The sequence below is a fragment of the Myotis myotis genome, unplaced genomic scaffold (assembly GCF_014108235.1).
Source record: "Myotis myotis isolate mMyoMyo1 unplaced genomic scaffold, mMyoMyo1.p scaffold_m19_p_3, whole genome shotgun sequence".
In the NCBI taxonomy this organism is placed as follows: domain Eukaryota; kingdom Metazoa; phylum Chordata; class Mammalia; order Chiroptera; family Vespertilionidae; genus Myotis; species Myotis myotis.
Genome location: NW_023416335.1, coordinates 199,755,335 through 199,899,513, shown reverse-complemented (window position 1 = coordinate 199,899,513; position 144,179 = coordinate 199,755,335). Strand labels below are relative to the sequence as shown.

The following is a 144,179-nucleotide window of genomic DNA, read 5'->3' as shown; positions in this document are numbered from 1 at the left end:
TGCCTGATCACCTCCTAACCACTCTCCTGCCAGCCTGATCACACCCTAACTACTCCCCTGCCAGCCTGATCGAAGCCTAACTGCTCCCCTACCAGCCCGGTTGCGCCCAACTGCCCTCCCCTGCAGGCCCTGTCACCCCCAACTTCCCTCCCCTGCCAGCCTGGTCTCCCCCAACTGCCCTCCCCTGCAGGCCTGGTCCTGCTCCCCCCCCCCAACTGCCCTCCCCTGCCGGCCATCTTGTGGTGACCATCTTGTGACCACATGGGGACAGCCATCTTGTGTGAGTGTGACAGTCAATTTGCATATTACCTCTTTATTATATAGGATAAGAGCACCCTTACATATTTCTTAAAAAGAGAAATTGGGTTCAGCTGAGCCTCACTGGAAGGACCTGGGAACTGAACTGCCTCTCTGGGTGTCCACCCCATTAATTTCTGTATGGAGTAGCTGCCTTTCACTTATACTTTACTCATCACTCTATCTCATCTTCAATTCGGTTTGCATCTACTTTTGGTCAGGACTGACTACCATACCTTAGCATGACCTTAGTTCTTCCGAGAGTGAGAATTTGATTGGTTGTTAGCCAATAGATTTTTTTAAACATAGATTCAAGTATCCATCCTGGTCTAATCAGGGCTATGATGTGGTACAAGCATGATCCCTTAGTTTTGCCTGCCAGGGAAGAGGGTGCTAGAAAAAAAAAATACTTCTATAGGTGAAAGCACCCACTGCATGTTCACCATTGTCCTATCTTCCTCTCTTTCCACCCTATGAATATTCGCTATTTTCTTTAAATTTCAGGAAGATGGGTATTCTTTACTCTCCCAATGCGGGTTTTCTTTTTATGCTTTCTCCAGAGAAGAAAAACTCCTTTTCCCAGATAAATATGTTTTATTTCCCCAAGCTGAGATAACTTCAGTTTATTGACCCTCTTTTTAATAAGATAACATTTTAAATGTTTGAGTAGACATGCTCCCAAGAGACAGAGCCTTGTGGGCTTACTTTCTTACTTATTGCTGTGCCACTTAATTTAATTATGTCATCTTGTCGTTGCTACATGTGATCTCAGGGGCTTGGGAAATTGGGCCATGCTGAATGCTTTGCGTGCCGAGCATTTCATTCTCTTCTCAAATCATAATTCTCTTCACCCTAAAGCTGGCTATGCAAAATAAAATCCCAGGATGGCTATAGCTACATGAACAAAATCAAATGAAGATTTAAAGTATTCTTTGATCAGTTTCATCAATTTTGCCAGCCAGTTCATATAATTAGGGCAGGAAGAAAAACATCTATTTATCTCAAAGTTTTGTCTTTTGGTCTAAATTGTTCATGTCACAGATTTGCATAATTCGCTTTGCTTGATAGATATATTCATTTCTTTTCCTAAGCCACAGAGCTTATTAGATAGGCAACTTAGTAAATTTTCAGCTTTAGCCACCATTTTTACTGGGAAGAAAATTTTCATGGGTGAAATTATTCATTCTAGAGTCCACAAGGCCAAAATTGAATCTGGTGTTTTATTGCATGAGACCAAAGGTTGCATGCAAAAGGTCTACATACTATGCAAATGCACTTTTAGCTTTTCTATTTAGTCTTCATAAAGCTTGACCCTCCCCCCCCCCCCAAGTAATGTGCTTGAGTGTAAGATAGGTTAATTCAATGAAAGCTCTATTTTCTTTTCTGAAGGCATCTGAAGCCAGCATTCGGAGTGGCCTAATGCTGCTGTTATTGACACTGCCTTGGAGCAGGGTAATCTGACTCATTTATCAGTTTTTGCTCAGAAGGACCTGGAGCTGAGCTAATTTAGAGACTGAATTATCTCTGGCCCTCAGAGCCAGATGGCCAGTTCCTATGAAGGTGGGGAAATTGCTTCTGGGCATTATTGGAAAGTAATCTGCACACCTGCCATAGCCTCCAGGAGCAGGTTGATAAAAACAGAACGTGCTACATTCCTCTCACCAACCCACTGGCCCCAAACAAACACTCCACAGCCAGAATCAAATTCAGCATGAAATGTAGAAGTTATCACCCCCTTTGCTTACAAGTCCCATTTGACCCGAACTCTCTCAAATACTAACTCTGTATTTTGAAAAAAGAAAATTGCGTTAGCTATCGCTTTCCATCCAGGTGCTTAAGTAAATCTTTTCTTCTTGTCGTTATGAAACGGCATGGTCAAAGACAGAGGAGAATGAGAAAACACTCATGTGTAGGTTTACAAGAGTATTATTAAAGAGAAGGAATTGCTTTGCTTCAAAGGTGGAGATTTACAATACCTGTATAATGTTTCTAAAGGGAATAATGAAAGGTTTGGCCAGAGTTCTACTTCTTGTACTTACGGAGTTTTTTGACTTGCATATGTATGTTAACACACACACACACACACACACACACACGAAATATATCTATAATATATGGATTCTATATATCCTGCCTGCCTCTTGGGGTTATTAAGAGAGTGATTCACTCATTTTTTACTTAATAACTATGTTTGGTTGAAGGGGTATAAAAATATAGAAGACATGGTCTAGCTTCCCAAGGAATCCATCTTGAAGAAAGGGTTAAATTATGTAATAGTATGGATAGTGACTCACTATTTAAGAAGTCATTGTGCTAATATGTTTTGTCATTGTGGGCCTTTTATCCAGAAGTGCTAAATATAAGCTCTTTTGGAATTATTGAAGCAGGATGGTTTATAGCAAAGACATTTGCTGAGTTGGCGTTTTTCATACTTCTATCTGTAGTAGAAGGGATGGGTAAGAATCTGGGGCTATCCTGGTGACATAAAATAAGAACAGAATCAGGTCAGCGAGTCTGGATTGGGTCTAGCTCCAGCACTTCCCTTTAGAACCAGTCAGACCTGCAGTTGACTCGGTTCCACCAATAAGTCACTGAATGATCTTGAAAGAATCACATAAACTCTCTGACCTTTACTGTCCTCATCTGTTGAATAGGAACAACAATTCCTAATACTCAAAGTTTTTTATGAGTTGTTTATGATTTTGTATTTAAAAAGCACATAAGTGGTTCTATAAGTGACAAAAATAGTCAGATTTGGTTCTGTAGAAAACCTAGTCATTATAATGTGACAAATTAATTGAAGACCTCATACAAATTGGTACATTTCCCAAGTCCAACCCAGAGAATCATCTCAAGGAGGACTTAAATTATTTTAAAATCATATATAAATTTCCTGGGAGATTTTAGTAATATTAAATAAGTAATTCCAGAAAGTTATTAATATGACATTCTTATCACTCTGTTAGAAGGAAACAAATGCTCAATCTAGCAAGGGGATGAAGATTTCAGACTGCTATGGGTTTTTTGGGTTTTTTTGGATGTTGTTGTTGTTTTTCCCAAGAGGGATAGCTCTTAATCAGAGTTCATTCTCCATTCAAAATAATCTGTGAAGACTAGTATGAAAATGTAGATTCCTAATTGGACAAAGACAATTATTTCCAGATTGAAGTACAGTGGTGAATAGCTCTGTGCTCCAATTATTGTCAGACTTTTATTTCAAATGGGAGGCTGAAATCACAGATGAGTTAGCCTTAATTGGGAGAGATGGCTGAAAGTGTACTTTAATACCCTACTGAAACATTGTATATGTAGGTCATTTTTTTTCATGTATACATGACAGTGCCCTGTTTATGTCATTTGGGACAGCAAGATATAATGGTGAGAGGCACTGCCTTCTCTCAAACAAAGGTAATAGCATCCAGGAGTTCACCAGAGCCATAAAACTGTACCGTTTTTAAATAAAGGAATTGAAGAGTAAATTCTTTGTCATAGCGATGTGTTAAATCATGGACTAACATGGAAATCTAACTCAAGGCAGTGTTAGTTCAAACAAGATTTTCCTTTGTCTTGGTTATTCTTTCATAATATTCCTATTAAAAAGCTATCAGAGGGTAGCTTAACCATGAATACATGGGTCCCAAATTAGGGCAGATCTAACACAGTACGTAAGGATGGTTGGGGAAAAAAGACAAAGGAAATACAAAGTCTGTACTTATGAAATGTCCAGCAAGCACTAAAGGAATGTCTGCTGTGTGGTTGAGTTGGAGATGGCGTTGGGTTGGAAGTGGCAAGGATACAAACATTTTGTTAGTCATGATTCTTTTTCTCGAGTTTTTCCTCCACTCCAGTGGGGATTCTAGACTCAGGCACATGAAGCCATGTCATTAACCACCACAAATCATCCACATTTGTGTAGACTTCCCTAGTTTCCAAAGGGATTTCACAAAGTGTGTTTCATTTGATCAGCATCCCTCCAGGTTGGTGAGGAGAGTATCATCATATCTTTTTACAAATGAAGAAGCTGAAGCCCAGATCCTTGCTAGAGTGACAGAGTGAAGGTGTGCAAAGCTGGAGTGAGGACCCAGCCTTTGATTAATAATAACTAGCTCAATGTGTACTATGTGTACACACGTCACTGGAGGAACTGCGAATGACTTCAACACCTTGGTGTGAGGACCACAGCATGCACCTGTTTACCACGCCATAGAAACAACAGCAAAGATGTCTGAGAGCTGTCTACTTACATTCAGTAGATTTCACAATTCATATTTATCATTATCCCCATTTACAGATGTGGAAAGTGGGGCACGTAAAGAATAGGTGGTTTTTGTAAAGTCACACAACAAATGAAGTGCTGGAGCTAGACCCAATCCAGACTCTCTGACTTGATTCTGTGTTTATTTTATGTCACCAGGACAGCCCCAGGTTCTTATCCATCCCTTCTGCTTCTGTTGACAGAATTGAATCATTCATTCAACAAAAAAATCATAGCAGTGTACAAAACATCCAAATCCCTTCCCCCACAGAGCTTACATTCTAGTGGGATAGACAGACAATACACAAAATAAGTAAAAAGTACTGTATGTTTGATGGTAGTAAGAGCTATAGAAAAAAATAAAGCTGAAAACGATTTGTTGGGGACAGAAAATTTGCTCTTTTAGATAGGGTCGTCCATGGAGGCATCACTGAAAGGTGGCATTTGAGCAAAGACCTGAAGGAGGTGAGGGTTTGAACCTGCCTTGCATGCAGAGGTAGGAGCAAGTAGTCCTGAGCTCAGTGCTTGTCTGTCTTGTTCCAGGAATAACACTACATGCTGGTGTGACTGGAGCTAGGTGAGGAAGGGCAGAAATAATAAGGGAGGAGGTACAGGGTAATGGGAGGTCAAACAGAGCCAGACTTCAGGCCAGCATGAGGACTTTTCTGAGGGAAATGGAAGCTTTTGATGAGTTTTGAGGAAAGGATATCACCACCTGGCTTATTATCAAACGGATAGCTCTAGATCTGTGCTGAGAAGAGCTTGAACAAGGGTCCAGGACAGAAGCAACAAAATCAATTAGGAGGTAAATCATCATCAACATCATCATTATCAAGAGATGACACTGGCTTCAGCGGGGGAGATGGTGAAAAACTGTCAGAAAAATGAGACATCGGGCTGGCTCTAACCCTGTTGCTGCCTATTTGCTTTGTTTGCTAAGTACTTGGAGATAACTGAGAGGGAAAGAGCTTTCACGGAAAAATGCTCCTAGGAGTGGCAGGCAGCCATGGGGGAGCACTGCTCAGATCTCCCTTTAAGAGAACCTGCTGTGAGGAGTGGAGTCGCTGACAGCCTCCAGCTGCTGCGCCTTTGTGACCCAGGGCAGCAGCACTCTCCCTGAGGCCACACTCGTCAGGCTGCCCCCAGGCAATGACAGTGCCCAGCAGAGGCCTGGAGCCAAATCCCTGCCTAACCCAGGGCTCCTCTAACAAACTGCTTTGGGCTGACACTTCCTCAGGGTTGCATTGTGGTCTGAGCTCTTCCTGCCAATCCTCCTTCATCCCTTGGTCGGAAGTCTAATTATAAGGCGGTACTAGAACAACAGAAAACTAAGGTACTAGATTCTTTTCTTGAGCCCCCAAAATAAGTTTGGTCAAAATTTTATAATGATGTTTGCAAACTGGCATCAAATAACCAAGAAGCATGCCAGAGCAGTGGGAAGACTCTATCCTGAGATCCACAGATGTCCCACCTATGACATCTTCCCACCTACTCCTGTTCCCTCCTGAAGGTCTTCACTCCTATTCCTGTTCCTTCTCCTCTTTATCCTTTCATAAGCATCCCCCTGTCCCCAGTGTACCCCTTGCACTTCAAATACCACTTTGAGTGTCAGCCTTAAGCTTCCAAAGTTCTGTCTTTCTCTGCTGAGGTTCTTGGAACTTCAATTGGCGTATCCAATTGTTTGCTCTAGCCAATAGCAAAAATTATATTAGTTCTAATAAATATAAATTGAGCTCTTGCATGTGCCGAAAACTGGGCTAAATGCTTTGCATGGAATACATCTCTCTGATCTTTACTACAACTCAGTGAGGAATGTATTATTTTATATATGAGGAAGCTCAGTCTTGGAAAGATTAGCGGGTTTGCTCAAATTCAAGCAGCTGGTAAATAAAGAAGTTGCCATTGAACTTGGGCAGTCTGGTATAGAATCTAAACTCTTGCTACTGTCAATCCCAGGATAGGGTCTTCTCATTACCCTGCCCTACTGGCTTCGTGCTTCTTGACTATGTGATGCCAGATTGCAAACATTATCATGAGATGTTGAGCAGACTTATTTTGGGGGCTCAGCAAGAATCTGATACTTTAGTACCCTAGTATTCTAGTACCTCCCTGCAATTAGACTCCCCACCAGCTTCTTAAGGTTATACAATTCCATCTCTTTCAAAGAAAACTGTTCTCATTTCTCTGCATATATTGGTTTGATGCCTGGTTAGTGTCTTTATTACCACATTTCATCATTAGCATTTTTTAAATAAATTTTAAGTGACAACTATTTTATAAACTATCACAGGATGAAGAAGACCTGATTTATCATCCTAACTCCAATACTAAGGCAGTTCAAGATGTTTTGCATTGCAAGTCACAAAACTTCATCTGAACTAGCCAAACTGGGAAGGCCTAACTAAGGGTGGCTTTCATTTCAGACTGAGCTGAGGTGTTCAAGTAACAAGGACCATCTCTCTCACTGCATCTATCAGATATGTCTGCCACTGTTTGGGTTTTATTTTTGATAAGCTCATTTTATTTGACAGTAAAGATGGTGTCTCTCACTCTATGTTACATTTTCCTTAACATGGAAGATTACAAAAGAAAAGGCACTCCCTCTTTCTGTATCCATATAAATCCCTAAATAATTACTTGATTTGCCCTGTTTGGGGTAGATGCTTAACCATGAGCAAGTCATTGGATCTAGAATAATGACATATTCTAATGGGCCATCCTGAGTCTCAGATGCACCTCTGTAGTAGGAAATGAGGGACCAAGTGATTAATCATCACATCAAGAAGCAGGAAGCCAGTGGGACAGGGCAATGGGAGGATATTTATTCCTGCAACAAAAATGCAAAAGGTGCTGGTCAAGTAAATGTTAACAACTCTACACAACAACCCCCAGGGATCTTCCAAATAGAAACCACATGCATGCCCTCCCCAGTCTCATTTATTTGCCACACCCAACTCAAAGTCCCGAACTTCTGAGTCACATGCACGCCTCTTCATCAAGATCCATTTGTGGCTTCTGGTGATCCAGCAAATTAAAACTGAAAATAAGTTATCTGACCCTATATTTCTGAGTTATCTGACCCTATATTTCTCCCCCTTTCCATACACACACACATAAAGCATTTGTTATACAATAGTAAAACAAGGACAATTGCAATACAAAGTTTCATTCAAGCCCTAACCGGTTTGGCTCAGTGGATAGAGTGTCAGCCTGCGGAATGAAAGGTTCCAGGTTCTATTCTGGCTAAGGGCATGTACCTTGGTTGCATGCACATCCCCAGTAGGAGGTGTGCAGGAGGCAGCTGATTGACGTTTCTAATTCTCTATCCCTCTCCCATCCTCTCTGTGAAAAATCAATAAAATATTTAAAAAAAAAAAAGCTTCCATTCAAGAGTAGAATGGTAAACTAGCAGCCTCTAGTCTTTGGCAAGGACAAAACCATAACCTGGATGTAGAGGAAGTTTCTTAATTTGATCCTGGATATATGATTTAGGATTTATTTTCTTTCAGCCACTTCTAACAGCCAATAACCAACACCAGCATTCTTTCCTAGACATAGCTCCAAGAGTAAGCACATGACCCAGGCCTAACCAATCAAGTGTTCCATCCCATGACCATACTTATTGGTCAGTGAAAATAGGCCAAGGTTGTCACTGAAATCTGTCTTAGGCGTTGCTATGCTGATAGGATATAGACCTGGAGCTAGTGGTGGCCACCTTAACTACACGAGGGTATAACTTTCCTGACAGTGAAGTCAAAGCAGGGAAAAAAGCCAATCTGAGAGATGAGGAGAAAGAGTTCTGATAATATATAATCTGAGCACCTGGATGCAACTGTTCCTGAAGCTGCATACTCTTCTACTTTTCCATATATGACCAACAATTTCTCTCTTATTTGAATTTGATTTGATTTTTTTCACTAGCAACTGATTTTTGACTCAATGAAACACCTAGTTATTCCTACCTGCATCCAACTGCCTCTTAATTTTCTCCAGTCACATTTTTCTTTGCTTCCTAACCCCATCCTTTATTCTCCATCCAGGAGGCCCTCCCCTTTGCATCAGTGGAGAAACTCCAGTATAGAGGTCCGAGTTCAGTAGCAATTATACACTTCTTATCTTCATTAGTCTACATGAAACTTGAAAGAAAAGATGATCCTAATATGATATTTTGCAAACTCTCCTCTTCCCTACCTCTCCCTTTTAAACACACACTCAGAGAAAGTGCTTTAAAGTATCAAGAACATTTTGAAACAAGGCTGGAGAAAAATTTAGATCTTGGTCATTATCCCTCATTGTTAAGTAACATCAAGTGAGTAATTAAAATTGAGACTGGAATCCAAAAGTGACTGAAAGTGGGAAAAATTAACTAAAAACCAAGTGTTCCCAAACATGTTTTTCTCCTTTAGAGTAAAAATATAAATTGTAAAATAAAGATTGTATAAGTAGACTGCTTATCATTATTTTGACCATAAAATGAAATATATTGGGCAGGAGGTGGAACTAAAATATGCTGAACTGTCTATGGTCCTGAAAATCCAATTATTAAAAACATGGGTACTTTTTAAAATTTACTTTTATTACAAGTAATGCTGGGATATTTTCCACAAAGACAGAATGATCCTTAAAGAATTCTGAATGTAGGCAGATAATTTAATCTCATCTTCTTTCACTTTACTCCTAAGCAGATAAATTAATGGAGCAGACTGCTTTTCTTATTCTGGCAGATAACTTTAAATTACAATCATGTACAACTACAAAGTAATAATTAATACAAACAGGAAAAAAACACCACTAAACAGGAACTAGATTGTCTAATCTTCTTCTAGGTCTTATAGTTTTCTTACAAAGAAAACATCCAACCTTCTTATCAAAGCTTAAGTATTATCAAATAATCTTCTTTGTTAGATTTTTCTTTCTATTATTTATAAATAAGAGCTTTTCCATAATTATATCATTTCTTTTTATAAATACTTCAACAAACAAATGCAGTTTTATATTCTTGATACTCTTTCTATTTGAACACATTTTACAGTTTGGCACTCAAATAGTTTACAAGTCATTACTGTTAAAATTCAAGAAACGCTTCTGCAATGTGGGTGTCCACCTTAGCCACTGAGCTTTCTATAATATGGCTCCCCACAGGGTAGAAGGCAGACTGTGCCGAGGCATTACCCACTCATGTGATAAATGAGGAAAAGTGAGATTTATTGCACTTGACATTGTACAATAAATAAATTGTAGGGTCCAAACTTAAAATTATCTAACTGTATGCCTAGTTAGCCTTCTTTAAACAGTCTTCCTTGTAACTTACCAATATAGCACACCACTGCTTACTTTGCACTTTGTGGTTCTTTTCCCTCATCATAAGGGAATGTGTATCTCCATAGCCAGTGGTAAGCTTCAAAAGACTACAACTCATGTTGCCTCTTCTTTGATAAAGAGGCCATATGACCTATGGTTCAGAGCATGAGCTTTGTGTTGGGACAGACCTGTTATAATTTATTTTTTAATATATTTTTATTGATTCCAGAGAGGAAGGGAGAGGGAGAGAGAGATAGAAACATCAATGATGAGAGAGAACCATTGACAGGCTGCCTCCTGAACGCTCCCTACTGGGGATCAAGCCCTCAACCTGGGCATGTGCCCTTGACTGGAATGGAAACCGGGACTCTTCAGTCCACAGGCCGATGCTCTATCCACTGAGCCAAACCAGCTAAGGCAGGAAAGGCCTGTTTTAAAGTGTGGACTCCTAGACTTCTCTAAGCCTCAATTTTCTCATTTGTAAAATGGAGTTAATAGTACCTGCCTTGTATAATTGTGTGTAAAGAGTTTATCAAAGTATCTAGTGCATCACAGTGTTTATAAATGTTAGCTTGTATATGTATTATATATGTGTGAGATAGACAGATGGATGGATGCAGTAATGAATAACTAGTACATAGCTTGAATTCTTAGTAAAATAGTTATTTGGGGGGGTATTTTGAAAGTTACATTTTGAGCTAACTTAGATACTCACGTAATAGCAAATACCAACAAAATAAAGTATAATATAATAGTCTCCCTAATTCTCAGTAGGGATTCAATATGTTTCTTTTTAACTTGACTTAAGTATTGGTTTGCATCCACACACTTCTTTTTTTAAACATGTTTTTTAATTGAATTTTGAGAGAGAGAGAGAGAAACATTATTAATCAGCTTGTTTCCCACCCCCTCCTTGGGATTGAGCCCACCACCTAGGCATGTGCCCTCAGGAATCTAATTAGTTACCGCTTGGTTCATGAGTCGATGCTCAACCACTTAGCCACACCAGCCGGCCATCCACACACTTCTTTTTGCTTCTTTCTACCCGCCTCTCTCTTGGCAATTTCTCTTATTCCTGTGCTTCAACAATTTTGTCTAGGTGAATGTATAAATCTATGTTGTTACTAATTACTTTTCCAGCACCTTCCCTCATATGTCTAACCTCCATACCCTGAAGCCATGTTTCTGAAGGACTTGCTGGGGCCTGAACACACCAGGCCTACTCTTGCCTTCATGCCTTGATGCACAGTCTTCCCTCTGCTGGGAATACTCCCACTCTAGGTCTCTGACCAGTAAAATTTCTCTGCTATTCATCCTTCAAGTCCCAGCTGCCTCTTCCAGAAGTCTTCACCCCACTCTGCCAGAGCCCTTCTCTGGTGCTTCCATTGTATGCTGGAAGGTTGTAAGTTCTTTGAGGACAGGAATCTGCACTTTGATCTTTAAATTCCCAGGACCTAGAATGGTGCTTGGTAATCTCTTAATAAACATGCGATGATTGAGTGCATGTAGACTGGACCTCCATTTCATTGCCTCTTCGGCATCCCATTTTCCTTTCTTGTAGAAACAGCAGCTTGACTTGTCTTTGGAGAGCTAACACCCTTCTCCCTGCCCCAGAAGGACCAAAACAAGATCCCACTTGAATCTTCAGCAGAGGGTCACAAAAATCAAGAAAGGCAGCATTGATTAATTTTGATAATGGTGCCCAAATGCACCTAGTTGATAATGAATGATGATTGGTTGTTGAAGAAAAAAAGAGAAACAAAAGGAGGGAAGTGGGGAGGAAGGAAGGAAAAGAGGGAGGAGGGAGGAGCAGGTTAGGATAGCACTCTGGTCAGGACCCCAGGAACAGCTAGAACCAGCCTAGCTGAGCTACAGACAAGGAGTTGTACAGCCCAGGGTCTAGACATCTCATACCTTCTCTACTGAACAGCTCTGTACTTAAATGGCTCATTCCTGCCTGGACTATTTTGGTACTTCTATTATTGGCTCCCATTTAGTGTCTGTTTATTTAATTCTGCTTTCAACTGGAACATAATTCTCTTGATTATCAGTTGATGTTGTGACACAGTAGGAATACAGATAATTGTCACTGTGCACGTTCTGTTGGAAATATAAAATGATTATCTGTAGAGCAGTTGAGTAGGTATTTGAGCATGGATCTTATGCAGCACAGGGCATGTGGGGTTTGTAGAGTGTTAATTTGTTGGCTCCTTTGCTTTCCTCCAGGGATGTCATCTGAGCCTCCCCAGGGGACTCAGGCATCTTAACGTTACTCAGCTCCTCCGAAGAGCCTGCAGTCTACACTCACTGCGAAGCTTGGACCTTCTCCGTTATCAGGGACCAAGAGGGTGGAGGGACAGACCCTCGGTAGCAGTAACTGTCTCAGGCTCTACTGCCTTTGGGGGGCTGCCTGAACCAGGGGACAATATCTGAGCTAAGAGGGCAGCTGCACAGTTCAAGTAGGAAGAAGCCACAAGGCAAGTGGTTAGAGAGAGAACTGATGGGGGCGAAGGTTCCATTTTCCACCCCTCCCCTCCCCACTCCCCTCCTTTCACCCACTCTGCATCTCGCTCCTACTCCAGACCTGCTCCCATCCCCCCATCACCTCTTACCCACCTGCACCCCCCATGTGCCCCTGTGCACCTACCTCCAGCCCTCAGCTCCCCACCCCCAGCTAGCTGCCTCTTCATTTACAAGCAGCATCACTAATTGCTTTTTAGGGTCCCGTCTCTACTCTCTGTTCAAAATTCACGGGGCGTTCCCCAGCCCCTTTTATGCTACTTTTCTGAACCTTTTCAGCCTCTTTTACAAACTTAGCACTTTCTGTGCCTCTTTTAGTCTTTGCAAGAAAAAAGAGACTTGAGAGGGTTTTTTTTTTTTTTTTTTTTTTTTTTTTTTTTTTGGCAGTAAAGCTTCTTCTCCCGTACCCCCTCCCCCGCCCTCTCCCCTCCTCCTGTCTCCACCCCCATCCCCAAAAGCACACGCATTGACCCTCCTCCCACTGAATGGGGCTTTGTGCAGAGAATTTCCGGAACATAGCCCAGTGCCCAGGCCTCTGTGTGAGGAGAGGAGGGGCCCAGCCGGGCAAGGAGACCCTTAAGCCCACCCCATTACCACGGTCACTGTTTGCCCTGGATTCTCTAAAAGGCCTATTGTTGCCGGTTGCCAGGTATTCCTTAGCAACACTTAAGCCAAGCTGCCTACCCTATTTAGGCCCAAAACTTTTCAATGGCCTCCAAAACCCGTGCTTGTCAGCGCTGCAGACCCCTCCTCAAACAGCCTCTGAGGGGAGGGAGAAGCCAAACCATCCCCCAGCGTCTCTGCCTTTCAAATATCTGTGTTTGAGGTGGCTTGGGGCTGCTTGTCATTTGCCTAGGACCAGCAGGCCAAACAATTGCAATTAAAATTTCTCTCTCCCCAGCCCTGGCATCTCTCTCTCTCTCTCTCCAAGATCCCCATCCCCACCCCAGTTGCAGACCCCCCTCTAACTTAATATTCAGCCGGGACTGGGTTTCATCATATTCTGCAAGGGCCTCCTGACTTTCCTGCTCGACCATTTCTAAGAAAATTGCTTTATTATTTTAGGGGAGTTTGGGTGCCCTTGCATGCAGGGTGTTATGCTCCTCCCCATCTCTGGTGAAAAGCAAAATGATAGAATCATAGAGTCTGTGTTCTAGAAGGAACCTTAATGATGGTCCCAGATGAGGGTCTGGAGGCCCAGATCCTGGAATGGACTGGCTCATGTCATGGATTTATTTAATAACAGCAGAGGGGGCTCCAGAGCCCAAGGCCCCCTGCTCCCAATCCTGTGCTTTTCCCCACTACACAGCCCCAGAGTAAGGTGAGAAGCAGATTCGCAGAGAAAGAAAAATAGTCTATGCACCTCAAAAATTGTCAGTGGAAAATAGGCTGGTTCTGATTTCAGATATGGTATCCTGGCCCTGAGTTCTTTGTGCTCCTTTCTTGCCAGAGAAATGTGAATTTGCTCCAGCCCAGTGAAGAGAATCCTCAGAAATGTAGTTTTGTTTGTTTTGTGTGTGTGTTTTTTTAAAAAATATGCTTTAATTTTATATATATATATATATATATATATATATATATATATATATATATCTTTCAGAGAGGACGGGAGACAGATAGAAACATCAATGATGAGAGCAAATCATCACTTGGCTGCCTTCTGCACACCCACTACTGGGGATCGAGTCTGCAACTCCAGCATGTGCTCTGACTGGGAATCAAACCTTGACCTGCTGGTTCATAGGTCCATGCTCAATCATTAAGCCACACCTGCCAAGCTAGATGTAGGAGTTTTATTGACTGCCTTACTTTCCTTGCTGTAAGTTTTTCAAGCATCTCTCCCAGATAAGGCTCAACTTAACATTCTAGAACCATGTAGCTGCTTCACCCCCACCACCCCACACTCACCATTTGACAGAAGTTGAATGATTTACCCAAAATCAAAGAGCACTTAGAAGAAAATCCAGCTCCTCCCATGGCCTGCATGGCCCTGCAATGATCTAAACTGGCTCATCACCTGCCTCATCTTGTACCTCTCCCCCTGTCTCATCTTGCACCTCTCTCCCTGACTCAGCTCATTCTAGCCACATCTTTCTGTCCCTCATACATGACAAGCTTCTCTCTGCCTGGAAAGTTCTGCCTCCAGATCTTTGTGGGGCTGAATCCTTCTTACCACTCGAGACTTAGCTCCTATGTCAATGTCACTGGGAGACTGTCTCTGGTCACACTCTACCAGCTTAATGTTTCCTGTGGTCCTTCTGAAAATTTTTTATAGCATGTATTATTATAAAAATTTTTATTAATTATTACATACCATAGACATCTTTCTAATTATATGTATTATCGTTATTATTTATAAACATTTGGAGCTTATTTCTTATCTGTTCCATTCCCAAACGTAAACTCCATGAGAACTCTATGCCTTGTGTATGATTCTACTTCCAGAGTCTAGCACAATACTAGTACCTAGTATTCTACTTCCAGAGTACCTAGCTCAGGAAAGGTACTCAATACATATTTGATGAATAAATAAATGGAGAAGTGTGCTCATTGGTAGTAAACATGAAAAGTAGAACCCAAGTCTCCTGAGCCACATTCTGATATTCTTTTTCTTGGCAGGGGAAGGGGAGCACTCTGAGGATGAGAAAAGGAACAGCGATAGTGTGTCTTAAGTATTTCCTTATAACCAGTGTTTCTGAACTTTTAAAAAAATTATTATGATTATTATGATTATTATTATTATTCCTGTAAGGAGCTTTCTTGGACTTTTTTTTTTGCCTTGTTGGCTCTTATGAAATTATTAGAGTTCTGCATATCTATTTATGTACTACTAGAGGCCTGATGCATGAGAATTCTTGCAAGGGTAGGCCTTCCTTCCCCCGGCTGCCTGTACCGGATTTCCTCTGGCACCCAAGACCCGGGCTTCCCTCCTCCAGCCACCAGCAGGCACCCAGGACCCCGGCCAGCTTCCCTCAGGCCCTTGCTTTGTCAGGAAGGACATCCGGAAGGTTGTTCAGCTGTCCGATCTAATTACCATATTACCCTTTTATTATTATAGATGGTCTTTAAAATGCCCCCACCCCCAAGAACCATTTTTGCCTCCTTGAGAGTGCTATCTCCTCCCTTGAGAATGCATGTTATTACCAACACAGTCATTCAGAGCGAAAGCATACAGAGATCTTCTGGTGCTACAAAACCAGGAAATGAATCCTGTCCCCAATGAAAATGAAGGACAGTTGTCTCAGAGACTGGGTGCAGGAGAATTTTAACCATAGAAAGCGACAAGACTGGGCAAAAAGGGTGGTGGATGTGTTAACTTTGGGCTTCAAGCCCAGCCCTCATAGTACGTGCTTCACAAAGGATTTTTAAAAGATCTTTAGAAAAACCCTTTCAGCTTAGGTAACTGCGGTATTAAACCACTAATCGGTAACCCCTCGCCTCTTCTTATTCAGCTCTTAATCAGATTATACAAAAGCTTTCAGATGGTCTGGGTTTCCAATGCCAGTGTGTGAGGTGGAGTTTCTAAAATGCTGGCTTAGAAGTATACATTTTAAACTGTTATCGCTGGATATGGGTTCACAAGATAAATGTATTAAAAAAACAACAACAAAAACACAGCTCTGCATTCAGAAAGCGCCTGTAGATCAGAGGCTGACATACCTACATTCAGTACGTTCATTTATGTGTCCATTAATTCAACAAGTGTTCACTGAGTCCCTCCTATGTGCCACTCTTGTGCTCCATCATGCGCTCTATGCTTACCCATCGCTCTAACTACCCTGGTCCTCTTAACTGCCTCTCTGCCTATCGTCTCTCTCCAACAGTCATATTCAACAATGCCTACAAGATCATCTCTAATCATTGACCATATTAAACTTGAAAATGTTAGTTGGCTTCATCACCTAGGGCCAAAATACCTATAAAATAAAGCCCTAGTTCGTTAGCATATTCAAATAACTTTGCCATCCTACTCTTTTTAGTCTCATCCTTTATCACTCCTTCCCCAAAAAATGCACACACACATACTCACACACTCACACACTATCACCATAAAGGCTACATACAATACCCCCACTCACCATTCCCCACTCAAAGGCTTCTATGTCCTTGTACATGCAATTTTCTGAACCTCATGTGCCCTTCAGCACCATTTTTCTTTACCAGCAGTCCTCTTCTAATCTTTCACTGTCAAGGCCACTGGGAAGCCTTTCCCACCCCTCCACGTTTCCAGTGGAAACGAATGGTCCACCCTGTGATCCCACATCAGTCGGCTCCTGCTCTGTTATGATATTTATCACACTGAATTGGTATATCCGCATTTTTTTACAGTAAAAGGTGAGCTCCTGGATAACAGAGATTGTGTTTCATCTCATCTCTCTAGTCTTAACAACTGAATCCTAATTGGCCGCATTATCTGGACCTACTCCTGTGATCGGCCAAAGGAGCTCATTGGACCAGCAATGTGCTTGTTTCTGATTCCTGGAAGGCATAAGGGGGAATAATTTAGCAACAATTGGGGTAACTTCAGCTTCTCTGCATAGCAGTGAGACTCTGGCTCCATGGCAAAGGTGCCTTGCAAGTTGTAAAACCATTGGGTAAACACTTATTCCTCCCCATGGGTTTGGGGTTTTCTGGCACTGAGAATTTATGTTGTCCTTCAGAGACCTGCCTGTTTATGTGCTTCATGAAATAGGTTAATGCTTTTTAACCTGTGCATAGTAAATAGAATAAATAGGTGTGACTATCATTTTTACTGATGGGGAGATCTCAATGGTGGCTATACCTGGAAATTTTCTGCAATTTTCTATAAAGCTTGGAGCCCCAAACCTATCTTAGCCCATCCTCTTTAGCAGAATCCAGGGTGTGAAAGAACATCAATATATGTTCTGAAATGCCCCATCACCCTCATACCTAGTCTAGAGTGAGCCTGAGACAGGATGATACTAAATTGATGGGAAAAACAGCAGAAGGTAGGGATGTCAGTGAACAGGATTCATCTTGAACATCAGAGGGCAGAAGTTCACAGTAGGAATATTAGAGAAAATGAGCTATTTTAAAAAAGTTTTTATTCATCTTTAGAGAGAGAGAGAGAGAGAGAGAGAGAGAGAGAGAGAGAGAGAGAGAGAGGAAGGGAGAGAGATGGAGAGGTGGAAACATCGATAAGAGAAACACATCAAATGGCTGCCTCTTGCAGTCCCCCACCCACCCACTGGGAATTGAGGCTGCAACCCAGGCTTGCGCCCTGACTGGTAATCAAACTGGTGACCTCTTGGTTCTTGGGTCGATGCTGAACCACAAAGCCACACCGGCCTGGTGAAAATGGGATCTTTGGAAGAGAATAAAAACTGACTAGGATGGTCAACTAAACTCTTGGACTATGCTCCCTTTTTACATGGATCAAACACCATGCCTAGCACATAGTGAATGTCAAATAAATAGTTCTTAAATTTAAAAAGTGTAGAATTTACTGTTTTATATATGCTTTCCCTTGGACTCTGGAAAAGTCATAATTATCGTACCATTTTTAGATTTTTCCTTTCCAACATTATAATTTTCTCTAATTATTCATCAACTGTTCATTAAGGACATAATAATCACTCCTGCATCTTTGTGTGGAGTGGTGCTGAGAGGTTAGATGGGCAGGACAGTTAGAGAGGAGAGTGGTCTGCCCTCATCCATTTCTTAGTGTCCTGCAGTAATCCAGGGTAGAATTGAGGGTGACAGAGAGTCCAGGACACGAACAAGCAGATTCCAAAACTCAGTTCCAGGGAAACACCAGAGAAAAACTCCCACTTTTCCAACTATAGGAAGAAAGCCTTAGGCAGGTGGGTTGGGGAAGTGGGAGACTAAACACAGAGGGGGATTAGCGTTGGCTGGTACTGACTTCAAAGGGCCAATTGCTGATTTTTTATGAAGTTTGTGATTCAGATTTTAAATATAGCTATTATTAAACATTAAATTAAATTATGACAAAATAAATTACATTAAAAAACAAAGGTAATAGTGTCCGAAACTCATTACTCCACCTTATTATTATCCAAGCTCTTCAGGTTATTTACACCTATTGTGTCTGTGACTGTGTGATGAAAATACTGTATACGGGTATTACCAGTCATCCCCTCCCAACTCTGTGATGTCATGTTGATTGCTTGAAATCAGCTGTGGTGGGAGGATTTTCACAGATAATGGCAAATACTATAAAATCAGGGCACATTTTTTCCCTTACAGAGCCAGTTGTTAAACATTCTCCAGGATATCACTAGTGAATTCTGACTCCAGGGCTATAGAAACATGTACTGGAACACTTACTATGCCTGAGAGAGAGGGTGTCTCATATTTGTCAAGACCATCATGTGTGAAGGCACCAGAACATACTAATACTTTAGATAAACTAACATTTAATAATTTTCATAATAATTCAATGGTATTATCTCTATTTTTACAGACAAGACAATAGCAAGGGTTCTTGTGGTGATGTCACTGGTCAGTATCTTGACTGTGGGGGTGGATACAGAACCTATACATGTGATCAGATTGCACAGAATTAAATACACACACAACTGAGTACAAGAATAAGTATACTCCCAAATGAGTACACTGAATAGGATTAGTGGATTGCATCAATGTCAGTATCCTGGTTGTGATATTATACTATAGTTTTCCAAAATGTTACCATTGGGGGAAACTAGGTAAAGTGTGCAAGGGACCTCTATGATTATCTTTTACAACTACATGTGAATCTCCCATTATCTCAGGACAAATTTCAATGAAAAACAAAATGATAGCCCACGCCTACCATACAATCCAGCCATTCCACTCTTAGGTATTTGACAGCGAGAAATTAAAGAGCTTGTCCTACAAAGGCTTTTACTTAATATTTATATAGGATTTATTTGTAATAGTCAAAACCAGTTAACAATTCAAAAGTCCACCACTGGTTAATGGATAAATAAGGTGTTACATCCATACAATGAAATACCACTCAGAATTAAAAAGGAGTGAACTATTGATACACACCACAACATGGATGAGTCTCAAAATAATTATGCTGAGTGAAAGAATCAAAACAAATAATATTATTATGTACTAGATGTATCCATTTCAATAACATTCTAGAAAAAATGCAAGCTAGTCTACACTGACAGAACAGATCAGTGTTCCCTGGAGATGGAAGAGAGGCTAAAGGAAAGAAAGGAGAAATTACAAAAAGTCACCAGCAGCCCTAGCCAGTTTGCTCGGTGGATAGAGCATTGGCCTGTGGACTGAAGGGTCCCAGGTTCAATTCTGGTCAAGGGCATGTACCTTGATTGCGGGCAACATCCCCAGTAGGGGGTGTGCAGGAGCCAGCTGATGGATGTTTCTCTCTCATCGATGTTTCTAACTCTCTATCCTCTCCCTTCCTCTCGGTAAAATAATCAATAAAATATATTCTTTAATTTAAAAAAAAGTCACCAGCAAACTTTTCCAGGTGATGGATACATTTATGATCTTAACTGTGATGATTGTTCATGTCTGCATACATATGTCAAGCTTATCACATTATACACATTTAACACATGTAATTTATAGTATGTCAATTATTCCTAAATGAAGCTGTTTAGAAAGATGCTTTAGGTAAATGGAAGTGGGAAAAGGATTGTTTTCATTAGCCTAATAACTGAGGCTCAAAGAGGTTGGTTCCCCTAAATCCCATAGCTAAAAAATATTGGATCCAGAATTTTAGACCAAGTTTGTCTTATTCCAAAACCTGTATAATTTCCATTCCGCCTTACTACATGGCAAGATGGATGTGTTAGCAATTACCATAATAATGCTGTGTAATGAACCATCTCCAAATCAAACATATATTCTTGATCATTCTTATGCAGGTCATTTAGAGAGAGGTCTGCCAATCTAGGTTTAGGTTCAGTTTGGCTTGGTCCCTAGGTATATGTTATGTCCAGGTGTTTCATGGAACTGTCAATGCCATGGAACCAGTAGGCTACCTAGAGCATGTTATTCTCTTGGTAATGTCAGAGGTGCCCATGAGCAAAGCCCAGGTGCTTAAGCACAACTCAAGTCTCTGCTTCCATCACATCTGCAAATATCCGGCTGAAGAGAGTTACATACTTGATCCCAAAACTCAAGGGGAATCTTAAGCTACACTACTTCTTAAACTGCCTGCAAATAGCTTCCTTTTGGGCAGCATTGATCCCTAGTCTAAATAGCTGTAGTCAAATGTGTGTGGACAGAGAGCATGAGCATTTATGCATAAAGTGACTTCCCTCGGAAAGGACTCTAGATAAGGCAGGCTCCCTAAACAACAGCCTTTGTGTGAGTGAGAAAGAAGTGAGGGTATAGAGAAGGGATGGGAATGGAGGCTAGAAAGCTAAGCTGACAAATGAGGGATCCTCAGGGGTTTCAGCAGAGGGAGCCAGGCTGATGCTTTCAAGACTGATTAGAGATCCCAGTGAATACCTTGATAGACATTAGTCTTGCCCTGAGTTACTCAACCTGAAACGAGTCTAGAGAAGCCAGCCATGTGATGACTTGGAACAACCACAGACTGATGCAGGCTGTACAGGTCATGGAGTGCACGAACAAGGATGAGTTAATGAGGGACTTGTCAGAGACCCTGAGAACTCATAGAGCCTAAAACAGGCTGACGGCCCTCCCCCTCCTCCAAGAGTGGAACATTCAGAAAGTCTGTGGCAGGGGCTTTTGTCCTCCTATGTGGCAAATCTTCAGCCAAGAGAGTAATCCTGCCTTTTAGAGCTGTGCAGAAGTTAGAATTACAGTTGATGGTCAAACCTGAGTGATTTTCAGTTAGACTTAGAGCATAGATTATACATGTTGGGGGAGAGGAAAGAAAGAAGAAGAAGGTTGTTTGCTTATCTATTTATTGCTAGATTTTATAACATTTGTGTTTGTCTGGCTTATGTAAATAAAACATGCTTTCATACAGGAAATATTTTTTAAAAGATAATTAAAATTATTTGAAATCCTCCTACCCAAAGATGGCAGCATGCTGTTTCTTTTCTCTCAAACTCTTTTTAAGTGGGTGTATATATTATATTTACACAATTGGTTTTGGGTGCATACTGAACATGCGGTTTATGTATTCTGCTTTTAAAATTTTACTTAACATTTTGTTGTGATCATTTTCATATCAAGGAATACAGTTCATAAAAACACTTATAAATTAAGATGGTAATTATTCCCATTCTGCCTCTGCCATCATTTATGTTGTTATTCCTCTGTTGTTGGTCCTTTTGGTTATTCCCAAGATTTTAGTACAAGTAACTTCAATTATAGACAAAGCTTTGGCTATCTATCTATCTGATTGTTTCTTTCTGAATGTTAATCCCAATGAATGGTATTTCTGGCTTAAAGGATAGGAAATTGTCAAATCACTTTAAGTGATGCTAAATTGCTTCCCAAAAGGCTATATCGATTTGGATTCCCACCAGCCATTGTGAAATATTTATTTCCATGGCCTAAATTGAGTATTACCAATTCTTTTAATCTTTTTTAAAATTATTAAAACACTAGGGGCCCAGTGCATGAATTCATGCACCTTGAAAGGAACTGTGGGCCACAAGGCTGTTGTGGGCACAGGGGTGGGTCTCGGCCCATCCTTTGCATCCCTGCTTGGCCCCTCCTGCTGTGGCCCCCATACCCCTCTCTGCTGGCAGCCCCGTTCCCACTGCTGCCACTCCTATGTGCTGACAGCACCAGCCCCACTCGCACCCCCTGATGGTGCTAAGTGATCAGAACTGGTGCTGGTTGCTGGCAGTGGGTGTGAGCGGCGGCTTCAGCACCAGCAGTGGGTGCGAGTGGGGCCAGCACTGGCAGCAGGTGTGAGCGAGCGCCAGGTGAGACTGCAGCACATGGGAGCAAAGAATTTTCAGTAACCACCAGAGGCTTGCCCCAGTGACAGCGACTGGTGCCCTGTCTTGGTTTGGCACCCCACCCCCGCACCTGCTCCACCATCCCACCATGCCTGATGCCCGCCATGTTCTGCGCACACCCCCTGGTGGTCAGAGCACATCATAGCAATTAGTTGTTGGGGTTGTTCCACCTTTTGGTGTATTTGCATATCAGCCTTTTATTATATAGGATAGTTAGCATACAATATTGTATTAGCTTCAGGTAACAACACAGTGATTCAACACTTGCACACCTTACAATGTAATCACCATGGTAAGTCTATTAATCATCCATCACCGTGCAAACGTGTTACGATACTACTGTCTGTATTCCCTGTGTTGGACTCTACATCCCCACGACCTATTTATTTTCTAACTGGAAGTTTGTCCCTATTATGTCCCTTCACCTTTTCATTCACCTCCCCAATATCCTCCTCTCTGGCAACCATCACTTTGTTCTCTGTATCTATGAATCCCTATATCTATGTTTTGTTTTGCTTATTCATTTGTTTTGATTTTTTTTAGATTCCATTTATAAATGAAATCATACCATATTTATCTTTCTCTATCTGGCTTATTTCACTTAGCATAATAACCTCTAGATCCATCCATGTCATTGTAAATGGCAAGATTTTATTCTTTTTTATTGTTGAGTAATATTTCAGTGTATGTATCTATTTTTATATATGTAATATAGATATATACATATATACATGTATATATACTGCATCTAAGCAGCTCATTTACATTTTTATTTCTTTAATTATTGGTGAATTAAAATGGTTTTCTAACCTTTATTGACCCTTGTCATATTTCATAAGTTATCTGCTGTGTTTTTTCTGATTTTCTATTACAATGTTGTTATATTCTATCAATTTTTTAAACTTTTCTCATTGGAAATACTAAATATTTGTGATACATGTTACAAATATTTTTCAGTCTGTTCTTCACTTTTTAATTTGATTATAACAATTTAATGTACTAACTTTTAAGTTGTCTTTACAGTCTAATCTACTTTTCTCTTGTGTGTTTTTTTCCATTGTCTTTATGCTTAAAGATGTCTTCACATTCCACAGATCAGTTAAGACCTATCTTGTCTTTTCATTGTTCATGGTTTTATTTTGTATATACAGTCCTTCACTCAAGCCAGGTTTTATTTTGCATTATAAACTAAGTAAGGTTAGAAAGTAACTGACTGCTTTCTCTTCATATAGCCAATTTTACCAGCATCATTTGTTGAACAAACCATTCATTCCCAATTGGTTTATAATATTTCCATTATCTTATAGTACTTTTGGTAAATATTATTTCAAGCTGTCATATTCTGTTCCATTGATTCATAAATTGATTTGTGGATTATTACCATACTGTTTTATTTATTGTAACTTTCTAGGAATTTTTAACTTCTGGAGGTTGCACGTAGACTTTTGATATAATTACTCTGCTAGGACTTCTACACTTTCTGGTTACACATAACAATGTCATTAACCATGAACTGTTTGAGATATCTCTTGTTAAACAGACAATGTTATGCACATCATAAAAGCTGAAATGGCTTCTCAGCTCACTAGAAGCAGAGTCAGAACTTGAACCCAGGCCCAAACTCAGTGTGGAGCCCCTTCCAGCACATCACAGTATTTTTTCATTTCTGTGTCTCAGCAAAATGCAGCATTGGTGGTCTTGCTTCACCAAAGGATGAGCATCGACTCTGAGGTAAGCCTTGTGTTAACGCAGCAGGCGCTGTAATATGGTTCCTGACAGTGGGGGCACGCATGCTACAAATTTCTAGCTTTCTATCCTCACATAGCATTTGGCTTGATGCCTTGGGGTCCCAGGATGACTGCTCCATCTCCAGAACATTTCGCTTTCCACACAGGAAGGGGAAAAACAAGGAATAGAAGGCTTGTGCCCACTGAAGCTCTGAAGTGCTTTCCTGTAAGTCCCTTCAGTAAGTCCTAGTTATGTCTCTTTGGTCAGAATTATATCACTGAACGCCATTTTTGCTTTTTGTCTTCTTTTCATAAAAGCAAAAGTCCTCTTCTAGTTTCTTTCAATTAGGAGAAACAGGTACTAATGTAGGCCTCTTGTAAAAATGGAGTTAACATGAACTTTTGAAAAGCAGGGGACACCTGCACTTGGTTTGACATTGTGATTATACGACGGCTTTTCAATGACAAACAGCCCTTGGAAAGCTTATGGTGAGTCGACCTGCTTGCTCCGTCTAGATCAGCATTTCTCAGCTGGATGGCAGATGAGAATTATCCTGGAATCTTTGAGAGCTCGCAATGCCCAACAACACCCCAGACCAATAAAATCAGAATCCCTGGATGTAGAACCCAGGCCTGTGCACTTTTCCAGACTCCAAGGTACGTCAACATGCAGCCAAAGTTGAAACTATGGGACAGGGTGATGAAGTAGCCACCAGCTAGCTATGTGACTGAAAACCAGTCAGTCTCAGAAAAAATGACAGCATCCATAGACTCACAGACTATTAGGAACTTTTCTCTGGTGATATTCTCTCTGCTAAGATGCTTCCTGCTTGGATATATGCTTGGCTGGCTCTCCCATCCCCTACAGATCACTGACAAGTCCCACTTCTCTCCAGGGCCTACCCTGACCACCAGGTTCCATATTGCAATCTGCCTCCACCCCCCGCCCAGGACTCCCCTGCCCCCTTTTACCCTGCTCTTCTCTCCCCTTTTCCATATACTTATTATCCTCCAACATGCCCAGTTGACACGGTAATTATCATTCCCGTTCATGATGGTCTCCCCCCACTAGAATGGAAGCTTCTTGGGCACAGGAATCTTTGTCTGCTTTCTTCACTAAAAGTGCCAAGTACATGGTGGCCGCTCGATAAATACCTGCTAAATGAATAAAAATTAGAGCCAGAAAATGCCTGCTCGATTGCTTGCTAAACCCAACCTTGTTCGCATTGAACTAATGCGAACGTTGCAGCCCGGAGAGGAGAAGAAACGCATCCAGGGTCACAGAGCAAGACAGCCACTGAACCGGGACTGGACCCCAGCCCTGACTCCCAGCCCCAGCCCCTTCATTACAATGCGCAGGTTTCCTCTTTAGAAGTGTGCACCCAAAGCCAAACCTTGAAGAGCAGCCTTTGTCTACCCTAGCGTTTTCCAAGTCCCACTCGTTGCTTTCCGAGCGCATTATCAGCGTTAGGTCCGGATGAAACTGATTCCAAATTTGGGAACACCGCCATATGCTGTCTGTGAAATCACTCAGAACCGAGAGACCCTCTAGAGATCGCTTTTTACCAGGTTTTTTTTTCTTTTTCTTGCAGCGAGGTTTGCTTTTTGTTTTCCCTAATCTGGGCTGAAATAAAGAAGCAGCGAGATCGACGCTTCGGATTTTGTAAACGCGCCCGCCGCTCACTGCACTTTGCAGCCAGATAAGGCCCACGCGGCATCTGCAGAAATGCTTCGCTATCTCTCCAGCAATCCGGCTTCCGTGCGGGCCCCTTGGTAACAGCTTGGCAAATCCGCAAAAGGAATGCGGCTAGAGAGTTTGTGTGTGGACCGCGGAGTTATTATGGCTTCCAAATTGCCTAGCAGGTCATTAATCATAGGCCAAGATAGGCCATCGTGGCGGCGGTGGAGTGAAAGCGCCCGCATAATGCCCGCGAAATCATGTTTAACATGCAGCCCTTGCTGGCACAGATATGGAGGGGGAGAGGGGAGGAAAACACCCATTCCCCTTTTAGGAAAGAAAACTTCTACTTATCTTTGATTTGCATTCAGCCCTCCCTCAATAGTCCTTAAGCCTGTTATTTAATTCATTTGGGTGCCAGGGTTCATCACAAAGCAAAAACCCTAAGCGAGACCTAGGCAGTCTGTGACCTCCAAACCCCCTGTCTTTTCTTGTCAGTTCTATGTCATTTGTGCAGTTGAACTGCGCCAGTTTGAAATGCTGACCTCTTCCACAGACAACCTTATTCTCCTCCGGCGAAAGAAAGGCGCAGGGCCGGCGGACCACTCAAGCGGGAGATGGCGAGAAAAGAGAAAAGTGGTGACTCGTAAATCAATTTCCACAGCCCACCCAAAACCCACACACGCATTGAATGTGTATAAATTTTTTAAAAAAATTTTTCCTGAATGGATTTATAAAGAAGAGGGCTCCAGGAACAAAATACAAAATTATGAATTGGGGCCAGAGAGAATGGAAGGTGAAACCCTGCTCCCAGTGGGCTAGACGAGTGCTGAGCCACCCCCATCCCCCACCTTCTTTTACACCTGGACTCCCTGAGGTTGTTGAAAAAGAAAAGTTGAAAATAAAATGCAGGAATAAAGTTCCGTGTCACTGGCAAAGGCAACAAAAGGGAAGGGGGTGGGGACACTACCAGAAGCACGGGACTTAAGCGATGGAGCCTATGAGTTGCTAGGCACAAAAATTGGTATGTATGTGTGGCCCATCTGAATTGTGCTATATTTGTATACATGTACACGGCAAGTTCATGCCTGCCCCAAAATGTAGAACTAGACAATCCCCTGTGACCCATGGTTTTGCACAGCTGGTGCTTTTTCCATGCCATGTCTATCCTTTCTTTTAGATTTTAGATCTTTTCCCAACAAAACCAGCCATGAACTATATAAGAGTTTTTAATTTAATTGAAACTTGCATTTATTGAGCACCTACTATGTTCCTGCATGAGGCACTGAGGAAATAAAGCACACAGCCCCTTTAACAAATACACAGCAACCTAGTGTGAAAACAAAATATCAAATACCCCCTCTTACAGGAAAAATAATTAAAAATGTGAGTTTCTCCTTTAACATATGAAGCAGTTTTCCCTAAAGTTTTCTTTCTACAGCCCCATTCTCTTGCTACCTGGGTTTTTTAGGGTGAGGAGAATAGATCCAAGTCAGTTTGCATTTTGCTGTGGCCTGTTTTTTCTGTTCCCTGAACCTTTTGACACCTAAAGAGTAAAAATGAAAAAAGAAAGAAAAAGAAAAAGAAAAGAAAGAAAGAAAAAGAAAAAAAAAAGAATAGTTTTCTTCTTGCATTCTGAAAATTGAGGGTTTCTCCCTATCATGAATCACACACGGATAGCTGCTTTTATTTTGGTTACTTTTGAGACTTGTGAAATATTGTTGGACAATTAATGAGGATTCACAAAGTGTGAGAGTTGAGTGAGATGAAGCATCATGGAGTTTCCTGGCCCCTTAAGAGCTATTGTTCTGAGAGCTACAAAATGCTCATTGTAACTCCTGGTGGCCAATATGAAAATTGCCATTATTTCTCTTGATAAAGCAGTCTACTTAATAAAAGTGAGCTTGGTGGTTTTTCTGAACACAATTCAAAGTCCTCTTGTTTTGTTTGTTTGTTTGTTATAAATATACTTTTATTGTTGATAGTATTACAGATATCTCCCATCCTCTCCTTTACCCTCCTGCTGCCAGCCTCTACTCGCCCCCCCCCCCCCCCCCCCCCCCCCCCCCGCCCACACACACACATAAAGTCCTTTTGTTTTGGTTATTTCTTCACCATAGGTAAAAAAGGAAGGGCTGTAATCAAATAAATGTAAATCAACTAAATCACATCATGATTAGGACAACTAAAAAAGACCAGAATGGGTACAAATTTCAGAGGAAAAGGGATTAATCTGCGTTAGGTGAGGTCAAGGGAGGAAGTGCTGGAATTTAAAAGGTAAAAGAATACACCAGACCAACAAAGAGTGTGTGCAAAAGTAGTGAAAGGAGAAAAAACAGGGTGTGCTCAACAGACTATCTATAATGTTTGTTTTTTGGGGGATATAAAGGTCAACAGGAGGGTTGGAGATCTTGATGGGACAGCAGACAGAAGGTGGCCATCAACATCCTCATTAACCATTCACTGGAGTGGAAACTCCAAAAATGTTGCCGCCATGTATGCCTTATTCAGCAGCACATGAACATTGCCTCGTGTAGTATTGGCACATAGTAGGAGCTCCATAAATATTTGTGGAGTGAATAAAGTAGCTACTATCATGGGTAGCGGGGAAAACATAGATGTGTTTTAAATAAGCAAGATCTATGATCACACTTCAGAAAGATAACTTTGGTGGCAGTGGTGCTGTCTGCATATTATTTTTAAAGTACTCAAGTGACCCCAATGTGGAGGATGGATTAGAGTGACATGATCAAGGAGATTATGTAAGAGGCAGTGATTCAGGGAGAAATGATAAGGTCTTGAACAAAGGCAGAAACAATAGGGTTGAGAAAATAAGAGCTGAACCTAAGAGTTATAGATTACCTAAAAAATATGGAAACAGAAAAACATCTTTTAAAACAATACATTGATTTCATTTCCAAAGAGCATACTCTATATGTTTCCATCAGTCTCCAGACACCTTTATAAGCAAAATATCTCTAAATGTAAAGGCTAATTCCCCATATTTCTTAATCATTGATCTGGGGAAAGAGTTCAATAAAGCATTTGAATATTTGCTTTTTTAGAATTTTTCACACATTATGCAGAATGCTTTGTATTTAGTGATGCTCACTGGGTACTTGAGGAGCATGAGAAAGGATCAGAACCGACTCTTGGGTTTCTTGTTGGAGATATTGTGTGGGAGGCAATATCTGAAACCAAGACTGGAAAACAAGTTTGGCATGCTTTTTCAACTAACATACTCAGAGCCTACTAAACACCTAATGGGGGCTGGATTGAGATCTTTAGAGGCTCTAGGAATGAAAAAAAATAGGAAGGACAAAAATGTAGTTTAAATCCAATGCCAGTGCTATAGGCTTCAATGCAGAGTCCAGTAATGAAAGGAACTAGTTAGGAAAGATTCCACCTAGTCACCTAGTCTTGATGGTTTGCAATTCTTGCCATATTAAAATCTGACTGAGAGCATAATCTTTTGAAAGAATATACCCAGCATTCTCTCCATGTATTTTAATCTAGCCATGTGACGTTGGACAAGTCAGTTAGTATCTCTGGGCCTCCATTCCATTATATGTGCTCAGGGGGTAGAAAGAGGAGAGCTCTTAGGGACTTCTACCTTTAAATATTTAATGACTCCACAAGTGAAATTGATGGCATTGTACTGAAAAATATGACCTAATTTCCAACTTAAAAGTACAGACAAATAAAGAAGACTGAATGGATTAGGAGCAAATGCAGCTTATTGGTGGGGCCCATGAATTGGTGCAAAGCACTCCTGGAGTTAAATCTACTGTAGAGGGACCTTGACTTTCTTTGAGACTCAATATTCATTCTCCTCTTCTTCCTTATTAACAGAACCTCACCTGTGTTTTAAGCAGTAACATTCCTGACTGAAAAACGTTCATTCCAGGCTTCTTTTGCTTATTCCATTTGACATTTGATATAGTTCTGATCAAAGAGATATACTTGGGGCTCACTGAGGAGACTTACAGGAGAGCACTTTAGAGGTTAGCAGCTTCAGTAGCTACAACCCTCCTTCTCCTCCTCCTCCTCCTCCTCCTCCTCCTCCTCCTCCTCCTCCTCCTCCTTCTCCTTCTCCTTCTCCTTCTCCTTCTCCTTCTCTTTCTCCTTCTTGAAAGGCAGGCATCCTGGGACCACAAGGCACCAAACTAATGAGTACAGATGTAAAGCTGGTCAGCACCTGTGTACTAGGAGCACTGTGACTCATCACATTAACCCCAGTTCCTACATCCAGACTTCTTACTTGGACAGAGAGACAGGGAAGAAGGTAGGGTGAGAGTGAGGGCAGGAAGAAGGGATAGAAAGAAAAAAGAAAGGAAGGAAGAAAAGAAAGAAAAAAGAAGGAAGAGGGAGGGAGAAAAAGAAAGAAGGAAAGAAGGAAGGAAGGAAGGAAGGAAGGAAGGAAGGAAGGAAGGAAGGAAGGAAGGAAGGAAGGAAGGAAGGGAGGGAGGGAGGGAGGGAGGGAGGAAGGAAGGAAGGAAGGAAGGAAGGAAGGAAGGAAGGAAGGAAGGAAGGAAGGGAAAGAAAAGAAAAGGAGACAGAGAAAGGGAGGGAGGGGAGGAGGGGGGACAAATCCTCCTGCTTGGTTCACCATCGCAGGTGGGCTTTTCTGCACATGCCATCAAACCTACTTCTGATCGAAGTGATGAGCCACCTCCCTTACATAGCAGTAATGAATAAGCCCATTTCCCCGCAACATTTAGCATGCATGGGAGAAACAGATATAATAAATGAGTGCTTGCAGAAAAAAAAGCTTGCTCATAAAGACAGGCAAAACAAAGTAAACATCCTCCAGGACTGGGACCACCTTTTATTCATCTTTGCAGCCTCACTGTCCAGTATAGAATCCACATACTTTAGAATCACAACTCCTACGAGTTAAATGCATGACAGAGAGAAGGAAACAATGTTTTTCCACCTGATGATTTCACATCTGATGATTTCTCATTAAGTCCATTGGATTGACTTTCCTCCGTCCCCAGATCACATAAACCAGTTCATGGCCACATCACTTAGAAACGGTGAAGCTGCCAATTATCTCACCCATGTGGCTGCCATGCCCTTGGGAAGAAACTCCAGGTTCCTGGAGTAAACTTTGTGCCTTCCTGATACCATCTGTGGCAGGCAAGGATGCCATATGCCCTGAAAGGTGTAATAGTGCAGCAGAGCTGAGGAGAGGAGCACCTGGGAGACCCAGGGGGACCTGGGGTGCAGGAGAGCGGGGATGGAAGAAGGTCCCTCCTATGCTCCCTCTCCTCTGCCACACTTCTCACCTGGAGGAGGTTTCAGCTCATGATCAGATCTGCACTGCAATTCAAACAGTTTACCTGTCAGTAGCCCCCTAACTAGGAAATCACTTTCACAGTAAGACAAGCAGTTAGCAGAGCAAGATAACTGAATGAGGGGAGACGTCTTGCCAGAGTACAATTTAAAGAATTGCTGCTATCTCCACCTACTTCCATTTCCAGCCAGGATTCAAAAGACAGCTTCTAATGTTGCCCCAGTTTTCACCGTCATCATCATCACTCCAGAGCAAGGATCTGCAAACTATGACCTAAGGTCAAATCCTGTTTTTGTAAATAAACTTTCATTGGAACTCAGCCACACTCATTTACATATTGCTCTTACACTATAATCGCAGAAAATATTTACTTGCTACCCTTTACAGAAATAGTTTGCTGATCCCAGCTCTCCTAGTAAAAGCTTTTGGCCTTCTTTTGTTGTTTGTTATTTTGTTTTGTTTTGTTTTAGGCTGTCTAATAGCTGATCAACCTTCCCTTGGATGTTCTCAAGCATTTTGGTAGACAGCAGAGCCCATCTCTTAGTCTAAAAGTGTGCAAGGCCAGACACCCCTGTCCTGGCCTCCCGTGGATCTATGTCTCAAGCAATCACAAGCTCCCACCCTCAGGCGTGGCCTTGATAGCTAGTGGCACAAGGAAGCAAGGACAGCAGAGAATTCATCTTCACCACAATGGCAGCTGGACTATGGCTACAGCCAACCAGTGTCCAGGCAACGGCTCCATCAGTGCCAACAGGACATCCAGTGCCTAGTCCTGGAGGTGGTAGCAGTACAAATGGTGGTGTCCAGAGTTTGGAGGCTGAAGTGGCTGCAGCTTCACCCAACTATGGTTTTAGCCATGATTTGCCTGCTGCCCAGCCTCACTTTTTCTAGCTCATTTTCTGACCCCAGAATCAGCCTTTCTAGTAATTCTATGAGTGACTCAAAGCCTTTCAACAAGTTTCTTTTAGTTTAAATCAGCCAGAGTTTCTTTCTGTTGCTTGCCACTTAGAACTCTGACTTGATAAAACCATCTATCTTTTGTTACATTTGTAGAGCAGCTAGCAGATTACAAATCACCATCACATAACCTGTTTTGTTCCTATGACAACCCTGTGAAGTGTACATGTATGCCCACTTAACAGATGAAGAAACTGAGGCTAAGTGAGATTAAGCAATCTCTTTGAGCCAACATTGGAACCCCTTTTGATGAAAATTCAAATTCACAGAACCATGCCAAACAGCCAGAACTCCTTTTTTTTAACACCAGGCACATGCTTGTTAGTCTTTTTTATAAATGAATTAAACCCAATCTCTTCTTCAAAGCCTGCAGAGGGCTGAGAGCTCTGTTACCGCTTACCAGCATCTTGTCATTTTTTGCCTCTTTTATTCCAGTCCAGGTGGCTTTGTTTTTTCATTTGAAAATGTCATCACCACGTCATTAGCAATGTGCTGCTACCTGACAGTAGGAAGAAGCATCCGGCCATATGGCTGAGTTTAATCTACATGGTCACGGTGTAATCCTGTTGAAATGGCTTCCCTTTGCAATCAAAACCGAATTTCACACTTTACCAAGATGGGGGCAGCTCTTGTCTTCCCAAGAGTAATATAGATCTTCCCAGGCAGCCAAGGCCAATGGAAGTGGCTTTCTTCTCTAGGCCTGCAGCAGGTGGGGGGCAGGGCCGGGAGGTCAGTATGAATGGGAAGAAGCTGGGAAAGAAAGGCAGAAACGCTTGGGGAATCAGAGTCCAAGGTAATCCTCCACATTCTCCACCTATGGGCTACCATTGAGGACAACCCCTGGAACTCTGGAAAACTGAATTGAGAATATAAGTCACCTTTATGAGACTGATGGTTTTATCTTATCCACAATTCCCATTTCTGAGTTATCAGGCTTATCTCCCCAGAAGGGCTAAAATTAAAATCACTGTCCGCCAAGTGACCTTATAGCAGAACCACTTAATTCATCAAAATCTCCAGGAATATGTTTTTTTAAGCAAATAACCCCTCCCCATTTATTATAACATAGCTCATCTCAGTGTAGTGTGTGAGAATCACTAGTGTAAATAAATATGAAAAAAAAATTGCATGTCATTAGTGATGTAGACCAAGCAGAATGAAAGAATGAGACACCATCTTTTTTAACTTACCAATTGGTAGAGTTATTTATTTGTATTATAATAGCCAGTGTTGAATATAGCATATCGCTATATATCACTGCTCATGAAATCATATCTGATTCTGAAGGCTATTTGGTATTGTGGCTCCAAAACTCTCCACAAAGCACATCTCTTAACAAAGCAGTTCTTCCTCAGATGTGTCCTGAGGGCCTAGTCATACATAATTGTTTGGCTATGAAGTTTTTCATCACAGGATCTATTCACAAATAGCAAAAACTAAAAATAAAGAGAAAGAAACCTCTTTGGGTAAAAATACACAGATTGTTTAGGAGGTTATTATACATTCAATCAGCATTTTAAATTATGTTTTAGACTATTTGATGATTCAGAAATATGTAACTACTAGTTACATATTTATATTTATAGGTGATGGCTATTACTACTTAGTAGAATTATAGGTGATGGCTATTCTCTTTTTTTCACTTATGTGTAATATATCACAGGTTTATTCCATGTTAGGAAACATAAATCTACATCACCATTTAAAATCCTTCACCATATATATCATTATATGAGCCTGCCAATATTTATTTGACCCAATACTCCAACATTAAAATTTCAAGGTGTTTTATAGTTTTCAACATTAATTAAAAAATAATAATATTACAACAAACCCTCTTTGTTGGGTGTCTTTTGTAGATGTCTAGTCTTTTTCCTTAGCAAGAATACCTAGAATTAGGATGAGCATGTCTAGCTCCATCTGTAGAGGATCTCTAGCAATAAATTAGTTATTCACTGAAATGTATAGCCTAGTTAGATACCATAAAATTATTCCTCTTCATTTGCGTGTCCAAGTGAAGCAGGGTAATGTTAGAGAGTGGGAAGATGTGTGTAAACAGGAAAAGCCTAGAGAAAGAGCATGCCCAGCGTGGGTGTTGAATTCTTTCCCAAGTTTGGTGTCCATCTCCTCGGGAAGTGGAGACACTATGAACTGTCTGAAGCTGAAACTGGAGTAATCCAGCCTGGTCCCCTCCCAGGGCTGCAATGTTCACTCATTCTATGTTTTCATGGAAAAGATAGCATCATTTAAATAAACCATCACTGACTACATCACAGCAGTGACACAAATACATTCTTCACTCCAGCAGTCTTATACCAGGTGCTGGGGGAGGGAGCGTTCCTAAGACTGGCCTGCATCACTGCATTCTGAACATCTTCAGAGGACATAATATTTTACTAAAATATCCCCCAAAGTAGCCCTTATGTTATGTTTACACTCCTTTGTTTTTGCCAGCATTCAGTGAGGTAATGAATATTTGTCAAGGACAGAATCTTCTGGAAGATGAAGAAGGTTGCTCAGAGAAGGAGGAAAAGGGGAAAATGTGGGAAAGACAAAGAAGGAATCATCCCTGTTGTCTGGAAACCAAGCCCTTCACACGAGGAATCAGTGGGAGAACAGGGGCTGAGGCTGACCAACTATGGCAGAGTTATATATTCCTGGGATTATGAGCTGGAACTTTTCTTATTTCTTTCCTTCCTTTTTTTTATTGGTGTTTTGGCCCTTGGAAAAGCTGACTGGTGTGTGGAATCAGAATGAGGTGGGAACAAGCCATCCTGGAAGTTTGGGAGTTGATACAAATTTAATTTCACCAGTGACAGCTGCAATGGAAGTGATGGCCAACCCTTGAATTTCTACAAATGGTTTCCTAAAAATTTCCTTTCTAAGGCCTGGGGAAGAGGCCAAAATTTTCGAATCACTCCTGAATGCTCTGGGAAGCACAGAGGCCAATTCTAACTTCTAGTGCTTACTGTCTCCAAGCAAAGTAATTCTTTTCGGTGCTGCTTTTTTGTCTTCCACAAACTGGGTTGAAGATTTCCTGCCTGCTTTACCTGCTTTTACTAAAGGATGACTGTTCACTTCTTGGAGGCCCTGAAACTCTTCCACACCACTGGACAGACAATCTCCCTCAGACCCAGGAAGGTGGACTTTGCTTCATCTCAGACCCTCTTGATGCCATGGACATCACAGAACAACAGAATTCCCTAATGATTGCTCTATATAGTATTTTTATCCCATGGATGTAATTGCATGTGTGGCATATAGTTTCCTGGTACACAAAAATAAAAGACTAAATCTTATTTCATTTTCAACTAAATTTTCTTGAGCATCTACTATGTGCTGGATACCAAGCTAGGCACTTTGGTGTAGTTTATCTTATTATATCTTCATATTTACCCTTGAAGTTAAGTGTTATCTCCTCTTACACAGAGGAGGAAACTAAGTTTCAACTCCCTACCTAACTGATGGTGCATGGAGAATTCCAACCAGATCTCCTGACTCAAAAATCAAATATCTATCAGAACAAAGTTATGTTCAAAGGAAATCAAAAGAACGTTTCTTTATAGGAATCCTTCCTTTTCTTCCTCCTTTTGTTTTTCCTTTTCTTTCCTCTTTTCTTCCTTCCAGAAGTTCTTGAGTGTTAAACATGTGCCAGATACTGTTCTAGAAGCAGGGAATATAGTCTTTGTAATACTATATTACATTAGGAAGATGGCAAAGAACATGTTTCGCATATTGGTAATGTTATCAGAAGCAGACAAACATAGAGTTGGTCTCTAGATCTTATTGGAGAATCTATGGGCTGGATTATGGTGGAAAGAACGTGCAATTTGGAGTCAGGCAAATCTGAACTCAAATCCTGACTCTGCCACCACCTAGCTGCATGATCATAGACAGGTCAGATAGTTTCTTTGAGCCCCTTGGGTTTTTCATCTATAAGGCAAAAATAATAATACTCCACCAAATAGGATTGCTCTGATTATGAACACTATAAGATGCCTGGCACTTGGGAAATGTTCAGTAAGAAGGAGACGAGGGTGTAGTCTCGTGCATATATTTTAACCATGCCCATTGCAGGAAAAAGTTCTGTTAGACTGCTGTGGTCCCGGAGACCTGTCCACCTGCCCATCCACAGGGCTATCTCTAATGGCCTCTCCCAGGCATCTCATGCTGACTCTTAAGAAGAAGAAGCCGGGGCTATCCGTGTCCTGACACTATAGACACCACACTTGGGCAGGCTGTGTCTCCTTTGGCTTTCAAATCCTTGCTCCTTTAGCTGGCGGGTGCTTCACAGGGGTGGGGAGCCAATTCGCCATGGCGGTTTGTGTCTGCAGCAGGCCTGACAGGCTGGGAGAGGAAGGCATTAATGTTTTCTGACAGGCGACCCCTAATTGTGGGAGCTTTTCTTCTTGGCCTTTCTGTGAAATTCTGACTTAGGCGAGCAGCATAACAAAGTGGTAGGGCATTGATCTGGGGCTTGCACTACACTGAGCTGGGAGCTGGGAGGGGGAGATTGGGGAAGGATTGGGGGGGGGCAGCATTATTCATGAAGACTTTCAGCTGTTTTTGTCTTTTAACTAACCTTTGAGTTTGATCAGAGGGCTGGCTGGCCTCCCTTTCGCCAAAGGCCCTGCTGGCACCTGGACAATGGAGACAGACTGTTTTTCCTAGTATAGAGCTATAGCTGGGGGAGGCCAAAGGCTGTGTGTTCTGAAGGTGGGAGGGGAGAGTGTGGGGGGAGTGGGGGGGGGCGGGGGAGTTGGGAGGGACCAGCTTTACTTCTTTCTTGGTCTTAGGGACAGGGGTGGTTATTGATAAAAATTCTAGCTCCCCAAACACAAGCAGCTGACTCTGAAGGCTCAACAACTTTATCCAGGGAAATGCAGAGTGGACTGATTTTCAAATGTCACATCCCCTTCCCCATCCAAATACCTTTCTTCTGCTCTTTCTCCCTACCCCACGCCCTCTTTCCAAGGGGCCCATTGGCTGGAGCCGGTCTCCAGTCTAGAAGTGTTTTGAGTGTTGCAGTTTTTTAATTGGCAAAAATGAGAGCAAATGAGTGAAGAAGTAAGAGGAGAAGGAAGAAGTAGAGAAAGAGAAGTGGGAGGAGAAATGGACTCAGGGCACAGTTAGAGAAGGACCCAAAGAAAGGCAGGCGGGGGTATTTTGGTCCAGAGAGCATTTAGGAGGGAAATGAGCTGCGCTGGGTCCAGGGTTAGGAAGCGGTGCTGGGTGGCGCCCTAGCCCAGCGCTGCAGCTTTCCAGGCCTGCGGGCCGCAGGGGAGCGGGGAGGGGATTGAGGAGGGGGGTGCTCTCCAAGTGCTCTTGTTTTTTGGCAGGTGCCTAGCTTTTCTCCCTTGCATCCACTTCCTGCCGCGATCGCCCAGACCCAGGGCCCAGTCCTCACTTCTCAGAAAGTGACTCCCTTCAAGGAGTGTGGGTTGGCGCCTTTCCCCCATTTCGTCCCCAAAATAGCCCTGGAAGCCAGCTCATAAAAGGCGGCTTTGTGAGCGGCGGCCTGCAGGCTGGCTGGAGGGGGGGCGCATGTGGGGCGTTCTGGAAGCGCCTCCCACTCCCCTCTCCAACTCTCTCTCTCTCTAGTCTCTCATTCTCGTTTTTTTGTCACTTTCTCCCTCTTGTTTTTCTCCTCTCCTTTATCTCTCCATCTCTCCTCTCCTCCCCTCTTTCCTTCCTTACCTTCTCCTTTACTTTTTTCTCCCTCCAGCCACCCCTCTGTCCTCTCTCTCTCCCTCTCCCTTCTCCCCAAATTTCTTTCTCCTTTTTCTCTCCCTCATCTCTCCCCGCCCCCGCCCCTCACCTTCTATCTCTTCCGTCTTTTCACACAGCTCATCACCTAGGAGGATGCCCAGCCTCCTCTCCCCTCCACGCCCCACCGGCGCCACCCCTGCCGGCAGGTAGTGGGGCGCGGCCGGGCGCGCGCAGCTGACAGCGGACGCATGCCTGCAGCCAATCAGCGCCCCGATGCGCTGCAGCCTGAATAAATCATTAAACCTGACACGCGCTCCCGGCCCGCTTCTCCGCTGCAACTTGCCTCCTGCCATTAACCTACACACGCTCTTTTGTAACAACCTAATCTTGCATACAAAAGAAGAAGGAATATAACTTGGACCTGCGCTGGAGCCCAGCTCTTGGCTTTGGCAGCGGCAAAAGCACCTTAGCGTTAACGGATCCACGTCCCTTTCTACCTTTGACTCCGGATAACGGGGACTTTCTAGGGAAATCCGAAAATGAATCATTTCTTGGCCCAGGAGTGGGGAGAGAGAGAGAGAGAGAGAGAGAGAGAGAGAGAGAGAGAGAGAGAGAGAGAGAGAGAGAGAGAGAGAGAGAGAGAGAGAGAGAGTTAGTTCAGACTTCTCAAGAGTAGGAAAGGGGAGATAGGACTGAGGACATTCGTAGTTCAGAGAAGCACCCGTGGTGCTTTTCAAAGAGGTTGCAATAAAACAAGCTTCTCAGAGCTCGCCCCTAGAAGATACAAATTAAGAGAATTAGCTCCTAGAAAAGTTGACTACATTTCATCATATTCCTTCCATTTTTAAATGAGTGCATACACGGCCCTGCGAATGAATGGCTGAATGAAGGCATGACTGGTAGGTCTTTGTTTATCTTGGTGGCAAGTCCCCAGCACCACTTCTTATCTGCTCCTGGAAGGTCCTGAGGAGCAATGATCCCTTGCACTGATATAGTCATTGGCAACTCCAAAGCCCTTTCCTTTCCAGTTCACTGGTTGACCCATAAAAGGGAAGATACCCTCATTTTCCTGAAGAGAAGACTATAACTGACTTCTTTTGCAAACTTTCAGGTAAGCCATTCCCTGCTCAAAAAAAGTGAACTGACTTTCCAGCATTAGGTTTTGAACAAGCTCCCCATCACCTCTGCCCTAAGGAAGTTTCCTTCTGATAGCCATGAGTTCCAGAAAAATCTTCATTCAAAACTAGCACATCCCTGAGCGCCTGTGGGAGAATAGCCTATGTACCAGCCAGGGTCAGCAGGAGCAGATGGAACACTTGAAAGGGTCCATGAAACGCAGTTAATGGAGACACAGAGGTGTGCTTGGGGCTAAGGGAGTCAGCATGATGCAGCACCCACAGACGACTAACAAGGCGGAGCCTTTACCACCTCTGAGACTGAAGGAGCAAGAGGAGGAAGCTGTTACTGCATCTGCAACAGCTGCAGGGACAAGAGCTGGTGCTGTGGGAGAGAAGCCTCCAGACGGAGGTGTGGCCTTAGACCAAGGAGCAAAGCCACTGCCAAAGCAACTAAGCCCAAGCAGTGAGGAGCAGGGATGTAAAAGTCAGGTCTATGTCCCTCCTGCCTCACAACCTTCTCCCAGTGGATAAACCCGGCAGGAAGCCAGAGGGCAAGGGAGGCCTAACAATGAAATGCATGGAGATTTGCCTCTGGAGACACAGGGCAGAGCAGAGAGGGCAGAAAGTGGATCAGGAGAAGGAAAGGAAGGAACACAGCTATCAGTGCAACAGAGCAGACCATCCATTCAATCAACAAATACCTATTTCTTCTGGAGCTGCGGAGACACCAGTGAACAAGACAGGACAGGTTCCTGTCCTCATGTAGTGTACCATCTAGTAAGGGGCCATTGACAGCAATTGTATAAACAAACACACATGCATTTTTTTTTTTCAGAGAGTGGTAAATGCCAAGAAGGAGAAACACCGTAATGAATGGAGAGTGGCTGTGAGCGTGGCTTTAGACAGAGCAGACAGGGGAAGCTTCTTGGAGGAGGTGACATTTGAAGGAAGTTGACCTGGGCTTCCCAGGAAAGCCTACCTTGACTCCACCGCTACTCCCATGTGGCTTGTGGGTGAGCCTCAAAGCCAGTCTGTGATTTAGAGGCAGCAACTGGCCAGTCCCCAAGAAAAGAGACAGGACAGGAGATAAAAATAACAACAGGCACTCACATTTACATTTAGTTTGTAACCTTGTCACCCACCCCCACCTCCCAAAGGCCAAGCGCTAACTCCTTTACATCGCCCCCTCTCCCTGCTGTGGGTACCATCAAGCCCATGGTACCCACAAGAATCCTGAAGCTCGGAAGGAATTGGGCTGTTGGTTCTGTGTTCTAACATCCCTGGCCCGGCAGGAACAGCAAAGGGGAAAAGCGCACTCTACTCTTTCTTACTACATCTCAGTCCTATTCCTTTGACGCCCTTTGCAGAGAGCAGACCCATTTTTTTCTCTCTTCTTCCATGGCCCTGCCTGATGGGAGATAGATTCTTCTCCACACACACACCCTCTTCCTTCCGATTAAAAAAAATATTCAAGGCTTTGTCAGGGAGGTGAAATGTGTGTCCCAGGAGCTCCAGCCCAGCCTCTGATAATACTGGCATTCAACAGTTCTGCGGTCTGTTTATTCTTTTTCTCCCTGCACTCCCCGCTCCTCCTCATCAATTTTAGGCGTGTCTCCACTCTTAACTCGGTGGTCTTTGGGTCATTGGTTGAATAGGTAAGATTTCTCAGTCAATAAAGTCAAGGCAAGTTTTCTTCCCCAACACCTCCCTCCAAAGAAAGTGGAATGGGGGGGGGGGGGCGGCTAGGACCAGGGAGAGGCTGGGCTTGCTAGCGGCGAGGGTCTACATTTTGTATTTCGCTGACAGCCCCAACCCGCTCCAAAGCCCGCCGTGTAGCCAATGGGCAGCAGTGATTTATGGGGCTGACTAATGCCGGCTGAATGCGGCCTGTCACAGCGCCCTGAATGGCTTCCCTTCGCCGCACAAGCCCAGGCTTTGTGTTGCTAAGCGATTAGAGCAGATGTAATGAGATTTTGCCCAATCCCTGCTTTGCCCTTTCCTAGCTTCGGCAAAATTGTGGGGTTTTTTTGTTTTTTTTTGTGTTTTTTTTTGGTGAATTTTTTTCGAGTTTGCCTTCGCATTGTGGCAAATAAGGGCTAACTTTGCCTCAAGTTTAACGAGACTGGATATTCCCCATTCAGAAGTGAGTAAAAGAACACCTGTCTTTAGAAGAAGGGCGGGGGACCCCTTTGTGGGGGCTGAAACATTATCCCAATGTTATATTCATAGCAATAAATGACTTGCTACACTTTCTTTGCCTACCTTATCTGAAAAGTTGCAAAGGAGCTAAATTAAAAGGAAAAGAAGTGAGGGGGGAGGAGGGAGGTGGGGAGCCCAGTTCTGGTCCTCCAAAGGAGAAGACAAAAATAAAAGCAAGCATCACAAAAGCATTACTTCCCCGAAGTAAGCTCTAAATTGGCCCACTGCTGGCAGAAAGTCCGATTATTTATGGCGATGAGGAATTTACTGATTTTTTTCCCCCTTAATTACGCTCATCCCTTTGAAAGGGACCGGAGCCTCCATGTGCATTCTATAGAGGGTCATTTAGCAAAATGACATCAGACGCTGCGGCGTGCTCCGCGCATCGCAGCTTTAAAAAATGATTATTCCGTGCCACTAAACGGTATAGATGTACCAACACAGACTAGATTTTTAACTCTGGAAGACGTGCCGGCTCTCCGCTCTTTGTTGGGTTTTGTAAGACGCATTTTGCGCTTGGCTTTCCGCTTGGCTGGAGACACGCAAACTGAATGTGCAAGTAACGCAGGAGGGGAGCGAGGCGCCGGCGAGAGGCGGAGTGGGATTCCGATCACGTCCTTGCTAACTGACAAGAAGCAAGCCAGCCAAAAACCCCACTAATTTCTTTTTGAATCTTGGTAATTGGGTACTTTTACACGCAGCTCACGCTATTCGGATAGAGTCGCCAGCTTAGATAGGCCAGTGTCTCAAAACGCCCCCACCCCCATTTCTAAGGCGTTTCTTTCTTTAGATGTCGTTCCTTCCGCAGGGAATTCATACCATACATGCCCTTTACTTAAAATCGGGATGGAAAGCGTGCATCCTGGGCAAAGAAGTGGAAAATGTGCGCCTGGAAGTGAGGGAACAGCACACCAGCCACGGGGACTCAGTACCACCATCCTCCCTCCCACCCAGAGCACCTATGATCTCATCCAGCCCGTCTGCAGTTTCACAATTAGGACCTCAGAATGCGGTTGGTTAAGGGTCAAAAAGTGGGGAGAGGACCACTTCTTTCCACTTCACTTGGGGGGGGGGGTGCATTTTTTAAAAATGTAAATCATTTTACGGAAAGACAATGCAATCATCAACCACCACCTATTCTCTGGGTGTATGAGTGTGTCCGGCAGCATAAAAGGGGAAGAAAATCCTTTTTATCTATGTAGTTTTCCCCTCTGCATTCATCATAGGGCCAGCTCAGGTAGGACTGATCTGCTGCACTTAGCTTTTCTGCCAGGCTGAGTGCCATGCACCACCCTTTTCTCCTTCTCCCACCCCTTCCCTTTAAAGTTTCAATACCTTGGACAGGGCAATAGAGGCAAAGAAGACTTTTTCACTTGTATAAAAAGAAGGAAAGGAAGAAAGAAAGAAAAACGTTTTATTACGAAACTAGTTTGTATAAAACAGGGTTATACATGAGGGTTTTTTTTTTTTTTGTAAGTTTGTAATAAAACAGTAAGGAAAAAAAAAGGCAGTGATAGAAATTTCCCAAAAGGCAACCTTTCAAAAGCACTGGCTGCCACTTTGTGTTTGGACAGTAGCTGCATAAACTTTGTTCTGGAACAGTATTTAATAACGTCATTAATACATTAACAAAGTTTCTCTAAAGTAAGACACATTGGTGCTTAAGTACATCCGGTGGCCTTTTGATCTCCCCTATTAGGAGAGTTCGTTACAAAAGCCACACAGGGAAAATGGCAGTTGTAAGGTGAGCTACACATCTAAAATATGCAGAGGTAACAGCATTACATGTTAAAGTTTCAAGATATACACATTTTAAACCATTTGTACAAAACTCTATAAATTTTTTTCTCTTTCTCTCTTATGTACAAAAATATCTTAATATATCCCCAAACTGGTTAGGATAGATACAAATAGATTTTTCTTATAATAAAAAAAAATTCACAAAAGATTGGAAGCATCCTATGATGAAAATGGTAGAAAAGATGGTGTGAGGGAGTGGGGTGTGGGGAGGAGGCCCAAGGATGGGGTGTCAGAGGACTGAGTACAGCACAGTTTCGCTGCAGACCGAAGTCCACAGTGTCCTGGGACGGGGATACTGAGAGGAAAGTCACCAACCCTTGGCTAGAGGGTTAAGAACTGCGCTTTCAAAGAGGGCGGGGAGGTGAAGACACCCGAGTAAGCCAGCGCCTCCAGCTCTGCCTGCTAGTGGTGGGTGGGAGTTCCTACAGGGCGTGTGCTGCTCTCTTCCACCAGGAGCTCAATGCCTTTGCACAGGAGCAGCGTTTTGCACTTTGACTCTGGTCCTAGTCACTCTTCAAATCTCCGTGAATGATTGGAGTGCAGCGAGACAGTTCTGAGCGCATCCCTGTTTTGTGAGAGCCTTGCTTCGCAGGCCTGCGTCGCTTGGTTGGCGTTGGGGTGGGCTGCCTGCTTTTCTTTTCTTTTTTCTTCTCTTTTTCTTTTTTTCTCCCTTCCAGCATCACCGACGAGAAAGCACTAAAGAGACAGGTTGTGCAGTCACCCTATAACATAAGGAGAAGAAAGGGAGACGTTAATGTGTATTTGGAGACTAGCATGGGGAGGGAGCCTGGGGGGGGGTGAGGGGAGGGGCTGGGGCGGGTGGAGGTTTAGGGAGGGGAGGATCTGTCAGGTAGAGCGCCTCTTTGGACAGGCCCTAGTAGTACTCCTTTCTCCACCTCCCCATCTCACCCCTATCCAGTCCTTGGAGACCTGGGCAAAGCCACTCTCAGAGGCCAACAGTGAAACAAACCACCCAGGATTTCAAATCGACTGACTTGCACAGATCCTGGGACTCAATCTCCCCCACCCGCGTCTCCGTGGAGACAGTCCCCCTCCCTCAGATACTAAGACGGAGGGACAAGGGATGAAGATAAGTAACCTCCTCTCACCCAGGTCACTCCCCAATGCCACCTACCTGCTTTGCACCAGGGCCTGGCCAGGCCGAGCTCAGAACCAGTTGGTGAAGTCGAGCAGCTCTTGCTCCTCGGGGCTGAGGGGGTCGTAGGAGCCCTCGTCCGACGAGTAGGACGAGACTGGCGAGCCGGCCATGGAGTTCATGTCGTTGGAGTAGTTGGGGGAGATGGTGGGCGACAGGACGCCCGCCTGGAAGGCAGCGCTCACCGCGTCGTGCTCGTCCAGCAGCTGCTGCAGCGCGCGGATGTACTCGACGGCGGAGCGCAGGGTCTCCACCTTGCTCATCTTCTTGTTGGCCGCGCCGTTGGGGACGTGCTCCCGCAGGGTGGCGAAGCCCAGGTTGACCAGCTTGACCCGGTTGCGCTCGCGCTCGTTGCGCCGGGCCACGGCGGCCGGCTGCTGCTGCGGCAGGCTGTAGCCGAAGCCGCTGAAGTTGAGCCGGCGTTTGCAGCGCATCAGTTCGGGCGAGGACGAGCGCGGCCGCTTCGCCGGCTTGGCCGCGGACTTGTGACCTCCCCCCGAGGGCTGGCCGTCGGCCGCCGGGCTCAGCTGCGGCGCGGGTGGCGGCTGGGGCTGCGCGCTCTGAGCCGCCGCCGCCGCTGCCGCCGCCGCCGCCGCCGCCGTGGCAAAGAAGCAGGCTGCGGGCGGCAGGAAGGGCTGCTGGGGCTGCTGGCCCGCGCCGCTCTCCATCTTGGCAGAGCTCTCCATGCGCTGCGGCTGCCAAGGAGGCGCGGGAGAGGAGCGAGCGGGGATGCGAGGTGCGGGGCGCGCGAGGGGGACGCAGGCAGGACCGGGATGCGCGAACGGCGAGGGAAAGGAGGGGAGAGAGGAAGAGGGAGCTCGCTCGGGGAAGTTTCACAAAATTACAAAATCCCCGGGAGGTTGAGGATGGGAGCAGAGAAGGTGCAAATGCTTTTCCTCCGCCCTCCACGGCTCCTGCTCCTCCTTCCCCTCCTCCCCTCGCGGGTTGGCTTCGGGAGCCTCGCGTGGCGCTCGCGTGTGAGGCTGCCGTTAGCGCCTTCTTCTTAAAAAAGAAAAAAAAAAAAAGGCAGAAGAAGCAAAAGTCAGTGATGAGCGCGCTCTGCTGAGTCTCCCGTTCCTCTCCCCCTAAGGCTGCGCTCTCTTGCGCCGGGTCCCGGTCTCTCCAACCGTGGCTCAGGCTGTTTTTTTTTTTATTATGTTGTTAACCTCCTTTCTGTCTGACTCCCTTCTTTCACTCGCCCGCCCTGGACGGCTCCCTGTCGGTGCGCCTTCCACGTTCCCTGGCCAGAAGTGAGAGTGCCGGGCGGCCGGAGTGCGGCCGCCTTTTCAATGGGACACCCAGCCCCACGCGCAGCCCTGGCCCCGCCTCGCCCCCCACTCCCCGCTGCTGCAGCGAGCGGCTGCCGCCCCCACTCCCCCCCTCCTTTTGCCTCCTCCTCCCACCCACTCCCTAAACTCCCCTACCTCCCCTTCCCCCGCCCCTTCCCTGCGCCCGCTCCAAGCAAACTCTCCATTCAGCCGGGTTTGTTGTTGCAGTGCGTGCGCCTGGCGCGTGCCGGACTCCCGGCTGAATAAACAGGCGGCGCGCTCGCGGCGGGCTGCAGCCGGGGGTGGCTCCAGAAAAGGGGGGGGGGGCGGCTGGCGTCGCAGGAGGGGCAAATAGCTCTGGGAGTTGGGGTGTAAGGGTTGACAGGTTTGGGGTGAAATGCCCTGGGATTCTCCTGAGAACTTGGAGCAAAGTACGGGAGAAGGTTTAGGCAGAAAAAGCAGCACCGGTGGTGTGGAGGTTAGAGGGGAGTGGGACTCCATGTTTCCCGTTTTCTCCTCCTACCCACTGTCATTCTCTCTCTCTCTCTCTCTCTCTCTCTCTCTCTCTCTCTCTCTCTCTCTCTTTCCGGGGGGCGTCTTTGCTGCCCTTGGAAGCTGATGCAAATTTGCGATTGAAGTTCAGAAAGATGGACTGTTAAACTAAAGTACTGCTAAGACTTCGGTTCTAGTCCCAATGCATCCTCTCACCGGCTCTGTGGCCCTCGGAAGGTGGCATCCTCTCTGAGCCTCCGTTTTCCTGTCTCTAACAGCAGAGGTTGGGATCGATGGTCTCTAAGGTCCCATCCGGGGATGTGCTCCCCACAACTGAGCAAGTGTGGAGGGTGCCCAGGAGAAGGGAGGTGGTCAGAGCCCTTAGGTAGGTGTGTGCGTCAGGGAAGACCCCCAGGATGCACTCCAGCTGCCTGTAGCAGTCCGCCCCTCCCCCCCCCCCAAAATAATTTGCGATCCCATGGAGGGGAGGGGGGGCCCATAAAGAAGGGAGTTTTCTGAGATAGTCGGGGCTGGATCGGGGGGGGGGGGTGATGATGGAGCTTGAGGGGCTAGAGGAGCTTCCCTGGTTGTTCGGAGCTGCCGCAGGCACCTCGGCGGCCTTGGCGCAGCCTCCATCCCGCCCCAGGCGTGTGCCCGGCGGGACGGTGGCAGGCGTCTGGGAGCCGAGCCCGGCGGGGCCGCGTGCTGGCGCCGTGAGGGAGGGGGAGGCGCTTGCCGCCCTCGCTCAGCCGCTGGGACAGCGCCCGCCCAGGCGCCCTTCCTGGGCCCTGGCCCTGGCGCTCTCTGGCCCAAGCCTGGTCCAGCTTCGGGGCGCCTTGGGACGCGGCGCTGCGGGGAAAGCGGATCGAGAGCAATGGGTCCCGTCTCCATACCGCTCAGGTGGAGGCAAGGGAAGGAGGCTGGGGCGCGTGTCCAGGCAGAAGGAAGCAGAGGACAGCCAGCCAGTGGATTAGAGGCCTGGGTACAGGGATGATTTCGGTGAATTATCCGATCACTGACTTCTCCTGGGACTTCCCATTGTGGAGTTGGGGAGGGATCCATGGGGGTGACTCAGGTTGCCGCCCTTGGTACCTATGGCGGGGCTAAGAGTATTGTCAGAACAATGTGGTGGGGACGGGAAGTACAGACCCGTGGCTCCCAAGGTGAATCACCTCTCTTCTCTGCCCCAGTTTTCTCTTTTAAAATGGGGAGTTTGGGGAGTAAAGCACGGAATCATGCCCACAGAGATGAGCTCTGTAAATCTCCCCACCCACACTGCCCCCTCTGGCACAGTAACTCAGGGCTTCAGACCCCACAGGACTTTGCTGAACCCCCCTGGTGTACACCTCTGGTCTCTCCTCTCGCCCACCCTCACCCACCACCCCAGAAAAGGAGCTGAGAATCTCCAAATTCACATTTCCGGGAACGGTAGGAGGCGGTGCTGCCTAAAGCAGAACCACACCACCTGCTTTCCAACCAGGGGAGACTCACCACCTGACACCCAGCTCCCAGCTCTGGGTGCTGGACACTAGGAGGCGTCTAGGAAAGGCCCTGTGTGTCCCACCCGCTCCTCTCTAGCAAAATTGTGGGGGGGGGGGGGGGGGGGGGGGGGAGAGTCACCAACATGGAAGCATCTGAGTGCGTTTTCTCTCATATTAGGCCTAACCCTGTGCTCTGAGCTCTCTTCTACCCCAGACTCTAGGCCAGGGGTGGGCAAACTTTTTGACTCGAGGGCCACAATGGGTTCTTAAACTGGACCAGAGGGCCGGAACAAAAGCATGGATGGAGTGTTTGTGTGAACTAATATAAATTCAAAGTAAACATCATTACATAAAAGGGTACGGTCTTTTTCTTCAATAGTTTTATTCATTTCAAACGGGCTGTCGTTTGCCCACGCTGCAGTCTAGGCAGTCCACACTAAAGGTCCATAGCTCTGGCTCTACCCCTATTTTGTGTTGTAACCTTGAACAAGTAAGTCCCTCTTCCTCTGCCTCCGGCCCGGCCCTCAGCTTCCTGATCTGTATCTAGGAGCAAGGAAAGCCTTCAGGTAGCCAGCACGTGTTCTCAGTTTCCTTTTTGGGGTGCAGGCTTTGTGCCTGCACGGAGACCCCAATTACTTTGGATTTCAAGGCAGAGCCTATTCCCATCATCACCACTGCCACTGCCACCACCTCCGCCTCCACCACCACCACCACCAAGACACACACACACACACACACACACACACACACACACACATACACACACACACACACACACCTTGAAACACTTGCTCAAATAGAAGTGCCAACCAATGAAGCCACGCATTATAGCAGCCCTATGCATTGGCTTCCGCCCAGGAGAAAAGAGAGCAGGCGCTGGGATCCTTCTGGCCAAAGCCACTGAAACATTTGTCCCTATTCTCCCTGCTCCAGCTCTGAGCCAAAATTCCTCCCTCTCTCTCCCAGCTCCCACATCCTAAGCTTACTTCCTTACATGTTTGCAAAGCTCTCCAAGAACCCAGGCATTCTCTTCCTCCGACTGGAGTAAATGAACATGTTCCCCACCAGCATCCCAGCCCAACACTGTCCTCTCCACCATGTCCTCCAACCCAAGGTAGAGCAGTCTAGAATCTCTTTGCAGGGGTTTGTGCCTCCACCTTGGGGGATTGTGCACTACCAAGGGGTGGAGGGTTTGCACTGAAATGGGCTTTCCCGTTGTTTTCACTGGTTTGGAGCAAAGGACTGAGGCAATTAGAATCCTGCCTCAGACCCTGTGACCTAGAGTATGATACCCCTCCCCCACACTCACACACCTGAGAGAATTGCCACAGACTGTCTTAGGCCCAGGGAACCCCAAGTCTTGGGGGAAGAGGGAGATAAAGCAGGAGGACTTGATTTGACACCCAGGCTCTGGTACTTAAACAGCATGGTGACCTTTGTACTCTCCATCTCTGTTTCCTTATCTGCCATTCCCATAGTTATAGCACCTAATCCCAACTTTTGTGAAATTTCACGATGTATGTGGAGCACCCGAATTAACTCTAAATAGGAAGAGATGAATAATAATAGTCTTTCTAGAGACAAGGATGCTCTGTGGTTGCTCACATAGCCCATCCTGGAAGGGTTCATAGCGGGTGGAGGCCCACCTCTGGGCTTCCTGGAACCACACCCTGATAGTCAATGCAGCCTTTGGAGATCCAATGCCTCCCGTCTCACTGTCCCAGCACATGGGAGTGGGTCATTCCTGTCATTTTTGAGGAATGGTGGTGATGCTTGCAAGTCAAGGGGATGGGAGATAGCAGCCAAGTTTTTAACACAAACAGTGAAGATGAAATGCCGATGTGCTCTTTGGCTGGCACGTGGCAGGGGCTTTAGCAGAGCCACTGGTTCTGACCTCCCTTGCCACCAGTGGGCCTGACTCTGAGCCAGACCCCAGGATTTACTTAACCAGATCACTCGAGGCTCCATTTAGCTAGAGGTGGAGGGGAAAAATAACTCACAAAAGGAGTGTTGGATGCCTCCATCCCTGATGGAGTACTGGTGCTCACCTCTGCTCACCTGTCAGGAGGATTAAATCTGATATTGTTTGTGGATTCACTTTGCAAATCCCTCCATATATCTCAGGGGCTGTCATTCTTGTGATGGGGAGGCAGGACATTAACCCCCTTCTGTATGCATTACCCAGAATATAGACATCCTAGAAAAATGAGAAGGGCTCTTTTTCTCTTGCAATACCATAAGGGCCTTAATTTCTGTACCTTCAGGCCCCTCTTCTATTTCTCTGGAGATGGGCCACACCTTAGATTAAACCTTGTCCACATTCAACATCAGGGTCTACGTGGTCAGAGGGCTTTCCTAGTGATGTATAGGGATCCTTGCCCTGGGGACCTGAGACTCTGGTGTCCTGAATCTCCTGCCACCTAATTTCCATTCACAATTGAAGTTCTGGCCAGGGCCAGTGCCGCCTCTGCTCCCACACTATCCTCATGCTCCAGGATTGCGAACCTTCTCTCTGTGGAAAAGAGTTATGCCTCTTGTCTTTTCAAAAGTTCCCTCTGAGCTTTTTTAAAAAAGGAATCATTTAGTAAAAAAATTATATTTATAGTGGATCCTGAATAAGAGGCAAGGAGAGTAGGAAGATGAACACAGGCCTGAGATTTTTTGAATGGACACAGCGTTTTAGTGCAACCCTCAATTTTGGTGAGCACCAAGCCCCAGAATCCACAGGTGCTTTGAGAGAAGTTAAGTATGCTGGGCATTCAGATATTTGGGTTCCAGGAGCTACAACACAGGGCCTCTGCCTGCAGTGTATGCTGCTCTAAGTCTGTGCTTGCCACTGTCCTACCCAGGGAAATGAAAAGTACATTACCACACAATCTACCATCTCCACATGCCCTTCCCAAGGTAACTTCAGAAACGCTGCTGCCCAGCCTGAGTTGAGTCTGCCTAGCCTGGGATGGCCTGCTCAAGGACCAGAATGGCACAATCGACAGATCTGGCTCAGCATCCAGGCCTGCACCTGCATTAAGGAATCCAGGCTTCTAACAAATCTATTCACTTTTTCAATACGTCTAAAAAAAAAAAATAAGGCTGCAAAACAAAACAAAACGAAGCACAAACTATTATTTTACTGTGGCTTTTGGTTAGGGAGGGGAGGTTGGGGTAGAGGGAGGGGGTAATTTGCAGCCACCCTCACAGGTCCTTTTGAAGTTCTCCAAATAAGGAGAAGTAACTGGAAGTCTTTATTTTTTTCTAAAGCCCCATTTACATTATGATTAAATACCTTCCTCAGATGAGCATAAAGAAAGTCGTTAATCTATATAGCTCTCCAAAGAATCAATACATTCTAAACTTTTGTAGGATTTGTTACACCCTATTTTGTTACAGTAGGCCAGCTCCTCTCTGTCTAGGCACATGGCTCTCTTTCCCTCCCTCCTCCAAGAATGAAAATAAAGTAAAGGTCTTTCACGGTAAACAAAACCAGCTGATTCTTCACAGAGAACCCATGAATAGCTGGAGAAGAGAAAAAAAAAAACTTACAATAAATGGTGCATTTTTTTCTCTGCTGGGTATAGTATTCAAGGATCAGGGCAGTATTCAAACAGAGGTCCATTTTTTTTTCCTCACAAGAGAGTTTAGAAAAGAAGCGTGGGGTCCATTCAGGGCTTTCTCCCCTTCACAATCGCAGGGTTCTATGAAACCTATCTTCCATGCCTTGACGGAGTGTTTCTGGGGACCAATTAGTGCTTTGTTGCACGGCTTCTTTGCCGAATCTTTGAGCAGCAAGAAAAAGCGCTCTCGAGTTTCCCCTTATTTTGACCATTTCAGTCATTACTCAGTGTAATAATTAATATGACAACTGGACGCTCGAGTTTGTATAGAAACACCTCAGCTACAGGAGCGGGCGTGCAGTGGGTGGTAACGAGCCGCACCATCAGTCGGAGAAGCCACACACACAAAAAAAGGACTGAATGGCCGGGCAGAAAGAGAAGGAATAAAGATAAAATAGTTGGCACAACGCAGAGGAACATAAAACAGACTCGAATGAAGAGAGGGAGCGGGGGAGGGGGACAATTAGAAGGGGAGGGGAAAAACACCCAACAGAGGTTAACTTATTTTGAAACTGTTTTCTGAATAGAACCCTGGGCGTGAGTGGCCGGCTTTCAGCCCAGCGCGGCGCCCCCCCCAAACCCCAACTTTCTGAACTGTCTTGGAACGTGCCCTGGGGCGAGGGGGAGAGGGAGGGAAGGCAACCTTTAGGTTCTTCCCAGGGTCCTTCTGATGGTGCACGCAGCCTACCACCCAGCCCGTGTTTTTTTTTTTTTACATTTTTGCAAAAATCAATATTCCCCTTTGCTTCAACTTCGGAGTTGGCCATAGAGAAGATCGACACAGATGCAGGCGACAGAGATGAGTGCTGCTCCAACTCCCTGGGAGTGAATTTTGGGGAGAGGGCATTTCTGATGCACCCCAACAACTCGGCAGCAGTGCCTGGAGGAACAGCGTTTGCGGGGCTCCAGGCGAAAGGGTCTCTCCCTGGCAGCACGCAGCCAGACTGGGCGCTGCGCCCCAGCCCCCGCGCGGTGCCCACGCCAGCCAGTCACACCCCCCCCCCATCCTCCGCAAGTGCGCCCCGGGGTGGCGACGGGCTCCGTGGCGGCATAATAAATAATTAGAGGGTTTAAGCGCGTTAGCCACAGCTCATGCTAATGAGCCAGAGGAGGGCTCACGCTAACGCGAAGTGACAGTTTGCATATAGGAGGGAAGGAAAAAAAAGTCCTGTTCTTTTCCCCCAACTTGAGAGCTCCTTCTCAAATTCGTTTGTCCCCAGTTCCCTTCCCCATTCCTCCGGGTTTCCCTCTCTTCATGTCCCTCCACCTCCACCACACACACCACACACACACTGCACACCTGTTTGACCCTTTCTCAGTCCAGCGGCTAGACTAGACTCTAGCTAGCCCCTTGCCCCACCGCGTTGTGACGTCACAAAGTCCCCCGGTGCCTGCGAGTGACCGCGGGAAAGTTCACTCCCAGCGCGTCCTGGCCGGTCTCAGCGCCCAGCGGTCCGTGTGCGTTTCTGGGCACAGCGTGGGACGCACCCAGGCTCCCATTCTCCCCAGATAACTGTGAAACGCAGGGTCGGGGCCTCTGAGCTACCCTTGTGCGCCCTGGGGTGCCCTCGGTGCTCAACCAGGCAAGGGGAGCTCCCCACGGGGGCGGTGGACGCAGGCGCCGGAGCCCTGAGCTCCCAGACGCTCCCGCCGCCGCCCGAAAGCTGGGTTAGTTTGCCCAAGTGACTGAGGTCAGTCGTGTGTCCCCATTGTGTGGCCACGTGTCCTGTGTCCATCATCGCCTCCCCGAAGTCTGAGCTCAGCCCGACTCCTGGCGGCTCGGCGCGGGAATGCTCTTCCCAGGGTCCTTCTGATGGTGCACGCAGCCTACCACCCAGCCCGTGTTTTTTTTTTTACATTTTTGCAAAAACTTCGGAGTTGGCCATAGAGAAGATCGACACAGATGCAGGCGGTCCTGGCAGAGCTGGACCGGCCCGCAGGCCAAGGGGAAAGTTTGCTGGAACCAAGTTAGGAAGAAGCAGCCTGCCATAGCTTGGTGTGGACCTGCCTGGGAAACTGTGGCCCCAGGGGATCACATTAACACGTGAACTCTTCTTCCCATCCCACCTTTCTTCCCTAAGCACCACTGTCAGGCACCCCCCCCCCTTTTTTTTTTGAGGAGCAGGGGGACAAAGAAGGTGAGAAGATGATTGCTAACACATGGAATCTTAAAGAAACAGCAACAAAACCAAAATTAAATGAGTTAATATTTATAAAATGCCGAGCACAGCACCTGACACACAGGAAACACTGTGTATGGGCCTTTCAAGAAACACAAGCATACTGAATGCATGAAAGGAGGTATGTGCTGTCCATCTAAGACAGTGATTTTCAACCGGCGTGCTGGTTGAAAGAATTTTTAAAATATGCAATACCTGATCATTTAGTCAGGGGCACTAACTTCTTTTCCCTTAGATTGTCAATAGCCTTCCAGTGTGAATGAATTAAAAAAAAAAGTATGCTTATTTGTTATCAGATTGGCAAAAAATATATATATTTTGGGTGTGCCGCAGAATTTGAGTAATTAGTTTATGTGTATCATGAGATGAGAAATGTTGCAAATCGCTGATCTAAGCTCTTAGAAAATACCCCTTAGATGTAAAATGATCAAGGTTGATATGCTCATGGATTCACCAAAAACAATTGAACATAATCTGAGATGAACAAGACAGTCATTGCCTTTGATAAGCTTACAGTTTAGTGGGCAGAAAGGAAGCGTAGAAGAAGAAAAGGTCCATTAGCACACAGTGGGGGCAAGATGGAGAGCCCTCCTTCCTCATGCTCCCTCAGTCCTTGGGCTTTCACCCTTCACCATCCACCAGGTTACCCTCAAATAAATAATCTATGTTAAAACAGGTGGAGCTGTTACGCAAACACATCCTAAAATCATCCAGCCCCTCTTCCCCAACCAGATGGTCATCCCTAAGCTTCTCTTTGATCTCTCTCTCTCTCTCTCTCTCTCTCTCTCTCTCTCTCTCTCTCTCTCACACACACACACACACACACACACACTCACACACTTTTAACACCTGTTAGTAGTAAGTGCAGTGTAAAGGCAGGCCATTGGAAGTTAAGACAGACTCCATGTTCTAGGACTTTCTAGCCAAGTGTCTCCAGGCAAATTGCTCACTCTCACCCATGGTCTCTGTCTACAAAATGAGGGACTGGTTAAGATGCCTCCTCTCCAGCTCTGACTATATAGACAATACAGGGACAACCATAAGCCCCTCTAGTGGCAAAGGCTCCCCAGTTTGAGCAAATATTTTCTATTATCCGCCCTTCCCACAGGGTAAATGACTTCTACAGCTTCATGAGGTAGCAGGAGGTAGTAGACCCATTCTCGATAGCGCTAGGATTTTGGCTTCTGATGGCCAGAAGGTGGCGCCAGGGATCAGTATGGCTTTGGCCTCAGGCGACCAGGGTAAGAGGTGGGCCACTGGCTCATTGCAATTCACGCGCAAAGGGAAGAAACTCCCTACGCTCGCTAACGACTTTACTTGGTCAATAGGATTACTCACTATTTGCCCAAACAATTTTTAATATGAGATTTGGGTGTCTAAAATGCTCCTTTGCGGGTTGTGTGAGCCTCTCGCCACCTACCGGTCATTCCTAGAACTGCAGCTGGAGTTATGTGAAAATCTACTACCACAAATTAGCTCATTCTACTAATTCTACTCCACCCAATTCAGTTCAACTATAGAGCACCGTGCTACATATGCATCACTTCCCCAAAAATACCCACATTAGAAATATATGATGTTATATCTGAAGCTTCATCCCAGACCCAGCAAATCAGAATCTGGCATCTGCCTTAGCTAGCGAATAGTCCTTTTGTACACTGAAGACGAACAACTAGTACTCTAGAGATATTTTGGGTGATAAGATACAGTCTCTATTATTCAGACCTGTGAAGAACAAATCTCTTTTGATACAGAAGTCACACTAGTCCTATAGATATACTTTCTTTGGGAAAAGGGATGTCCTGGTGACACGCTGATGTTCCACTGGTGTGGCAAGTGCAACATGTTTGTAACTGAGCTCATTATTCTGATTCCCTCAAATCTTTACCTTCTTTGTGTTCTGTGATTCAAGGCTTAGCATCACCCAACCACACTCTCAAAGCAAAATTCTGGGAGTTATCATACACTTTCCATCTCTCATACCTCTCCACAATGACCAAGTCTTAAATATATACATATTACACTATTTATATACATACATACGTATGTATGTATGTATGTATGTATGTGTATATGAATGTGTGTAAATCATATCCCTCCTGTCTATTGCTCATGTCATTGCCCTATTTCAATAGTCTCCCAACTGGTCATCCTGCTTCCAATTTCATCTCCCTCAAATATCTTTTTCTCACTGCCGCCAGAATGATTTAACTAGATGACATGGTCAATATGAGATGCACAAGAGTGTAAAGAAATGGAGCTTTATATCACAGCCCAGGCAAAGCGACCTTTTCAAAGTATAACATACCCTATTGCTCCTCTACTCAAAACCTTTCAATGGCCTCCCATTTTATCAGGCTAAGAATCCACTGCTCTTGAAGCTCCATAGTCGTAGGAATTCTGCTTTGCCTCATTTTGCATTCCCAGGACACAGTATGGCATCTGGAACAAGGCAGGTGCTCAATAAACTTGTTGATTGAGTGAATAGACTTGATGGAACTAAAGCTCTTAAAAAACCATATGTTTTTATTGATTTCAGAGAGAGGAAGGGAGAGGAAGAGAGAGGAATAGAAACATCAATGATGAGAGAGAATGGTAGATCGGTCCCCCCGCCATGTCCCCCACTGGGGATCTAGCTCATAACCCAGGCACATGCCCTGACAGGGAATCAAACCTGAATCCCCCCAGCCCATGGGTCAATGCTCAACCACCGAGCCCACCAATCTAAGGCCAAGGAATAGCCCATTTATGTCTAATAGAAATCCAGTATGACTTTGGGCAAATTCTCTAGGCAAGTTTTTCCCCCCCAACTTTCCTTCTTTACATACATTTAAATAGAAAAGTAAAAGTTGACCAAAAATAAATCTATCTTCTAATCCCACTATCTAGAGAAATTGCCTTTCTTGTTCTTTCTTATTGTTGTATGCCTCTTGACATATCTTCCCAATGGGAAGTACAAGATTTTGCATGTTACTTTTATCAATAACTAGTTTAATTGTGTGCATTTAAGATATAATATTTTTATGATTGAAAACTAATTTTTATGTCTGCATCCATTATGTGATTGGACTCTAATTTATTTAATTATTCCTCTATTACTGAAGATTTCACTTTTGTGTAAACATTTTTGAGTAATGCCTCCCTAAACAGTTTTGTGCATGTTTTTCTACATATGTGATTAAGGTAATATGAATTGAGTACTTACTATGTATCAGACACAAAGCTTAGTCCTGGAATTTAGAAAGACTAAGATTTAGTCTCTGGTTTGAGACAGGAAGACTGCCTGAAACAACTGCTTTGCTTTTATTTTATCAATATTAGTATTAACGTTGACTTCTTAGAGGTTTAAATTTGCAACACACCCTACCTTTTACCGGTATATATATATTTTTGTCGTGTTTTAGATGTGCTATAAGGTATTCAAAGTCTTTCAGGATATGATATATAGTATGAATGAATGAGTGAATGAAAAAATAAATAAAAGCTAAAGAAAAATAATTAGGGCAGGACATTTGACATAAGGGCTGCCCTCAACAAATATTTGTTGAATGAATGGGTATATGAATGACAATGTTCAGTACCTCACTCTGATATTGTCAAGAAGAGATGATAATCTAATAGCTCCAGAGTCTTGAGATTTTACATATGTATATATTTCATTTAATAAACCTGTGATCAAATGTACTTCATTTACCAACTGATTTTATTATGACCCAAAGATAGGTCTAAGTTCTGCTAAGCATTCCTGGAATAGCCTGCTATAAATGTTTTTTGATACAAACCATGACTTCATAGATTAATTGAATTTAGTTTGTGTGGGCATTGGTTGGTAGTGATCTTCAGATTTCTGGATTGTCTGTGTGGGGAAGTTAGACTAAAAAGAAACACAACAGAAATGAGGCTTTGAAGAAGCTCACAGACAGCTGACTTTGCTGGTGGGAATTTCCCAAGTTTTTGCAATGAGACATGCATTGTTCTCTAAATTCTGATGAGAAATGGGTAGTTCTTGGACATGTAATCCCATCTGAAGCAGCATTACCAGGTTTTTTATATTGTTAGAACTATATTTGGCTATGAGTGACAGAAATTTCAAAATCATAGGATGAAATGGATTTAGATCATTTATTGCTAAGAGCACAACAGGCAAAGTGAGTTTTATGTTTACCTTGGGTCCCCTTGACCACCAAATCCCATTGGTGTCAATGCCAGCTCACTTTGCAGGGTGGGAAAGAGTAAATCCAGGTAGGTGGTGATGCATTGGCTCTGTGCCGCAGCTGAGGAACACTGGGTTAGGAAACACTGATCTTATATAGGGGCTTATCACAACTTCCCCTTCCCCCTCTCCAAAAGAGAGACAGTATCTTTACACAGGAATGTAAGCAAATTTTGTCTTGGGAGAGAAGGCGGACCTATTATCATGGAGTATCTTCAGGGATGGAGAAATTCTCTATCATATTGGTCAGGAAACAAATCTGTTCTTTGACCAAAGTTGTTTACTGTACAAACCCCTGCCCCCCAATCCTTGGAAAGGTTATCCAAGAAATGCAGACACACCAAGGGAATTACCTCCCAGTATTTCCCATTTCTAAATTCTGCATAAATGCATGGATCTAGTTAAATATTTAAGGGAATATCTCAAAATTTTTGAAACCCATAGGTTTAGTTACTACTCTAATAATATGTTAAATTCCAACACAGGTTTATAAGGGGACAAGGTGAGGATGTATATCTCAGCACTGTTTGGGGGTGCTAAAAAGTTAGAGACAGCCTAGGTGTCTAACACTGGAGAATTGACATGTCAAATGTCATGGATATACACTATGGAATACTCCATACCAGTAAAAAAAAAAAGCAAAATAAAAAAAAGCAAAAAGTAGATGTACAGTTAGCAGCTTGGCAAGATCTTAAGAACACGATTGAAAGAAAATATGAAATCTGTAGTAAATCTATATACTATAATTAACCTATACTTACAAAATCACTCATATCCATGAAAAATACATGCATGCACCAAAATATCCTTGCATTTTGAAAACCCAAGGCTAAATAGTAAGCATATTAGAGATATTGCCTCAGATGAAGGGAATGAAAGTGAGAAGTGAAGATAAAAAGAAAATAAATAAATAAAACAAAAGAGGGGCCTTGGATATTTATGTGCCATGAACTCATAGGTTATGATTAACTCAACCCTTTACATAAGAGGTTAAATAAAAAGGTAATCAGCAGTGGTTGGGAAATCTTCAACTTCCAAATCAGTGAAGGTCAGCTTCAAGTTTACCAGGTTCACAACTGTACATCTTGCGACATCTTCGTGGCCTTTGACACTCTCTCAGTGCATTATGGGCTGAATTCTTGGATGCTCCTTCTAGACTTACACTGTTATCACAATTTTCTTAGGACCCAGCAACCCCCTTGTCAGTAACAGCAACACGCAGTATTCCATTCACATTAAATAAAAAGAGAGTTTAAAAATTATCTACAAAATGTATGTCACAAACAATCTCATCTTAAGTGAGGTTTTATCTTAATATATGGATACATTTCACCCTTTCTTTTGCCAGAATAAGCATTTTTAAAGAGCTGTTAGTGTTTTTTTCTGAGGTAGCAGACAATTAAGCAAGCTCTCCTCCTAACCCAGATCTGGGGCATTTGTGTGTGTGTGTGTGTGTGTGTGTGTGTGTGTGTGTGTGTGTAGGGATTAAAAATTTTATTTTTAGCTGGTGTGAGGAGAAAAGAGAAGTGCTATTATTTTATCCTAATAAAATCACTATTTAAAAAGGAAAGAAAGAGTATTTAAGAGCCAACACCTTGCAATCAGGTGAAATGTAGTGTGACTTTGGACTACTTATTTAAACTTTCTGGGCCTCAGTTTCCTTATTTATAAAGTGGAGATGCATTGTGCATAGGGTTGTTGAGTGAAAAAATGAAATCATGCTTATGGAGAACTTGGCACAGTGTCTAACACACAGTGCACATGGAAATAAGTAGCTGCTTTTGCTTGCATGTTTACTATATGCCTTTTATATTGCTGGTGGTCACATTCGTTTCATCCCTTAGTATACCAGCAGCATCAAGGGAAGAAATGATGTTTGTAAGGCAATGCTGGGGTAGAGGAAAACTCCTCAATGGATGTCTACCACACCTGAAAAGCACTGGAGTCTAGTAAAGGATACAGATTCTCCTGGGGGTGGAAGGCAAGGTCTTGCCCTTTATGTTCAACAACACTGAGCATTCCGTTTACTAAAAGAAACATTAATCAGACACCTAGAGACTCTTGGACAGAAATTATATTTAATTATGTCTGTATTCTTAGCAGGCAGTAAAAAACCTGGCACATTAAAGAGGCACAAGAAATCCTAAATAACAACCCTTAAAACTCCCATTTTATTTTATTTATTTTTAAGTCTTTGTTGTTGAGAGTATTACAAATGTCCCCCTTTCCCCCCTCATTGCCTCCCTCCACCTGATCCCTGCCCCACCCCAGGCCTTCACTACCCTATTGTCTCTGTCCATAGGTAATGCATATATGCATATAAGATCTTTAGTTGATCTCTTCCTGCCCCCCTCCCCCGCTTCCCTCTGAGATTCATCAGTGTGTTCCATGTTTCCATGCCTCTGATTCTATTTTATTCATCAGTTTCTTTTGTTCATTAGGTTTCTTGTTCACTTATTTTGATTTTTAGATTCACTTGTTGATAGATATATATTTATTAATCATATTTTTATCTTTATTTTTGTCTTCTTCCTCCTCTTCTTTTTTTTTTTTTTTAAATATATTGTATTGATTTTTTACAGAGAAGAAGGGAGAGAGAGAGAGAGTTAGAAACATCGATCAGCTGCCTCCTGCACATCTCCCACTGGGGACGTGCCCGCAACCAAGGTACATGCCCTTGACTGGAATCGAACCTGCGACCCCTCAGTCCGCAGGCTGACGCCCTATCCACTGAGCCAAACCGGTCTCGGCCTTCCTCCTCTTCTTAAAGAATACCCTTCAACATTTCATGTAATACTGGTTTGGTGGTGATGAACTCCTTTAGTGTTTTGTTTTCTGTGAAGCTCTTTATCTGACCTTCAATTCTAAATTTGCTGGGTAGAGTAATCTTGGTTGTAGGTCTTTGCTATTCATCATTTTGAATGTTTCTTGCCACTCCCTCTGGCCTGCACAGTTTCTGTTAGAAAACAGCTGACATTAATATGGGTGCTCCCTTTTGGTAACTAACTGCTTTTCTCTTGCTGCTTTTAAGATTCTCTCTTTGTCTTTAGACATTGGCATTTTAATTATGATGTGTATTGGTGTGGGTTATTCTTGTTTGGGATTCTCTGTGCTTCCTGAACGTCTAAGTCTATTTCTTTTACCAGGTAAGGAACGTTTTCTGTCATTATTTCTTCAAATAGGTTTTCAATATCTTGCTCACTCTCTTCTCCTTCTGGTTCCCCCATTATGCGAATGTTGGTATGCATGATGTTGTCCCAGAAGCTCCTTACACTATCTTCATATTTTTGGATTCTTTCTTCCTTTTGCTCTTCTGATTGGGTGTTTTTTGCTTCCTCATATTCCAAATCATTTATTTGATTCTTGGCATCCACTACTCTATTGTTGAATCCCTGTAAATTATTCTTTATTTCAGTTAGTGTATATTTAATTTCTGACTGGTCCTTTTTCATGTCTTTGGTGTTCTCACTAAGGTTTTTGAAATTCTCACTAAGATCCTTGAAAGTCCCACCAAGTCCCTTGAAGCTCTCATTAGGATCCTTGAGCAAACTTATATAACCATTGTTTTGAACTCTGTATCTAGCAGTTTGCTTGCTTCCATTTCATTTAGTTCTTTTTCTGCAGATTTCTTCTGTTCTTTTATTTGTGACATGTTTCTTTGTCTCCGCATTTTGGCTGTTTTCTTGTGTTTGTTTCTGTGTATTAGATAGAGCTGTTTTGTCTCCTGGAGTGGCCTTGTGTGGCAGGTGTCCGGTAGGATCCAGTGGCTTATCCTCCCCAGTCACCTGAGCTGGGCACTCTAGGTGCATCCCTGTGTGGGCTGTGTGCATATTCTTGTTGTAGTTGAGCCTTGATTACTGTTGGTGTCACTGGGAGGAATTAACCTCCAGGCCAATTGGCTGTAAGGACTAGCTGTGACTACAGTAGAAGAACTGTTTTGCAGGAGACAGCCCTATTTAATAGGACTCGTTTCAGTGGGGCTTTGGTGCTTACTGAGCCTGCCCCTTGAGTGTGTCACTTGTGGATATGTAGAGTTGTAATCTGGAATGGTCTAAAGCTGTCCACCAGGTGCACTGGCTCTGGGGCCTCCTGGGAATTGCAAAATCGGCCTGGGACCACCCAACAGGAGCTATAGAGAGGTCTGCAGATGGCTGCTATTTGTATCAAGCTTGGAAGTGTCAGGTGAGGCCCAGCTGTGAAGCAAGGCAGGCTGATGATATTGCCGAGTCTCAGGCCTTTTACTAATAGGTTTGGGGCATGCTGCTGCCAGCTGCTGCTTGCTTGAGAGATTTCAGCAAAGTCTGAAGCCTGAGTAAAACTCTCATTGTAAAGGCAAAGAAGCTGAGGCATGGACTTGACCAAAGGTACACAGCTAATCAGTGGTGGAATCCATTTGTCTTGAATCTCAAATCTGGGACTTTTTTGGGGGAGGGAGGGACAGATGCTTGGTCATTCCATCAAATAATTCTGAGAGGTGAGAGGGTGGATTTTTAGAAAACTCTAGTATTGGCTTGTTTTCTCTCAGTCCATTACCCCCTCCTGGGTAAATATTAGGCAGCCACTCAAGGCCTTGATGCCACTGATTTTTCAGATCCTTCCTGAACCTCTGAGTTTGCAGTGTTCTTTTTGCTCCTATTGGCAACAAATGCCTCATCTCAGTTTCTTGATCTGAAAAAAACGGGGTGAATGACATATTCCTGCCCACTTGAAAGAGTCCACTCTCCAACAGCCACCAACTTACTCCTAGCCCATCCCTCATTTTCTTAGGAGGCTTATCTCCGCTTACCCTTATTTATTTTCTGTCTTCTCCACCCCTTCTAGAAGGGCAGCATGGTGGGGGAGGCAGGGTCCTCTGTTCACTGACTGTATCATTCAATGTTGTATCCCCCATACCTACTGTAATGCAGTACAGATCCTCAATAATTATTTGTGGTCACATACTTTTTTTATTATTATTTTAAATATATTTTTTATTGATTTCAGAGAGGAGGAGAGAGGAAAACATCAATGATGAGAGAATCATTGATCAGCTGCCTCCTGCATGCCCCTTACTGGGGATCGAATCTGCAACCTGGGCATGTGCCCTGGACCAAAATCCAACCTGGGACCCTTCAGTCCAAAAGCAGACACTCTATCCACTGAGCCAAACCAGCTAGGGCTATTTATTTATTGATTTTAATTGAATCTATTGGAGTAACATTGGTTAATGAAATTATATAGATTTCTAGTGTACAATTCTATAGTACATCATCTGTATCTGCATTGTGTGTTCACCACCCCAAGTCAAGTCTGCTTCCATTACCATTTATGCCCCCTTTATTATCTTCTACCTCCTCTCACCCCCATTTTCCTCTGGTAATCATCATACTGTTATCTGTGTCTATTAGTTTTTTCACCTTTTTTTTTTTTTAAATATATTTTATTGATTTTTCACAGAGAGGAAGGGAGAGAGATAGAGAGCTAGAAACATCGATGAGAGAGAAACATCGATCAGCTGCCTCCTGCACATCCCCCACTGGGGATATGCCCGCAACCCAGGTACATGCCCTTGACCGGAATCGAACCCGGGACCTTTCAGTCCGCAGGCCGACGCTCTATCCACTGAGCCAAACCGGTTTCGGCAGTTTTTTCACCTTTTTCATCCAGCTCTGTAATTCCCCTCCCCTCTTACAGGTGGAAGTCTGTTCTCTGAGTCTGTTTTTAGTTTGTTAGTTTATTTTGTTCATTAGATTCCACATAGCAATGAAATTACATGGTACTTGTCTTCCTCTGACTAGCTTATTTCACTTGGCAGCATGAAGAAAGTGGAACTGTTTTATGATCCAGCAATTCCACGTCTGGGAATATATCCAAAGAAACCTGAAACACTAACTCAAAAGAACATATGCTCCCCTATGCTCATTGCAGCATTATTTACAATAGCCAAGATTTGGAAGCACTCCAGGTGCCCACCAGTAGATGAGTGAGTGGATACAAAAAAGCTGTGGTACATTTACACAATGGAATACTACTCGGCTGTAAAAATGAGGGAAGTCTTGCCCTAGCAGGTTGGGCTCAGCGTATAGAGCGCCGCCCTGTGGACTAAAGGGTCCTGGGTTCAATTCCAACATGCCCAGGTTGCGGGCTTGATCCCCAGTAGGAGGGCATGCAGGAGGCAGCCAATCGATGATTCTCTCTCATCATTGATGTTTCTATCTCTCTCTCCCTCTCCCTTCCCCTCTGAAATCAGTAAAAATATATTTTAAAAAAGAAAATGAAGGAAGTCTTACCCTTTACAACAGCATGGATGGACCTGGGGAGTATTATGCGGAGTGACACACTTTGAAATGCTACCTTCCATTTACTAAGTGTTTAACCATATGGCAAGAACTGTACTAACTGTTTGATGCATTACCTCATTACTCTTATTACGCATATTCTTGAAACACCCTGGCAAGGGGGCTCTGCCACGCTCTTGGGGCAAAGTTAGGTAAATACCTTCAGGACACGTGGCTGGATTTCAATCCAGTTCTCTCTCTCTTTTACCTTTGCTCTTTAGCAACTGGGCTCAGCGTTCCCAGTGCGATCTTGTATGTAGTTTTCTGAAGTCAAAGCCCAGAAAGGCAGTTTGTTCAGTGGTTAATAGAAAAGATTTTAAAAAAAAATTGTCAATTAGGGATCCTGACTCTGCTTCTGTGAGCAGAGGGCGGGACAACGGATTATTTCTTATAATTGTATCATTAGAATCATCAGTGGTCTCAGGCTTACTCCAATGCAGAGAACCTGCTCCCCTTGCTTCTGAGAGTCCTGGAAAAGCCAAATCTGACTAATCTCCAGCTCACATGTGGCCCTGCGCTCCTCCCAGGAGGTTCCTCCACCCAGGGCGGGCAGCCAAGTCTGGCCTCCTCACACCCTCCAGCGCCAGGCGGTGGCCTGGAGCTCTCTGCGTCAGAACACACCCCCCCTGGGGGCGGTACTGTGGCTGGAGCTCTGCGGGAGACACCTTTGCAAACCGCCCTCTTCTCCCTGATGTCAGGTTAAAAACCTCAGCACCACGTGCTGCTGACAAACCTGCCTGTGACTGACAGCCTAGAGCCAGAGACCTCACTTGCCGGAGCCAGCATGTCAGCTGTGGTCCTGGAGAACCGAAGAGGCCTGACCAGGAAACTCTCAGACTTCGGCCAGGTGAGCCTCAGCCGCACAGGGAGGGGGATGCTGGTGTTTCCTACTTCCATAAGCTCACCGCGATGTCTGTTTCCATTTGAAGATGATGAAATTGTCCAGGAAGTCATCAGATAACATAGGTCCTCAACAATTGCTTCCTGGGCAGGACATCAGCCCTGCGTGGCTTTCAGAGGGAAAGAGCACTACTTTAGGAGTTAAGGATCTGGCTTTTAATAGCCACCAACTAGCTGTGTGTCTTTATTTATTTTATTATAATTTATTGATTTTTTACAGAGAGGAAGGGAGAGGGATAGAGAGTTAGAAACATCGATGAGAGAGAAACATCAATCAGCTGCCTCCTGCACACCCCCTACTGGGGATGTGCCCGCAACCAACGTACATGCCCTTGACCTGAATCGAACCTAGGGCCTCTTGGTCCGCAGGCCGATGCTCTATCCACGGAGCCAAACCGGTCAGGGCTAGCTGTGTGTCTTTAGACAGGTCACCCTCCCTTTCTGTTGCCTGCTTTTTCTTCTGTACATTGAAGGGGCTGGTCCTTAACGGTCTGGAATGGGAGATGGGGTCCTTCTCCATCTGCTCTTCTCTGACGTTTATAAAATGCTCGCAGGCATCTATTGATGTGGCAAAATTGTGAGAAATTGCATCCATTTTTTATCTTTGGGAGAAAATGGGGCATGAAGAAAGTCTCAGACTTACTCAGACCTGGGGAAGGAGAAAATTAAACAGAGAGGAGAGTGAACGAGCTAGCCTTGGACTTGGAATGTGGGAGAGCCCTAAATGTGACTTGGGGATAAGGTGTTGTCTGATTCTCTGGGATTTGCTGCCTTTCTCTTGAGGTGAACAATTGCATTCTTTTATGATTTACCACACTCCTGGACTCTCTGGTTCAGAACCAAAGCCCAGCTCAGGGAGCAAACCTGACTCTGCAGACACCTTTCGTCAATAGGGTTAGTGAGAACCACCTAGAGAACAGGAAGGTGGAGGGGAGGGTATGAGTGGTTGATGTTTTAGGATAACCAGAGAAGCTGTAGCACTTTTCACTCACGTTTATTTTGAGTTCTGCGTGGAAGACTTCCTTTGAAAATGTATGCGATGCTTGGAAGACAGGAGAGCTTGGGATTGAAGAGGGATGGTGTGGGAGTGAGACAGGTCCCAGAATAGATCCTGACTTGTCACCCTTTAGTTTCTGTGTTTCTGGCCACAGACCTCCACAATCATGAGAAGAAGTTAGGGGCAGCGACCTGGAGAGTAAAGCTTTGTTTATAAAGCACTGAGAATAAGATTGAGACCCACAAATCATCACTCTTCATGACTAGAGGTAAATAGCAGGGTTTAGAACATGCCCTGGTATCCCCTGCACATTGAAAGCAGGGTATTTAACTTTGTGAGCCTCACCTTTATTCATTTGAAAAATTTGAATAAAAGTACCCACATCCTAGGGTTGGTGTGAGGATGAAATGAAATAATGTCTATAAAGCTCTTAGCACAGTTCCTGAAACATAGGAAAGTGCCAGTGGGGTATAGCTGGAATGGGCTTAATTGTTCAACAAAATGTGTCTGGAACATTGGCAGGAGGGACCACCACTGAGTCAGGTATAGTGACTGGTATAACTTTGTCAGGGAGCAATGCTGAGCATGAAGTCGGGAGACCTGGGATCTCATCTTTGGGTTAGTGAAGCTATGTATTGGGAAAGCAATGTAATTGGGGTGGGAAGAGGCCCAGTTCTGTGACTGTGAAATTGGGGAGGAGGAGTGTTTGAACTGGAATAGACTTAAGGATTTCATCCAAGTCTGACAGTCTGTGAAAAAGATACAGTTTATGCCTTCGTGAAGCTATCAGCTCAGATAAAGACCATACACTGGACGTAATTCTGACACAAGGTTGGGAGGCATACGGTATGGCAAGCACTCCACACATGCAACAAGCAGAACAATTCTGCAAGAGACGCTGACTCACTCGTTCACCCAACAAAGACTTATTGAGCACCTACGATGTGTCAGGCACAACAGAGCTTCTATCCTGGAGAAACGTACATTGTACTGTAGGAGACAGACAATAAAAACGTTAACCAAATGAACATATAATTTCTTGCAGAGACAAGTGCTGTGAAGAAAAATAGTGCAGGGAATGGAATAGAAGATGAAGGGAACTCAGAAATCACAACTAAGAATGGTGAAACCAGTGCTCAAAACCAGATTTGACTCCGAGCTTTCCCTCTCCCCTGCATGCTCCTCTACCTCACTGCTTTCTCCTATAGACAAATGCTGGAATATAGAGGCATAGTGTGTACATGGCAGGATGCTTGCATCTTTCTTTCAGTTGTCTTACACGGAGATACATGTGTGTTTAACCACTCAGGCAATTATGCACCTCTTACTATGGCCCCTCAAAAGCAATGCCCCTGGAATATCCTTGCCAAAGAGTATTATTGCTTGTAATTTGGAAAAGTGTTCTTTTTTCCATATACAATGAATGTATTTGTTAGACACAACCCAACACAATATATTTCTATTGTTAAATGTATTGCTCAATGATCAAAATACTTTTCTTTCTGGTTCCTAGTAAAGTTCTTTCTCCCAGCCCTACTTCTTCCTACTTAGTTTCTGAGCTTCTCTTGTCTGCTTTTACCCATCCTGGAGGTACCTTTGTTTCTAAGTCAACTCACATGTCTATTGGAAACAAATAAGCGTTGGATTATGAGCCAATAAAAACATACTCTGGAAGATATTTGGCCAAGGTCCCATGCTGGGTCAATGTAGCAATGTTGAAATTAGTGTCTACCCAAGACCACACCATTTCACAAACTTTCGTGAGCTTCCTTTCATTTAAAGTCTCTCAGGCTTTGAAAAGAGGAGCTGTAGTCCCAGTTGAGTCTGCCATTAGGAGGCAGAATAAGAACTTTGGAGTTGTTGGCCCCGAGTTCAAGTCCAGACTTTGCTACTTATGAGCTGGGTGTCTTGGACAGGCCACTTAACCTTGCTGAGTTTATTTCCTCATTTGCAAAACTACTTCATGGGGCTACTGTGGAAACATGTAAACTCTTAGAATAGTGCTAGTTGCTGCTGCTGCTGAAGCCTCTTAACTGTGAAAAGTACCAAGTATGGCTCCTGGCACACAGTGGGAACTCAGTCAATATTAATTTTACTAACACTAAAGAGTAGTGACTTATCGTATGGCAAATATAAATTTGCAGACACATTTGAGAAAAGTCATAATTTTTTTAAAAAATCGGCTGTATATTTTTATCAATGATTTTAAAATATTTCATGGTTAAGTATCAATCTGCGATGCTTTTGAAAATGCAGATTCTAGGATCCTACCCAAGATATCCTGATTTGATTGGTTTGGGAGGGACCCAGGGAACTGCATTTGAATAAGGAATCACCAGGTAATTTTGGAGTGGAGATCCAAGGAACACTCACTGAGAAGCCCTGATTTAGAAATTGTGTGGGGAGAATGGGGAAAGTAAAAGAGGCACAGGAACAGGTAAGGAGTGGTATTGAGTAACTGGTGATTAGATCAGAGAGAGGAGCTCTTTGTAAGAAACCTAGGTCTTAAGGTGGACCTTATGCTCATAGCAGAGGGAATTGCATAGAATGACTGATAATTAGGATCCTGAGTTCTCGACCTGGGACCACTACCTGTGTGACCTCAGGTGAGTCACTTCCTTTAGCCCATAGTTTCTCTATCGGAAAAATGAGGGTTTGAACTAGATGAACTCCAAAGCCAAGTCTAGCTCTGTGAGTCAAAATTCAAGTTCCACGTGGGCATCAGAAGCCAAAGCAATGCACAGAACGAAGAGGGATTGTTTCTAAGAGAAGTGAGACCCAAGAGGGCTTTTGGGGAAGGGTGAGCTGTTTGAAAGAGGGAGAGAGAGAGGAGTGTAGTGGATTTACCCCAATGAGGAGTTGAAAGGGCAAGGAGGAAACCAGTTGGATGGTGGGGAGGTTCTTGTGGGTGAGCCTTAGGAGGCCCTTGACTCTCAGAAGGAAGCATTTTATCCCACTGGCCATGAGGGGGCTCTAAAGAACTGAGTAGGAAAAGGACATGAGCAAAATTATTTGGGTTGGATCTATGAGGATCACTAAGAGCTGGATTAGAGTGCTGGCAGTAGGAACAAAAGAAGGACCTGGCCCTGAGAGCTATGTCTGAAGAAGGTCAGATTGGTCTTGGTGGTTGGCTGAACATGCACAGGAGTGGGAAGGGGGTGGTGCTGGAATTTTGAGCATGGTACATACATGTCTGAATTGAGAGGTGACATCTGTGGAGATGTGTCAGTTATATGGCCCTTTTCTTGGAGGCCAACAGGATAAGAAAATGTTGCCAAGGGAACTAGAAACAGAGACACCCTTTGTCATTTCAGGGAAATCAGAAAGGACTAAGGGCTCAGTGTTCTCTGGTGGGAAGAAGACTGCTGTCAGAAACCCATCTGCATATCTTTGGCAGGGCTTAGAGGAGGGAGAAGGTGGGATAGAGTCTGCTGTAAATCTGGATTCATAGATAGTATTCTGGGTTACATAACAATGGGTAAATTACTTAATTTCTCTAAGCCTTAATTTTGTCCTCAGTAAACAGAGGCACTTGGAAATTAGTAAACCTACCTTCCAGATCAAGCATGTCAAACCCAAAGGCTAACACGGGCCAAATAAACAAGGTTTACGTTGATGTGGGCCGCAAAAAAACAAAAGCTTCAATTTTCATAGAAACATAGGTTTATTTCGTTAGAGACATACTGAATACAAAGGGCTGAAATAAATGAGTAATAGTTAACATAAAATAATAGAACATTTTAATAAAAATTAATATTTTTTCTGGAACATTAACTTACCAGAAACTGAATAACTGCATAAATTAATAACAAGCGCAATGCAAATAAACCTATTTTTCTTGTTCTCCGAAAGCAAAATATTTCCTGTTGTGCACACCAAACAAGTCAGCCCAAGATTAATGATGTGGCAATCAGCTGCTAAAATATATGCTGCTAGTATTAGTAGAAAGAAATGGTGTGCCTGAGCGTAAGGCTGGTAATGGAAATGAATGCAACGTGATTATAGTAATCAGTCATTAGAGAACATTATAGTTTGTTATTAATAATTATGTATAACAAAATATTGTAAAAATTAAGTTACAAAATTTTTATTAAAATGTTTCTTACGTACCGTTATATTGGCTGGGCCGCAAAAATATTCATTGTGGGCTGCATGTGACCCGAGGACCGTGAGTTTGACATGCTTGTTCTAGATTGTTACAAGAATTAAATGAGATCATCCAAATGCCTGTGACATTATAGGATCTTAATAAATGATGGATTAAAAATTTTTAAGAAAGACTACATTATGCTCCATATAAAGATATATGACAGTTCAGTCTTCTAATTCATTTGAAACTCCTAATCACACTTGCTGGGTTTCAGATAAGGTTCTGGGGAAATCTATTTTCTGAATTAAAAGAAGTTTGTCCTAAGGGTCATTGGTGCAGGGCTTATTACACCAAGTCATTGATAGACCCTGTCCAACACAGGGTCTATCCATTGAGATAATGTAACATCCATTCCACTAATTTCTTTAATCTACTTATAAGAGAGTAATTTTCAGTACATTTTTTTTTCCTAGTTTTAGGTACATGCTATTTATTTGTGGGCACACATGGAACTTTATATATTATTACAAAACCAATGTAAAAAAATTTCAGCACTTTTTGGACTGCCAATCCTAATCCCACCCTAATTTGCTGTCTCATGCATGTAGAAAGTGCTAGATCCTTGACATGCTTTGCTGTTTTAAGACATTCACCTTCCAGTGGGTTATTTGTGTACTTTTATGTATCCTGTAACTTTTTCTATAGTTGTATATCAAAGATCCTAGTATACAAGAACAAGTTAATGCTTCCCTGAGAGCTTTTCTAGAGGCCAAGAAGTCATTCTCATGTATTTACAATATTATCATCATTTTTATAAACTCCTCTTAATATTCTATTTGAACTACTTTATCTTTTCTTTTTTCATCATCTGAACACTGTTTAGACAGGGCTTGTTATTAGCATAATTTTACAGATGAAGAAACTATGAAGGCTAAATGATTAGCCCAAAGTAGTTCAGCTGAGAGAATCCTAACCCACATCTTCAGACTCAAAATTCTGTGTGTTCTGTTTTTAGGACTTTCCACCCTATATTTTTCAATGTTTTCCTGGGACACTTTTTGAACCACCTCTAAGGATTTATTTTTTAAAATTTTTTTTAGTTATTTGGTTTGTTGTGTGTCTATTCAACCAAATTTTGAGCTTCTTCATCTTTGAATCTCTGAGCCCTATTACCTGGCACTTGGTGGGTGCTCATTAAAAGGTACTGGATCTACAGGGTGACTGGTGACACCAGTGAATAACTGAAGCTTCTAAAGTTGAGATCTGACCTAGGAGTATTATTGAAAATATCACTGACCTTGACTTATTTCCCACCACATTATATACTTCTCTGTAGAATCTATGTATTCCAAGGTTTAACTAGATAAAAGAGTTCCTGGTGGTCTCCTCCCTGGAGGTTTCACAGAAATGAGTTGCTAAGCCATGGAAAACATTTTAACCAAGTGTGTTTAATTCTGTAGGAAACAAGCTATATTGAAAACAACTCCAATGAAAATGATGCCATATCACTGATTTTCTCACTCAAAGAAGAAGTTGGTGCACTGGCCAAAGTCTTGCGCTTATTTGAGGTAAGAGCATTATTCATTTCTGCCTGGGATAGTGGCATAGCTGACTTCTGCGTAATTTTCTAGTTGGATGCAGTGAACATAGGATAGAATCTGGCAGACTTGCTTTTCAGGTTAGGCTTTAGCATTAACCAACTGTGTGACTTTAATTAAGTTGTTCTTCTCTCTGAGCCTCAGTTTCTGTATTCATAGTCAGAATCATTCAGAATCCTGGTTGCACATCAAGGAAACCAGCCCTGGCCTTAACTTCTTTTTATTAAACTTTTCTTGAATTAATTACCATCTTCTCAATGTTTTTGCTTTTTTTATAATTTTTAAAATATATTTTATTGATTTTTTATAGAGAGTAAAGGAGAGAGAGAGTTAGAAACATCGATGAGAGAGAAACATCGATCAGCTGCCTCCTGCACACCCCCTACTGGGGATGTGCCCGCAACCAAGGTACATGCCCTTGACTGGAGTTGAACCTGGGACCCTTCAGTCCGCAGGCCGAAGCTCTACCCACTGAGCCAAACCAGTTAGGGCTCAATGTTTTTGCTTTTAACAGTAGCACTTGTTTGCCTTCAGGGTATACATTTCTCTCTGGCCCTGAGGATGGTTTCTTCAGGCAGGGAACCTTGGCTTAGTCATCTTATATCCTCTACACACCCACATTTTAATATGTTAAGTGATTCATTAAGAATGAAATTAAATTTAAATATAAGCAAAGGAAATCAGACTTTTCTTTTACTCTTTGCCCTGGATTTTAAGAAGGAATATTTTTGAACCAATTAAGTTTTACCCTGAGTTCTTTAATAAAATGAAATCTGGTGATTGAATACATATATAAATGGAGAAGAGACAAAACTCACATGGAGAAGAATTCCAAATAATTTAAGTAGATATTCTACTCAGAGACAAAAACCAACCCCTGCCCCTTCTTCAGTGTGGGTGGCACAGAGTGACTTTCTTCCATCGAAAATAATATGAGATGAGGGAAGAGTAACTTTCTGTGGAGAACCCAACAAGGAGTAGCTCAGCCAGGTGATCAAGGTCAAAATCAATGGTGACAAGTCATATTGATAATGATGAGAATGGCACTTTGCCTCTGCAGTCTTCCTCCCCCAAACCCATAACCACAGTCTAACCATGAGAAAAACATCTGACAAATTTTAGTTAAGGGACAATATATAAAATACCTGATCCATAACTCCTTAAAACTCAAGGTCATAAAAAACAAGAAATACCTGAGAAATTGTTATAGCCAAGAGGAACCTTAAGGGACATACTGACTATATGTAATATAGTGATCTGAATGGGATCCTAGAACAGAAAAAAGACATTAGATGTAAACTAAGGAAATCCAAATGCAGTAATATCTTTAGTTTATGACAATACACTAATATTGGTTTATTAATGTTTCACCACCAATATATGATGTTAACAATAGGGAAACTGGGTGTAGAGTATGTTGGGATTTTCAGTAGTATTCTCTCAGTTTTTCTGTCAATCTGAAATTTATCTAAGAATGGTTTATTAAAAAATTAAACTTGGCTATGCAAAAAGAGGGGTGGGATGGGTATTGAGTGTTTCCTTCCCATGTCCCACGTGGGTCAGGGTTCAGGAACTGGAAGCAGAGCCGCACACAAATGAAAATGAAAAGACAAGAGATAATTTGGGAATATTGGGGGACCAGGCGAGCAAGTCCAACTCAAGGGGAAGGACTTCCTCCCATGCTTAGACCTCACCAAGCTTTTATTGATCTGGGATGCACCCATAGCATAGCCCTTAGGCAGGCGACCCCCCAGTAACAGGCAGACTAGCCCATCAGCAAGGATTTACATAATAATAAATGGGGGAGTAGTTTCAGCTACCACTGTCTGGACAAACAGAGGTGGCGCCTAGCTCCGACCTTTGCTAGGGCTTCAAAGGCACCCAGCCTTGGGGGGGCGGAGGGGGGGTGTTCTCTGTCTACACTTATCAGATAGTGAAGGCAATAAACAGTTTCCCACAGATGGGAAATGTCGGTTCTCAAGCAATGTTGGAGAAGAGAGGCAGGGAACTTTCTGAATGACAAAAAGTTTATAAAAATAATGTATCTGTAAAATTCTCCTTTGTAATAATTTAGCCCTTGTATTATTCAGTCAATCAAATCAGCATTTTCCCCTTGAGAGGTCAAGCAGTAGAGTTAATAAATTAAATAATAGTAAATTAATAGGATGTTTTCAACTTAATAAATAAACCACAAGTAACTAAATTACCCAGACTGGATGAAATGTACCTAAGGTGTGTGTGTGTGTGTGTGTGTGTGTGTGTACTCTGGGTAAACTTTTTAAAATTAAATTCATTGGGTGACATCGGTTACTAACATTACATAAGCCTCAAATATGCTATTCCACAATACATCGTCTATACATTGCATTGTGTGCTCACCATTTGGGTGAACTTTTTAAAGCATTATCCCCAAATTTTAATTGCCCTGGTCAAGAAGTGATGTTATTAGACCCATTTGCAGAGGACGTCACAGAGGTTACTGTCCTGGGTGATTAGTAAAAGGGTTGGTGTTACTATGTATTGATTTTTCCCCCCAGATGTATTTCAGAAACTGCCCTAAACATTGTATAAGCCAGCATACCTTCTGCTTCTCCTTACCAGCTGGCAAAATGCAGAGTTAAGTTATAATTATTCAAAGTGCCAAGGCAAGGAGGGAAATCTCATTCTAGCGGGTGTGGAACCACATTAGGTGGTAAGCCAGGCTTGATTTGGTCCTCATTCAACTTGGTGAAGAAGGTATTACTCCATTTTATGAATGAGGAAACTGACATTCTGTGAGGCAACCACACAGCTAAGGTGTGGTAGAGATGGGGCTGAGCTGAGGTTCCAAGGCCCACAAGCTCTCTCTGAACTGCCAAACACAGCTCTCCCTGTACATCTGAAGCATCTATGGAGTTTTTCAAATGTGCAAATATTCTGGCCCCATCCTCCTATTCTCTGGGGGCAGGAGGATCTGTTACAGGTATTCTTTCTTTCTTTTTTTCCAAATTGAAAAATGTGTCAAAATACAAGAAAAATAATTGTCCATAATTCGACCATCTACAATAAACCACTGTCAGCATATGGACATATTCACTTTCATTTTTTCTCACGTATGATTATGGTTTCCAAAATTACAAATTGACATATTGTTCTTTAAAAATAAAGAACATTCAAGATATAGCTATAGTTCTTTCTATAGTCCCTCAATCGTGCCATCCTGCAAATGTCCAGGCCACAGCATTATTATTATAGTTTTTAAATATGTCTTTATTGATTTTTAGAGAGAGAGAAAGGGGAAGGGAAAGAGAGATAAAAACATTGATGAGAGAGGAACATCATCAATTGGCTGCCTCCTGCACTCCCCGCACTGGGGATTGAGCCTGCAACCCGGGCATGTGCCCTGACCAGGAATCGAATTGGTGACTTCTTGGTTCCTGGGTTGACACAACCACTGAGCCACAACGGCTGGGCTAGGCAACATTCTTATTAGTTTAGCATATTTCCTTCCAGTCCTTTAAAAAGCTTTACTGATATTGACAGGTACCATGCTTTGCACATTGCTCTGCAACCTCTTTGTGTCAGTTCAGTCGAGTGGTCAAGAGCGTGGACTCTGGGAGACGGTGCTGTGGCTTTGGGAGATCTGTTTGATTTTCCTGTGCTTCAGTTCCTTATCTGTAAAATGGGAATAGGATAGTGTCTGCTTTTAAGGGTAGTTGTGAGGATTAAATATTAATGCCTGTAAAACCCTCAGAGCAGTTACATATTAAGTGTTCAGTAAGAATTGCTATATAGTTTTTTTCTGAATGCAATGTTTTTGAGCTATAACCTTTAAGCTCTTAATATGTATTCCATGCGGTGGAAGCTTTCTTAGCCCCTATTCACCAGGAGCACATACGAGGCATCCTAGCTCCTCAAACAAAAAGTGAGGTCTGCAGGGGAGGGCAGACTTCTCCCAGCAGGGTGAGGTTTCATTCTCTTCCGGAGAGCCCATCTTTTCCTTAGATGATTAGCACCAAAGCCACCATCCCATGAAGAGATGATGTTGCCTGCCAATGGGCCTGTGGCTTTGTACACCTCAGCTAGTAACATCAGAATGCAACACAACGCGTTTGATGTTTATAACAGAGACACACAGGTGCTGTGTTTGCATGTGCTGGGTGGGTGTTGGGAGCAAAGAAGCAAATGTTTTAGTGAATTAGGGCCACAAGACTAGGAATATACCAAAACCTGTACCTGCTAACCTACCAATGCCCCATTGTCCTCAGGGATTTGTTCTGCCAATTCTTTATGATTTATTTTAAACATTTTCCCTAGCTCTCTATTTTTTCAGCCTCTACTACTTCATGTCCCATACCTTCTTAACAAAAAAAAAGGTCTCCTGCGAGACTTTACTGCAAGTGGTTAATGGGCTATAAAATTAGAAGCAGGCTCCTTGGGGAAGCTGCACAGAAGCAGTCTCTCCCCTCATTCCCCCCCCCACTAGCCCTCTGCTAATCACCACACTGTGTATTCCCTAGGGAGGGGAACAAGCAAATCAGCAGATATGCAGAGCTCTTAAGTGACGGGTATGCCCCATTAGCATCATGTAATTGATGGAGACACAGAGGCTCAGGCGAAGCAAGCTGCCCAGTGCTAGACACTGGGAGCTAAACATTGCTTCAGACTTCCCCCTCCTTTTTCACAGTAGACTGGTCTTTTGGAAACAAATGGGAAAGGCACAATCTATGTTTGTCACATTCACTTCCCACACTATATCTACCTCTGCCCAGACGACCCACAATTTCCCCTCATCACATATTCAGAGGGCTCATACTCTCTCCTGTATGCATTCAGCTTATATATATGCATCTCTTGTTTCCAGACCCTATATAGGTGCTGTGGAGACTGGGATGAGCCAGACAGACATTCTCTGTCGCTATAGACCTTGGAAGAGGTTGGGGTTCCACAAGCTTCCTTAACCCAGACTTGAGATAGAGTTGGTCAGGGGAGGCTTCTTGCAGGCATAATGTTTAAGCTGAAACATGAAGCGGGGTGGGCCAGGGGAGAGGCAGAGGGAAGTAAATTCCAAAACAAAGAAACAAATGACTTGAAGTAAGAGAATAAACAGGGGATCTGGTCATGAAATCCTCAAATCCTTGGCCCTTTGCCCACCTCATATTCCTGGGGACAAAGGCTGGGTGGCAGGAGGCATCCAGACAGGCAATGTTTATTACTCTACAGTTTGGACTTTGAGGCCTGCCCGTGACCCCTGGGCCTGGTGAGCTGGACAGGATCTAGAGTAAATCACGAGGGTTGCTTTAACCCCACCCTGACCTTAGATCCAGGGCAGTTGTGAACAGGAAAATGCTTATGGGAAACATTTCTTCTTTAATAAAAATAAGAACTTTGAGTCCCACTGGAGGAGAAAAGTTTTTAGAATCCAGATGACATTTTCATTTTATTTAAATCCCCAAATATAGGCAATGATATAAAGAACACCCATGTAACTCACTTCCTGCCTAAGAAATAAAACATTGTATGAATGACTAATGTCCTTGGGTACCCCTTCCTCCTGCACTCCCTCCTGAGAGGTAGCTGTGAATCGGAATTTTATGCATATGATTCCCAGGCATGTTTTATACTTTGTTCTATATAGATAAGCATTAGTGATGGATGGCATTGCTTTTGCAAGCTTTAATCTTCATAACATTGTAACTCTCCTGCAGCTCTCTTTGAGGAGAGGGTGGTGAGCATTGTTTTGGAGATTTGCTCACACAGTTCTTGCTCATTCCTTTCCCCTCTATCTATTCTTTTGTGTGGCTATATTTATCCACTTCCTGTTGATGGATACCTAGGTGGCTTCCATGGTTTGTCCACACAAATGGTGCTGCACTAAACATTTCGTGCAGGTCTGATGTCCTGTTTATTGAAGGGAAGAGCCTCAAATGGAAAACTGGTACTGTTTTTAGCTGCTGAACAGTTCAGAACTGGAAACACTTGAGAAATAGCAACAGAGGGCTTACTTTTCCCAGTTTAGTTATGAAGTTCGTTTAGACAGCGCTGTGGCCCATTGACAGCACACACATGATTGCTTTCCGGTGGCCTGGACTGGAACAGACCACGGTGCCTTTTTGATCAGATCACTCTGGTGGCAAGACAAGGTATAGAAAGAGGAATGTAAGAAAAAGAAAGGCCTTTTTCTCTAAAGCCTTGAGAAGATCCTGGATGAAGCTGCTACCCCAGCTCTCCCCAGGAAGGGGTCGCCTCCAAGTTAGGCACAACCCCAATTACATGGAGGGAAGAAACAATCTAACAAAAAGGGGGAAGACTCAGGGAAGAAAAGGCCAAAAGATTTCAAGGGACACTTCCAAAGGAAGCAAGAGTAGAATCCCAAAAGATAGCCTCTGGGGTGTGAATCTTGCTGAAAGTCCAGCACGAATCTGTTCAAGAGCTCTCCTCCAAGGCAGGGTGTGTGTGGAGTGGGGAGTGGGGGGAGTAATCTTGAACTCCCTCTAGAAATGAACTGTGTTTATATTTTCCTGAATGTTTTCGGTTTCCTGTTAATCCCAGTGGGTTGAATTTCTAGACTCTTGATCATTTGGGCCTGTTGTGGGCCTTCTCACAAGAGGAGACGAGTGAAATACGTAAGAAGACCTGCCTGCACCTCCATGCAATTTCTTCTCAATCTTTACAACTATCATTTCTCACCCCAAATATTGTCAGAGCCTCTGGATTGTTCCTGCCCTTGCCCCATTACAGCCTATTCATAAAACAGTTGCCAGAATGTTCCTTTTAAAACATGAGTCAAAGGATGTCTCCTCTTCCAGATTACCTCCCTTAGCTTCTTCCATCACTTGGAGTGAAAACCAAACATCAGGTAATGGCCAAAAATGCCATACGTGGTCTATTCCCTGTTACTTCTCTTCCTCATTTCCTAGCGCCCTCCCTCTTGCTCACTCTGCCCTAGTCAGCACTGGCCTCCTTGATGGCTCTCAGTCATATTGGACATTATCTTACCCCAGGCCTTTGCAGTTACTGTTCCCTCATGCCTTGCTCCCTCACTGACTTCAGGTCGATGCTATATCTCACCTATTTATTTTTTGAGGACTTCCTGACCACACTGTTTAAAATGGCACCTCCATTGCACCCGTGGGATAACTTATCTCTCTTTTCTGCTTTATTTTCCCCTATTTCATCTGAAGATGATTTTTAGTTATTTATGACAGTTATTATTTGTCTCTTCCTTCAAGAATATCAGCTTCAGAAGGGCAGGGATTCTTCCTGCTCTGTTCCCTGTTGTACCCCAATGTTTGGCCCATGGAAACTATTTGACTGGATGAGCTATTGGAAGTTTCCATCTGTTTGCTTGAGACCAATGACTTGGGACATTCTTTGTGAATGTCTTTTGATGTGACCTCTGAGATAGGCAGGGCGTAACTTCACTTGCGTGTACTCTAAGGCAGCAGCAGGTAGTGTGTCCAAGAAGTTCTTGCTTGCAGTCTGGTCTCCTCTGAAAACATGCTCAGCTCTTCCTTCTCTTTTTTGAAACATGTTCCAGGGAAAGGAGCTGAGGAAGGAGCTGAAACAGAGTGTGTTTTGATGTCCAGGGAAATGTGTATCTTACCACAATGAGACAGGCAGGATACAATGAGTTCTTACTGAATACCCATGAAGGCAGCCAACATAATACTTTCTCTCTTTCTAATTCTTACTAAGCTGTCAGGTAACATTATTATATTTATTTCAAATATGATCAAACAAAAGCTTGATGCATTTCATTCTAGTCTTTTGTTGGCCTGGGCATCATTTTTTAAAAAAAATTGTTAATTATCACATACCTATATCCATCATAAGTATTTTCCCAAGGGGTTGTCATTATAGCCTTATAAGAAATAAAGTGAATTTTTCATTATAAAAGCCAGAAACATTGTTTTAGAAAAGTTGAACTATGATAAAAATGAAAATAGAAAGAAGGAAACAAAATCACCTATAGGCCCATGATCTGGAGACCACCAGTATTCCCATGTCATGCAATGGCCACTGACACTTTATTTTATATAAGATGTTGTTGTGACTTGCTTTTTAATAGTTGTGTCATCTCTACTGAGTGATTACATTATAGTCTACCTACCCATTCCCCTATTGTGGGAATTTAGTTAGTTTACACACTTAGGTAAAGTATGTCCCCATAAGTGAAGTCTCTAGAATAGCACAAACTGAATTTGGGGTACAAATTGTTTTATGGCTCTTCCTAGAGGCAGTGCTGTTGCCAGGGGTGTGGTGTGGGTGGTGAGTACTAACAGCCTATGATCAGCCTTTCAGCCCTTCCTCCCCCTAAATGCCCCCCTCCCACCCCCACCTCTGTCCTCCTTAGTCAGCAGGTAAGCTTGCCAGAGGTGTGGCCTGTCCTGGCTCTTGGCATTGCTGTGTTCTCTGCTCTCCAAATGTCAGGGATTGGTTCTTTCTTCCTTTTGAAGTTTCAACTTACGTAAATAGTCAGTGGAACTCACCCACTCTCTTTCTTTCTGAGCCAAGAAGGATGACAGTATTCTTTTCTTTGTTTAGGAAGTTACCTCTGTTTGCTTAGAAAGCTTCAAAGCAACAGGTATCTCTCTGGCCTTCCCTCCTCCACCTTCTCTCTCTCTGGTCCATGTCCTCACATTGGGTAACCTGGGGTCACCACTGGGGCTGTACCCTCTGCAGCTGGTGCCCACAAAGAACCACTCCATCACCATGACTCTAAAGTTAGAAAAAATGGGCCCCTGTCTCCTACCTACCACTTTTGGCAAAACCCCTTCATCTCTGATTTCACTCTCTTCTTCTCCTTTAACCTTCTCAAAGGGTTGTGGGGACAATCACAGAAAATAATTCTAAAGTGTGAAGTGATATTCAAAGTGAAAAATGTATTCATATTATAATTACTCATGTTCTCTTTACCTGCTATTAACCATCAAGGGAAAAAAATACTAACTGAATGACAAAGTTGATTAATTTTGTGTTCTGAAGTTGTTGAGTTATTCAAGTTAAACATTATTTTTTCGGGTATATTCTGTCTATTTAAATGTTTGGGGTAACCCCAGTTATTTGCTTCTTTTTAAAAAACAATTTTATTGATTTCAGAGAGGAAGGTAGAGGGAGAGAGATAGAAACATCGATGATAAGAGAGAAACATAGATCAGCTACCTCCTGCATGCCTCCTACTGGGGATTGAGCCCGCAACTCAGGCATGTGCCCTGACTAAGAATTGAACTGTGACCTTATGGTTCATAGGTCGACACTCCACCACTGAGCCACACTGGCTGGGCTATTTTAATAAAGGGTAGAGGGTGCCCCTTGGTTGGCTTTATAATGAGCAGCACTCTCAATGAAATCACAGACTTTCTGAACAAGTAGCAGATAACTTGCCATGCATTAAAATTTCACACCAATTTAAGTCACTTTTTAATTACAAATTCATAATAGCGAAATCTCACCAGCTAAAGACAGTGAATTTGAGTAGGTATATCAAGCAATTACTATTTTTGTGGCATTTAATACAAGCAGCCTCTCCCCTTCTCAGAAAGCCTCATGTGTCCTGTCCTGTCCTGTCCTGTTAAGTACTGCATTATGTTTGTGTTTATCTCCCTATAACTTGAGTGGGAGCTTTTATAAAGAGAAGTACCTTTGTTTTGTTCACTGATATAGCCTAACCACCCAGAAGAGTCCTGGGTATTGGTAGACACTGCCTACACATTTGTTGTATATTTGAATAAACATGTGAGCAGTAATTATGCTAAATAATTTTTACTGAGCATTTACCATGTACCTGGCAGTGTACATGTATCATTTCATCGAATGTTCCCAATAAATATATGAAGCAGGTGTCACTTTTATCACCAAATTACAGATGTGGAAACTGAAGATTGGAAACATAAAGTAAATTGTTTCAGGTCTCATAGCCAATATAATTGAGAACTTGGATTTAAACCCAATTAGCTTGACTCCTATGGACCACGTTCAAGCAGAAAAATGTTGCTTCTGTATTATCTATTTATTGAGATATTATTATTGAGATTCCATGGGATTTCATTTGGGAAAGGGAGTTTTCCTATGTAAATATTTTTGGCAAACACTGTCCTAGACATTCGAACCAAATCAACATCTATAGTTGCAACTCTAGGCCTCGAGCAGATTTCCATGTGGTTAAATTCTGCAGTATTGGAACTATATCCTCACCTCTTGCCATTTGTTATTGGGTTTTGAAAAAAAAAAGAAAATAGACAACTTGTGAAACTTCAAGAACTTTCTTCTACTCTGATTTGGAAAATCCTATTCACCATCTGTCTGCATTTCCTTGTGTGGTGTGTTCTGCTCTGGTTTGGTGTGTTTGGTCTGCGTTCATGACAACTGTCCTCTTCACATGCCCAATTCTGTTTTCTAGGAGAATGAAATAAATCTGACCCACATTGAATCCAGACCTTCGCGCTTAAAGAAAGATGAGTATGAAATCTTCACCAGTCTGGACAAGAGCAGCATGCCTACTCTGGCCAACATCATTAGGATCTTGAAGCATGAAATTGGTGCCACTGTGCATGAGCTTTCCCGAGAGAAGAAGAAAGACACAGGTAAGAAAGAGAAGAATTTTGAAGCCCTCGTTACTCTATATTCTGTTTATAATCATATCTACACTGGAAGGCTATTGGGGGTTTAAGCGAGAGGATGTAGGCTAGGGATCTAGACGAGAGCCTAGCATATTTTGGACATTTAGTAAATGTTAGTTCTTTCCCCCCTTCCTCTGGAGAGCTATTTTTTATATTAATTGTTTTCTTTCTGCTGCTGAAATTTTTATATATTTTTCATTCTTGAGTTGGGTTGTCATGCTCTCCATCTCCTATCTCTAGAGGGAGGATGGTTAGGGTGTCGAGGGTGCTTTTTATGTAAACACAACTTCAAGACAAATTCCATGGTCATCTCCATTCCCACCAGAGGGCTGTCCCCACATCCTTGTCAAAGTATGTAGATTCTGTAGCTGGCAACTGCCTGCCCTTGTCCTAGGGCTTTCATTTCTTTATCTGTCTTTTTCTCTAGATTATGAGCTTCCTATAGGCGGAAGGAGTATTTTTTTAAAAAATATTTATATTCTGTGAATTTAGCCCAGTGCTTAGAACACAAGTGCTGAGCAAATATTTGGGAGTGAATGATTAAATCCAGGAGTTGTCAAGACTTGCCCTGTCTCCTTATTGACTTGTTGAAGTGCTGCCCATTGATGACCTCTGAACAAATAAGTCAACAAAGTAGGGCTATAAAGTTGGGCTTGAACAGACTTCAGTTCAAGTCCTACCTCTTCCACTTAAAGACTTTGAGACCCCTGGAAAGTCCCTTTCACTGCTCTGACCTCAATTTTTCAGGGGGTTTCTGTGAGGGTTAAATGAGATCATACATATACTGCCCATCTGGTGAATGATAGTATGTGGTTGTTGTTACCATTATGTGTATCCTAAAAGGAATACAGAGGAACAATGTGATTGTTTTCAGGATACAAAACATGTTCAGATAAACTATCCTATATAATAAAAGGGTAATAAGCAAATTGACCCTAATGGAGGAACGACTGGGAACAACTGGTTGCTATGATGCGCACTGACCACCAGGGGGCAGGCGATCAATGCAGGAACTGCCCCTGGGTAGTCATTGTGCTCCCACAGGGGGAGCTCCGCTCAGCCACAAGCTGGGCTGATGGCTGCAAGCGCAACAGTGGTGGTGGGAGCCTCTCCCACCTCCTCAGCAGCACTAAGTATGTTCAACTGATGGGGAGTGGGCCTAAGCCAGCAGGTGGAATCCCCTGAGGGGTCCCGGACTGCAAGAGGGTTCAGGCTTCGCTGAGGGACCCCCCCTCCCAAGTGCATGAATTTTCTTGCATTGGGCCTCTAGTGTTTAATAATGTTTTATTTTTTAGAGCAGGTTCATGCTTACAGGAAAATTGGGCAGGAAGTACAGAGAGTTCTCACATGTTCTCTTTCTCTCCCCCCCCCCCACCTCAGTTTCTCCTGTTATTAACATCTTGCATTAGTGTGCTAAATTTTTAATAATTGATGAGCTGTAGTGATACAATATTAATAACTGAAGTCCATAGTTTATGTTAGAGATCATGCTTTGTATTGTGCAGCTCTTTTGGTTTTGACAGATGCAGATAATGACATGGTGATCAACAATGGTGGATAGTGTCATGTATCCATCATTCCAGGTTCATGCAGTTGATTTAACTGCCGCCCCAAATACCCCATGCTCCACTGATTCTTCTCTACTTCTTCACTTGGTCCCTTTGGAAACAACTGATCTTTTACTGTCTCTGTGATGCTGACTTTTCTGGAATGGCATATAGTTGGAATCAGAGTATGTAGTGGTTTCTTTCACTTAGCAGCATATATTTAATTTCTTTATATCTGTTTGTGACTCAATGGCTCATTTCCTTTTAGTGCCGAATAATGTTCCATTGTATGGATGTACCATATTTGGTTTATCCATTCACCAGTCGAAGGACACTTTGGTTGCATCTGAGTTGTGATGATTATTAATAAAGCTGTTATAAACATTCATAGGCAGGTTTTTATGTGGACCCGAGTTCTCAGTTCATCTGGGTAAATACGCAGGAGTACAATTGCCGAGAAGAACTAGTTTTTCTAAATAGCTAAAAAAAAATTCTATTGTACAATCAAAAGATTTTTGTCAAAACACTGAAGAGTTTAAGTCAAGAGGATTTCGGGCCCTGTCACTGAAAATAGCATTTTAATAGGCAGAGATGCTTTAAAATGAAACAAGACCCGCCTCTTAGCACAGGCCATCGACACAGTTTCTATAAGATGCCTCCAAGGCGTTCCTAGGAGATCTCTACTCCTCTGCCCTCGTCCTCCTGTGGCTGTCACACAAGCAAGTCCATCCAGGGCTCTGCCCTTGCCGGGGGTGGTCATCGTGCTCATGGGCTCAGGTCACGGTGGGAGGGCACTTGGAATTCTTCCTCGGATCCACCCTGTCTGCCTGCCTCCCCCTTCCACCTTCCAAGCTGCCTCCCTGATGATCATCTCTTTTTGCTTTTCCGGCCACCTGCTCCCAACAGGAGTGCAGGCTCTCAGGACAAAGGCCCTGCTGGACCCGGGGCCAAGCTCTGCCTCTGCTTGGAGCAGGTGGAGGCCTGGCCAGCTGCGGCCCTGGGGTAGGAAATCAAAGCAATTGACAGGCAGGCACACGGCCCCTTGGGGAGCCAGGGAAGATGTATGTAGATCAGATGAAGGGCTGGCAGCCTGAACTGGAGGCTCAGAAAGGAGGCTCTTAACGGCCGTGGAAGAAGAGTTAGGAGCCCAGACTTGGAAACCAGGGGACACCACGCTTAATAGAACTTTGGGAAAATCACTGGCCTTTACGATCTCCCACTGTATCACCTGGGAACAACAAGAATCTCTGTTTCGTAGGATTAATGAAATAACAGCGGTGGAGCATCGAGAGCAGTGCAGAGTGTGTTCAAGGGCTTAATAGATGTTCTCTATACCAGGATCACGGTTGCTATAAATAATGGCCCGAGCACAGGAGCCACGAAAAGCCAGCCCCCACACAGCTCCTTTTTCAGAGATTCTGAGAACTAAAAAATGACCTCTGAGGTCATGCAGCCCAACAGACTCCTTAATTTTTCATGGTACAAAACAGAGGCCGTGACTTGCCTTAAGGCACAGAGGGGATCCGGTGAATTCGTGGGTAAGCGTGTGTTGAGTGATGCTTTGTGCCAGGCACTGTGCTAGGAGCTGGAGTGACAGAGGGCCACACTGCCTGTCCTTAAGGAGCTCACAGGCTGACGGAGGCAACAAGACATCCAGGTGGATACCATCGAGGGACAGGGGCTGAACATAGCACAGTTTTGATTCCCTAACAGAGTACTGAGATTTAAAATTGGGTTGACATTCTACCTGGTGGAGAAAAACTCTGAAGACTAAGTCTTTAAAAAAGCACGTTTTGTGACCCTCATTTCTTCAGACGCTTGGCCGCCCCATCCTATACTGGCTGCCCCTACCTGTCAGGGTTTCCTGACCTTCACGTCCTTGTAACAGAACAGATGCTAGGGACACAGGTGATGCTGAAACTTGGTAAGCTTGCACCTGAGGAGAGAGACGGGCCCTTTGGGCTTCTGGGGGTAGTTCTTGTGAAGTGAAACCTGGGCCCAGAAGCAGATTTTTTTTAGGGGAAACAGCCATCCCTTTGCAAAGTTGCTCTTTCTGCAGAGCTCAGTGGGAGGATGATGAGAGAAAGAAAAGCATCATGGTAGATCCGAACCTTTGATTCTTTTCACTTGACAAAATGCCCTGTCTAGGGAAGGGCTCAGACCACAGGGGCAAGTCTGACAGCAAGTTGAAGTGGGAGATCTGAACCCCTCAAATCAATTAGGCTAAACCACTTTCCATTCTAGTGTTTAAACCATTCAAAAGGCCATGTGGGTGATAGAAAATGAAACTTTTCAGTTTCTTAATTGCTAAACGTTCCCCACCCAAAAGAGCTTAAGAGAAGGTTAATTACGGTGACAAGTTAAAGAAACCCCTACCTTCTCAAATACCTCCTGGAGAAGCTGATGTGAGTTTAATAGGATTTTAACCCAGAGAGTCTTTTGAATACTTGAGGTCTATTCTCCTGCTACCCTGTCTGCTGATGACTTCAAATCCTTCTTCAACCCAACATAAAAGAGCATTAATATCTTCCATCGACCCATCTCCTAATCCTTTTACCTTTGCCTTTGAGTCGTCTGCATGACATTGCATTTGGAGGGGGGTGGGAAATTCCTACGTGGAGACAGATTGCAGCCAGCAAAAGCAGACGGACCAAATGTCTGGGCTAGACGGAAGTAGAGGATCATCGCCTTTGGAGAAAAGTATCTGTTGGGAATTATTTTCCAAAAGCAAATGGACATTTAGTGGATTTTGTTCAAGCTGTGGTGATTATGAAGATCCTAGTGTGGAAGCAAAAGGTGTCCAGATTGCTCGTGTGTGTGCTTGTGTGTGTGTGTGTGGGGGGGGGGGGGGTAGAGGGCTATTTATTTTATCTATCTATCTATCTATCTATCTATCTATCTATCTAGCCTGGGGGCAATTAGGATTTTATTTCTTTTTTATTTGTATTAATTCATGAAGCAATGATTTAAGGGGGAAAATCACTGCAAGAAGGCCTAAAGCAACATCATTATACTCATTCCTTTCCTCTCATACATCTCTGCCCTTCCCAGCCCTCTGGAGTTTTCTCTTTTCTGCTTCAATATCGCTGCCCCAAATGGCAGTGCCAAGATGAGGCTGAAGTTTCAGATCACTTGTCGGGAGAAGGATAGGGTTTCCTTGGAGGAATCTGAAAAGACCCTGAATTTGGGGCATAATGGTACACACGTGTGTGTGTGTGTGTGTGTGTGTGTGTGTGCGCGCATACTTTTTAAGAGACATATTTTTCAAGAGACAAGATTTTTCAAAGGTATCTTAACTCTCAAAGAGATGATAAGGATCTTTAGGGAGAAGTTGGTTAAGGCTGGAGGGAGGTCCAGATGGTTAGGCGTTTTCCCATTCCCGTCACCTGTGCCTGCCTTTCTTCTCTCCCTTCCTCTGCTCCTCTGTTCTGCGTTCCCTCCTTCTCCTTGTCCCCTTTTCAGTTCCAAACCTCCTCCCATGCATTTCAGTTGGCCCAGGGGTGCCTCTCTGGGCTGTAGATGCTTGTGGTCCTGGGTCTGCAGGAGACCATGTATTTGCATGTTTGTGAAAACGCACAGATTGATGGCCATTTGCAGTCTACCTGGATGCTTGCTGGATGTGTTGATGTTGCCATATGTCCTGGTGGCTGGAAATGGGACTTTTGTTTCAACATATCCCGTCTTCTCCAACACCCAGAACTTGCTTCTCCCAGGTCTTACTTCCTTAAACCTTGTCCCGGATCTCCAAGGTGACAGCTGGTGAAGTCCTTGTCTAAATCCTTAGGCCTGGCCTGAGTCCTCTGAAGCAAGGGAGGTCAAGGAAGGGCTCCTGGGGGATGATGGACATTTTATGGAAGAGTCTTCAGATGTCTTTTTTATCATCCAACTAGAGGCCTGTTGCACGAAAAGATTCGTGCAATAGGCCTTCCCTTCCCCTGGCTGCCGGCACCGGTTTTCCTCCGGCACCCAGGACCTAGGCCTTCGCTCTAACCAGAGGCGCCTTCAACAAGCCTCTCGTGGCTCTGGCGGTGGGAGCTGCCTTCAGTCTTTGCTCCGCCGCTTTGAGCCTACGTATGCAAATTAACCACCATCTTTGTTGGCAGTTAATTTGCATATCTCGCTGTATAGCCAATGGGAGGCATAGCGAAGGTACGGTCAATTTCAATCTTTGTCTATTATTAGATAGGATGTAGCTTGACCATAACTCCAGTTGTAAGTGATAGGTAATCAGATCTCAGGGCAATAAGAATGCTCAGAAAACAGAATTTGGTATTTGGGGATAGAGTGGGCAACCTGCAAAAAAATATGTTTATGAGATATTGACATCTTAAAAAGGATTTGGGAGGACAGTTCTAGTTTAGATTGGTGAGTGGAATAATGACCTTGCAGGTCATTAAATATATATATATTGATTTTAGAGAGAGAAAGTGAGAAGGAGAGAGAGATGGAAATATTGATGGGACAGCAACATCTATTGGCTGCCTCCTGCATGCCCCCTATTGGGGATCAAGCCTGCAACCTGGGTTGTGCCCTGACCAGGAATTGAACAGGTGACTGCCTGGTGCATGTGACCTGCCAGCTGAGCCACACCAGCTGGGCACCTTGCAGGCCATTTAAAAAAATGTATTTATTATTTCATTCGTAACCATTTACTCATTCCATCCATTTATTTATTTCAACACATTTTTACTCTTTGTTTCATGGCTAGATCCCTTTCATCCATCCAGTTCTCATTCTCATTTTAACATATGGACAGAGAGAAAGCAAATGCTTTGCCTACCATGTCAATTATAGAAGTGGGCTCTGAACCCACCATGCCTGGCCACTGCCCTGTCCAGGAGGGACAGGGAAAGAGACTGGCACCACCAGCCAACATTTGGCTCACTCCTTACCAAGGCTTTCCTAAAGAGTGTTTCTTCTCTAGAAAGCAAGTAGATGCTCCTTCAAAGAGAAAAAACAACAACACATTGAAAGTCTTCATGCTGCTGGATGTTGGTGAACCACCCTCCTCTCTCAGGGGGAGATGTTGTGATTAGCACAGGGACTGCTTTTCTTGGGGGCTGGAGGCCATTGCCTTGGAGGAGAGACACCCAGGAGCCAGGGAGGAGGGGGTGGGGAGCATCCTTCTATTTTGGGCCTAAGAAATGGAGGATTTATTGCTTTCACCGAGACAAGCTGGAGGCAGAAGTCTGGGACAAGCCTGGGATAAGCCTGGGTGCCTCATTGGCTAAACCCTGGGGCTGGTGAAAGTCTGGTGGAGGGAGGGGGTTAGATGGGATTCAGCCTGCACCTTGAATTGCTATAAATTTAAGGGGCCTGGTCTGACCCTGGCCCGTGGGGCCCTTTGGCTCAGGAGCCCTCCCAAGCCAGTCTCCTCTTGGTGTCTGAGCTGAGCAGTTGACCCCAACTTAATGAGACCACGACGTGGGTGTCCAGGGCCAGCTCTCCCGCGGGCTGCTTCCCTTGGAACCAAATCAATATTCATTAATGATCTGCCCCTCCCTGTGTGCCTCTGGCTTCACAGAGGGCCTCTGTTGCACCAGGCTGCCTAAGTCATTCATTAACCACCAAGCCCGGCAGTCCGCGAGGCCATGGAGGGGCTCACAGAGGCCAGCCCACCACCGAGGTATTTGCAAAGGTCATTAATGAACTAATCTGATTTAACTTTTCAAAACAGAGGCCTGGGTCATGGGGGTCAGTCTCCATTCCCAGCATTGTGAGTGAGACCGGGTGGTGGGGAGGCCTGTGACCTTCACTGAAGAAGAGAAAATGTGTGGGAGGCGCTGAGAACTTAGGTATTAGAAAGTCACTACCTCTAAATCCAGAGAGGCTTGGGATGAAAGGTAGGAGGGCCCGGGCTGTTCTGGGGATTATCTTCAAGAGCCTTTAGATTCCTGTTCAGGTTGGTCACCTCCTTTCCCTCTCCTGGAGAGAGGACGGGAATCTAAAACCAAGGACCTGTGCACCGCCTACCTTATTCTGAGCCAGCCCAGCACAGCAGTGGAGTCCACAAGCTGCAGAGTTCTAATTCCAGCCCAGGGAGCCCAGGGAGCGTGAGCAAGTCTGTTCATCTCTCTGGGCCTCAGTTTGCTCATCAGTAAAGCAGAAATAATAATGGTACCACCTCAGATGGCTCTGAGAATTTAAGCAGATAATGAAAGGAAAGCGTTTAGCACAGGTTCTGGTGCACCGTAAGCTCTCAAAAGAAATGTAACTTTAAAGAAAAAAACAGTAGCTATAATTTTTTGGCTGGGAAACTTGGAAGAGCCCCATTGTAGAGGATGGAGACACAGGACTGGATCCAGCCCTGCCACCAGTGGCCAGCGTCACCTTACTTCACTAGATAAGTGTCTCTGTGTAATGAAGACACAGACTGACCTGCTGCTGGTCAGTTGCTTCTCACCCCAACCCAGGAGGCCAGTGAGGGATTGGCTGCCTCACCCATTTCACAGATGAGAAGCCAGAGGCTCAGGCATCCAGTGACATGCTCAGAGTCATGCAGTTTGGGGTGGGAGAGAGAAATCTTAAACGCAGGCCTGCTGGCTTCCAGTCCAGGGTGTGTACACCCTTTGAGCAGTATAAAGATCAGGCACAAATGTAAAGGCTTGGTCCTGACTTTGTCTGGGGTCCTCTGCAGTCTCTGTCCCTGGAGCCCGTGGTGTCCCCACACTGCCTGCTTCACAGCCCTGCTCCGGTTGGCCTCTTCCCCAGAAATCGAGGCCTGTCGGGACCTTGATACTATATTCCCAACACCTCGAACTGCCTCTCCTGGGTCTCATTTCCTTCAGCCTTGTTTCTGCTCTCCAAGGGGAGAGCTGGTCAACTCCTCATCAGGAGGCCTGGCTGGGTCCTCTTTCTACCCAGACAATACATAGGCTGTATTTAGCTTCATCAAGACTTCAATCCTTTGAGTCTTTGCAAACTTCCCAAATTTGCCACTTTTCTCCACCAAGGGGTCTGAACTAAGTTATGTGGCTCAACTAGTGTTTTCCCTTTGGAGGACACACACACACACACACACACACACACACACACACACACACACGCACACAGCCACCCAGAGCTGAAAATATTCTGGTTCTGCTGCCCTCTGGCGTTCAGTTGAGAAACAGCCAGCATGCACAGCTGTGAATTAAGGTGGGGGCCCAAAGGCTTCTATTTGTGGGATAGAGATCTTTGTTTCTTTGGTGAGAGGAGAAACAGAAATGGTAGGGGCAATGCATTTTGGGAGCGGAACAAATGTAGTGACGATACTTCCAGAAACAAGCGAGGTTGCACACAGATTGAACCAGAAGTGTGTTTTCAGGTGTCTAGGCCAGCCTCAGCCCGGCACAGGCATCCCATAGGTCTTGGAATCTGAAACCCAAAAGGGATTGCAGCAGCAAGTGAATCCAAACACTCACATTTTATGGAGAAGGGAACTGAGGCCCAGGATTAGAAAGCCTGTTAATATCAGAGCTGGGCTGACCACCAGCTTCCCGATTCTAGTCTTGCTTCTCCCCCATCTTTCCCCCCCCCCCCCCCGCCTCTAAATATTATCATCATTAAGATCGTTGTCATCCTAATGGTTAACCCTGAGCCCTTATGTTGGGTCAGTCACTGTGCTGGGATTGTCACATTTGCTAATTTATTTATTTATTTATTTTATATATTTTATTGATTTTTTACAGAGAGGAAGGGAGAGAGATAGAGAGTTAGAAGCATCAATGAGAGAGAAACATCGATCAGCTGCCTCCTGCACACCTCCTACTGGGGATGTGCCCGCAACCCAGGTACATGCCCCTGACCGGAATTGAACCTGGGACCCTTCAGTCCGCAGGCCGACGCTCTATCCACTGAGCAAAACCGGTTTCGGCCACATTTGCTAATTTAATTCATGCAATAAGACAGATAGTTTTTGTCCATTTCGTGGATAAAGAGACTAAGGCTCCAAGAGGTAAAATGCTTGGTCAATTATACAAAAAATAAGTGGCAGACCTTCTAGCTTTGATGGGAGGCTTTCTCTTTTGTCCTCTGTGCTATGTTGAGCTAAGGGCAGAGTAAAAATAATTCCCTGGAGTTTGTAGCTGAGCAATAATAGTGCGGTTGACCCTTGAACAACAGAAGGTTAGGGGCACTGACCCCTGTACTGTGTCAAAATCCAAGTATCACTTAACTCCCCCAAAACTTAACTAACCACTAACAGCCTGCTGTTGACCAAAAGCTTTACTGATAACAAACGATCGATGAATACATATTGAAAAAAATCCATGTACAGGTGGACCTGTGCAGTTCAAACCTGTGTTGTGCAAGGGTCAACTGTATTTACGATGTGCTGGTACTGTTCTTAGCAAGTCACATATATTAACTCATTTACCCTCGTATTGTTCCTCTAAAGTAGTACTTTATAGCACTATTATTATCCCCATTTTGTTGCTACAAAGACTGAGGCACAAAGAAGTTCTGGGTGCCACAGATAGTCAGCGCAGAGACGGTGTTCCAGCCCAAACTGTCCAACTCTGTGACCCATCTCTGTTCCTGTTGTTTTCTCATCACAGAGAGCTGATTGGGAGATACGGGCTGGGCTTTGGGGCCATGGAAACCCCAGGTGGGAAGCTGCAAAGACAATCAGGCAGGCAGCTGTCCAAACCAGTGTGCTCTGCCCCCAGCCCCTGTGGTGGGGTGGATTCATGGTTAAGGCCTGAGACGAGACGGTGGAATAGCCGAGCCTGAGTAGAATACTGACCATTTTTTTCTCGCAGTGTGTGTTGGGGTTTGCCCCTCAACCTCTCTGTACCTGAGCTTCCTCATTGTAATATGGGGAGACCAATAGCACCCACCTCATAGGTCAAATACTTAGAATGGTACCCAATGTTACTTTTTATTATTCACATAGCACCTCAGACCTGTGGAAACAAGGCTCTAGTGACCCAGTGGTCGGCAAACTGCGGCCTCTTGAGTGTGGCTCTTCCACAAAATACCACGTGCTGGCACGCACGTACAGTGCGATTGAACCTTCGTGGCCACACTCAAGGGGCCAAAGAGCTGCATGTGGCTCGTGAGCCACAGTTTTCCGACCACTGCGTCTAGTCTAAATGAACCTCTATTTTTAAAAATTTTTTAAAAATGAACCTTAACGCTGCTGAGAAAAGCTGCTTGTTTTGGTGAACTGTGTAGATCATGTATGACATTTCCCCAGTCTGACCACTAGATGGCAGACATGTTCTTTCCTGCACAACCTGAGCCTTTGAGCAGAATCAGAAATAACTTGCCCCAGATGGAAAGCTACTTTTATGGGCTTGACACTGGGCTGCACGCCTTGCCTACATTCTTATTTACTTCTCACAGCAATCCTCATATTAAAAGAGGCATTCCAACCAAAATGCTAAGCAAGCACCTGGTACATGGTAAGGCCTCAAAAAATGTTTGCTGTTCTTCCCAGTATTGTTGCTGTTATTCCCATTTTTATAGTTAGGACTGAAGCACAGGGAGGATAAGTAGGTAGTTGGAGCCTGGATTCAAACACAGGCCAGGCTGACTGCAAGTTCAGCATCCTTTCCCCTAAATCTCATTTCAGGGGAATGAGGGGTGCCTTGGGCTCACTTCACTGTCTCCCCACCATGTCTACTTACGTCCTCTTCTTATTTTCTGGGTCCACCACTTTCTTACTCCTGTGTGATTATAAAAGTTATTTAGGCTTTTCAGAGCCTCAGTTTCTCATCTGAACAATAGGAGTCATAATACTTTCCTAATGTTGGAGACACTTCAGAAATAGCAACTAAACCAGAATTAACACTCCATGCATGATGGTTACTATTATTAATGCCTTACATGTTAACATGACCAGACTTCTTTCCTTTCTTCCTCCCTCCCTTCCTTCCTTTCCTACCCTCCTTCCTTCCTTTACTCCTTCCTCCCTTTTCCCCTTTTTTTCTTCCTTTCCTCCCTCCTTTCCCCCTATGCACCTGGAACTACAGTGCACTCATAGTTCCTACCCTCATGGACCTTACAGTCCAAAATGTCCTAGTCTCTGTTCATTCCTGGGACAGTGCCACTCCTAGGATGCCTTATTTCCTGTAGGCCATAGCGATTTGGGTGCCACCACCTACTCTTTTTCCTGGGGCCCCTCTCTCTGCATGACCAGTGTCTGCAGGCCACACAGCTCAGACCCCATCTTCTTTCCCATTATGCTGCTCCAAACACACGCAAGCCCATGGATTCCCTGGATTCTGCTGAGCATCCTCAAATCCTGCCACCTGACTCCATTCATTCTGCTTCACCAGGGGCTTCCAAATGGGCTTTGGCATCCAAAGAGTCTGCCAGGATGCCTGGGGGCCGTTGGGAGGGAGACCTGTGATAGGCAGATGGGGTCTCACGGGCTCATCCTTGCTGACAATAGAACAGCTCTGGTTTAATCTGGGTTACATTCTGGGATTGCATATATATTCTGCTGCTAAAGAAAAACATCAAAAACTCTTCCACTCTACTATGATAGGTGGGAGGGAGATGAATTTTGAGATAATTCAGAGAAAATCTCCAGGAAAGAGGAAATGTTTGGGAATGTGCCTTAAAATTAGTTTCCAACATGCTAAGTGAAATAGGCAGAGGGAGAAAGACAAATACTGCATGGTATCACTTATATATAGACCCTAAAAAATAAGTTAAACTCATAGAAACAGCGAGTAGGTAAGTAGTTGCCAGGAGCTGAGGGTGGAGGAAATAGGGGATGGTAAAAGGCTACAAATTTTCAGCTATAAGGTGAATAAGGTTCGAGGATCTAATATATAAAACAGTGATATAGTTGGTACTACTGTATTGTATACTCACAATTACCTAAGAGAGTGGAACTTAAATGTTCATACCCCTCCAAAAGAAGATAAATATGTGTGAGGTGATGGATGTGCTAATTAAAACGTGTGCTGGGATCCTTTCAATGTATACATATATCAAATCACAGTCATGTACCCTTCAAATATCTTAACATTTTGTCACTTATACTTAAAGAAAGCTGAAATTAAAAAAAAAAGTTTTTGAGGGAAACGGGATATAGTGTTTGAATCAGTAATTTGATGGCTGTCTGGAACTCCACTTTCACCCCCATTGACTTGACTAACTGGGGCCGATTGCATACTTCTGACTTCTGACCTTGACTGTGTCCTGCCAATCTGCCACTCAGGACTTTGCTCTTTCTGTGTTGCAGTGCCCTGGTTCCCAAGGACCATTCAAGATCTGGACAGATTTGCCAACCAGATCCTCAGCTATGGAGCGGAACTGGATGCAGACCACCCCGTGAGTCCATGGCCCTGCCCATGAGATGCTTTTGGTTCCTCCCCATCCTATTCTGGAGCAATGTGTCTTTATTTGTTTTCTTGTACAGCAGTCCTTTATTGAGTGCCTACTCACTCATCATAATCATCATCATAGCCATTATTATTGTTAGATCAAATATGGGTTATATCTAGAAACCACTGTTTATATATAACATATGCATGTAAGTGTGTGCACACACACACACTCAGATATGTAAGTAATCTTTATTTTTCTGACTTTCTAAAATCACAGAGGTTTAATTCAAGTGCTTGGGAGACAGAAAAGTCTACTAACAACTCTGCCAGATCTATGGGGCGTGGGGAGTGGTGACATTGAACTAGATCTTGAAAACTGAGTGGAAGATGCTAATCAAACAAGGAGACAGGAGGCAGTACCATCTGAGGGAATAGTACATGCGAAGGTTCAGGGTCCTGAAAGTACCTGGAATATTTTAGAAGGGCTGGTTGGTGTGGTAGGTATGAAGGTCAGGTTTTAAAAGATCTGACGTACCAGACGGAGAAATCAGACTGTGTCCCATGACCTATGGGCGGGGGGGGGGGGGGGGGGTCCTTTAATGGCTTCTGGTTAGAGGACCAAGGTGGGGAGAGTTTATCCCCATTTTCTATGGGGTTGGGGGTCCTGGGATGGAGCAGCCCAGCCTGGCTCAGAGCCAGTTCTAGCAGCCTCTATAGGCAAAAGGTTCAACCATGATCATGTTGACTGTCCTTTACTGTCTGCCCAGGCAAGTTGCTCCATTCGTCTTTAAATTACTTGAAGGTTGTTTCCATTTGCAGTGGGTTAGTCCAACACTAAGGGACTGTCTGTGTTTTACTCACAGTCTAATTTCTCCTCACGTCAAGGGGTCCTTACAGTTGAGTAAGTTGTGAATGCCCCCCCCCCCCACCTTTGACATGTCTCTGTCTGGGGCCTCTTGGCTGGGGGCCCTGAGAGCGAAGCATCTTCAAAGATATGGTTTCTCTGCAAAGCTGTCTGATGACCTTTGACCCAGCCAATGGGGTTGGCCCATCGTGGCCTTTCTCCTCTTACCAACCTCCAGTACCCCTGCCCTGCCCCACATCCTTTCCGTTGGGTACACCCCCTGTCATTTGGGGATGTGAGAGCAGAGGCCAGTCCATAGACATGGCCATCTCCCCATCACTGTCCTGGTGTCTGTCTTCTGAGAGGCAGATGGAGCTGATCTTAAAACTCTGGAGTTAATTTCTCCTTACAGGCCCAGCCCACATCTTTGGCTTCCTGGCCTCTCAGTGACATGCACTTTATCGTAAAAATACAATTTATCAGGTACACTGTCCCCCTGAGGAGAGGCCAGGCTCTCCCTGTTCCTTCCTGTGGCTTCTCATCCGATCTGGGAAGAGATGGGCCAAGAACAGAACAGGCCCTCCAGGGTGTGGGCAGAGGTGTTCCTCCGAGAGGACCCTCTGTTCCTCTCTGTCCCACAGGCTCAGGAGGAGCGCGCCTCGCCCTGACCCCTGCTCTTGGCAGTAGGCACTGAGGTTTGACCCAATAGCCCACACCAGGGCCTCCAACACAGCCGCACTGGAAAATGAGCCAGGAAAGGATTGTTCCCAAAACAGAGATGAAGAGGAATGAAATAGGCTAGCTGTATCGGCTCCTCCATCCTGCCATCTCTTCATCCCTGTCCTCTGTCTGCCTTCCACTTGTGTTTATTAAGCACATTTCTTGAGCATGGATTGTGTACCAGGCACTGTGCTAAATGCTTTCCCTGCATTTTAAAAACTTAAATGTTCTAACCTGTGGGAAGGTTGTACTTTCTCATTTTCCAATGAGAAATCTCAGCCAGAGAGGGCTGTGTGGGCTTCTGTGTCCGTGAGCCATGTCCCAGGCCATGTGCAGGGAAGGGGGCTGAAATGATTAATGAAACAGGATATCTTCTTTCCAGGAGCCTTCAGTTGTAAGGTTGAGAGAAGAAGGGAGAGTGGCTATTCTTCCCAAAGGGATGACAGTGGGGTTGAGGGTGCAATCCTAAGCCTCGCAAGCAGAATCCAAGTGGGTTTGTTTGATTTCCATTTCTAAAAGCAATTCTCCTTTCTCCAACTGTTCTCAGCCTCTGTGCTCTGGTCCACGTTGCTTCCTTTGCCAGGGATGCTTTTCCTTATTCCCCAGCTGCCCTTTCCCTGCTGGAAGGCCTCTATTTACTTTTAAGGCCCAACTCATATATCTTGGCCTCCCTAGAGCCTCCCATCCAGCTGGTCTCCAGGCCCAGTGGTTCCCACACTCATGCTGTAGAGCTGTGTCCTTGTGATTTATACTTTGAGCACAGAGTATCAGGTCAAAATAAATTCACCATGTCATGACTTATAATAACCTCACAGGAGCCATAAGATATATGCAAGTGAGACATATACATGTGTCCTGAACTAGAGTCTATGAAAAAGATCTCACGATCAAGGCGGGAAATGCTGCTGTGTTCTAGAACCCCATTTTCAGCATTTACAAGTTCATTGGTCTCATTAGAGGTTTTGGAAAGTCCTGAAAAAATGAAACTCATTTCACCTAATGGTTCTCAAACTTATTTACCCATGGAACCCCTTATTGACCCTTACCAACATTATCTTGAATGGTAGTGTTCCATGGAATACAGTTTGGGTAATATTTGGCTAAATCATAAAGCAAAAATGTATATGAGTAAACACCAGGTTTACTGCTATGCTGTCAGTTTTAATGTCACTGTGGGCAGAATGGTTAGGGAGGAGTTCCCAAACAGGGAGGTCTGAGTTAAGCCCTCTGGTAACCAGGGTAGGCTAACTGCTTACTTATCAAACAGCCCCCAAACCTCCATGGCTTAACCCAAGGAAAGTTTATTTCCAATGTAGTCAATAGGGAAATCGCTCCACACAGTCTTGCAGAGATCAAGTCTCCTTCCAACTAAGGGCTGCACCCTCCTCCAAGTCCTTGAAGCCTCAGCATGGTGCCCATGCATGAAAAAGACAGAGAATGGCTCCTGGGAGGTTCATATGGGCCAGGATGGAAGGTGACTCACATCTCTTCACTCAAATTCCACTGACTACAGCTCAGTCACAGGCCCACAACTAACTTAGTAAGGACGCAGAGAAAAGTAGTTTAGCAATGTTCTCAGAGATAATGAAGGGGATACCAGCAGCCCCTACCACACAGACCCCAACCTCAGAGCTCTCTCTTTCAGTTTCCCTAACACCTGCCTCTGTGTCTAGATGAAGACCCACACTGGAGGGAGCTTTCAGTGGGGAAAATGTGAGCAAACACAACTGTTCTTCTGTGTTTATTTCTGTTCTTGATCCAAATCTCTCAAACTGCTTTTCAATCTTTCATGGTATAGGCATTAACTTTTCCTACTCGCCAATAAGAGCCTGCTCTTCCCCAAGACCAGGACTATATTTCCAATACTTGTCTCCTTTTCTCTTCCTTCTGCTCACCTACCTGAGGGCCTGTCAGAATCTATCCTAAAAGTCAACCAGTTGAGTCATTATCAATGACTTGTTGCATTCCAACTAAGTTGTTCTGACAAAGTGTAATTTTTTAAAAAGTTAGAAACAACTGTTATACAGGTATATATAGTGAACATGTGTCAAAGATCCATGGACTCAGGAATGGGGAACCCAGCAAGATGACAAAGATAGTGCAATGGAAGACACAAGAGACCAAAGTATATATGGTCATTGAAAAATAGAGATCTGGAATAAGATCACAAAGATGGATATACAAATTACCAATGTCCCAGAAGGCGGGAAAGCCATAACTGCGAGTGTTCTCTTTTCTACTGGACAGAAATAATTTGCAACAGGATCATAAAATAAATATTTTGGAACTTTGAATAAATATTACTCAGCATCCAACTTTGAAGTGTTGGGGCCTTACTAAGTTGTAAATTGCACTTCAAGCAAATGTCCATGCCCCTGGAGCACGCAGTGCGCTTGTTAAATAGTGATCTGATAGGACTTTGAAAAGGAACACTGTAACATTTGTTTTGCTTAAGGTTTGCATAATTTTTAATAGGTCTTACTCAGGAGTGTGCCAAATATGCCAGGCACAGAAAATCCAGTGATAAGTAAGACAAACAGATTCCTGAATTAAATAATTATTAACAAGTATAATGATTGTGCCATGCTGGTGTGGTTCAGTGGTTGAGCATCAACCTATGAACCAGGAGGTCACTATTCAATTCCTAGTCAGAGCACATGCCTGGGTTTTGGGCTCCATCCTCAGTAGTGGGCATACAGGAGGCAGCCAATCAATGATTCTGTCTTATCAATGTTTCTATCTCTCTCTCTCTCCCCCTTCCTCTCTGAAATCAATAAAAATCTATTTTAAAAAAACAAGTATAATGATTGTCTAAAAGGAAAAACACTCAGTTTGCTGAGGGAGTGTATTGTAGAAGAAAACCAATAAACTGGAAAAATCAAGGAAGGTGTGATGTAAACCAAGATGGAAAGACTGAGCAGTAGCTTATTGGTCTGAGAAAGTGAGGAAAAGTATTCCAATCAGAGGGAACAGAATGTACGAAGGCCTCCATGTGGGAGGAAAAGCATGGTGTGTTTAAAGAATTAAAATAAGACCAATCTGGACAAATTTGGAGATATAATATGTAGTTCTGCACAGAGTTGGAAATACAGGTAGGGCAGGATCACATACAGCCCTGTGGACTATGTTCAGGATTTTGGACTGTATCCCAAAAGTGATGAGAAGCCATTGAAAGTTTCTAAGGAGGGGAGCACCCCCACCAGATTTGCATTTTGTTAAGTCTACATGGACTAAAGTGAAGAGACATGGTTTGGGGGAGGAGACAAAGAAAGCAGTTATAGTAGTCCAGGCAAGGAAAGATGAAGGCCTGAATTAAGTTGTAGCAGTGAGAAGAAAGTAAAAAAGGACAGACTCAAGATATTTGAAAGGAAAAATGGACAAAAATTGATTATTGAATGTGAAAGTAAGAGAGGAGGAGAGAAGTAAAACAATGACTTCTCGGCCTGGGCAACCAGGTGTCCAAATCCTTTCTAGAACAGGCTTCTTGGCATTATTGGTGGGGACCATGGCTGACAACATACAGTGGGCAAGGGTGGGGGGCATGCTCATACTGCCCTTGTCTCTTGGCTTACACATCTTGGGCCCATACCTATAGGATGGCAATAAAAAAAATGCCACTTTGAAACTCTTGTCTCCTGTGTATCATCCTTCCTCCAGTTGGCTTGGGACCAATAGGACGCAAAAAGGCTCTTACTATTGGCCCAGATGAACTATAAATAGATAGCAAGGTAAGAATTCTATAGATGCGGCTTAAGAAGCCCAAGGATGGGTGATGGACTCAGTGACCATTCCAGAGAGTATATCCTTTTTATGTTCAAAGCCAGATTTCTCAGCTTTGGGTTTTTTCCACCATTGTGCCCCAAAGCATCATTTTTTGAGTGACTCCATTATACTCAGAATTTTACTTGCTCTAACCCACCCCACCCTGTGAGGTAGCTCCCATTCACTGTCTCGTTTTACTGATGAAGAAGCTAAGGCTGTGAGAGGTGAACTGACCAACCCCAGGCCATCCTCCCAGTGACTGAACGGGTTAATGATCCAATAACTCAACCCAGCCTGTCTAACTTCTTTGTTTCAGGTTAAAATTTACCTTTAGTTATTTTACCTTTTTTTCAATTACAGTGGACATTAATGTTACTTTTATTAGTTCCAGCCTGTGTGACTAAAGATGGCATTTCTGAGGTTTAAGCTTAGCCATGTTATCAAGAAATAATGACGTAAGATCTCTGTCTAGAACAGCCGTGGGCAAACTACGGCCCGCGGGCCGGATTCGGCCCGTTTGAAATGAATAAAACTATTGAAAAAAAAAAGACCGTACCCTTTTATGTAATGATGTTTACTTTGAATTTATATTAGTTCACACAAACACTCCATCCATGTTTTTGTTCCGGCCCTCCGGTCCAGTTTAAGAACCCATTGTGGCCCTAGAGTCAAAAAGTTTGCCCACCCCTGGTCTAGAAGGATACTCAGAACTTTTCCATATAGCTACCCTTTCTCCCAAAGCCCCAGAAAAACAAAATCACATGCTTCAACACCCTCAGGAAACAAAAATCCTGAGAATAAGAAAAGTGACTGTGTGTAGACTTTGTACCCTGTAGAATTCTCTGTACTTTCTTCCATCTGTCCTCCCCTCTTCCCCCTTCCCCTCATCACTTCTTCACCAGCAATATATTTTCCTGTCAAAACATACTTGGTTACCCGCAGTGCAACCCAAATTGCTGCTATTAGCCTAATTGAGACAGGGTGATTATAAATAAATTACATGCAGTGTTTCTGACATTGCTGCTGTTAGACTAAATTGAGACAGGATGATTAGTCATCGCCGACTGTAGCTTCATTCAGAGTGTATTCCATGTGGTGTGGAGGCCCTGTGGTCACCCGGCAGCCCAAAGGATGGAAGGCCAGCTCCCTGAGAGATAGACTTCCAGGTTATAGCTCCCTTTCACTGGTAATAGGGAGAGCAAAAGTCCATGCAGCCTAGTTAGTGGGGTCCCCTTGCAGGCTAATAATGAACTTTTTAGTGACTTTGAGTTAAAAAGAACCGTGGTTAGAAACCATCCCACAGAGAGAATCTGTGTGATTATATATATCTCAATGGATGAATTTGCTGCCACTCTCCATAATGATTTGAGATGGATTTTTACTATTATTTTACTTTTTTCTAGCTATTAAAAACACCCTACACACCATAGAAAACTTCAAAAGCATAATAGTATATAAGACTAAAACAGTTACTGTTTCTCATTTTCATGACATTTGTTAGACTTTGGTGTATTTCTTCCATCATTTCATGTATATATTTATGTATTCCCTCTGACAAAGTTGACATTTACTGGATACCATGATTTTATTTCAAGCTTTTTTTTTTTTCGCTGATGGAAAAATATTTAAACTACCTAGACAAAGTACATCACAGATTAAAGATAGAGAGCCCAAAGGGGAAGATAAATTGTCTTGGACACCCCTTCTCTGGAGGCGACATGATGAGGTGGAAATCTATGGGTTAAGGATATTCTTCTCTTGTCTCCCTGGTTTTTAGCTTCAACCCTCAAACCTCTACTCATCAGCCTGGTTAGGACCAGAAAACCTGAGTGGAGATCCTGGTTCTTTAGTTGAGGGTTCTTGGGCAGATGGTTCTCTGAGCTTCACCTTCCTCATATCTAGATCAAAATGTAGAAATAGATATTCTTCAAGGCACCTTGAAAGTGCAGAGGTCTACACTTCATACTTAGGGGATGTTTAAAGCCACTTACTACTGATTGTTAAATAAGACTGAGAGGTAAGGATGACAGTCACGATCAAGCCTTAATGATTGACACCCATTAAATTTATATTTTGAGTTCTCAGTATGGAGATGTGCTCTTCTTTTAGCCCCGTAGATGGCTTCATGAAAGAGTATGTTAGTGCTGCTTGGAAATAAAATCATGGTGCCCAATTTTCCTATCACATCAACTCATCTCCCAGAAGAAGTAGACTCAATGGTAGTTCTAATTTTTCAGAGTCCTAGCTTTTCTATAGGAATTAATGATGCAAAACCATGCATTGCTCTAGGGAAAACAAATTATTTTTTGTAATAATCACATCATAGAATTTTTCTAAATTAATAATTACTTAACTTATCTGGAAGTTAGGTTTGGAATGAAAAAAATGTCTGGTGATTTTACTTTACTTTTCCAGGGTGAAACATCTGGATTTCTCTATTTTTCAAATCATATACATATAAGTAAGACCATACAGTATTTGTTTTCACTGTCTGACTTATTTCACTTAGCACAATGCTGTCAAAGTTCATCCATATTGTCAGAAGGTTTTTCTCTTCTGTTTTATGGCTGAATAAATGCATATAGGCAATGGAATATTATTCATTCACTCATCAATGAATCTTAGGTTGTTTCCATTTTTTTGGCTATTGTGAATTATGCTACAATTAACATGAGGGTGCAGATTTTCTTCAAAATAATGTACCTCACAAATGTGTTGTGAGAGTTACACATAAAATAAGTTTCTAGCACAGACTGGCACATAGTAGGCAATCAATAAATGGTATTTTTTAAAATTGCAGTGGCAGTAAGCATGTATTGTTTGTCTATCAAGAAGTTAGGAGGCAATGCTAGATACTTATCATTAGTCAAACATTTAGTGGATATTGTATATCTTCACCATAGATATCAATCCTACCAGCTTGATCTAATTTAGCAAGTTTACAAGTTAGAAATGCTATGAATGAGATTTCTTTAAAACCTGTACACTATTTGCACTTTGGAATCCCATCGCACAGGGGCTCAGTAAATTGGGGCTATTGCTTATGATGCATCACTCATATTGGTGGGAGAGCTTACCCTTGGTTTAAAGCTGAGACTTTATTTTCAGGGTATAATCAAGGGAAGGAGCTCAAGGCTCTCATTCAAAGCTTTGAGATACCAAGTGTCTCCTTTCTCCTAGGGCTTTAAAGATCCTGTGTACCGAGCAAGACGGAAGTATTTTGCTGACATAGCCTACAACTACCGACAGTAAGTCTGCTTGATTGTTGCGGGGAGGAGCACTCTCCTAGACTGCTTCTTCCTTGCCTAAGTTTGAAAAACACCAGCATGAAGAGTCCTGCCTGGTGCGTGTGTGTGTGGGAGCGCGCGCACGCCTGTGTGTGTGTGTGTGTGTATGGGTGTGCATGCGTGTGTGTGTGTGTGTGTGTGTGTGTGTGTGTGTGTGTGGTCAACCCCCCTTTAATAACACCTGTTTTAAAAAATGCTACTAGACAAAACAAAATTACCCACTGCGCCAGGGCCCAGCTCTCTATCAGGCTTTGTTGTGTAATTACGCCGTGATGTCTGAAGTAATTATAAAAGGCCTCAGTGCTGAATAAAAGAGCCTCTGGTATTCTCCACATTAAACATGGAAGGAGAAAGAGCATCATTTACATTCAGGAGTTGGCTGCTTTGCTGAAATAATGAATCTGAGTTTTCAGGCGCGCCAGCCTCAGCGTTCTTCTTTCATTCCATCTGACCCAGCTGCAAAGGGCAATTTTCAGATGAGTGTCTTTTTCCCCCATCTGAGATTCTATGCTCCTCTTCTGACTTCTTTTACCCAAAGGAAAATGCAAATATTAAATATGTTATTTGGAGGAGAACTGGTGAGCTATTGTGAGTCCCCAGGAACTTCAGATGTTCCCATGGGAAACAGTGTCTGGAGGTCTGAGCTCCGTTCCTGAGTTAAGGGCATGAGAAAAGGCGTCTACAAGAAGAAACTTAGCAGTTCACCAGAACTCTGAGTAATGGTTCTTTAACAACTTTGAGGGAGATAAAGGAGATGGTAGGGCTCTGTATTCAGAAGACAAAGTCACCTTTCAAATGAGGAAGGTTCCTTCTCTGAATGACTCCTGGTAATAGAGAGATCCCGAACCATGCTGACCTTGGCCCAGCACATGTGGGTTTTGGCTGGTGGCAAGCGGGAATCACAGAGCATGATCTCTCTCTCCTGTCCTTACCTTTGCCCCAGTATGGTCAGGTGGACACCATCAAATCAGATATTGACCGGAGTCCTTCTTTAGCTGATCAATAAGAATAGGTCTCATTTACCTGTGTTATCTCCCTGCTCTGTCTGGGGCTTTGCTAAATGCTTTATGCGCATTATTTCATTTAGTCTTTATAGTGACTCCCCATTTTCCTGATGGAAAAACTACAGCTTGAAACAAGTAACTTGCCAAAGTCATATATTAGCAGGTGGCATGCTCTGATTTTGAACTTAGACTTGTTTTGCTCCAGAGTCATTCTCAGTCACTCACATGGGTGTCCGGGGACTCTCAGAGTCAGGAGACTGTACTTATCCATAGATTTCACTTTCTGCTGGTTTCTCTCCTCCCTTTCTGAGGTTCCTTCTCAGTCTCCTCTGGCCAATTCTTCCCACCCCAGAAATTGTAACATCTTTCAGGACTCAACTTTGGCCCCCTTCCTTGGCTTCTGCCACCCTCCATGCCAACAGCCCCCACATTCAGGTCTCTAGCGCCTTCTCAATAATTGTTCCACATAGGGATCAAACTTAGGCACCATGAATCATAGTCCCAGTATAGTGATCAGTTGATAAAATGTGTCTCCAAATAGCCCATGTAATAGCTGCACAGGCTCAGAGAGGTTTACTAAATTGCCCAAGGCCATTTAGCTATGAACTGACGCAGCCAAGTATTGAACGCAACTCTGTTTCAAAAACCTGTTATTTCCCTTCATCAGCACTTAGCCCTGAAATAATGGTGCAGCCTTAGGTGGCGGTCCACCTGATGTCCTTTCCACAATCACTGCTGGCCATTACAGAACCCGCGAGCTTGTCTTGCTTTCAATACTTAAGCAAAAGTCCGCCTCTGCCCCCTCATCCCTGCCCACCTGTAGGCCATCGCAGTGCTTTCCTGTGAGCTACACTTCTGAAAAGGCAGGAGTGACCTAGTTTGGAGCCTGATGATGAGCCATTATTCTGAGATAAACAGTCTTGCCTTGTCCCAGACACTGTGTATCCTGTTAGGAAACAGGCCTACAGCCCACAGAACAGTCACGGGTCTTCGAAATCAGGCTTTCTTTGGTTTTCTTTTATTTCACTATTCATAACACAGCTCATTCTTAGATAGTTTTCAAAAGGACTATTCAAACTAATGACTCTTGAACTATAGCATGTCATCTGAGAACTTATAGGAATCTAGATGCCTGGGCCCTCCCTCCCCACTGATTCAGGGTCTACAGGGCAGGGCCCACAAGCTCCCTGTAGTTCTGTTATGTCATAGCGGAAGATGCTAGATAAGCAGATCTTGTACCCAGCATGCATTTAAATACCTCTGGAACTTCCCAGGGACCCAAATATCAAATCCAGCAAGTGCATGCCCACTAGACAAGGGTCTTAAACTCATGGTGCACATATTCAATCCACTTTAGCCCACAATTGCTTTATTTGACATAATACAAAACTTTAATTGAACTCTGGTGCTTTAATTGAACTTGGATGCCATTGTTTAGAAAGAGAATGCATTCTTCAGTTGTCTCAACCCCACCCTCCTATTGCCTATACCTGCTACTTTATATATTTACATTACCTGCCTGGCCCCTGAAGGTAAGTGAATTTCCACCTTACGTAAACAATTGGAGAGATAAGAGAGCAGAAAGGCCAAGTGATTTCCCAATGTGACTGCAAATCATTGGGGCAGTTGATGAGGTGAGACCTTGTATCATTGCTTAACCAATTCAGTTGAATGTTTCCTACATCGAGAAGTGGAATTTTCCTCTTTCAAATAACTTACATAATCCACTGGAGTCCAGGTGGTGGCACCTCTGCTAACACTCCTTCATGCACCTGTCCTGCCAGAGACAAATATCTCATGCCTGTGTTCTAGTGGGCAACCCATTCCTCGAGTGGAATACACGGAGGAGGAAAAGAAAACCTGGGGCACGGTGTTCAAGACTCTGAAGTCCTTGTATAAAACCCACGCTTGCTATGAGCACAACCACATCTTCCCACTTCTGGAAAAGTATTGTGGCTTCCGTGAAGATAACATTCCCCAGCTGGAGGAGGTGTCTCAGTTTCTGCAGAGTAAGTGCACATCAGGGTCAAAGGTAAAGGGACAAGAGGAGAGGGCAATAAATGGAGGCCAGTGTGAGTGTGCCAATGGCAATGCGTGCAGGTTGATTCTCCCAGGAAAAATGGAATGTCACTGCTGAGCTCTGCCTCACTTCCAGCCTTCGCTGTTAATCTACTCTCATCGCCTCCCTCCTTAAAGGCACAAGGCATGGGTTTTGCCTATCAATGCCCCTGAATCGTTGTTTTTTTCATACTCAAGGCCCAGGTTGCCCAGTCATGGTTTTCCTTGCAGCTCTGCTATGTTATGAGATGGCAGCAGTGTGCCTGTGTGTAAGAAATGTATTATTTGTGGGCAGTGCTAAGAAATCCTGAACTCCAAGTCTATACACCCATCTGGTATGAATCTTGCTTTGGACTTTCTCTAGTTGGGTGAACCTACCTCACTTTTGTCATCTGTCCAATGGAGTCTGTGTCAGCATGTTAGCCTTTCTCAGAGGGCAGTTGTGAGAATGAAATGAGATGCTGCATGTGAAATCACCAGCATAGTGATACATATACAGTAGATGCTCAGTGCATTTGACTAACTTGGACTCAGTATCTTATTGGGGAACCACATCATTGGGGTGACATCACTTCCAAGGAGATAAGGGTTTTCCTCTTTGCCAGGAGGTGGTGTTAATTCAGCAAAACCAAACTAAAACAATCAACTAACCCATAGTAAACACCTACTTCCCCATTTGTAAAGTGGGGATAGTAAAAACATCTACCTCATAGGGGGGTTGTGAGGATTAGTTAGTATGTATTAAGTACTTAGAACAGTGTCTGACATATAGTATGTAATGTATAGCATTAGCTATTATTATAATGATGCCCACTGTTATTATTCTCCTCCTAAGTCTGAAACAAATTGAGAAGAAAATAGAGGAACTAAAGAGATGGAGAACAAAATGTCACCTTTATTACTAATAAAAGCTACTTAGAGAATGCGGTAGAGATGTGTAGCCACCATGGACTTCCTTGCCAGTTCATTGGCACAGTGTGTAGTCCATTCCATGGCCAAGAGCAGACCAGAGTGTGCTCCTCTATGGACCAACAGTCAAGAGAGAAAGGGAAGAAAGTGTGAAATTGAGAATATTCATTCCTCTTCCCAAAGGCTTGAATCAGGGAAGTCACTGGTCTTCATGGGGTGGACTGTGTGAGGTTCGATAGAGAAACCAGAGTGCTCCTTTCATCCTTTTTCTTCCTGGGAAGTGCCGTGAAAATTTTATCTGTACTCTGGAAAGACAAGGAGTAGGGAATAAGCATTTAAACCTAACAAATAATAATAGAAGGTAAATTTATTGGATGTTTCCAAAGTGCTAGGCTCTGTGAAAGTAAAGTGGGGCCTTGACTTACGAGTGTCCCGACTAACGAGTTTTTCAAGATACGAGCTGTCTCTCGGCCGATTTTTTGCTTTGAGTTGAGAGCTAAAATTCGGGTTACGAGCCAGCTTCAGATACCCCACCGCTAGTTGGCGCAGCGAATGTCACAGTGAACGCCACAACATCAGCCCAGCATCACGTGTCTCACTCGTTCACTTTATGATTTGACATACGAGTAATTTGAGTTACGAGCTCCGTCACGGAACAAATTAAACTCGTAAGTCAAGGCCCCACTGTACTTTGTTAGCTCTTTTGATTTTCAGAATGATCCTAAGAAGTATTTATCCACGTTACAGGTGAGGGAACTGAGTCTCAGAGACTTGAACTTATTTGGCCCATATCACCCAGCTAGGAAGTATTGGGGTAGATATTTGAAGATGATAAGTCTATCTGGCATCAGCACCCATCTCCTGGACAGCAGGGTATATTGCTTCCCTACCTAAAAGTCTTCAGAGCCCTCTGGCTCTGCTGTGATGGGCTTTGAGTTTTCTCTCTCTCTTGATTCCTAGGTTGCACTGGCTTCCGCCTCCGACCTGTGGCTGGCCTGCTTTCCTCTCGGGATTTCCTGGGTGGCCTGGCCTTCCGAGTCTTCCACTGCACCCAGTACATCAGACATGGGTCCAAGCCCATGTATACACCTGAACCGTAAGTATTATCCCCCCTCCACCAGTTGCCAGCAACAGTGTATGCCACCTCTCTTTAATCCAGGAATGAGGTTTGGTTTATTTGTGGAATCATCCACAGAACAAGGTGCCTGGATTGTTCGATGCTAAGAGAAAAACCCATCGCTTCTGGGGATTTTCTCTGTTCAAATAGACCATACTAATTGGAGATATGGAGATCTTTTGAACCAAAGATTCAGACCTTCCCTGACAATGGGAATGAGAGGTCACATTCAAATTCCAAAGGGATTGTAGGAGTCAGAGCTATAAAGTTCCAAATGGGAACAGGAAAAAGAGATGGCAAGCTATCTCAACACCTCCTAAATACATGACTACATGATTCTAAGCTTTCTCTGCCTAGATTGTGTTTTGACTGAAAGTAGAGAATGGCTGGCTACTATGCTGCTTACTTTTGCATTTAGCTATCTCCTTAGGCAGCTAGAACTTAAGCAATTTATACAAAAATTCAGCAGGACACCCAAAATGGTCTTTCCCTACCTACAAAGTTTATTATTATAAATCAGAAAAGACCCATTCTTAATGGACCTGGCACATGAAGTTAAATCAATGTAAGTTTTCTTTCTTGACTGACTGCTGCCCACTCTAGAATAAGAGAGGAACAGTTCTATTAAAAATTATTTTTTATTTCCTGTGGAGAATAACTGAGCACATTGTATCTGCCAGCAATGTCAATGCCAAGGTGAGGACTTGGGATGGGAAGTGTTCATGATCCACAGCTCACTCGGGTGTCTGGGGGAATGCCAACAGAAATATTGGCTCTTCTGCACCCCACTGGGCATACACCTAAGACTCCCTGGCTGCTGTGTCCTGCCTGTCCCTTACTTTTCTTTCCCCTCGTTCTTTTCTCTTGTACGCTGCCTCACCTGATCCCAAGGTTTGTATACCACTTATTCTTGGAAGTGAGGGCATACGCCTAAAGGAATTACTTCCTTTCTTCCCACCCACTCCTTATGTAGTAAGACTGAGTCGGGCTTGCTTGTAACCCTTATTCACCTCCAAGCTCTGTGTTCTCTCTTTCAGTGACATCTGCCATGAGCTGTTGGGACACGTGCCCTTGTTTTCAGATCGCAGTTTTGCCCAGTTTTCCCAGGTGAGGAATGCATATCTTTAGCCTTCTAGCCTCATGTCTCTGGAAGTACAGTTTTGTGCTACCACCTGAGATGGGTGTATGGTCCTATGGAGATACCCATTCTAGAGACCACAACATTTGATTTGTGAATACCTCATCCTCTGAATTAAATTGTTGAATTTTCTAATCTCACTTGTCCTACCAGGGGTGGTATATTAGCCTTTCATCCATGAAAACCCTCTCTGGTTCCATGTAGAAGTGACTTTATCTTGTCAAGCAGTCATTTGGTATATGTTTTCACTAAGTAAGATGACATTTGCCAAGAATCCAATGCCAATAGCCCTACTCAGAGTTGGCAAAAAATAATAAGCCTAATGTTTTTTCACTATTATCAAAATAGCAGGCTAGATCTTGATTAATCTATAACAGTGGTGACCATGTTCAAAAAATGTTTTGGGGATCAGTGAAAGAATTCTACTAATGCTCTCCAGGCTTTGAGAGGTAGCCTAGGACCATCATTGGATCATGAGATTGTTGAATGACAATGCATGCATAGGCCCTACCAAGCCACCAATCACCTGTGTGACCTGAGAAAAGTTGTCTTGAGAGGCCACCCTGTTCTTCAAATGTGTATCAATAAAAAGCCCTCCTGCCACACACACACACACACACACACACACAGGATCAAATGGAATGACCCGTGAACAAATGCTGGACCAAGCATGAATTTCAGAGTAATGGGATTGTGTGTGAATTTTATAAGCAGCTGGAAGAAATAAACATTCTACTGTTGAAGGAAGAGGCTATCACTTAATATATGAAACAAGTGAACAAACAAAAAAGCTAAATTAATTGCTTGCTAAATAAGGAAAAACTGTACTTGTAAGACACAGACTTCCCCAAACAATGAAAACTTGCTTTTATGTAGGGTTCTGGGAAATGTGGATTCAGAGATTGTTGGACATTAAAAAGTGCTTAAGGATTGGTTGAACCTTAACTGTGGAAGCGTTACCACTGGACTGAAGTTACTGCTGATAGGCTGACTTTCAGAAGTGTGGTTCTTGCTGTCCAGTGCCACTGCTTGTTTTGGAAGCTTTAAAATCGGGATTGTTGCTATGGCCAAAGATAAATAAGTTTTCTTATCAGAATAGAACTTTTTGTTCTCACCATCAGAAGCTCTTAAGGCCAAAACCGGTTTGGCTCAGTGGATAGAGCGTCGGCCTGCGGACTGAAAGGTCCCAGGTTCGATTCCGGTCAAGGGCATGTACCTGGGTTGCAGGCACATCCCCAGTAGGAGATGTGCAGGAGGCGGCTGATCGATGTTTCTCTCTCATCGATGTTTCTAACTCTCTATCTCTCTCCCTTCCTCTCTGTAAAAAATCAATAAAATATATTTTTTAAAAAAGAAGCTATTAAGGAGGCTAAGTAATACCCTTAAGCCATTTCCATTTTGGGGGGCTCCACAGAGAAGTGGACAATTACCTGAGTAGACTGTCCAACCTATGAGGGATGGTGGGGGGTGAGGGGGTAAGAAATTAACCAAAGGACTTGTATGCATGCATATGAGTATAACCAATGGACACAGACTGGGGTGGGGGGGAGGAGGGAGGGCATGTGCTGGGGGTTAGGGGTGGCCCGGGAGAGGTCAATGGGGGAAAAGGAGACTTATGTAATATATTAAACAATAAAGAACTTAATTTTTTTTTTTTTAAAAGAGAGAGATGGAAGCTCTGGGCCATGAGTGCCACACAGTTTCAATTTTGACCAGGACAGTCCTAAGGCAGAGAACCATTCTGAAGCTTCCCTGAGCACATCCCTTTTTTATGTAAAGGCAGGACTTGCTTTCTGCTAGAGTAAAAGATGGGATGGGGATGGAACATGTTGGGATCCAGCCCCAGCAGGTCCAGGGGTTCCCAAAGGTGTGGATGGAGTCGATGAAGAAGGAATGACACGGAGATAGCGTTCAGTTGATCAGCATAGCGAGGTTCTCTAGCCAGGTTCTCCAGCCAAGTTCTGTGTTTTATTGTCTTGTTACATCTGTATTTATACCAGTTGATTTTAATCCTATCAATTTATATTCGAAAGGTTAGGGCGTTTCTTATCTCCATTCCAGGGAGTAAAGATTATGTAGCTTAAGTGTGATTGTTCGGAGTTAAAGTGATTAATTACCCACCTGGCACTTAGTTAAGGGGTTTTATTTCCTCCCTAACTCCAAGGAAAAATCCTCACCTGGGGAAACAACCTTTCTTGGGGAGGTGGTCCTGTTTAAAACGCATAGCATTAAGAGGGGGAGCAAACATATGCCATATACGCCAGGTCCCTTGAAACATAAGCTGTGCAGATGTTTCTTCCCTGCAGCGACTGTGTCAAGCAGCAAGGGTGGATCAGCTTCCGGCAGGAACACAGGGATATCTTGGGACCCCTTGTGCTAGGCAATCTCTAGGCTCACAAAGACTGGTGACAACTAGAACAGGGTGCCATTTTGATCTTGGATTTATCAATGGCTCCCGATAGACTTAGAACTGTGGCATGTCTGGAACAGAGATGGGGAAGGGGCAAGAGAGTAGATCCAGGCTAAGCCAGTATCTAGATTTGATTCATTCTAACTGGACAGCGTTTTCTCAGTATGTAATCTGGGCCAGGTGCTGCATTTGGCCTAGACAGGAATACAGGGATAAAGACCATGTAACTTCTTGCTTCATTATGGGCCCAATTCTTAGTTCTTCTCTCTATCTACGTTAATTTCTTGGTTATATCACCCAATTTCATGGCTTTAAATACAAGCTCTAATCTGATGATAAACACATTTATATCTCCACCCAGACTTTAATCCTAAAACTTAGACTTACATATCCAACCACCTATTCAATATCTCCACTTGGATGTCTAATAGACATCTTTATTCATCCTGTCCAAAACTGAATTCTTTATCTTCCTGTTCAAACCTTCTTCACCCACAGCCCCCTATATTAGTTCATGGCAACTCCATCCTTCCAGTTTCTCAAACCAAAAGCACTTGGGGGGACATCATTGACTTTTCTTTCTTACATACCTACAACCATATCTTTCAGAAAATTCTAAGGGCTTACTTTCAAAATATATGTAGAATCTTGTCATTTCTCATCATATTCACTGCTACAACCTAGTGTTAGCCACTAGCATTCCTCACCCTGGTGACTGCAGTAGCCTCATAACTGGTCTCCCCTCCTCTACCCTTGACCCCCCACAGTCTATTCTCACAGAGAAGCCAGAGTGAATCTTTGAAGACATAAATCAAATCTTGCCACTTCTCTGCTCAAAACCCTGTAATGTCTCCCCATTTCACTGAGAGGACAATCTTGAGCCCCAAATAACCAAAAAGGTCCTACATGATGGGGCTCCAGATTCCTGTTTGATATCATCTGTCACTCCCCCCATCCTCTTACTCTGCTTTAAGCATACTGGCCCCTCTCTATTTCTTGAACCAACTGAATTACCTACTCGAAAGTAAAAACCATGAGATAAAGGATATTTATCAATTTTGTATGTTTCCAGAAGAACACAATGTTTTTGCATACGGTAGGAAAGACAAACACACACACACACACACACACACACACACACACACACACACACACTGATACAAGGCAGACTGAAGCAAATGCTGCAAGAGAGACAAAAATACATCTAGAGAAATTTCGCAGTTGAAGCTGTGATGAGAAGTGGTTCGTGACATTTCAGACTCTCCAACTATATATACCTGGATGGATGTCAAGCACTTCTGTGGTTTCTTCAGGGTGTATAATTAAGACTTATCTAGTACCCCAGAAATGTTCCACTTCTGCTGTAGAAGAATAATTACTAAATTGGAATCAAGAGATGAAGCTTTAGACACAAAGTGCTGTGTAACCTTGAGCATATCATCTCCCTTTTCTGTGCCATAGTTTTCTCATCTGTAAAAAAATACACCTGTTGAATCAAGCCAACACTTTCATTCAGCCAACTCTTGATTCAACAGGTGATTGACCAGCTAGGGAACAGTTTCCCCCACTCTAGAGATCTGTGATTCTATGATGTGTGGTTAAGGAAGACTTGACAGAACAATTAGGGTCTCTCTGAGCTCTTCTGAAGACATCTAGCCAACGATCACCTTCTGTGATCAAGTACCTTTATCTTTAACTGAGGATAAAGGTTGAAAATAGGCAGACCCTGTCATGCCAATGACTCTGTTTTTTTCATAATTACAGGAAATTGGCCTTGCCTCTTTGGGTGCACCTGATGAGTACATTGAGAAACTTGCCACGGTAAATTCTGTCTTTCTGTGGTGGGTAGTGGGAGTGTTATGGGTTACAGCCCTCAGGTCTCTGAAGCTTTGTTCTTCCCCTGAAAGCCAGGTCATTTGGAAAGAAAACCAGAATGCACTGGGTTACATTTGCACAAGTGTAATTTTTCACTTGGATTTCTCCTTAGTGGTTGGATTTTGAAATCAGTTGCATGCAGATGCTTACATGTGATTCTAAACAGAGTGCCTTGAAAATATCAATAAGCTGTAATAATTGCCCTTGAGATTTCTCCAGCATAAAGTATGTGTGTATGTGGAAGCAATGATTGATAGGGGGGTCATTCAGAGATTTCAAGTATAGCACAGATGAGGGGATGGCCCTTCATTGATTCTATCACCCTCCAATCTCCTGCCTCCCACTGCTGAGCCTGATGGGATTGTTTGGTAAGTTCAAACAACATAAAGGGAACATCTCACTCTAGTTGATTCCATGAAGAAGAAAGCAAAAGTGGTGAAGAATTGTTCTAGAGAGAACAATTTATTAGGGGTATACTTTGAGGGCACCCTCAATATTCTCCCCCACGGTCACTGCTTCCTGTCTCACCTTGCATTCAGCCAACTCTTGATTCAACAGATGATTGGTTAGGATGAGACACAAGAGACAGAGAGTTGACCTCAGGTCATGCTGATTCAGAGAACAAACCTGCACAAACTCTTACCTGGGCAGTCCTGCCCTTGATCATGGGGCATCTGCTGCCTTTACCTCCCTTGTGGTGTGCTCTCAACTTGACTTTCCATTCCAGATTTACTGGTTTACTGTGGAGTTTGGGCTCTGCAAACAAGGAGACTCCATAAAGGCATATGGCGCCGGGCTCCTGTCATCCTTTGGTGAATTACAGGTATGACTCTAACAGGAACTAACAGTAGATTTGAAAGTGGTGGAAATAGCTGACCATTCTTTTTTTTTTCTTGGTGCTATGGAAACCCCATTGACATTCATTTTGTGATTCAAGCCAGGGGATTAACCTTAAGAGATTGCTGCCTTAGCAGTTATGATCTGATCATGAGTGGGTGTTAATTGAACTATAAGTTCACAGGTCTCCAGGACAGAGGGGCTTCCTGATTCCAAGGTTGAACTGTGCATACAGATGTATGAAAACACGTGCCAGCAAATGTGGTTGGCTCCCTCATCTGTTGATCACCTTATTTGAAAATGTTTGCACTGCATTACTTCTTTCTATCTTGACTGTAGGTTTTAGATGAGCTATAAAGGGTAGAATATAGCAGATGCAAAATAATTCAGTTTACTTCACTTGGGCTAGGGTGTGTGGAAGGAATCCAGGTGAGATGGGAGAAGGCACACAAATGGCCTGTGGGATGCAGCAGGGACCATTGGCCCTGATTTAACTGTGAAATTTTTCCACTTGGTGTTTGCAGTACTGCTTGTCGGACAAGCCCATGCTCCTCCCGCTGGAGCTGGAGAAGACAGCCATCCAGGAGTACACGATCACAGAGTTCCAGCCCCTGTATTACGTGGCTGAGAGTTTTAATGATGCCAAGGAGAAAGTAAGGTGAGATGGCAACTAAGGCAGGTCAGCAGCTCTCGGGACCTCCTTACTTGCTCTGTTGCCACTGATCTGTGGGTGGTTGGCCAGGAGGCGGACCCCAGTGCCCACAGCAATAGTGTGCAGCAGATAGAGCCTCCCACCCTTGTCCCTTCCCACTCTCTGTTGGGAGGGGTTCCTTCGTGAGACCCTATTTCATAGCTAGTGTCCTCACATGCCAATCCCTCCAGACTACCTAGCCACCTGATCCTTGTTCAATACAGCCACCAAATCCATAGATTGAACCCTCCTATGTGAAGAGTAGACACAGAAGTCCCTCCACCAAATCAGTCCTTGAAATCTTATAACCTATGTTCACTTTATTCTCCTAGACACCTACAGAACTCACTCCCTGATCTTCTTCACATCTTTACCCACATTTAACCTTCTTTGTGCGTCTTTCTCTAACCAACTTATTTAAAATCACTACTCAGCCTGACCCTAGCACTGTTTACCCCCTTCTATGACTTATTTTTCTGTTTTCTGCTTATTAATATCTACTATATTGTAGGATGTAAGATCCATGAGGATAGACATTTTATCATTTCTGTTTTCTACTCTTCCCCCAGCCCTTTGAACATTGCATGACACATGGTAGGCACTCAACAAGTAATTAGCAAATGCACCAATCTCAGGGTGTGAGTGAGCCCAGGGGTTCCAACTCTGGAACTTGGATATCCAGCCACTGTACTCCACCAGACTCGATAAACTTGGAGAGCCCTACTAGCCTCCCTTATAATTGTCTTCTCATTCTGGCAGCTTCTACTTTCACCAGAAGCCAACTTAGAAATATCATTTGTGATACCTTTGCATATTATAGATCATTTTTTAATATCTTGTTAATTACATTGCTTAACGTGCATTCCTCCCAGACCTAGGAGTAATGAAGAAGAAACAAGCCTACTGAAGAGTCAGACTTCCTTCGTCTTCCCAGCTTCGCAATATACTGCCAGTATGGCCTTGGTAGACACTTAGCTGCTCCAAGCCTCAGTTTTCTCCACTGTAAAATGAGGAAAATAATAGTACCTTCCCGCTAGAGTTCTTATTAAGATTAAAATAGGAGTGAGAATTATAAAGACTACAGAACAGTAAGAACTTAACATAGTTCTTGGTACAGGACTAAATTTCACTCATAATGTAGTGTTTTCTTCAACTCTTGAGAGCTGTATTCCCTCCTTGCACTGATTTCCAACCATCTCACAGCTTATTTTTTTCTATAACACTCTGTAGCTGGATTCTACTTACTCTTTTTTAAAAATATATATATTTTATTGATTTTTTTACAGAGAGGAAGGGAAAGGGGTAGAGAGTTAGAAACATCGATGAGAGAGAAACATTGATCAGCTGCCTCCTGTTCACCCCCTCCTGGGATGTGCCCGCAACTAAGGTACATGTCCTTGACCAGAATCAAACCTGGGACCCTTCAGTCCACAGGCAGACACTCTATCCACTGAGCCAAACCAGTTAGGGCTCTATTTACTCTTTTTATTTTATTTTATTTAATCCATGAGAATTTTGGCTTTATTGTAACCTGGGTTTTTACTGTAAGCTGCCTCTGTTCTTTTTGGAAGTAGGTGACCAAATAAATATGTGCATACATGTGTTTATATAGTCACATAGACACACAAACAACAAAGGGTTCCCAAGAGGACCTCACTAAAACTCCATTACACTTCTTAGCCTTGTGTCTAAACCTCCTGGTCTAGTGTTTTCTGTGTTACTAATAGCCAAATGAAAGGACATTGAGAAATCTTTCAGAATTACCTTTTCCCCAAATGATGCCCTTCACGCAGATCTATGGTTTTGGTTTCAGGAACTTCGCTGCTACAATCCCACGGCCCTTCTCAGTTCGTTATGACCCATACACCCAAAGGATTGAGGTCTTGGACAATACCCAGCAACTTAAGATTTTGGCTGACTCCATCAACAGTAAGTAACATACCTTTGAGGCTACTCTCTTTCCCAGAAATAGGGAGTTGTGTTTTTGTATCTTCACGATAGAAACAGTAAGAAATTTATTAAATTTCTTGCCACGTTCTTATGAAGATTAAAATAGGAATGAGAACTATAAAGACTATAGAACAGTAAGAACTTAACATAGTTCTTGGTACAGGGGAGGCACGGGAGCCATGCTAAATTTTACTCATAATGTAGTATTTTCTTCAATTCTTGAGAGCTGTATTCCCCTCCTTGCACTGATTGCCAAGCATCTCAGAGCTTGGTAAGAACATGGCATAAGTGGGAGTGGCTCCATGAGACCTTCTTAGTTCAGTGGTCTAGGCTGAGTTATCTACTTAGACTGCATTCTCAAACCTAGTGTGCATCAGAATCACTTGGGGTGATAGTTAAAAATGAATAGTCATGGATCATAGCCCCAGACTACATTCACAAAATATGTGATGAGGCTTGGGAGTTTGTATTTGTAATAAGGTCCCAGGTGATTCTGACATAGGAGGTTTGTATGAACCACACTTTTAGGTTCAATGGCTTAGCTTCTTGCAAGCATCAATGGATGGTCATGTAAAAGAGAAACAGAACAGCTGGTGATTTTCCCCGGGGGAGAAAACTGTTAACTCCTCTCCTGAGAAGAGTCTATGGAAAGAGGAAGCCAATTATATTAATAGCTCTCTCACTTCCTAAAACTTGAAACTATCTAAGCCAGTGGTTCTCAACCTGTGGGTCCTGGTCCCTTTGGGGGTTGAATGACTCTTTCACAGGGGTCGCCTAAGACCATCAGAAAACACATATATAATTACATATTGTTTTTGTGATTAATCATCATGCTTTAATTATGTTCAATTTGTAACAATGAAATTAGGGGTCACCACAATATGAAGAACTGTATTAAAGGGTCGCAGCATTAGGAAGGTTGAGAACCACTGACCTAAGCCATGATTGCCCAAATTCTATCACTGTGAGCTCCTTGAGGGTTGGGGTGCATCCCGGTGATTTCCCCGTACTTTACACATTGTGGACACTTGAAGGGTGTGTGTTCATGATATGAGTGGCTCATCTATTTTTTTTCTAGGTGAAGTTGGAATCCTCTGCAGTGCCCTCCAGAAAATAAAGTGAAGCCATGGACAGAAATGGGTCTGTCAACTGAGAATCTGTTGATAGAAATCCAACTACTTCTTTTATTTTATCTGAGAAAGTCTGAAAATCAAACCTTAATTAGAAATGACAGCCTTAAATCACTTTTTTGAACAAGGTGAAGGAGCAACAAATAAGTCTAAATAATCTGAAATGACAGCCTATTAAAACATACCCCAAAGCATAATGGGGGATCTTTTGGGGTCATCTTTTGATTTTGAGATGATAATCGCATACTCTCAACTGAGTTAAAATGAATAATGTCACTTTTCATCAAAGTTAATTAATCTGTGACCTGCTTCATTCAAGCTTCATATTTACCACAGAGAATTCCTAAAGGAGTATGTATCACTCAATGTAAAACACAAGCCTGTGATTAGAATTGAACTTTGGGGTTTAATATAAATCTTAGCCTACAAAAGTCATCTTCTATTTCATTGAACTATGATTCTAATAACTTCTTTATTGTATTGCCTATGAACATTTTCTTTAATTCAGAACCCTATTAAAATGGTTAGAAACATTAAAATTCATAGTATAATATCAAAACATTTCTGTATGTTTTATTGTAACCATAAATTCTGCTGTGGAAGATAATACAACTCCCCACCTGACTCCTACAACTTGCAGCATCATCTTCTAATCATTGCAAAGTTTGTTTTGGGAGATATTTTGAAGACACTTAAGATTTATTAGATGTTAACTAAAAGCCTAACTGGTAGATATTCAGTAAATAGTCATTGAATGAATAAGGAAATACATTATTAAAGAGCAAATGAGAATTTTTAATTATGATAAAAATATTTAGTGGTTACAAAATGTTGCATTTTTAAGTGTTTCTGGAATGAAATATTTCTCTCGCTGCCTTAGAAATATATTAGCTGGATAATCTTGTGACATGAAACAATGGTCAAAGAATCTGATTTCCAATCCATTGCAGGGGCTCATTGTGATCATCTATGTCATATCTGGATGGATAGTCAATAGACTTAGACTTTTGTTGATTGTACACTTCACATGAACACTGGATATCTGAGGAAGAGTGGGGAGGTTTATAATGCCTTACAAACTGTGCTTTGAAATAATTCTCACATCACACCACAGAATTTAAACCTTTCAACACAGTCCAAATCTATATATACATGCAAATTAATGTTGTAAGCAATAAAATAATGACATGTTCATCAACATAAAGCTAAACCTGTATCTTGAAAAACATAACTTTGGAGATTGAAATGGAAATTTCTTCTTTGAAGCAGAAGGCAGTAGACCTTCATTCCTCTGTTCCCATTTCTGACAGTTGCACACCATTTTGAAGCTTCCTTTTCCTTCTAGAGCTGTAGCATTACCGGTTTTAAATCACAAGCTCCAAAAAGTCAACACTCTGCTGCTAATGACGGTGTTTTTTTTTTTCCATCTGGAAATATTGTGTTGTGCTCATTTTATGAAATAGTTAACATAAAGGAAATTGATTTAAACATCATCATTCTCCAGACATGTTGTTTTACTGAGGGTTCAACACAAGAAAACATGACTTCGCTTTCCTGCCCAACTTTAAGACTTCCCTGCCCAAGTGGTCAAACTTTTTGTCTTTCTAGGGGCAGGAAGTCGAGACCAGTTTTTAAAATAAAGGTCATTATGCTGGCTGGTGTTGCTCAGTTGGTTGAGCATCACTCTAGGCACCAAAAGGTCACCAGTTGGATTCCCAGTCAGGGCACATGCCCGGGATATAGGTTTGATTCCCGGTCGGGGTGCATGCAAGAAGCAACCAGTCAATGTTTCTCTGTCACATAGGTATTTCTCTTTGTCTCTCCCTTCCTCTCTTTAAAATCAATAAAAACATATTTTTAAATAAAGTAACTCATTGATACCATGATCAATGTCATTTCCTGCTCTGAACACTGCATGCCAATGCCAACCTTAGAAATAATTCTTGAAAAACCAAGCAGGACAAATTAGTCCCTCAACTATGGATGTGATAAGAAAGCATCCTGTTCTTTTAAGAGTAATGCTCTGTCACCACTCATTAAAGGATTGTCAAATAAATGCCACCGAAATTAGTCATTAACTGTAGAAGTAAGAATCAACTAATATACAGTGCTTAACAGTGCAGTTTATTGCACTTTCTTGAATGCTCAGTAAAACAACAAATATTTATTTGACCAGCTATTTCCTTGCCAGTTCATTAATGGGACCAGGCTCATTAACATGGTTACCCGGTGGGCTGTGGGGCAGCACCTTGATTCAGCAGGTCCTTGTTTCCGTCTACGCACCATCCCACTCCTGGACCTCCTTTTCTCTTCCACCCTGGGGCTCTCTGAACTAAAATGGAGAGTCTTCCATTTTTCAGTCCTGGCTCAGAATTTGCTCAGATGGAACCACAAACACAAGATCCATTTAAGAGACTCAAACCTCAGAATTCCAAAGATCCAGTTTCTATTTGGTGAAATTAAAAGCTCCATCTCCTGGACATACAGGCCATGGCAGTGGGTTTTCAGCCAATCCCAGTATTAGCCTGTCCTGGATTTACCAGGAGTAAAAATTAAAATGGCCATGTGCCTATGAAGCCCTTACCTGGTACTTTCCACCTACATCTGGAGGTGGGGCAGAGGAGGGAGCTGGAGGAGAAATAGATTCTAGCAGAGGGAAGGGTGAGAGGCATCAAAATAGCTAAAGTCTTTAAGTCTAAAACAGGAGGTGACACTGAGGGGGAACATGAAAAGAAACTGTCAGATTCGCCCAGGCAATGACATACGCTCTGGAGGGTGTGGACATGGGGTTCTTCCATTTCCTTCTCAGCCAGCAGGTTAATTAAAACCAACTCCTGCCCCCCAAAACCTCAGATTCCTCCGTCCACTTTAGGGGAAGATGGGCCGGCTGCTCTGGACCTTAAATATCCACGAGTTGACTTCAGCCAGAACCACGGACAGCTCCCGCCCCGGTTCTGCCCCTCCAGGCCCTGGACAGTCTCCAGTTCCACTGGAGATGACCTGGAGTGTGGCTCCCCAGATAGGCCTCCTCTTGCTCTGCTCTCTCCATCCTCCCAGGTGTCTTGTTAAGAGCCTGGAGTCCTGCCTTGAGCCAGGTACCCAAACCTGCTCCCAAGACCAAGGGTACTTGGTCCCAAGTAGAAATTTACATAAATATGACCTTCCCAAGTCCAGAGTCAGCCTGTTTATTGATGCCTTAGAACAAAAGCTCAGAGATATACATATTCGCTCAGAAGAAAGAGGCCTACAGTTGTATTCTCCTATTTCTTCTGAATCAAAACTGCATAGAGATGAAGTTCTGTCATTTCCCTGGATTAGTTGGGTGCCCTAACCTCGTCTCATTTTAAAGTAGTTTTTGGAATAGTAATATGCCACAGAATCTTCAAAACTTTGTCCTTGGAAGAATTTTCTGATGAAGGAGACAACAAAACATGGTGATTAATCAACGAAGTTGAAGTTGGATTGAATCCCGAGTTTCCCATTCCCTGAATATACAGCCTTAAGCAATTTATGGCCTCAAGCAATTTACCACCTTCTGCTTCTGTTCCTTCATCAGTAAGTTGAGAATATAATAGTATGTGCTTATTCACATATTTTGAATGGATAATGGTGAATCTCAAGTTGTAATGAAATTCAGACTTTCTTTGGAAACCTATAGAATGAGCTACAGTTTTATTTAAAATGTCAATATTTTAATACACCAGAACTTAAATTATTTGCAATATATGATAAAAATTTTCAGATGGTAACTTACAAATATATGAGGGGTGTATAGTTTTATAAAATTCTTATAGGATGTGTATGAAAAAAGTTTGGATAGTAGGTGTGTACTATAGGCTGCACTGTATTTAGTGGCCCCCACAGGGAGTCCCTTCTCACACATTGCTCCAGTTTTACTTGAACAATTTGGAGAAGTGGAGAGCTGTCATTTGCATTGATTGTTCCATAAATTACTAGAAAGGCCCTGGATCAGAAGCTCACTGGGACGGAAATGCAGCACGATGGAAATAGCACTAGATCTTATGTGAGTTCTGAGTTCCCTCTGAACTAGCTCTTTGGCTCGCTGAACCATAGTGGCCCCATCGGAAACATGAGCAAAGAAAACCTGCCCTCCCCAATTCACAGTGTGGTAGAATATAGAGCTGAAGAACACGGGCTCTGGGTTCAAATTCCAGCTCTGCCATGGAGCAGCTAATAATTTTTATTTCTCTGTGCCTTCTGTTTGTCATCTGATACTTACATAATAGGAATAATAGTACCTACTGAATAGTTGTTGTGATGGTTAACCAAGTTAATATTTACAAATAAAGTGCTTTCAATAGTGTCTGACACATAGCTATTATCACTACTACCTTAGCTATAACTGTTGTTGAGAACATTAAAAGCATTAGAAATGCTTTAAACCCTCTGGCTGCTACACAAATAAAAAACACTGATAAAACTATATTGGTTATGATGCTTTCACCAGCAAACTACCCTTCCTCCCCCCAAAAAACCCCACAGAAAAAAACTTCAATAAAATGAGCTTAACCTATGAAGAGATTTATTATTTCCCATAACAATAAGTCCATAGATGTCTGTCAGAATCAGGGCTCCAGTGCCATTACTCTGGGCTGTGTCCTAAGAGTGTGCTGTCTTTGTCTTCACAGTGACTTCCCTCATGCTCATAGGATGGCTACTGGCAGGAGCTGAAGCCAGGTGTTGCCCTTTTGCTGTAGTCTGAATGTTGACGTCCCCCCAAAATTCATATGTTGAAACCCTCACCTTGACCATGCTGATACCTTGATCTTTACCTTCCCAGCCTCCATCACTGTTGGGTACAAGGCACCCGGTCTGTGGTATTATGTTATGGCAGCCCAAACAGACTAAGATCTCTTCCATCTAATTGATCATCTTAAGTCAGGTGCCCATCTCTGTATCATAAACATTGCTTAAGGAAATACCACGCAGATTGCCTTCACCCTGGGTGTCTGAACTGATTATTGGCAAATGCAATATTGTGACTAGTTTAGAGTAATCAAGATCAAGGCCCTGCCCTAGCAGGTTTGGCTCAGTGGATAGAGTATCAGACTGAAGGGTTCCGGGTTTGATTCCAGTCAAAGGCACGTACCTCGGTTGCAGGCTCAATCCCTCAATCCCTGGCCCTGGTCAGGGCAAATGCAGGAAGCAACCAATCAATGTGTCTCACATCAATGTTTCTCTCTCTGTCTCTTCCTTTCCCTTCCACTCTCTGCAAAAAGAGTCAATGGAAAAATATCCTCAGGTGAGGATTAACAACAACAACAACAAAGATCTGGGCCCTGAAACTTGGGAGTGAGTCCCATGCTATCTTAGGGTCTCAGCACGAAGCAGATGACATATTAAAACCAGTTAAATAGCCTGGCCAATGTAGCTCAGGGGTTGAGTTTCGACCTATGAACCAGGAGGTCTGCGGGGTCAGGGCACGTGCCCGGGTTTTGGGCTTGATCACCAGCGTGGGGTGTGCAGGAGGCAGCTTATCAATGATTCTCTCTCATCATTGATGTTCCATCTTTCTCTCCCTTCCCCTGAAATCAATAAAAATATACATTAAAAAAAAAAAAACACAACAAACCTAAACACATGAAGAGAATTTACTAAAGGGACTATAAAGTTGTGGGCAGAGTTTGGGTAACTCAACAAGGGACTGTGCAGGCTAGAAGTAGAAACAACAAGGAGCCCTTATTACCATCCTCACTGTGAGGACCGGGGAGCTTCTCTGAGAAGGTGCGCACAGAGCATCGGAGGGAGAGGGCTGCCCCAGACGATCTCTGTCCATTCCCAGAGAGCTGCTGGCAACTGCAGCTACTTAGCAATGAAGGAAACCAGAAAAATACCCTCCCACCCCCCCCTGCCCCAGCCATACTTTTCTCTCACTTGCTGAAAACCACAGAGGAAGGGAGTTATTAATGCCATTGGTATCCCCCCAGCCCCAGGTCAGACACCCAGGCCTGGGTCAGGGTGCAGAAAAAGAAAGCAAATGAAGAGTGTCACACCTCATTTGGTGAAGCAAATGAAACAGTGTCATGCCTGGGCTGCACAGGGGAGAGGAGTGATACCTAAACAAGATGGTGTCCTGGTGGGAAAGAGGAAAGGAATGCTGGATAGGTACCTAACAAGATGCACTCCCAGTATCCTCATTCAAAAGAAAAGTGTTCTGTTCCTTCTTCAAATGATCTAAAGTTGCAGACATCTCTTATTTGTAAGTAAAATCCAATCCATCCTCAAGGGAGCTGCACAAGAAGATAACACAGGGCTGAGCTGCCGCCACTTGATGAGGGATTCAGGGAAAGTGGGGTGTCCAGATCTTTCAGGGAAGAGTGAAGAAATCCATCCCCATGAGGGATTGCAAAGGGAAGTGGCTGTTCCCTCGACAAAGCCAAAGAGAACAGCCTAATGAGGCCTAAGCTGGTTATGTGGTGTAATTTACTGAATCGTGTTGGCTGCCTTGCAATGTTTCAAGGCAAATTTTTTTTTGTAATACATGATTAGTAGGAAAAGATTTGGATGTTGCCATTTTCCAAAGAAAACTTGACTACATGTAGTAATTAAGAAAAATGTTCTCCTTGGAAAGTCTCATATTTCTATGCAAAGTGGTATCCTCAGTCAGAGTTTACACAAGGTATTATTGCCTAATGGATGAGGATCGCTAATTAGTTCTGAACTAAATGTCAGGATAAACAAATGCAATCCCGAAAGGACTTCAAGAAGCTCTCTAAGTGGCACCATCCACAGCAGAGAGAATCTACCCCTGTGGTTCTCCATACTGGCTGCACATTAAAACTACGTGGGGGAGCTCTTTTTAAAAAAACAAAACAAACAAAAAAACCCCCTCTACATCCAGACTTCACTCCATAGCAATTAAAAAAATGTTCAGTGAGGTCTAGGCATGGGTACTTTCGAAAATCTTCCCAAGCAATTCTAATATTCCACCAGGGTTGAGAATATCTGGCTTGTAAGATACTTGCATCGCTGATGGATGCAGCATGCTGAAATCAAGCGGATCATTTGCTTTGCTGATTAACTCAACAGTTCAATCCAAATAGCCATCCTGGCATGTGGAGCCTGTGGCTTTGTTTTGCTGTGTCTTTCAACCAGATATTGAGCAGCACAATGGAAGGGTTAGAAATGGGGCTCTGAGGTCAGGCTGATGGGGTCAAGTTCTGAGTCCACTCGTAGGCTTATGTGGTTTGGGGAAAGTCACTTAACCCTTTTGAGGAATAGTTTCATGATCTGTAAAATGGGGGCAATGATAGGAATTACAACATAGATTGTATTGAAGATTAATTTAGAATTAACTTCATGCCTATGAAGGTCTTAATATAGTGCCCAGCACAGAGTGAACTCTCAATAAATGTGGACTATTATTTGTGTAACTTTCAGCCAACAGGAAGTCTCCCTACATTCTGCTCACTTGGCTGTGTAGAGTTCTCTTTGGCATGGGGATGAGGAGATGAGCAAGTTCAAGGAGCTGGACCTTTGGCCCCTTCCAGCTCGGATTCTATGGGTCTGTGAGATGCTTTGGAGTCACCCTACATGAAAGACAATGACATTAACAAGTAGAAAACTACTACTATTTCAACCAATAAAAGCCAGTCTTTATTGAGTGTGCCAGGCACCGTGTTAGGCACTTTACAGCTTCTCTTCACTTAATCCCCATAAGAATCAAGCCGATTATTTACTTTGCTGATGAAAATAGAAAATACCCACCCACACACACTTTAATGATGGGGATCCTTTGGCCCATAAATGATGAATAACTTTCCTAAGATATTCCAGCTAATATCTGACTGAGTTAGGGTTCAAACTGGGTCTCTCTGGCTTCAGGGCTCATGTTTGGTCAACTGGGCCATGCTGCCTGTCCTTAACAACACTCCTCAGTGTTGGGGCTGACGTAACTGCTTCTCTTGGAGAAAGAGAAAACAAAATCCTTGCTGAACAAATGGGGCCATGTCCCAGGGATGGATCCTCATTAACTAATTTATTTTTTCTCTCTGAAAACACAGATTTAGAATACAGACGTTCAGGAAACACTCATGTTGGCCCAATGTCCCCACTGAAGCACTGGCGGGGGGGTGGGGTGGGGGTGGGGGTGGGGTGGAGAGAGGCCGGGAAAAGGGATCACAATGACTTTGCTGCCCTGCCCGGTGGCAGGTAAGAAGCAGGTTCTTAGTGGTTATAAATCAACTCACATTAACATCTTAGATATGAAATGTGAAGAGCTCTCCACTGCTAATCACCTCCTACTGTTGAACACAATGAGAGTGAGTCCTCAGAAGAGCATTCAATGCAGATTTGGCCGTTCTTTCCCCCAAACAACAATACCTGCTAGCTCATTTTGCAGGATAAAAAAAAAATTTCCACGAGGAGATCATTCTCTTTCCAGGGAAAGTTCTGGATCCAGAAACACTGCCCCAGCCTAAAGCCAGCACAGACATCTATATTCCAGACCTGAATTGTCCAGCAGGTGGTGGTGTGTCTGCTGAGCAGTGGTCTCCTCAAGGCATATGAAGTGAAAAGGCTGTCTTTTCATGGGTGCAGAGCCTTAGTTCTTGCGGCTCACTCTCCCTGCTAGTATCTATTTTATACTTAGTATTTAATAGAGCTCTTCTGCAAATCATTTTAAAGCATATTAACATAATATACTCTAGATCCATCCATGTTGTTGCAGATGGTAAGATTTTATTCTGTTTATGGCTGAGACAAATTCCTTTGTAGGTATGTACAACATTTTCTTTATCCAATAATTTTTTGATGGGCACTTGGGTTGCTTTTATATCTTGGCTAGTGTAAATAATGCTAATACAAAATAATATTGCATGTAAACTGTAACTGAAAAATAAAAACTAAAAAAATGAAAAGAAAAGAAAACATTACCCACTCCCCCCCCAAAAAGAAACACATCTTAACAGAAAAATTATTTGTCTGTATGTTAATTTACTCTTTTTTGTATTTAAATAAGATTTTTACTTGTACAATAATGTGCTATCACAGTAATCTAAAATAATTTCTCACAAGGTTTATTAAGACAACAGACATGGAATTTTTCTTCCACATTAAATTAAGAGATGTTTAAATTAAGGAAATTTAATAAAAGTTGCTGTGTCTTTCTGGTATTTTTGGGTAAAGAAGAAAACCATTGGCCTTAAAATAGAAGAAATAATGGCCCTGACCTTATTTGTGAGTTGCTTTCTCGCGCTCACATGAGCATGTTAGGCTAATATGTTTAGTTACTCTTTTTTTAAGTTTAGTTTTTATTGTTGACAGTATTACAGATGTTCCCTGTTTTCCTCCCACTTCCCTCCTCCACACACGCAACTACACCTGTGGAGAGCTTGGCTCTTAGATTCTAGGTTTGTGATCTAGACCCTTCTGTCCACCTGGGGGCAGCAGATCCTTACCTACAGAAGCACCTCCATGGGAACAACTGGCTTTTCAAGCTTCGGACTTTCAAACATAAGCTTTGGGAGCAGTGTTTCCCAAATGGTTGACTCCATGAATATTAATACTAAAATATTATACTTGAAGAAAGAATTCCACATTCAAATAAGTTTGGAGAACTCAGGCTTAAGCCAAGTTAGAAGTGTCCTTCCTGCAGGACTTCTCAAAATCTGTAATATGCTTTCATGATACAAAACCAACATTAGGGTCTGCTCACACTGTGCCCGGGCCCGTGCGGAGTGTATTACCTACAAGTTAATCTTCACAAAAACCCCATGAGGTAGGCCTGTTACTATTCTCCAGCTCACGGATGAAGAAACAGGCACAGAGCTCAGTTTCAAACTTAGGCCGTGCAGCCACAGAACTTGCATATCTGACCATTCCACTGTAATGTTTTGCCACGTGAGACTCCAAGGGGGGATTTTAATAGTCAATGTTCCCCAAATATATTTGGCTTTGGAGCTCTTTTGGTTTTCTGGTTGACATAGAAGACCAGCGTTTAATAGAGCACATTGTGTGAAATACTTCCATAATGTGATGACAAATGTCATCCCTTTTTATTTTTTAGTGTTTTGTTGTTGTTGTTGTTGTTAATCCTCACCTGAGGATATTTTTCCGTTGATTTTTAATGAAAGGAAGGAAGGAAGGAAGGAATCAAGGAAAGAAGGAAGGAAGGGAGGAAACATACACGTATGCAGTAGAGAAGTAATACTAAAAATCCACAGGCTTCCACAGGGAAGCTAAATATAGTGTGGAATGTCCTGGAAAAATACAGAAATGCTCACCTCTTCATGAGAATCCAAAAATAAGACTGAGATTCTAAATAATGTTGAAGAATTAGACTGAAATAAGAGTGGTGCCTCTGGCCAACTCAAGGATTTTTTTTTAGATTAAAGTTCAAGCAGCTAATGGATCATCTTCCAAGAGGTCAGATGCCAGATAAGTCTGGTGGTTACTTTAAGCAGGATTTTTAAAACTTTAATCATTTATATACTAACTGCATGACTTTTTTCCTATCAAGATAACACTGCTATTATTTATCTATTATTCCCTATAAATTGTCTTACACATTTGTATAAATTTATTTTTTAAAAGCTTAATATCTGAGAAGTCATGGTTGAGAAGAGATAATTTTTCTAATTATAAATTTAAAAGTAAAGAAATCATTGTCTGTGTTCCACCTAAAACTAGTATGTGTACCATTCTTTGGAAATGTTTTTCTAAATGATAAAAACATGCCAGTGTTGTGAAAAATGAAAATGGCAGAATTGAGGCTGAGTTAAAGAACTTGGAAATAAATTTGAAAAATAATATTAACAGTAAGAGATGAATATATCTATCACTTCCTTGAGGAACAATTTCAAGGCCTTTTCATAAGTTGTTCTAAAAACATCAGTTGTTCACCCTGACTGGTTGTTCAGTGGGCTGGAGCATTGTCCCATGCACCTAAAGGTTGCAGCTTCGATTCCTGATCAGGGCACATACCTAGGTTGCCAGTTCAATCACCCATTGAGGTGAACACAGGAGGCAATTGATTGATTCTCTCTCACATCAATGTTTCTGTCTCTCTCCCTTCTTCTCTCTCTAAAATCAATTTGAAAATATCCTGGGATGAGGATTTAAAAAAAAATCAACTAAAATAATAAAAACATCAGTTCTTTTTTTAAAATACAGTGATTATCTACTTTAATTTAATAAACAGATGATCTTTTTCTTAGTTCTAATAACTTCGATAAAAATGTTAAATGTGTTTGACATAAATTGTCAAACCAAAGGAATGGTCATTTGTGGAATATTTTATTCATGGCAATTTAAATGGAAGTTTTGTGATTCTTTAGAAATCAATTCTGAAAGATTAAAAACTTACCTTTTATTCTAACAAGTTAACAATATATTAATACACTCAAAGCCCACTTCATCAATTCATAGATTACCCATGGCACCAAACATCCTTCCGTATTGGGGTGTGACACAGAAATTGAAACACGAATGATTAAATTTGTTCCAACAACCTATGAACCAGCAGATTATTTGATAACAACAAGAGACATTCTCTGTAGCAACAGCATACAATAGAATTTTCTATGATGATGGAAAAGTTCTATATCTGTATATATAACAGGTAGCTATTGAATTGGAATTGCCATAGCCCAAGCCCAAAGCATGAGCAATGATAGTCACATGCAAATCAGCTAATGGCATAACCATAACTTTACCTGAATAATGTATACATTTTGCATTATTTTCTCTCTGGACCTCAAATAGATAGAACAAAAGCTAACCTGATATTGTCAAAATCACATGCCTGTCCCTCTCAGTAATGTCATTTTCAGATTTTCTAATAGGTTTATATTATATTATTATCTTTATTATCATTTGGTAGCAGTAAAAAAAATTGCGAAAGCAACTCGAGTTAATTCATTTGAAAAAGTATTTGAAAGCCTACTCTTGGCAGGATCCTGGAGATGCTGAGCTAAATAAGATGGACATGGTTTCTGCCTTCATGCTTAGATTCCAGCTGGGTAAGGCTTGTTGGTGTTGTAAAGCTTTATCAGCGAGACAACAGCCTCATGAGAACATTGCTCAGTAATCCAGAAACTAAGGTACATAGAAATCCTTACACATGTATACTTAACTCTAGTACCCATGTGGGAAGAAACCAGTCTAAACCAGAAAGTGAGAATCTATTTGCAAAATGTGTTTTCTCTCTTCTCTTGCTTTCCAAGATATGACCCCTTTCTAAGAGTGGATTACATACCCCAGGAGATCTTAACTTGGTGATCTAATTCCCTCCCTCCCTTTCTCCCTTCTTTCCTCCCTTCCTTCTTCCCTTCCTTCCTTCCTCCCTTCCTTCCTTCCTTCCTTCCTTCCTTCCTTCCTTCCTTCCTTCCTTCCTTCCTTCCTTCCTTCCTTCCTTCCTCCCTCCCCTCTTGAAATTTGTGAAGAGTCTTTTAAAATCATCATGAATGTATTTTTTTTTTGTATTACTTTTTGTTGATGTATTTTTGGTATAATTTTTTGTTGATGAAGCCATGCATGTTTAGGGAGTTTGTTGCTCTATAATTCCCTTGGCACTTTTTTTTTTTTTTGACCCTTGGCACTTTTTAAGCAACTGAATAGGGAAGCCAAGGCTTGAATCTAATCAAACATTTACTCTCTATCACAAATGGATAATCTTAAGTGATCAAAGAGAGCCAGTTGTATACAACAGCGATACTAGTTAATTTTATGTGCTGGACCAGTGATTTTCAAACTTTTTCATCTCATGGCACACACAAGCTAATTACTACAATTGGCACACCGCAACATATCTGATTTTTTTTTTTTTTTTTTTTTTTTTTTGCTAATCTGACAAAAAATAGCCCCGGGTATAATGACTCACCATGACCTGCCCTGATAGGAATTTATGATCAGATTATCTGTGAGGTTATTTTCCATAGAACCTCTTTTTTCGTTCACGCAACCTTTTGGTTTCTTTGCCTTATGAACTTTTTTTTTTCTTTTTCTAAATACATTAATCCAAAATAGTGGGTGTAAAATATATAGTATGTTCCAAATACTAAGCACCAGGCACTGTCCTAGGTGCTGAGGAATCCACGGTGAGAAAATCAGACAGTGCTTATCCTAAATGTGCTCAAGATTTAGCTCGGAACAGGGCAAACAAGAATTTAATTCCAGCTCTGCCACTAACAAGCTGTGTGACCTTGGGTAAGGCAGTTCACCTCTCTGGATTTCTATTTTCTTATTTTAACTGCTAGTTAAGCACAGCCCCTCTAGAAGCACCAAGGGTCTTAGAGAGTGGTGGGGTACCATCTACATTGATATTTCATTGGTGCTTGTGCCCCTGTCTTTCTACCAGTCAATTCTTGTGTAATTCAGAGCTAGGCTATGCCAGACCAGTGAAAAGGTTGTCTTCACATGGCCCCACCCAGGGACCTCTGGGGCCAATTACATCAGCCCTTTCTCGAAATTTTCTCTCCAAGTTAGCTCTTATGTGATCTGACTATGTGAGAGGGTAACATCTATGACCTCATGGATGTGATGGCTCCAGCAGAGCCTCCAGGGAGCTGAGCAGCCCACTGCAACCTTTTTTTAAGGGCTTTTACAGGGGTGGGGGCAGGGTGTCCCTCTGCAGTGCTACCAGCCCATACAAAGAAAAAACATATTCCCAGAGTAAAAAGATTCACTTCCAGTCAGCCGTGTGGCTCAGTGATTGAACATTGACCTAGGAATCAGGAGGTCATGGTTCAATTCCTGGTCAGGGATCAAGACAGGGTTGTGGGCTTGATCCCAAGGGGGGGGGGGGGGCAGGCAGGAGAAAGCCAGTCAATGATTCTCTCTCATCAATGATGTTTCTAACCCTCCCTCCCCCATCCTCTCTCTGAGATCAATAAAAATATATTTTTAAAAATAGTCACTTCCAAAACTGTCCCAGGGCTAAAACAAACTATGGTGGTACACTAGTGGAATAGAGATAGAATGGTGCCTGTGGAAAAACAGTGACATTTGTGGACATTAAGTGTTGGGGAGCACAATGAGACTTAGTTGGAAAATTTGTAAGGAGGACATTCCGAGAAAAGAGAAGTGTGCGGAAGGCAGCCTGCCCTGTTTATCAGAATTCTGACTTAGGGAAGTGCTGAAGGTAGTGCCCCTAATTATTCCTTGACCTTTCCAAACAAGTCTGTGCATGTGTTTACTGAAATCCTCATACTTAATCTCTGGGTGTCGTTGCTTAAAGGACATTACAAACACATGTGTCCTCCCAAAATTACTTACCCTACTGATTGTATCTAAAAGATAAACTTTATCTCAAACTGCTGCTACAATAAAAGCCCAATGAGGCAGGCAATCAAGGCTGTCTGGTTCCTTTAGCCAGGCAGTCCCTTAGCCCTCTCTTTCACGGCAAACATTGTGTCAGAGTAATTCATTCATCTGTGCTCAGGGTCTGCTGGTCAGCCCTGGCAATTAAGGGAGAATATGCATTCTTCTAATTACAAGTCTAACCTATTCTGGAAAATTCTTATGGGAGCATTTTTATGAACATTTAGGTTTAACCTCAGATCCCATTACTAAATTAGTCCAGAATACATACTCTGGGCTACATGTAGGGAATGATAATAATATTTAAGAATAGTTATATTAGTTGATTTAACTAATATATATTGAGCAACTGCTATGTGCTTGGCATCATTGTGGGCACTGCGGATACAATGATGAGCAAAACCATTTTGCTCTTATGGTACATACATTCTAGTTAGGGGAGACAGAAAATAAGAACAAGCTAGTTACATAAAAAGATATATATGGAAGAATTTCAGATAATAATAAGTGCTATGGAAAAAAAGGGATGATAAAAAGGGAGTAAAGCATAAAGAGAAAAAGTACTGATTTTTACAAGGCAGAGCAGGGAAGACTTCTTGTCTGAGGTGATATTTGAGCAGAAACTTAAATGAAAAGAAGCTGTGGCCTAGGGCGATAACTAATGAAATAACATTCCCAAAAGCAATAGTCTGGCCAAATATCTGGCAGGGGCTTGCTGCTGTGTGTTTTACCAGACATTGTAAATATTTGCTGAATCCGTCCATAAAATATGAGACAGGTGTATTTGCTGACATTTGAGAAAACTGAGGTTCAGAGAGGTTAAGTGATGTATCCAGTGGCACACAGCAAATTATGTGGCAGAGCTGGAGGGTGACTGTAGCTTGGTGCTCTTCATCTCTCTAGGTCTGGGGATTAGTCATTCCCAAGCCTCACTTGAATCAGATCATCTGCTTCCCTCACATAAAGCCCACTCCCCCACCATCCTAAGCTCTACTAGCTCTGAGTGAGACAGGCCAATAGGCCAGGACAAGTGGAATAGGAAGATGGAGACAGATAGCTAAATACATTTACAGCAGATACAGAAGGTCACCTCCCTAGAGATAACATCTAGGCCTCAGTTGTATTTCAGCTCCAGGCCCAGAAAAGCAGCAAAACCAGGTGGGTGCCACCAGGATCAGCTGTAATGAATAACAACTCCCAACCCTGAACTGACCAATCATTAAAGACCCAGACCCTGAAGGAGCACACCTACAAAACTACTGATGAATATTCTGTTGAAACCCTCCCCTGAGCCTTCCCATAAGATTCCCGCCTACAAGAGACAGATAAAAGCCTCAAGACAATGGGCCCAGCTCGAGCACTCCCTCTGGGGAGCAGGCCCTCATTCCTCTTTCTCCACAGGCATGCATCTCCTAAACTCGAAGGGACCCCATGAGACTCGCAGCCAGGGGAGCAATGGGCAGTACCAGTTTGTCCAAGCTAATCCCCTGATTCTGTCCCCAAGGCCCCCTTTTCTCTGACTTCTCAGAGAACTAAGGCAGCCCAGCCTAGTATCTCTTGTTGTTTCTTCTATGTGAAGCCATTTCTTGTTTTACTGTCTCCAGCTTTAATAAATGTTCCCTCCTAGTCACCTGGACTCATGTTGTGAAATTTTTCCTGCACAAAGTCGAGAACCCACACACTACCGGCACCTGGTGCTAGGCAGACCTGCCAAGGACAGGTTCCCGTTCTGGTAACATGAGTTCTGAAATGTATTGGAAATCTCTAGAGACAGAGCTTGGTGTTAAGAACTGATTCCCATAAAAATTAGATGAAGAACCCCTGAGACATGTGCCCAAGACATCTAGGCCTGAAAGTATGTGGATACATAGGTGAATCCATCCTCATTGTGCTGTGGGAAGGCAAGCCTCTCCCGGGCACTCAGGCCATTGACCTCATTTCTCTCTTTCTGGGGGAGAACTGGATATGGAGGGGGTGGCTGTCTATTTCACCCACCCTGACTAAGAAAATGTGCAGAATAGAAAGACAGTCATTACCCCAGGCTGGCCATCACCTCCTTAGCAACAACAGCCGTTTACACACTCACACACAAACACTGCACCAAAACAGGCAAAGGTCACTCTCTCTGGACACTTCCAAGAATGATCTCAATTTTTCATAAAACAATGTTTATAAATGAGATAGAACCCTGGAGCAGTCCGGGAATAGAAATAACCATTTTATGAGGCTTCCTGCCATTACATTATTGCTTGTTTGCTTTGAATGAGCAAAATACAATGTGCAGCCCACCCCTTCCAGAGCCAAGCAGAGATCTCTTTGCAAAGGCTCCAGCCAAGCACGTCTGAATAGGAAGGTATACTTGATACTAGTGGGGGCTTCCATTCATGACCTTTTAAAGACAGAGGATGTGTCTTATGCATCTTTTATCCCAGCACCTACACAGTTACTAGCACAACATAAGCATTTAAGAAATTATTTGGATGAACAAAATAAACTGATGAACAAAATACTGTAGACCCAGAGACATAGAAGCATGGAACAAACTATTGAATTGCAGAGGGAAGAACTTGTGTGCATATATGAATAACCCATGGGCACAGACAATAGGGTGGTAAAGGCCGGGGGTAGTGGGTGGGGACGGGCTAGAAGAGGTCAATGGGGGAGAGAATGGGGGAGGGAAAGGGGACATATGCAATAGTTTCAATGATAAAGATTTAAAATAAAAAAATAAATTATTTTTATTGTTGAATGAGTGAACTTGTGACTGGATCAATGAATGAAAGAATGGATGAATAATCTGATACTCAGGGATAGTACTAAAGAAAATAAAGATAGCAGAGACTATGAACACTTCTGAGCCCTTATTACATGTCAGAGCTTTAGATGTGAAAGGCATCGAAGAAGTATTCCATGTTCTTCAACCCTTTTCCAGCTCTTACTGGCTTTCCTTCGGTCCCTTAGGGCCTCCGTGCTGCTCGCTATAGCCGCGGACACAGGCTGCTCTCCAACCCTCACTCCAGAATTTACTTTCCCTCTTTACCTATAAAAATTCCCACTACCTCAGCCCCCTGGAATGTAACTGGTTGGCATGAAGAAAAGCATTTGATAAACTAAATGCCTTAGCTGAGGTCCCTCAGAGGCAGACCCCAGGGCAAGGATTCAAGTTCATGTGGTTTATTTGGAAAGAGAGGTGGAAGGGAAGACAGCCAGTAAAGGGTACGTTATTAAGCTATGGGCAACTGGACCTTATGGAAACTCTGAAAAATGGTGTGGGGAATATGCTACCTGACTCCAAGATATCCAGCTTGGGGGCAAAGGGGCTGGGGTCTTTACTGGTACATACCATCTTGTCAGTCAGTGGTTGAGGTGTGTTGATTCTCAGACACTTCATGGTCTCTTTGTACTTGGGCAGATTGGCCCTTTTTAGTTTTGGAGAAAGTACTCAGGCAAAGCAATGCTGATACCTATGGAAACAAGTACCTGGGGCACATTGAAATGTTAAAGCTGAAGGAATGTGAGTGGACCACCCACAGATTGGCCACCCTAACTCTTACAGGGCGAAATGACTGATCACATCAACCACAAATACCCTCCTAGAGGGATCAACCTTTCTTAAGAAGAGCTTCAGTGGGATAATGCCTTAACTCAAATGAATGCCTCTCATATTCAGGTTGAATATCAGAAAGGAAGCTGAAATTTGGTGGTGGAAGAGGGCAAATTAGTCTCCACTTAGATATATGGCAGATGCATGAGCTTTTCTTGGGACTCTGGATGAGGTGAGCATCACTCTCATGAAGGGATGATAATGCAACTGGTATCCTTTCCAGGAGAGAAGCATACCAGAAACTGAGCAGCCTCTACCAAACCCACACCTGTAAAAAGTACCTGGATGCTTTTCAGCTCCTGGTGAAATTCCGTGGCTGCTCAGAGGACCACATCCATCAGCAGAACATATCTAGATTTCAAAAGACAAGCTTCCTTCCTCGTCTCCCCTTTGCTTTCTCACAAACCTATGAGAGAGAACTTACGATTGTATGGAGTTTTACTGATGCTAAAATCCGAAGGAAACTTAGAGGTCATTTCCTCCAAACCTTCATTTTACAGAGGAGAAGCTGAGGCCCTCAATGGGGAAGTCACTTGCCCCAAATCACACAATGGTGAGTGGCAGGCTCATTTTATCAGGCAGAGCTCAGAAAAATAAAAGAAAATTTACTCTAGATTTGTCAAGCACAAGGGACTTAACACCAGGGAAATAAGTATTTACAAGACCATTGGAAAGGCTGAAAGGGAAAAAGGAGTACGGCCACCAGTTTAAGCTGTGGTTTCAAGAGTCATAGAATTTTTAAAATTATCCAGAGCTTGGAAACCAGTTCCTTCTACAGGCTGGAGACATGTAAATTTCAAACAACCACTATAAAACCTCTTGTGCATGGCATCAGATTTTGCCATTTCACTGGCTGACTGGAAATCATCTTTAGACTGAAAATCACATTTAGACAACCCTGGAGGCAAAGGAGTTTGGGAAGTGTAGTTCTCTGGCTTCAAGATTCATGGGAGAAGGTAAAATGGGTAGGCGTGAATGCTGATGGTCACTAACAAACTAAAACAATATCTAGCACTGTGGTGAGCCCCAGTTTGTAAGCACATGTGTGAGCCTAGGGGCTTTCTGCTCAGTGGTTTATGCTTCCCCCAAAGAGTAAGTGGGGAAGAGGGACAGAAAAGAGGTCCTACTCTGATCTAGTATTTCCAACATGGTCATTTAGCCCATTGCATCTATACTAATAAAAGGGTAATATGCTAATTAGACTGGGAGACCAGACATCTCCCGACCATCTGACTTCCTTCCAGACAAAGCCACAGTGGTGGGAGCCAAGGCAGAGGCAGTTAGGGGACATAAGGCCAGCAGGGGAGGGCAGTTGGGGGCCATCAGGCCGGCAGGGGAGCGGTTAGGTGGCAATCAAGCCAGTAGGCAGGCAAGTGGTTAGGAGCCAGCGGTCCTGGATTGTGAGAGGGATATCCAACTGCCAGTTTATTGTGGGATAGGGCCTAAACCATGCCAGGCTGAGGGACACCCCCCCTCCCATGCACCAGGCCTCTAGTTAGTCTATAATGCTGTATCATGGGTGTGGAGAGACAGACCTCAGGGGAAAACTCAGGGTCTTCAAGGCCTGCATGGCTCCAAGTGGAACGAGTGGATATGGGCAACCAGGAAACCTGCCCTGGTGGCACCTGCAGACACTCATCAGGAATTCCTGCTAGTGCCACATTGGTATAAGGACATTTGGAGTATTGGGGCTTGTTGCTATCTATAAATTTGGGGTAATTTGTTTGGGGATATGGCTCTTCCACTGTTAGGATGCATGACTATGGACATTACCTCAATTTCCTCATCTCTAGGGGGAATATTGTTGGGCTACATTACCTGTGTTCCTAATCCTGACATTCCTGTATCTTGACATCAAAGCATCTTAATGGTAAGGTTACCACATTGTCCTGAACCCCAAAGCTTTACTAGAATCTGTAACTTTCTATCTTAAGGGGAAAAGTGCTGTCTAGATAATTCCCTTCATATCCTCTCTCCCTTAATCAGAGTTAGGACTGACCCTTTGGGGCCAATAGGGTCACTATAGCATTTGGGTCACAAATATGTGAATTATAATACACAGTGTAATTCTGAGTTATCCATTAGAAACCCCCTCAGGGCCCTAAACCCTGTGCTCAGAGCAAACCTTTGTGTCAAACTTTCAGACAGGCTTTTGGGATGACAAGATTTTAACTTTCAGGCATCCTATAATGTTCCCCTGTTTCAAACTCTTCTGGTATGGAGGCATCTCATGTTCTTAATCTCTTTGTCATGATTCAAGACATAGCAAGTGGTGCACTGCTGGTGGGAATGCAGTCCGGTGCAGCCACTGTGGAAAAAAATATGGAGTTTTCTCAAAAAAAAAAAAAATGGAACTCCCATTTGACCCAGTAATCCTACTTCTAGAAATATATGTCAAGAAATCAGAAATACCAATCAGAAAGAATATATGCACCCCTATGTTCATAGCCACACAATTTACAATAGCTAAGATTTGGAAATAGCCTAAATGCCCATCATCAGATGAGTGGATTAAAAAACTGTGGTATATCTATACAGTGGAATACTATGCTGCTGTAAAAAAGGAAGAAACTCTTACCATTTGCAACAGCATGGATGAACCTGGAGAGCATTATGCTAAGTCAAATAATCCAGTGGGAGAAAGATAAATATCATATGATCTCACTCATTTGTGGAATATAATGAACAACATAAACTGGTGAACAAAAATAGATCCAGAGACATAGAAGCATTGAATAATCTGTCAAACCTCAGAAGGAAAGCAGGGGAGGGTAAGAGAACAATCAAAGAACTTGTATGCATGCATACAAGCATAACCAATGGACACAGACAATGGGGGGGGGTGAAGGCCTGTGCTGGGGGGCAGGGCGGGCTGGGAGAGGTCAATGGAGGGAAAAGGATACATTTGTAATACTTTCAAGAATAAAGAATTTACAAAAAAGACATAGCAAGTGTTCCTCCTTCCTAGATTAGTGCTCTCTATGAGGGTGGTATTAGTCAGATAATCCAGCCCATGATATCTTATTATTGACATTTGTGGTGGGTTTACTACTAGTATTGTTATTATTACTAAAAATAAATTTTTTTGATGATGATGATAGCACTTTATCTTTGCAGACGGTTTTGTGGCCTTCAAAATGTTTTATTATTAATTTCCTAAGGAGGGAACTAAGACTCAGATTAGTTAAGAGATTTGTCCAGGATCACCCAACCAATTAGTGGTAGTGCCGGGGTCCAACCCCAGCAGGTCCAGGGGTTCCCAAAGGCGTAGACGGAGTAGGTGAAGAAGGAAGGACACGGAGACAGTGTTCAGTTGATCAGCAGCCTAGCCAGGATCTCCAGCCAGGATCTCCAGCCAAGTTCTGGTCTGGATCTCCAGAGAGGTTCTGCTGTTTATTGTCTTGTTACATCTGTATTTATACCAGTTGATTTTAATCCTGTCAATTTCTATTGCAAAGGTTAGGGCGTTTCTTATCTCCATTCCAGGGAGTAAAGATTATGTAGCTTAAGCATGATTGTTTGTAGTTATAGTGATTAACTACCCGCCTGGTACTTAGTTAAGGAGTTTTATCCCCTCCCTGACTTCAGGGAAAAATCCCTACCTGGGGAAACAACCTTTCTCGGAGAGGTGACCTTGGTTAAAACACACAGCGCTAAGGGGAGCAAACATATTAAGAACAGTATGCTATATACGCCAGGTCCCTTGAAACATATGCTGTGCAGATGTTTCTTTCCTGCAGCGACTGTGTCAAGCAGCAAGGATGGACCGGCTTCCGGCATGGTAGAGCTGGAAATAAAACTCAAGTCTCTTGGCTTCCAGCTTATACTTTTTTCCCTACATATCTCACTGTTGGGAGGAAAAGCCTGCAGAAGTCCCAGAGTAAAAATGCCCGGGGAAGATGGGTGACCCGAGTGAAAGGACTGACTCCATGGCGTGTCCCAATGTGACCTAGACAGACTTTCAGTCCTTCCCAGCAAAACGCCCATCCAAGAAGACCAAGGGGCTGGGTCACATTTGGTCTGATTCCTGAGTTTCAGAGAAACTCAGAAAAATAAAGATTTCTTTATTTCCAAGTAAACAGTCCGGTGTTCACAACCAGGGCTGCCATCTCTGGGTATATTTGACACTCCACAACCCCAGGTGGTAGGTCACATGACAGGCACTGTACCTTTATATATTTATTATCAAAACTTCCTGACAGATGGCAATAAAATGTCTCACTCTAACAAAGCCAATGTATCATGATAATTTTCTCAAAGATGAAAGTGAAGAATCTGGAGGAAGAGAGATCTTTTTTTTTTTTTCTAATTCACTCAAAGCCAAATAGGTGAGTGAGTATCATGGACACAATCTAGGGTTGAGATAAATGGAAGACATAGAAAAGAAATTTGGGTCTGGCTGGTATGGCTCAGTGGTTGAACATTGACCTATGAATCAAGAAGTCATGGTTCGATTCCAGGTCAGGGCACATGCCCAGGGTTGCAGGCTCAATCTCAGGTAGGGGTGAGCAGGAGGCAGCCAATCAATGATTCTTTCTCATTATTGATGTTTCTATTTCTCACTCCCTTTCTGAAATCAATAAAAAATGTATTTAAAAATAATATAAATTTGGCTTTCATTTGTTCACTTGTTGATTTATTCATAGTTCATTCATTCATGCATTATGTAGTCATTTAAAAACCAAGACTTTGGAGGATAGTTTGTGTTAGACATTCTACCTGAAACTGGGTTGCTTGAGAACAAATTCCTGCTCTCAGACAACTCAGTCTATGGAAGAATCAGACAAGTAAATAAAATACCTTGTAGTAGTGTCGGGTCTCATGGGAACCCAGAGGCAGGGAACGTAACCCAGCCTTGCATGGAGTAGACACACAGAAGAAAAGCGAGAGTGAAAGTCATTTTCCTACGCAAGTGGCATGAGGGTATTCAAGGCTGAAGGAGCAGCCTATGCAAAACCCTGGAGGTAATAGAGTGTGTCCTCGGCACTGACATTGGCTAATTGAAACCTAATAGGCAGCTACCATTATTTTTCCTGTTCAACAGACGAGGAAACAAAGGCACAGAGAGATTGGGTGACTTGCTCAAGGTTACACTGCTGATAAAGAACAGACCTAGCACTTGAATCCAGAGAATCCAGCTTCTGAGTTCACCTACTTACCCTCTGCCTCTTGAGAGAGAGCATGGTGCTCTCGGAGAACCCAGTTTGGTCCCTTGGTGTGAGTTCAGGGGTGCCTCAGTGCCTGGGGTGCTCTGATTCAGGGCCGGTTATAAGAACATAAGTCCTATCTCTTCTTTAGCTCTAGCTGGTGACGCCACCTTTTCTTCTGTCTGCTTCCCGAAATTCACTGCCCAGGCCCCCAAGGGGCATATACCTAACACACTGTGGGCATCCCAGGAAATTACTCATCTTTCCCATTTCACATCTGGAATGACTCCAGAGACATTTTCCAGAACTTGCTTTGTCAATTTTTAAACTAAATTTCCATTCACTTGTTGTGTTGCTATGAGCTCTTTTCCCTAAATGTTGAGTGATGGGAAGGGTGCACCTGGAAACTGAATTCCAGATGTTTGAGGGCTCTGGTTCAGATTGATTCCAGTTAATCATGAGCTTCTCTACTGTGTTATTGTCTTATTTCAGCTCCAAAACAGCTGGAAGAAATGCATACATTTCAAACAATCTGTTACATGCTCTCTCAGAACTTATGGTCTATTTGGTCAAAGTCAAAATTTATCCTTGAGGGATTATTAGAGTAAATTAAATGAAAACAGCTGAAAAATAACTCATTCTGTAAGCGTCATAAGTGTAGCAGCCCATTAAAATCACTGTGCTAATTCTTGCCACTGTTAATAGCATTTGATGGAATGAGCAGAAAGCACTATTTTTTCCCCTCTATCCTGGGTTCAACAATTATTTAACCATTAGATACAAATAGTCAACTATTAAAATATCAGATCATTGCACACACAAGTTACAAAATATGTTTTAGCAAACACTAGTGTATTTCCATGCAAAACAGAGCAAGAAGATCTCAATAAAATGCCTCTTCTGAAAACCAGTTCATGGGGGTGTTTTGCTATTGATCTTGGTGGGCAAAGACCTGTCAGTGACTTTAGTTTATTGCTGTGTGCATGATCTCTCTTGTTGGATAGGCAGCTGATACGGTGGAAAGGGTACTGGCCTGGAAGGCAGGAGGGTGAAGAGGGAAACTCAATGCTACTGTTACCTAACCCTTTACTTTGGGTACCCTGGTTTCCTATTTAAAATGCATTGAACTCTATGATCTCTGAAGACACTCGTTCACCCAGTTCCATGGTGAAACAAGACCAAAGCTTTGATACTGGTATAGACAGACAGGCAAGCCTCCAGGAATAGTGCATTTTATTCTAACCAGGACTCCAAAAACTTTGCGTGTAAAGGACCAGGTGGTGAATATGCTAGGCTTTGTGGGCCATATTCTCTTTGTCACACGCACTCAACTTAAAGTAGCAGAAAAGCAGCCATAGACAGTCTATAGGTGTGTCCCAATAATACTATTTATAAAAACAGGCAACGAGCAGGGTTTGAGCAGTGGACTCTAGTTTGCAACCCCTGATGGAGGTGATGGCTATAATACAGGGTTCAGGTGACTCATTCTGTAAGCGTCGTAAGTGTAGCAGCCCATTAAAATCAGAGCCGTGGCCTATCTCAGGGATTGGATTGGGATGGGAAGGCCACATGAAGCTGCTCCAGGCCCACCTTGCAAAGGCCACCAAATCCGCTCCCCCATCCCACCTTTGAGGGACCAGAGAACAGGTCTGAGTGTGCTTCTCCCTTGGGGATAAGAGAGTGAAGGAGGCAGGGGCAGCCACGGTAGTTTCTTTCTAGGGAAACTATTTGGACTTGGGAATTTGCTCTGCCACACAGCTGGAATTCATTACTGCTGAAGTTTTTTAGGTTGAAAAGTTTTATTTAGGCCCCTGAGAAGGTTTTCTCAGGCCAGGGGTGAAAGCCCGTGCTCACAGTGCAGCCGCCACAGCCCGGAGCTTCGGTTAGCCTGGCCCCTGGGTCAGCTCCTTGGTCCTGCTGGCCCGCCTGCTGGCCCTCAGCCACCTTGCCTCTTCCCTGCTTCCCTTCTTCTAGCCTCTCTCATAAGCAGTCCATCTGCACAGATCCTCTCTGGCACACGTGTGTCAGCAATATGGAAAATTCCATAACCGAATAGACACATTCACCTTTGGGTTCACAGGGATCCAAAAGTGCTAATATTTCAGGTGGACCCTAGAGTCCCTTACCCAGAGCCATGGGTACAGACACAGAGGGCGGGGTCCACAGACCGACGAGAGTCAGGTCAGTGTGCATGCTGAAAATTGCCGGAAGCCGGTCCATCCTTGCTGCTTGACACAGTCGCTGCAGGAAAGAAACATCTGCACAGCATATGTTTCAAGGGACCTGGCGTATATAGCATACTGTTCTTAATATGTTTGCTCCCCTTAGCGCTGTGTGTTTTAACCAAGGTCACCTCTCCAAGAAAGGTTGTTTCCCCAGGTAGGAATTTTTCCCTGAAGTCAGGGAGGGGATGCCTCTCCTAGAAAGGTTGTTTCCCCAGGTAGGAATTTTTCCCTGAAGTCAGGGAGGGGATGAAACTCCTTAACTAAGTGCCAGGCGGGTAGTTAATCACTACAAACAATCATGCTTAAGCTACATAATCTTTACTCCCTGGAATGGAGATAAGAAACGCCCTAACCTTTGTAATAGAAATTGACAGGATTAAAATCAACTGGTATAAATACGGATGTAACAAGACAATAAACAGCAGAACTTCGCTGGAGATCCAGACCAGAACTTGGCTGGAGATCCTGGCTAGGCTGCTGATCAACTGAACACTGTCTCCGTGTCCTTCCTTCTTCGCCGACTCCGTCTACACCTTTGGGGACCCCTGGACCTGCTGGGGTTGGACCCCGGCAGAAAATCAAGTGGAAAAAACAGATTATTTTTTTCTTATTTCAGGTCGATTCAGACAAAGGAGGCAGAGCAGTGGTTTGCCTGATGTGAATGATGGTAAACCTATTAGTTAACTAAAACCAATGAATGAGCAATCACCCTTAACTAGGCACCTT

The 144,179-nt window shown here is 43.4% G+C and overlaps 2 protein-coding genes across 2 annotated transcripts; one reads left to right on the top strand and one right to left on the bottom strand.

Moving 5' to 3' along the window:
* Window positions 1–42,472: 42,472 nt before the first annotated feature.
* On the bottom strand, window positions 42,473–45,140 carry ASCL1 (achaete-scute family bHLH transcription factor 1). Its single transcript, XM_036300736.1, has 2 exons — window positions 43,886–45,140; window positions 42,473–43,472 (listed from the first exon to the last, which is right to left on the bottom strand). Exon 1 carries the CDS (start codon window positions 44,590–44,592, stop codon window positions 43,918–43,920), a length of 675 nt encoding a protein of 224 aa, XP_036156629.1. The 5' UTR covers window positions 44,593–45,140; the 3' UTR covers window positions 42,473–43,472; window positions 43,886–43,917.
* A 19,018-nt stretch (window positions 45,141–64,158) lies between these two features.
* PAH (phenylalanine hydroxylase) lies at window positions 64,159–118,751 on the top strand. The gene is made up of 13 exons (XM_036300787.1): window positions 64,159–64,315; window positions 70,916–71,023; window positions 81,435–81,618; window positions 94,381–94,469; window positions 102,972–103,039; window positions 105,895–106,091; window positions 108,010–108,145; window positions 109,204–109,273; window positions 113,479–113,535; window positions 114,317–114,412; window positions 114,951–115,084; window positions 116,931–117,046; window positions 118,146–118,751. Exons 1-13 carry the CDS (start codon window positions 64,253–64,255, stop codon window positions 118,187–118,189), a joined length of 1,362 nt encoding a protein of 453 aa, XP_036156680.1. The 5' UTR covers window positions 64,159–64,252; the 3' UTR covers window positions 118,190–118,751.
* The last annotated feature ends 25,428 nt before the right edge of the window (window positions 118,752–144,179 follow it).

Bases quoted from the DNA above. Each gene is read 5' to 3' on its own strand.
- ASCL1 (XM_036300736.1), bottom strand. From the start codon at position 44,592: ATGGAGAGCTCTGCCAAGATGGAGAGCGGCGCGGGCCAGCAGCCCCAG.
- PAH (XM_036300787.1), top strand. From the start codon at position 64,253: ATGTCAGCTGTGGTCCTGGAGAACCGAAGAGGCCTGACCAGGAAACTC. The intron at 71,024-81,434 runs GTAAGAGCATTA...TCTGTTTTCTAG, and splicing joins AAGTCTTGCGCTTATTTGAG to GAGAATGAAATAAATCTGAC. The intron at 106,092-108,009 runs GTAAGTGCACAT...CTTGATTCCTAG, and splicing joins GGTGTCTCAGTTTCTGCAGA to GTTGCACTGGCTTCCGCCTC.